At 47.1% G+C, this 144,179-nt stretch overlaps 1 protein-coding gene across 1 annotated transcript; it reads right to left on the bottom strand.

Annotated features, from left to right (window-relative positions):
* Positions 1–60,282: 60,282 nt before the first annotated feature.
* On the bottom strand, positions 60,283–129,438 carry LOC147108590 (protein-glutamine gamma-glutamyltransferase 2-like). The gene is made up of 10 exons (XM_086005277.1): positions 129,229–129,438; positions 117,550–117,678; positions 116,032–116,209; positions 90,333–90,468; positions 81,081–81,184; positions 80,288–80,530; positions 79,738–80,010; positions 78,378–78,538; positions 77,125–77,258; positions 60,283–62,541 (listed from the first exon to the last, which is right to left on the bottom strand). The coding sequence occupies exons 1-10, from the start codon at positions 129,421–129,423 to the stop codon at positions 62,391–62,393; spliced, it is 1,704 nt and encodes a 567-aa protein (XP_085861403.1). The 5' UTR covers positions 129,424–129,438; the 3' UTR covers positions 60,283–62,390.
* Positions 129,439–144,179: the final 14,741 nt, after the last annotated feature.

Here is a 144,179-nt window from a genome sequence, read left to right as displayed (position 1 = left end):
TGGTCACTGCCGGTACTGCAGTATACATGAGCTGTAAAAGATAGTTCCCCACTTAAAGGTATATACATTACAATTCCTCCCCTTTTAGATTAACAGTACCATAACACTCATTTAACAATTAAATATCAAACTAATTACAATGAACACTTTTAACATGCAACATTAGCTGAAAATAGTCTATTTATATATTCAGTCTTTGGGGAGGCTTCCTGATCCTTTCTGGATAGCGCCTTTCCTGAGTGTCTTGCTCTTGGTGCGGAGGCGATTCTGGCCCCCTGTCGTCGGTTGGTTCATCAGCTTCCGATGCTACTGTTTCTGGGGTAGATGCGACCTGTACGTCGGGTTCATCACCAGGTACGTATGGGCGAGGCATGGGGTTGACTTGTTCCTGTGACTCTAGGATCTGGTCAGCATGGCGTCTCACGATGCTCTCCCCAACGTCCACTGTGTACATTAGTGGGCCCTGCCGTGTGCATATCGTTCCTGGCTGCCATTTTTCTATTCGGTAGTTGCGGGCCAAGACTGGTTGCCCTACATTGAAGCTCCTTGTTGGCTTCTCATGGATGTGCTGGAATTGCTTACTCTCAACATCTCTTCGTACGTTTGGTCTGAGCAAATCCAGGCGAGATCTTAACCTTCGGTTAAAGAACATCATGGCTGGGGCCTGGTTGGTGACTGCATGTGTCGCATTCCGGTAGGCGAACAGGAAATTGTCCACCTTGTGCTGCAGCGGAATGTTGTCATTGTACATAGCCTTTATTGCCTTCTTAAAGGTTTGTACGAACCTCTCAGCCAATCCATTTGTGGCTGGATGATACGGGGCGGATGTGTAATGCCTTACCCCATTCTTTTTCAAGAACCTCCGGAACTCTTCGGACACAAACTGTGGTCAGTTGTCGGAGCAAATCTGTTCTGGCAAGCCATTCCTGGCAAAAATGGTCCGTAGGACTGCAATAGTTTTCTCCGTGGTGGAGGACATTTTGATGACCTCAGGCCATTTCGAGTGCGCATCCACGGCTATTAAAAACATTGAGTGCATGAATGGACCAGCAAAATCAATATGCACCCGTTGCCATGCAGATGAGGGCCACTCCCATGGGTGTAGAGGGGCCTGTGGTGGTGCATTTTGGACTTTCTGGCATCCTGAGCAGCTCTTGGTCGGGTCCTCGATTTGTTTATCGATTCCCGGCCACCACACATAAGCCCTGGCTAGGCTTTTCATTTTTACCCCTCCCAGATGACCCTCATGAAGCTCATTGAGCACTCTATCCCTTAACTTGGGTGGAATTACCACTCGGAATCCACACATCAAGGTCCCCCGGCACACTGACAGCTGTTCTCTCCTTGTCGAGAATGCTGGCAACAGTGAGTTGCCATGTGCTGGCCATCCCTTCACCGTCAAATCATATACCCGAGACAGTGTTGGGTCATTTCGGGTTTCCTTTTCGATACAAGCGTTAGTTACCGGTAGGTATTCAACTATAGTCGAATGGAATATTTCGACAGGATCCACTGCTGGTGCTTCCTCCGCAGTAGGCAGTGGCAGGCGTGATAGCCCATCAGCATTTCCATGCTGTTTCGTGCCCTTATATTCAATCTCATAGTGGTGCGGCCCTAGAAAAAGTGACCATCTTTGTAGTCGTTGCGCAGTCATCACCAGAACGCCCTTCTTCAGATTAAAAATGGAGACAAGAGGCTGGTGATCAGTCAGCAAGGTGAATTTCTGCCCGTGCAGATAGTGATTGAACTTTTTCACTCCCCACACTAGGCTGAGGGCCTCCCTGTAAATCTGGGCGTAGTTACGCTCGGCTGAGGTTAGTGATCGTGACGCAAAGACTATTGGCCTCTCTGAGCCGTCCGAGAATTTGTGCGACAGCACCGCTCCAATGCTGTAGGGTGACGCATCACATGCCAACCGAATTGGTAATGCTGGGTTGTAATGGGCCAATACCTCTTTTGATGTGATTAGTGTTTTGCTCTTCTGGAAAGCTCGTCTACATTCGTCACTCCACTTCCATGGCACCCCAGTTTGCAGTAGGGTGTTCAGTGGGTGTAGTATTGTAGACAAATTTGGCAAGGACTTATGGTAGTAGTTTACCAGCCCGAGGAACAACCTCATTTGTGACACATTTTCCGTTGCTGGAGCCTTGACTACTGCCTCAATCTTCTCTGGGGACTTATGTAACCCCTCTTTATCGATAACGTGGCCACAATACTGTAGTGTATGTACCTTGAAGAAGGAACTATATTCTGCAGCCCCTGTATACTGCAGTACCAGTAGTGACCACCCCCGTATATAAGCCTGTGTAGTAACTTTGTATAGTAGTTCCAGTTTTGTCTCCATTCAGTAAACACCTGTTATAACCAACTTCTGCAGTCTGTGTCTCAATTACCCACGGACATTACATTGGCGACGAACAGATCCAAACTTACCTACAGTTCTGCACCACCTCACGGGTATCCATCCCTGAAGCGAAGTTATTGGAGGTCGAAGCCAGAAGGAAGAAATCCAAAAAGAAAGGGAAAAGAAAAAAAAACAGACAGAGGAAACGGGCGTCGACCGTGGGCAACCGCCCTCTGATTCATCGAATTCGAAGATTTGCAGGAAAGGCTGTCGAGAGCTGGGCTTGGTTATCCAGTCTATGGTGTTCCAGCTAATCGGGCTGGTGGCAGGTAGTAAACTGATCCTTCCTGGGCTGCGGCGGGCTAGAGCTCGATCGGGTGGCTTTTCAACGGGGCCGAGCAGCGTTGTCGGGAAAGAGGAGAGAGAGAGAGAGAGGGTGGAGCACACAGGGCGCGGCCGGTGCTACGAAGCCGGGCAGCGTACAGACCCAAGAAGAGGGAGGAAAGTGTCCCATAGGGTCTGCTCTGACGACGGGAACAGTAATTAAAATAAAGGAAAAAGAAGTTAGAAGCGCAGAAATCCGCGAGGAGCTGCAGTTTACCACGGGGACCGCGGAGAGTGGTGTTGGCAGCAGCATGGGGGAAAGCGCGCGAAGACCAGAGGGCGTTGCCATCAAGGCATAAAAACGCCAGCAACAGCGCTGGCAGCAGCAGAAAAGACAGAAAGCGCGGGAGGCGCCATCTTAATCCAGCGCGGAAGAAGGCAAAGCGCGGGAGGCGCCATTTTGTTCAATCGGGGAAGAAGGCAAAGCGCGGGAGGTGCCATCTTAGATCTCCAAGATGCCGAAGACTGGCAATATCACTGCCTTCGATAATGAAGTAGAAGACTGGACCACATATGTGGAAAGAGTCGAAGTATATTGCAAGGCAAATGAAGTAGCCGATGAGAAAAAGGCATCGGTACTACTAAACTTAATGGGCGCAAGAACGTACGGCCTATTGCGGAACCTGAGCACTCCAGTCAAACCGATGGGGAAGAGTTTTAACGAAATTGTTGATATCCTACAGGGACACCTAAATCCTACACCGCTGCTGATAGCAGAAAGATTTAAATTCCACAAGAGAAATCAGCATAAAGATGAGAGCAATGCTGATTACCTTACGGAACTACGCAAGCTATCAAAGCACTGCCAGTTCGGAGCAGGACTGGCAGATACCCTACGGGACAAATTTGTCTGTGGACTCCTGAGTGAAGGAACCCAGAAGAGGTTACTCTCGGAGAAAGAGCTGACGCTCGATAAGGCTTTCAGCGTGGCAGTATCGTACGAAGCAGCAGCAAGGGGAGCTGCGGAAATACAGCAAAAGCCACAGGAATATGGCACCCATGAAATGGCACGGGGATTTGAAAAATGTTATCGCTGCGGCAGAACAACCCATGACCAGAAGGACTGTTGGTTCAAGGACAAAACATGCAGGCAATGCGGAAAGATGGGACACACTGCACGAGTTTGCAGGTCCGGGAAGAAGACTAACGACAACAAAAAGACTACTAAGGAAAAGTACAGGGAAGTACAAAAGATGACGGACAGTAGTTCCGAAGACCAGAAGAGCGATAGTGAATCCGGGAACAAGAGACTAAGCTGTCTCAAACTACACAACGTAATCGCAAAAGAGGATCACCGAACCATTTGGGTCACCCTCACGATAGCAGGGTCCCAAGTGAAAATGGAATTGGATACAGGATCAGCCCTGACCGTCATGAATCGACGAGACTACGAGCGGCTATTCTCACACATACCCTTGAAAGACACATCCATTGTCTTGAAGACATATACGGGGCAGAAAGCATACCCCAGAGGGAAAATAAGGGTGCCTGTCGAATACAACGGCAAGGAAATACAGAAATTGTATCTGTACGTACTGCAAGATGGTGGACCACCGTTATTGGGACGTGAATGGATCAGAAAGATAAGTTTAGACTGGCACTCCATTCAGGCACTGGTAAAAAGGATGACGACGTCATAGCTGGACGATTGTCAAAAATCTTAGCTAACGCTAAAGAGGTATTTCAACAAGGACTGGAAACTCTTAAAGGCATAACCGCCTCGATAAAAATAGAAGAGAATGCAATTCCCAAGTTTTTCAAAGCAAGACCGGTACTGTGTGCAATTCGCCCAGCCGTCGAGGCAGAGCTGGAGAATCTGGACAATGCAGGCGTGTTATCTAAGGTAGACTGGAGCGAGTGGGTGACACCCATCGTTCCTGTCATGAAGAAAACGTTAAACAATAAGTCTGAGGAGCCAAGGAAGGTTCGCATCTGTGGGGACTTCAAGGTGACCGAGAACCCAGTCCTTCACACAGTACAGTATCCTCTTCCGAGGATAGAAGATATTTTCGCCTCACTATCTGGAGGGAAACGTTTTACAAAAATTGACCTAGCGCAAGCATATTTGCAGATGGAGGTTGAAGAATCCTCTAGGAAATATCTCACGATAAACACTCACAAAGGTCTTTACCAGTATAATCGACTGGTATTCGGAGTAGCATCAGCTCCGGCTATATGGCAAAGAGCGATGGAACAAGTCCTGCAAGGGATTCCGGGGACTCAGTGTTACTTGGACGACATCCTAGTGACAGGTGAAAATGACAGTGAACACCTCGCCAACCTAGAGCAGGTGCTCACTAGACTAAGAGAACATGGGCTACGAGCCAATCGCCCCAAGTGCGAGTTTTTTCAGAAACAAATATCGTATTGTGGCCATGTGATTGATGAAGAGGGGTTACATAAGTCCCCTGACAAAATTGAAGCGGTAGTTAAGGCTCCAGCGCCTGAAAATGTGTCGCAACTGAGGTCATTCCTCGGATTGGTGAATTACTACCATAAGTTTTTGCCGAATTTGTCCACAATTCTGCACCCACTGAATGCCCTGCTACAAACTGGAGTAGCATGGAAATGGAGCGATGAATGTAAGCGGGCCTTTCAGAATTGTAAAGGCCTGATCACTTCAAGAGAAGTATTGGCTCACTACAACCCATCACTACCGATAAGACTGGCGTGTGATGTGTCTCCCTACGGCGTTGGAGCGGTACTGTCACATAAATCCCTTGATGGTTCAGAGAGGCTGATAGCTTTTGCGTCACGCTCGTTAACTGCAGCCAAGCGTACCTATGCCCAGATTGACAGAGAGGCCCTCAGCCTGGTGTGGGGGGTGAAGAAGTTCAATCACTACCTGCACGGACAGAAATTTACTCTACTAACTGATCATCAACCTCTTGTCTCCATTTTCAACCCTAAGAAGGGCGTCCCGATAATGACAGCAGAACGGCTACAGAGGTGGTCCCTTTTCCTAGGGGCACACCAATATGACATCGAGTAAAAAGGAACTAAACAGCATGGGAATGCTGATGGATTGTCGCGCCTACCGTTGCCGATGGTGGAAGAAGCACCTGCAGTGGATCCTGTGGAGATATTCCACTCGACCATAGTCGAATGTCTACCTGTGACGAATGCAAACATAGAAAAGGAAACACGAAATGACCCGACACCCTCCAGGGTCTATGATTTAACGGTGAAGGGATGGCCAGCACATGGCGAACCACTGTTGCCAGCATTCTCGCCGAGAAGAGAACAGCTGTCAGTGTGCCGAGGAACCTTGATGTGTGGATCCAGAGTAGTAATTCCACCCAGAATTGAAGGATAGAGTGCTCAATGAGCTTCATGAGGGTCATCTGGGAGGGGTAAAAATGAAGAACTTAGCCAGAGCGTTTGTGTGGTGGCTGGGAATCGATAGAGAAATCGAAGAGATGACCAAGAGCTGTATAGGATGCCAGAAGGTCCAAAACGCCCCACCACAAGCCCCTCTACATCCATGGGAGTGGCCCTCATCTCCATGGCAAAGGGTACACATTGATTTTGCTGGTCCATTTATTGCCTCAATGTTTTTAATTGCGGTGGATGCACATTCAAAGTGGCCAGAGGTAATAAAAATGTCCTCAACCACCACAGAAAAAACTATCACAGTCTTACGAACCATATTCGCCAGAAATGGGCTGCCTGAACAGATTTGCTCTGACAATGGACCACAGTTTGTGTCTGAAGAGTTCCGGAGGTTCTTAAAGAACAATGGTGTTAAGCATTACACATCCGCCCCATATCATCCAGCCACCAATGGATTGGCTGAGAGGTTCGTTCAAACATTCAAGAAGGCTATCAAGGCAATGTGTAATGAAGACATACCCCTACAACACAAGGTGGATAACTTCTTGTTTGCCTACCGGAATGCGACACATGCGGTTACCAACCAAACTCCAGCCATGATGTTCTTCAATCGAAGACTAAGATGCCGCTTGGATTTGGTTAAGCCAAACATCAGAAGAGATGTGGAGAACAGACAGTTTCAGAATATGAATGAAAGGCCAACCAGGAGTTTCAAGATAGGTCAACCAGTTTTGGCCCGGGACTACCGCACAGAGAAATGGCAGCCAGGAACGACCTGCACACGGCAAGGACCTCTAATGTATACCATGGACATTGGAGAGAGCATTGTAAGACGCCATGCTGATCAGATTCTAGAGTCACTGGAAAACATCAAATCTACACCACGATCCTGTATACCCGGTGATGAAACCGAAGTACCAATTGCATCTACCTCAGAATCGGTGATATTGGAAGCAGACGAACCAAACAACGACGTTGATCCTGAATCAACTTTGCCAGAAGAACCTGATACCCCAAAGAGGCGTTATCCGGACAGAATCAGGAAGCCTCCTCAAAGACTGAATTTATAATTGATTAACTTCAGCTAATGTATATAGCAAGTGTAATTGTAAATATGTTATTTAATTATTAATTGAATGTTATGTACTGTTTAGCTAAAAGGGGAGGAATTGTAGTGTATGTACCTTGAAGAAGGAACTATATTCTGCAGCCCCTGTATACTGCAGTACCAGTAGTGACCACCCCTGTATATAAGCCTGTGCAGTAACTTTGTATAGTAGTTCCAGTTTTGTCTCCATTCAGTAAACACCTGTTATAACCCACTTCTGCAGTCCATGTCTCAATTACACACGGACATTACAAATACGAGATCTGTTTTCTAAAAAACTCGCATTTGGGGCGGTTAGCTCGGAGCCCATATTCCTGCAATCTAGTGAGCACCTGCTCCAGGTTGGCAAGGTGATCACTGTCATTTTCGCCCGTGACCAGGATGTCGTCCAAATAACACTGGGTCCCTGGAATCCCTTGCAGGACTTGTTCCATTGCCCTCTGCCAAATAGCCGGAGCTGATGCTACCCCGAATACCAGCCGGTTGTATTGGTAGAGACCTTTATGGGTGTTGATTGTGAGGTATTTTTTTGATGCTTCTTCTACCTCCATTTGCAGATACGCCTGGGCCAGATCAATCTTAGTGAAGCGTTTCCCTCCAGATAGCGAGGCGAAAATATCTTCAATCCGCGGAAGCGGATATTGTACGGTGTGAAGGACCGGGTTCACTGTTACCTTAAAGTCCCCACAGATGCAAACCTTCCTTGGTTCCCCAGGCGTGCTGCTCAACGACTTTTTCATCACAGGGACGATGGGTGTAGCCCACTCGCTTCAGTCTACCTTGGACAGTACACCTGAACGTTCCAGACTCTCCAGCTCTGCTTCGACGGCTGGGCGGGTCGCATAAGGTACCGGTCTGGCCGTAAAAAATTTTGGGCTTGCGTTTTCTTCAATTATAATTGTCTCTGTCATGCCTTTTAGTGTTCCGAGTCCTTGCTGGAACACTTCTTTCGCGTCAGTTAGGATCTTTGACAGTCGCCCAGGTGTGACGTCGTCATCCTTTTTGTCAGCCACAGTCAGTGCCTGTATGGAATGCCAATCCAGTTGTATTTTCCGGATCCATTCACGTCCCAGTAATGGTGGTCCTCCATCTTGTAATACATACAGGTCTAGTTTTGGTGTTTCCTTACCGCTATATATAACGGTCACCCTTATTTTTCCTTTGGGGAAGACTTTTTGCCCCGTGTACGTCTTCAAAATAATTTTTGTGTCTCTCAAGGGTATGTGTGAGAATAGCCGCTCGTAGTCCCATCGGTTTATGACTGTTAGGGCTGATCCTGTGTCCAATTCCATCTTTAACTGGACTCCTGCTATCTTGAGAGTGACCCAAATGGTTCGGTGATCCTCCGTTGTGCTCACATTATGTAGTTTCAGACAACTCAGTTCCCTGCTTTCGGAGTCGTTATCACTCTTTTGTTCGTCTGAACTATTCTCCGTCATCTTATGTACCTTCTTGTACTTTCCTTTGGTACGTTTCTTATTGCTGGTTTTCTTTCCCGACCTGCAGACTCGTGCTATGTGTCCTACTTTTCCACACTGTCTGCACACTTTGTCTTTGAACCAGCCATCATTCTGGTCGTGTGTTGTTCTGCCGCAGCGATAGCACTTCTCTGTTCCATATGACATTTCGTTTGTGCCATATTCTTGCGGTCTCTGTTGTATCTCTGCAGTGCCCCGTGCTGCTGCTGCATATGATACCGCAATGCTGAAAGCCTTTTCCAGCGTAAGGTCCTTTTCAGATAAAAGCCGTTTCTGGGTTCCTTCACTTTGAAGCCCACACACAAACTTGTCCCTTAAGGTATCTGCCAGTCCTGCTCCAAACTGGCAGTGTTTCGATAGTTTGCGCAGTTCTGTTAAATAATCAGCATTGCTTTCATCCTTATGCTGGTTCCGTTTGTGAAACTTGAATCTTTCTGCTATCAGCAGCAGTGTGGGGTTTAAATGTTCCTTTAGTATCGTTACTATGTCTTCAAAACTCTTTTCCATTGGCTTCGTTGGGGTTACTAGATTTCGTAATAAACCATACGTCTTTGCACCCATTAAATTCAACAATACCGACGCTTTCTTGTCATCTGACACCTCATTTGCCTTGCAGTACACCTCTATTCGTTCGACATATGTAGTCCAATCTTCGACTTCATTGTCAAATGCGGTGATACTGCCACTCTTCGGCATTTTGGGTGTGGTTTAAAATGGCGTCTCCCAATGGCTTAATATGGCGTCTCCCGCACTTTCCTTCCTCCCCCGCTGCCGCCAACGCCGCTCCCGGCGGTTCTCGTTGCAATGGCGGCACTCTGTAGGTTTCGCGTGCTTCTCCTGTGCTGCTGCCCACGCCGCTCTCGGCGGTCCTCGTGGCAATGGCGGCGCCTCGCGGGTTTCTGCGCGTCTCTCTCTCCCTCTCTCCGACGCTGCTCGGCCCCTGAACACCGGCTGCGCCCTGTGCACTCTGCCCTCTCTCTCTCTCCCCCGTCGATGCTGCTCAGCCCTTTGCTGTGCCGCTCAGTCGGGCTCTAGCCTGCCGCTGTCCGAGAAGGGTCTGCGCACTACCTGTTGCCAGCCCGTTTTGCTGGACCACCTCGACTGGAAAGCCAAGCCTGGCTCTCGACAGCCTCCGCCGCAATGCTCGAGTCTCTGCTGGATGACAGGGCGGTTGCCCGTGGTCGACGCCCGAGTCTCTGGCTTTGACCTCCAATCCACTGATCTCCAGGAACGAACCCCGGGAGATGATGCAGATTTGCAGGTAGGTTCGAACTTGCCTCGTCGCCAATGTTGCGTCCGTGTATAATAAGACACAGACTGTGGAGAACGGTACAGCAGGTGTTTACTCAACATGGCTCACAGTGGAACTGATCTGTACAGATTACTACTCAGGGCTATATACAGGTGTGGTCACTGCCGGTACTGCAGTATACATGAGCTGTAAAAGATAATTCCCCACTTAAAGGTATATACTTTACACCAGGATCAGAGACCAGAGTGAACTTTTGGGATATAGAGAAGGCAGCTTTGCCATTTTCTCTCTCTCTCTCTCGCTTGCTCTAAACCACCACGAGCGACAATAGCCTTGTCTTGCTCTTCGACTGTAGGACCGAACCTTGAAACTGGGACTTGGATACTGCATCGGCGATACGGAACCAGGAGACACGTTCTACATAGGGGAGCAGCTAGCAATATACGGACAATCGGGTGTAACGATCAATAACATGTCATTCTATAGTGGACACTAGGTGGCGCTGTAGAGCTGTATATAGCTGTATGTATAAGACTACACTACCCAGCTGTATGTAGATTAAGACTACCACCCACAAGGCAACGGTCAAGATGGAAGCCTCTACAGATACTGTACCTAGTCCACATGTGCTCAATAAAAGTGTCTAGCAAAAGCTAGCTGTGTTCATAATAAGAATGTCTATTTATTAATGAACATAAGATGGCACCAGGATGGTGAAGATCTGCTGAAAATAGTGAAAAGCGAAATGGAGAATTTGAACCCACCAGAGCGTTTGAAACTCACAGGAAACATCGACTACAATTGGCAGACTCTAAAACAACAATTCGAACTCTACATTGCAGCCATCGGATTCAGTACGAAGCCAGACGCAAGGAAGATAGCGTTGCTGCTTACGGTTGCAGGCCCACAGGCGATAGACGTATTTAATACATTTGTATTTAATCCAGAGGAGAACAGAGAAAAAGTAGAAGATGTGCTAAAAAAATTTGATGCACATTGCTCTCCCAAAAAGAATGAGACGTATGAAAGATACATCTTCCACTCTCGGACACAGCAACAAAATGAGACTTTTGATAGCTTTATAACTGATCTGAAACTGAAAGCACGGACATGTAATTTCTCTGAGCTGAAATCATCCATGATTCGTGACCAGATTGTGTTTGGTATTCATGATAAAAAAGTCAGGGAACGTCTGTTGAGAGAAACCAAACTAAATTTGGAAAATGCGGTGAAAATATGCCAAGCCAGCGAGCTAGCTTGAAAGCACACGAAGACTTTCAGTGAAATCAATAATGATGCGATTATAATGAGTGATAATGCTGCTGTCGGTGCTGTGTCCTACAAGGGGAAGAAACGTGGGCAGAACAGAAATGAAAAGCAATCGGAGGATGAAATTTTTAATTGTAAACGCTATGGTTACAAACACCAGTTAAGACAATGCCCAGCGTTTGGAAAAATGTGCACAAAGTGTAATGGAAAGAATCACTTTGCCAAACAATGCTTTTCAAAAGTAAAAACTAAGAAAGGGCAACGAGTTCATGTAATTGAGGACACTGATTTAAGTGAGACATTTTTTGTAGGAATGGTGTCATGTGACGATATCAGAAAAGATACAGAAAATGTGCAGCCCTCAGAAATGGACAATGCTGAACATAAAGTCTATGCAGTAAATGTGGACAAATGGGTGATCCCACTGCAGATAAATGGAGCATTAGTTACATTGAAACTGGACACTGGGGCAAAAGCAAACTTAATCAGTATGAGTGACATAAAAAATATGCAAGAAAAGCCCAAAATACAGAAAAAGTCAGTACTACTGAAGAGCTATAATGGACAGAAAATAGATAGCTTAGGTGTATGCAGACTTAAAATGACAGTCAAAGACAAATTGCATCATCTCATGTTTTCTGTTGTGGCTGAAAGACTTGATTCGATACTAGGTGACAAAGCTTGTGAAGACTTAGAACTGGTCAAGAGAGCCTACCGTATAACCTGTGCCATAAGCAGACCAGATGACTCAGATGATGAAGCAGAGAGCCCATCAAGGATGAAAAGGCCAAAGGGTATCCATGTCTTCAAAAAGCCTAGTTTCTCCAAGAAGAAAGAAAAAGACTTTAAGATCAAAGAGAAGCCAAAGGAAGAAAAGCACAAAGAGGAAAAAAACAAGGAGAAAAAGTCCAAAGATATAACCGCAGCAGATGTTGTTAAGCAGTGGAAAGAGAAAAAGAAAAAGAAGAAGCCTGCACCAAAGCAGGAAGCAGTTCCAGTGAACACTCCTTCTTCCCTCAGGCCAATCTTTGGTGTTCCATTAGCCAAGACTGCTGAGAGGACTATGCTGTATGATGGGATCCAGCTGCCAGCAGTTTTTCGAGAGTGCATTGACTACATTGAGAGTTATGGCATGAAGAGTGAAGGAAACACTGAAACCCTCTCCAAGCAAAGATCGCAAGGAGACCTCGATCTATACAAGAGCAGATTGATGACAATGCCGCAACTGCATCTTGTCATTCACCGCCAGAACAATCTCATGAAGACACATCAGACTTACCCGTGTTGAGAAGATCCACACGTGAAGTAAAAAAGCCTGATAGACTTAATCTTTGAGTACAATGTAAAGCTTTGAAAATGTGTTGACTGTTTTGAAAATGTTTATGTTTATAGAGCACTAACAAAAGTGTTACTGATATTATCTTTATTGTTTTCTTGAAAGTTGATTGATATTGATTTTGTTAAACCTCAAAGAAAGGGGGATGTAATGATCAATAACATGTCATTCTATAGTGGACACTAAGTGGAGCTGTAGAGCTGTATATAGCTGTATGTATAAGACTACACTGCCCAGCTGTATGTAGATTAAGACTACCACCCACAAGGCAACAATCAAGATGGAAGCCTCTACAGATACTGTACCTAGTCCACATGTGCTCAATAAAAGTGTCTAGCAAAAGCTAGCTGTGTTCATAATAAGAATGTCTATTTATTAATGAACATCCACCACGAGCGACAATAGCCTCGTCTTGCTCTTCGACTGTAGGACCGAACCTCGAAACTGGGACTTGGATACTGCATCGGCGATACGGAACCAGGAGACATGTTCTACATAGGGGAGCAGCGAGCAATAAAACAGACAATCGGGGTGAGCATTGTCCAAGCTCACACATCCTTAAGACCACCGGTAGTATGTGAGGGGGTGTTGTGTATCGCAACCAATCCAGAGGGGTTTAGTGTGGAGGTTTTGTGTGTATTTTTTACTCTGTATGCAACACAGTGTGATTTTAGGCATCTTAACATGAGACAGGGGCCTGTTCGACGGGCCAAGTTGTATTGCTGTATGGTTTGTTTTATGCCACCAGGCATTTTACATACTGGAGGCGGGTGTGTGTGTTAACCTTATTAAACACCGTACGGTTGAGTCTGAAAAGCTTGTCTGTGTCCCAATCCTGTTCACCATAATTCCTGTTGTATAGAACTAAGTAAGAGGGGTGATTCGAACCATCAAAGCAAACCACCACAGTAGTTAAAAGCAGAAATATAGTCTATGTGGTGTATGTAACCTGTACCACCTTAAGAGAACTACCTTAAGAAGATGGACTACTTTCTCTTGCTACTGTATATTGTAGTACCGGTGGTGACCACACCGGCATATAAGCTCTGTGTAGTAATTTGTAAAGCAGTTCAGCCCTGACCTTCAAGTAGTAAAGACCTGTTTAAGTTTTTCCTGTTGTCTGTGTCCACTTATTTAAATTAAGTATATCTGGAACACAAAGACTCAACAGTGGCGACGAGTCGATCTTACCCAGCGGCAATTGCATCCAAGGCAGCTTCGTCCCCAGAACGAGCGTCGAGAAGAGGCATCCGCCCTCATCATCCTGCTGAGCACCGCATTCGCACAGGAGGCATCGAGAGCCCGAGTTGGAATTGCTGACCACGAAGTCCACCATCAGCGACAGGCAGTGATCATCCTTCTTCCACGGCGGTGGGTAAGCCGATCTAGCGACACGGGCAGAAAGTCGGCCGCGTTGTCAGTGGAGAAGGGGGGCGAGACCGGAGGAAAAAGGACGGAGAACTCGACCGCAGCCGGTGTAAAGGGCCGGGCTGCAATCAGAATAGACGCGCAGCAAGAAAGGAAGCGCTAATACCCACGAGCACAGCGGGGAGTAAAAGCAGCAGCGTCGGGGGGAAATTAAGGACCGCTGGGAGGCGAGAACGGCAACAGCGTGGTAATCACCATTGTAGCCAGCGGGGGAAGCAGACAAGCGCGGGAAAAGCCGCCAAGCGCGGGAAACTGCCATTTTGGAAAAAAAATAAATAAATAAAATACTTAAAGAAATTTACAAGGATGCCTAAAAACAGTAACATCACTGCTTTTGATAGAGATGCCGAAGATTGAGCCACTTATGTGGAGCGTATTGAAGTTTATTGTACAGCAAATGAGATACCGGCTGAAAAGAAAGCACTAACCCTATTAAACTCGATGGGTGCGAAGACGTACGGGTTATTAAGGCACCTTGCAACACCAGATAAACCGGCGGATAAGACTTTCGCGAATATTGTTACTATCCTGCAAGAGCATTTAAACCCCACGCCGCTGCTGATAGCGGAACGATTTAAATTTTACAGAAGAACGCAGCTGAAAGAGGAAAGCAACGCTGAATTCTTAATTGAACTGCGCAAGCTATCAAAGTACTGTCAGTTTGGTACAGGACTAGCAGATGCTCTGAGAGATAAGTTCGTGTGTGGACTATTAAAAGAAGGAACTCAGAAGCGACTGCTAGAGGAAAAGGACCTTACGCTAGATAAAGCTGTCACCATTGCAGCATCGCACGAGGCGGCAGCACGAGGCACCGCGGAAATGCAGCTAAGGCCATCGGAACTCAGCAGCAATCAAATGGCATTGGGTGCAGTAAAGTGCTATCGTTGCGGAAGGACAACGCACGATCAGAACCAGTGCTGGTTCAAAGATCAAGAATGCAGAAAATGTGGCAGACTCGGTCACATAGCGAAAGTATGCCGGTCAGGAAAGAAGACCAGCAACAAAAAGTCACCACAGAAGAAGTACAAAAAAGTACACAAGGTGACAGAGAACAGTTCGGATGAACAGAAGACGGATTCAGACTCCAGCAGTAAGGAACTGGGTTGTCTAAGAATACATAATGTGGGTAACACAGCAGACCACCAAACTATTTGGGTTACACTCCAGATAGCAGGAGTCCAAGTGAAGATGGAATTGGACACGGGATCGGCATTGACGGTCATGAATAAGCAAGATTACAAAAGGTTATTCTCACACATTCCCCTAAGGGATACGGAGATTGTATTAAAAACATACTCGGGGCAAAGAGTGTACCCCATCGGAAAGATAAAAGTAAAGGTGGTCCACAAGGGTCAAGAAAGCAAAGGAATGGACTTGTATGTGTTACCTGAGGGAGGTCCACCACTACTGGGACGGGAATGGATCAGGAGAATAAATATGGACTGGCATTCCTTAAAAGCACTAACTGTAGATTCTGGTAAAAAGGACAATGTCAAACCTAAACGAATGTCCAGAATATTGGACGATGCTAAGGAGGTGTTCCAACAGGGACTGGGAACACTGAAAGGAATTACGGCAAACATCAAGGTTGAAGAACATGCAAACCCGAAATTTTTCAAAGCCAGACCGGTACCTTATGCGATACAACCTGCTGTGGAAGCTGAGCTGGAAGGGCTAGAACGTTCAGGAGTACTGTCAAAGGTGGACTGGAGCGAATGGGCCACGCCCATTGTTCCCGTCATGAAGTGTTCATTGAGCAACAAGCCGGGGGAACCGGGGAAGGTTCGCATCTGTGGCGATTTCAAGATCACTGTTAATCCGGTTCTTCACACGGTGCAATATCCGCTTCCGCGGATTGAGGATATCTTCACTTCGTTGTCTGGCGGGAAACACTTCACCAAGATAGACCTGGCGCAGGCGTACTTACAGGTGGAAGTTGATGAAGCGTCACGCCAGTATCTCACAATCAACACGCATAAGGGCTTATATCGGTATAATAGACTGGTTTTTGGAGTGGCATCGGCTCCAGCGATTTGGCAAAGGGCCATGGAGCAGGTATTACAGGGAATTCCTGGCACACAATGCTATCTGGACGACATTCTTATTACAGGAGATGATGATGAGGAACACCTTGCTAATTTGGAACAGGTGCTCGCCAGATTGAAAGAGTATGGACTTCGAGTTAATCGCCAGAAATGTGAGTTCTTTCAGAAGCGAATCTCGTACTGTGGTCACGTCATTGACCAGGAGGGGCTTCACAAGTCACCTGACAAGATCGAAGCTGTTGTGAAGGCTCCCGCTACGGAAAATGTATCCCAGTTGAGGTCGTTCCTAGGGTTGATTAACTATTACCATAAGTTTCTGCCAAATTTATCCACGGTGCTACACCCGCTGAACGCTCTTTTACAAAAGGGAGTGCCATGGAAGTGGAGCGAGGACTGTAAGCGGGCTTTTCACAAAAGCAAGGCATTGATCACCTCTAAGGAAGTGTTGGCTCACTTTAACCCAACGCTGCCTATTCGTTTAGCTTGTGATGCTTCTCCATATGGTATTGGGGCAGTGCTCTCACATAAGTTGCCAAATGGCTTGGAAAGACCAGTCGCGTTTGCATCCAGATCATTGACCTCCACTGAGCGCAACTATGCTCAGATAGATAGGGAGGCTCTCAGCCTCATGTGGGGAGTAAAAAAATTTAATCATTACCTGCAAGGCCAAAAGTTTACGCTGCTGACAGACCACCAGCCGTTGGTTTCCATTTTTAACCCTAAGAAGGGTGTTTCGGTGATGACAGCGCAGAGGCTCCAGAGATGGTCCCTTTTCCTAGGGGCACATCAATATGAGATCGAATTCAAAGGTACAAAGCAACATGGTAATGCTGATGGGCTGTCGCGCCTGCCACTACCTACAGCGGAAGAGGCACCGACAGTTGACCCTGTTGAGTTATTTCACTCGACCATCATCGAATGTTTGCCAGTCACCAATGCGAGTATTGAGAGAGAGACCAGGAACGACCCGACACTGTCTCGGGTCTACGAATTGACAGTGAAGGGATGGCCAGCACATGGCGAACCACTGTTACCGGCATTCTCAGCCAGACGAGAACAGCAGTCCGTTTGTCAAGGAACATTGATGTATGGAACAAGGGTGATTATTCCTCCTAAATTAAGGGAGAGAGTTCTAAAGGAACTGCATGAAGGTCATCTGGGGGGAGTCAAGATGAAAAGCCTTGCTAGGGCTTATGTGTGGTGGCCAGGTATCGACAAACAAATAGAGGATCTGACTAAAAGCTGCTCAGGGTGCCAAAAAGTTCAAAATGCACCTCCAATTGCACCGCTGCATCCATGGGAATGGCCTTCAACCCCATGGCAGCGTGTACATATCGACTTTGCAGGTCCATTCATGGATTCCATGTTCTTGATAGCGGTAGACGCACATTCTAAATGGCCAGAAGTGATTAAGATGGCGACCACTACCTCGGAAAAGACGATCGCAGTTCTAAGAACCATATTTGCAAGAAATGGATTGCCAGAACAGATATGTTCAGACAACGGACCGCAGTTCGTGTCAGAAGAATTCCAGAAATTCATGAAGAAGAATGGGGTGAAACACTATACATCTGCCCCATATCATCCGGCTACAAATGGGTTGGCCGAGAGATTTGTACAAACGTTCAAAAAGGTGATAAAGGCCATGAGCGAAGACCATATTCCACTACAACACAAGGTGGACAATTTCCTAATGGCATATCGAAACGCCACACATGCAGTGACAAATCAAAGTCCTGCCATGATGTTTTATAACAGGAGGTTGCGGTCCAGGTTGGATTTGTTAAAACCAAATGTGCGTAGGGAAGTCGAAAACAAACAGTTCCAGCATGTAAATAACAAGACCACTCAGAGTTTCGAAATAGGACAACCAGTGTTAGCCCGGGACTATAAGAATGAGAAATGGCAATCTGGAACAATTCGTGCCAGACAAGGACCCCTGATGTACACGGTAGAGATTGGTGAAAACGTAATACGACGTCATGCTGACCAACTTGTAGAATCGAGAACAAGGGTCGAACCCATGGCTACGGCAGAGACACCAGTAGAAGAAATTATTGAACCTGTAGCATCTACCTCAAACGCGAACGTACATGAGGATGTTCAATCCATAAGAGATCAATTAGAGGAGTCACCCCAGCAACCAGAATCAGAGACCCCTGAAAGGCGTTATCCAACTCAGATCAGGAGGCCTCCTCAGAGACTGAATCTTTGAACAGTTGCATGAAAGTTGTATATATGTTATCCATGTTATGTTTAAATTGGGGTGTACACTGTTAAGCTAAAAAGGGAGGAATTGTGGTGTATGTAACCTGTACCACCTTAAGAGAACTACCTTAAGAAGATGGACTACTTTCTCTTGCTACTGTATATTGTAGTACCGGTGGTGACCACACCGGTATATAAGCTCTGTGTAGCAATTTGTAAAGCAGTTCAGCCCTGACCTTCAAGTAGTAAAGACCTGTTTAAGTTTTTCATGATGTCTGTGTCCAGTTATTTAAAATAAGTATATCTGGAACACACAGACTCAACAGTCTAGATGTCTGGAGAAGTCCAGGAGATTGGAAACTACTTTGACAAAAGAATTCTGCAGCTTAAGACTTAAAGCGACTGAAAAGCAGAACAGCGCCACAGCCGCTGAGTCGAACCGTGTAGTCAACGAGGTCCTGTCCGCGAGGAATCCAGTGATGGAGGTCAAGTTTCAACAGAGTTCCAGCAGTTGAAGGAGCTCAGTGAGAACAAAGACACGCCGGGGAATGGGCAGTGGACTCTGCAGGGGGGGCTTAAAACTTGTGGTTTGAACTTGTAGTTTGGGCTGAAATGCCTTCACTATCAGAGGCGGGGTATCTTAAGCAATGGAAGAAAAGAGATTGGGGGAAGAAAGGGCAAAGGATGGCAATGGATGACTGCAGATACATTTGAAGAGAAGAGCAGCTCAGAAAGGGGCTGCAACCCAGCAGCCACCTTGTACATCAAAAGGGGGGAATATAAAAGGAGACAGGGAAAGGAAAGGGCAATGATTAAAGTAGATAGCTCCACTCGAAGAGCTAGCACCGGTACAGATGCCGTGGGCCATTTAGCCTCCTCCTGTGCTGTAATTTCTGTGATTCTAGTGTAGGCTGCTGCTGGTGGCATAAATGGGACACGTGGGTTAGGTTTCATCCTATAAGGATGCAGCTGTTTCAGCCAATAGTGACTGGCGGGAGGGTGGATCTTTTAACATGAGCGGGAAAGAAATTGGAGGTGAAGCCAAGGGTGAGAGCTGGTGGGTGAGTGGATTTACTTTACCTCAGAGATCCGCTTGGTGCAAAGGTGGGATCAATTCGTGTTTATTTTAATGAATAAGCTCTAAATTCTCCCACTGGGAAGAGGTTTCTGAAACCTTCTGCGAGAGAGGATGTTTCATACCTTATATGGAAAATCTCAGTCTGTTTGGAACAGATTTAAAATTGAGAAATTAAAAGTTAGTGTATTCAGGGATGAGGATAGATGGTACAGCACTATTGCAGTTGCCATAGCTACGACGCTGACTGAACGGTGTATGACATGGAACACATGCAAGATTTGACCGTTCATTCCTGAACTGTGTTATTGTACTATTTATGAAGGGTGTCTGAGTGCATTTCAATAGTGTGACATCACATCCGTGGTACTTATAAGCACATTTGTTTTGCATTTGTATATGAGCAACTGTTAAAATATAGGCTGCTAAAAACTTTTGCCTCACTACACTGCGCAACCTATATTTTCTGTCCTGGTTACTTTGCAGTGCTCCCACCCTGTGTGTCCCCGAATTCGATTTAGAAAATATGGTCACCCTGTTCTGGTGGCTGTGTTAAACCATTTACATAGAAACATAGAAACATAGAAGATAGGAGCAGGAGTAGGCCACTCGGCCCTTCGAGCCTGCTCCGCCGTTCAATGAGATCATGGCTGATCATCCAATTTCAGTACCCTGTCCCTGCCTTCTCCCCATATCCCTTGATCCCTTTATCCTCAAGAAATATATCCAACTCTTTCTTGAATATATTTAATGAACTGGCCTCCACCGCCCTCTGTGGCAGAGAATTCCACAGGTTCACCACTCTCTGGGTGAAGAAATTCCTCCTCATTTCAGTTCTAAATGGCTTACCCCTTATCCTTAGACTATGACCCCTGGTTCTGGACTCCCCGGCCATCAGAAACATCCTTCCTGCATCTAGTCTGTCCAGACCTGACAGAATTTTATAGGTCTCGATGAGATCCCCTCTCAATCTTCTAAACTCCAGTGAGTATAAGCCCAATCGACACAATCTCTCCTCATACGTCATTCCTGCCATCCCAGGTATCAGCCTGGTGAATCTTCGCTACACTCCCTCCATGGCAAGAATGTCCTTCCTCAGGTAAGGTGACTAAAACTGCACACAATACTCAAGGTGCGGTCTCACCAAGGCCCTGTACAACTGTAGCAAGACATCCTTGTTCCTGTACTCGAACCCTCTTGCTACGAAGGCCAACATAACATTTGCCTTCTTAACCGCCTGCTGCACCTGCATGCTTACCTTCAGCGACTGGTGCACAATAACACCCAGGTCTCTTTGCACTTCCCCTTCTCTCAATCTATTGCCATTCAAATAATAATCTGCCTTCCTGTTTTTGCCACCAAAGTGGATAACCTCACATTTATCCACATTATAGTGCATTTGCCATGTTTCTGCCCAATCACCCAACCTGTCCAAATCGTACTGGAGTTTCACGACATCCTCCTCACAGCTTACCCTCCCACCCAACTTTGTGTCGCCTGCAAATTTGGAGATATTACATCCAATTCCCTCGTCCAGATCATTAATATATATTGTGAACAGCTGGGGTCCTAGGACCGATCCTTGCGGTACCCCACTAGTCACTGCCTGCCACTCGGAAAACGACCCGTTTATTCCAACTCTTTGCTTTCTGTCCGCCAACCAGTTCTCTATCCAAGTCAATGCCTTGCCCCCAATCCCATGTGCCTTAATTTTGCACGCTAATCTCTTATACGATACCTTATCGAAAGCCTTCTGAAAGTCCAAATACACCACATCCACTGGTTCTCCCTTATCTATTTTACCAGTTACATCCTCAAAAAATTCCAGTAGATTAGTCAAGCATGATTTACCTTTTGTAAATCCATGTTGACTTTGTCCGATCCTGTCACTGTTTTCCAAGTGCTCTGCTATTACATCTTTTATAATAGACTCTAGCATTTTCCCAACTACCGATGTCAGGCTATAATTCCCCGCTTTTTCTCTACCACCTTTTTTGAATAGTGGGGTAACATTAGCTACCCTCCAATCCATGGGTACTGTTCCAGAATCTATCGAGTTCTCTTCAGAGGGCATGAGGTGAAGTCCTAGCCTCATGTATCAAGCCAAACTCAGCAACAAATTGCTCTTGGCCAAGATTTCATATGCTGTAGTGGGCCTCACAGTGACATACACAGTGCTTATAATGTATAGTTTTGGGGAGGATTCAAAAGGGAGTTCAAATTCACTCCATTAAGTATGTTTCCTACTGAGTAATATGAGGCAGTAATGTTGGCCGTGATAAAAAGAACCCCTGCGGAAAGTGGAAGGCAGCAAATAAGTATAAATTGGAAGCTGGAATGATATCTTTGTCCAGGAAACAAAATTAAGCTCCCTAATGGGGGCTTAAAGGAAAAGTGAGTTAATAATCTATCCTATCACTTCCTGTGTTCCAGGTCTATTTTAGACTGATGTGATTAAATCAGTTAGCTGTAAGGCGTGAAATGAGTCGGGCAATCTCAAGACAGCTTCTGGTGGATGGTTAGTGGGTCCACAGCATAAAATATTTCATAGGTTGTCACTAAATGGCACCGATTGGGCAATCACACTCCAAAACGGTCATAACTTAAGGATAGCTGGAGTCAGGGGAAAAATTACGTTGGAACAAAGGAAGACTTGCATTTATATAGCGCCTTTTATGACATCAGGACATCCCAAAGTGCTTTATAGCCAATGAAGCACTATTCTAGTGTAGTCATTGCTATAATGTAGAGAGTGATATTTAGAAGTTGGGGGTAATGTACTTTGTTGCAAAGAGTGAAAGAAGGTTTCTTTGCCTTCCCTTGCCTTATATTGTATCTTATCTGTGAGTGTTTCATAGTTATGCTGATGTGGCAAAAATAAGAGTACCAGCCCAAGCACTAAACTCTGTGGGGGAGAAATTCGGTATTGCCCCGTTTGGGGTGTAATTATCGACCAGGCGCAAAGTTTAGCGCCTGGCTCTAATTATCACCTCCGACTGCAAACTTGGCTTCTATCGCCCCTGGAGGTGATTGGAGCACTAAATCAGGCACTACACACCTCTCTTAAGGCACTAACGCCGAGGAACGAGGCGCTACCTCAGAGCACTGGCGAAGCTCATGTGATGTCAGTCAGCAATGGAACACAGACACACTGGCGCTGGCCAGTTCTTAAAGGGGAGGGTCGATCTTGCTCTCCATCCACACCCTACTCATTGCAGCCTTGAGTCTTGGCCTGGACAGACCTGTATATCAATTCTGTTGGAAAGAACAATGGAGAGGCCCAGGGAAAGAGCTCAGAGTGCAGTCCCCATAGTCTCTTCTAAATCGATGCAAGGAAGGTCAAATCAAAATGAACCTGCAAAGTGCTGCTCAGTACCTAAAACTCCTTCACACAGTGTTGACTCTCTCCAGAGGTCTCTCTCTCTCTCTCACAGAATGCGTGGTGCAAAAATGTCGCAGACAAAAAAAGGCAAGAAGCGGCCGCCTTTAAATAACACTCCCACAACCCCTTCCCGACTGCAAAACATTCCCCTCAACCTGTCGTTGCTAGCGGCAGGCGGAAAGGCAGGGGGCGCCGCTCAATATCCGTTCTGGGGCGCTACCGGGGTATTGCACGCTCGACTGATGTCACAATCTGCGGGCGCAGGAGATCGTGGCGGTAGTGTTTAGCGCCGCCGCAAATTGTCTGGTCAATTTTGCGAGCAGCGCATACATCGCCGTGCCCGGGCGCTAGTTGCTTTGCGCCCACGGGAGGCGCAAAACAACCAAATTTTCCCTCCTTCTCTATAAGCACATGAATTCACCTCTCTACCCCATGAAAATAAAATAAAATAAAATTGACTCTGGACAGCTAGGCAGGGGTACAGCACTTTTCAGTCATCATAAACTAAAAATTAAAGCAGCTCCTGCCTTATTAAACACTAAAATGGCTGCATGGAAGGGAAGCTGATCTTGAGCCACACCCAGAAAGAAGTATCAAATGAAAAGGAGTGGCTTGTTGAGCTCAGATGGGGGCGGATATGCTCTCTGTTGAATGAGTGTGCTGGCAGGTGTGCTCAAAGAACTGTACCAATTCAATGATGCAATAGTTTAGTCATTGTTATTTAAGTACAGAGATAAGCGCAATTAAAATCAAAACAGGATATCTTAAATAAACAAATCAAACTCCAGATGGATTGCATCTATGCATTTTAAAGAATCTAGGGAAGAGATAGCAGAGGCATTACTACACATATTTAATAATTCGTTAGAAAAAGGTGGAGTGCCAGAGGACTGGCAGATAGCTAACATAATATCTATATTTAAGAAGGGAGATAGAACATGTCCAGGGAATTATAGACCAGTCAGCTTAACATCGGTGGTAGGAAAAATAATGGAATCCCTACTAAAGGAAAAAATAGAAGAACATCTAGAAACCAAAAATATAGTAATAATGAATAGTCAGCATGGATTTCAAAAAGGAAAGTTTTGCTTGACCAACCTTATTGAATTTTTTGAAGAGGTAGCAGAAAGAGTAAACAGTGGTAATGCAGTAGATGTAATTTATCTAGATTTTCAAAAGGCCTTCAATATGGTTCCCCATAATAGACTGATGAACAAGGTCAGAGAACGCAGAGTCAGGGGACAAGTAGCAGAATGGATTGTTGGCTGGCTTCAAGACAGAAAGCAGAGCATAGGGGTTAAAGGCAGCTACTCACAGTGGCAGAGGGTGGGTAGTGGTGTTCCACAAGGATCAGTGCTGGGACCACTGTTGTTCACAATTTATATTAACGATTTAGACTTTGGAATCAAAAACACAATTTCTAAATTTGCGGATGACACCAAATTGGGCGGTAGTCAATACTGAGGAGGACTGCAACAAATTACAGGAGAACATTAATAAACTTGCAGAATGGGCATATAATTGGCAAATAAAGTGAAGTATTACATTTTGGTAGGAAGAATAGGGAGGTCACTTATCACTTGAAGGGTACGAGTCTAGGTGGGCTAGAGTACAAATACACCAATGACTAAAAGTTGCGACACAGATTAAGAAGGCCATAAAAAAAGCAAACCAAGCACTAGGGTTTATTTCTAGAGGAATAGAATTGAAAACTGTTGAGTCTGTGGTTTCAATTGCAGTTATACTGAATAACAGGACACAGACTACAGAAGTAAGTAAACAGGTCTTTAGTGATTGAGGGTCAGGGCTGAACTGGGATACACTTTGCTCTGCAGGGTTTATATACCGGTGTGGTCACCACCAGTACTACAATGTACAGGAGCCATCAAAAAGTAGTCCATCACCTTAAGGTATGCTCTTAAGGTGGCACAGGTTACATACACTACAATTCCTCCCCTTTTAGCTTAACAGTGTACACCCCATATTAAACATTACATGGATAACATATATACAATTTACACACAACTGTTCAAAGATTCAGTCTCTGAGGAGGCCTCCTGATTCGGCCCGGATAACGCCTTTCAGGGGTCTCTGGTTCTCGTTGCTGGGGTGACTCTTCCACTTGATCTCCTATGGATTGAACATCATCAGGTACGTTCGAGTCTGAGGTAGATGCTACAGGCTCAATAAGTTCTTCAACTGGTGTCTCTGCCGTAGACATGGGGTCGACCCTTGTTCTCGATTCCACAAGTTGGTCAGCATGACGTCGTATTACGTTCTCTCCAACGTCTACCGTGTACATCAAGGGTCCTTGTCGTGCACGAATTGTTCCAGGTTGCCATTTATCATCCCTATAGTCCCTGGCCAACACTGATTGTCCTATTTCGAAACTACGAGTGGCTTTGTTATTTACATGCTGGAATTGCTTGTTTTCGACTTCCCTTCGCACATTGGGTTTTAACAAATCCAACCGGGACCGCAACCTTCTGTTATAGAACATTATGGCAGGGCTTTGATTTGTCACTGAATGCGTGGCGTTTCGATACGTCATCAGGAAATTGTCCACCTTGTGTTGTAGTGGAATATGGTCTTCACTCATGGCCTTTATCGTCTTTTTGAACGTTTGAACAAATCTCTCGGCCAACCCATTTGTAGCCGGATGATATGGGGCAGATGTATAGTGTTTCACCCCATTCTTTTTCATGAATTTCTGGAATTCTTCTGACACGAACTGTGGTCCGTTGTCTGAACATATTTGCTCCGGCAACCCATTCCTTGCAAATATGGTTCTTAGAACTGCGATCGTCTTCTCAGAGGCAGTGGTCGACACCTTAATCACTTCTGGCCATTTAGAATGTGCGTCTACTGCTATCAAAAACATGGAATCCATGAATGGACCAGCAAAGTCAATATGTACACGTTGCCATGGGGCTGAAGGCCATTCCCACGGATGCAGTGGTGCAATTGGAGGTGCATTTTGAACTTTTTGGCACCCTGAGCAGCTTTTAGTCAGATCCTCTATTTGTTTGTCGATACCTGGCCACCACACATAAGCCCTAGCAAGGCTTTTCATCTTGACTCCCCCCAGATGACCTTCGTGCAATTCTTTCAGAACTCTCTCTCTTAATTTTGGAGGAATAATCACCCTTGTTCCATACATCAATGTTCCTTGACATACGGACAGCTGTTCTCGTCTGGCTGAGAATGCTGGTAACAGTGGTTCGCCATGTGCTGGCCATCCCTTCACTGTCAAATCGTAGACCCGAGACAGTGTCGGGTCATTTCGGGTCTCTCTCTCAATACCCGCATTGGTGACTGGTAAGCATTCGATGATGGTCGAGTGAAATATCTCTAAAGGGTCAACTGCCGGTGCCTCTTCCGCTGTAGGTAGTGGCAGGCGCAACAGCCCATCAACATTACCATGTTGTTTGTACCTTTGAATTCAATATCATATTGATGTGCCCCTAGGAAAAGGGACCATCTCTGAAGCCTCTGCGCCGTCATTACCGGAACACCCTTCTTAGGGTTGATAATGGAAACCAACAGCTGGTGATCTGTCAGCAGCGTAAGCTTTTGGCCTTGCAGGTAATGGTTAAATTTCTTAACTCCCCACACGAGGCTGAGAGCCTCCCTATCTATCTGAGCATAGTTGCGCTCAGCGGAGGTCAATGATCTGGATGCGAAAGCGACTGGCCTTTCCGAGCTATCTGGAAACTTATGTGAGAGCACTGCCCCGATACCATATGGAGAAGCATCACAAGCTAAGCGAATAGGCAGCGTTGGGTTAAATTGAGCCAACACTTCCTTAGAGGTGATCAGTGCTTTGCTCTTTTGAAAAGCCCGCTTACAATCATCGCTCCACTTCCATGGTATTCCCATTTGCAAAAGAGTGTTTAGCGGGTGTAACGCCGTGGATAAATTTGGAAGAAACTTATGGTAATAGTTAACCAACCCGAGGAACGACCTCAACTGGGATACATTCTCCGGTGCAGGAGCTTTTACAACAGCTTCGATCTTGTCAGGTGACTTATGGAGCCCCTCCCGGTCAATGACGTGGCCGCAGTACGAGATTCGCTTTTGAAAGAACTCGCATTTCTGGCGATTAACTCTGAGCCCATATTCTTTCAATCTGATGAGCACCTGCTCCAAATTCACGAGGTGATCGTTATCGTTATCTCCTGTAATCAGGATGTCATCCAGGTAGCATTGTGTGCCTGGAATTCCCTGCAATACCTGCTCCATGGCCCTTTGCCAAATCGCTGGAGCCGATGCCACTCCAAAAACCAGTCTATTATACCGATATAAGCCCTTATGCATGTTGATCGTGAGATACTGACGTGACGCTTCATCAACTTCCATCTGTAGGTACGCCTGCACCAGGTCTATCTTAGTGAAGTGTTTCCCGCCAGACAGCGAAGCGAAGATATCTTCAATCCGTGGAAGTGGATATTGCACCGTGTGAAGAACCGGATTAACAGTGATCTTGAAATCGCCACAGATGCGAACCTTCCCAGGTTCCCCCGGCTTGTTGCTCAACGAACGCTTCATGACAGGAACAATGGGTGTAGCCCATTCGCTCCAGTCCACCTTGGACCGTACCCCTGAACGTTCTAGCCCTTCCAGCTCTGCTTCCACAGCAGGTCGTATCGCATAAGGCCCCAGTCTGGCTTTGAAAAATTTTGGGTTTGCATGTTCTTCAACCTTGATGGTTGCCGTAATTCCTTTCAGTGTTCCAAGTCCCTGTTGGAACACCTCCTTAGCATCATCTAAGATTTTGGACAGTCGTTTAGGTTTGACGTCGTCCTCCTTACAGGCATCTACAGTCAGTGCTCGTATGGAATGCCAGTCCACATTTATTCTCCGGATCCATTCCCGTCCCAGTAGTGGCGGACCTCCATCAGGTAACACATACAAGTCCATTTTCTGAAATTCTTTACCATTGTAGACCACGTTTACTTTTATCTTTCCTTTGGGGTATACTATTTGCCCGTGTATGTTTTCAATACAACCTCCATATCCCTCAGGGGAAGGTGCGAGAATAACCTTTTGTAATCTTGCTTATTCATGACCATTAATGCCGACCCAGTGTCCAATTCCATCTTCACTTTGACTCCTGCTATCCGAAGCGTGACCCAGATAGTTTGGTGGTCTGCTGTGTTACCCACATTATGTATTTTCAGACAACCCAGTTGCTTACTGCTGGAGTCTGAATCCGTCTTCTGTTCATCCGAACTGTTCTCTGTCACCTTGTGTACTTTTTTGTACTTCTCCTGCGGTGACTTTTTGCTGCTGGTCTTCTTTCCTGACCGGCATACTCTCGCTATGTGACCAGATTTGCCACATTGCCTGCATTCTTTATTTTTGAACCAGCACTGGTTCTGGTCATGCGTTGTCCTTCCACAACGATAGCACTTTACTGTGCCCAATGCCATTTCATTGGTGCTGAATTCCAATGGCCTTTGCTGTATCTCTGCAGTGCCTCATGCTGCTGCCTCGTGGGATGCTGCAATGCTGAAAGCTTTGTCCAGCATAAGATCCTTTTCCTCCAGCAGTCGCTTCTGGGTTCCTTCCCTTAGGAGCCCACACACAAACTTATCTCTCAGTGCATCTGCTAGTCCTGTTCTGAACTGGCAGTACTTTGATAACTTGCGCAGTTCTGTTAGGAATTCAGCGTTGCTTTCTTCTTTAAGTTGAATTCTTTTGTAGAATTTAAATCGTTCCGCTATCAGCAGCGGCGTGGGGTTTAAATGCTCCTGCAGGATAGTAACAATATCCGCAAAACTCTTCCCTACCGGTTTGTCTGGTGTTACAAGGTTCCTTAATAACCCGTACGTCTTCACACCCATTGAGTTTAATAGGGTTAGTGCTTTCTTATCCTCCGGTACCTCATTCGTTGTACAGTAAACTTCGATGCGTTCCACATAAGTGGCCCAATCTTCCACATCATTATCAAAAGCAGTGATGTTACCCGTTTTTGGCATCCTTGCTGAGTTTCTCCTTCCCCTTTGGATATTATTATTTTTTTTTTTTTCAAAATGGCGGCTTTTCCCGCGCTTGGCGGCTTTTCCTGCGCTTGTCTTCTTCCCCCGCCGACTCAAAATGGCGATTCCCGCGCTGTTGCCATCCACGCCTCCCAGCGGTCCTTTATTTTCCCCTGCGTTGCTGCTCTTGTTCCCCCGCCGCTCCCGCGGTCCCTGTGGCCATAAACGCTTTTCTGGCTGCTGCGCGTCTCTGCCCGATTGCAGTCCAGCCCCTGACACCGGCTGCGGTCGTGTTCTCCGCCCTTTTCGTTGTTTTCCCTCCCCTTCTCCCCTGACAACTCGGCCGACTTCCCCCCCGTGCCACTCGATCAGGCTTACCCGCCGCTGTCGTAGAAGGGATGCTCACTGATGCTTGACTTCATGGTCAGCAAACCAACCCAGGTTTCCGATGGCCTCCCGTGCGATGCAGGATGTTGAGGGCGGATGCCCTTTTTCGACGCCCGTTCCTGAGGACGAAGCTTCCTTTGATGCAAAACTGCCGCAAGGTAAGATCAGACTCGTCGCCACTGTTGAGTCTGTGGTTTCAATTGCAGTTATACTGAATAACAGGACACAGACTACAGAAGTAAGTAAACAGGTCTTTAGTGATTGAGGGTCAGGGCTGAACTGGGATACACTTTGCTCTGCAGGGTTTATATACCGGTGTGGTCACCACCGGTACTACAATGTACAGGAGCCATCAAAAAGTAGTCCATCACCTTAAGGTATCCTCTTAAGGTGGTACAGGTTACATACACTACAAAAAGTAGTGAAGTTATGCTGAAACTGTATCGAACCTTGGTTAGACCGTACAGTTTGGGTCGCCATATTATAAAAAGAATATAGAGGCACTGGAGAGGGTGCGGAGAAGATTTACAAGGATGATGCCAGGAAAGGATGAACAGACTGGGTCTCTCTTCTCTTGAAAAAAGAAGGCTGAGGAGTGACCTAATAGAGGTCTTTAAAATTATGAAAGGTTTTGATAGAGTGGATACAAAGGGGTAAAAATTTGGTTGATTTGCATCTCCTGTTAGCGCCCTAAGCAAAGCAGCTAGCGCCTGGGCGTGACGCCGCTAACGCCTCACGCGAAATTTAGCGGGAGGTTAGCGGCGACGGTTACCATTAGCACCCTGCGGCACTGCGCCTCCAGCGATGACATCGCAGTGCCCTGCTCGCGCCCCGGCTGCGAGCTTTGGTAGTGCCCCCTGACTTACCACCGGATGCAATGTCTGACAGGGTCAGGGGGGCCTACCTGCGGCCGGGGTGGCACAAATTAAAGGGAAGGTGCCGGGCGGCCATTTTTGTTGCTGTCCACCTGCCATCATCTGCCCCCGTTGCCAACCCCAGCCTTCTCAACAGCTCCCCGCGGAGTGCCTGCTGCGTTCCCTGAGCCCAATACTTCTCTTGAGTGCCGGGCTCTTTTGCTGGCGCTCCAATCCCTGGTGGCCCAGCTGGGCCCCAGGTCGCGCTGCGCTAGGCCCCTCCCCTTTAATCAGGGGAGGAAGGCCTGCAGTACTGCAGCACGTAGTGCTGCAATATTCACTGACAGCGCCGCAAGAGTGAGGTTGGGCTCTTCCAGTAGCGCCCCGCCTCCCTCTTGGGGTGCTACAAGTGAATTTCGAGCGCAGGGGTGCTAATTTTTTTGGGGCGCTAAAAGTAGCGCCCGGCGAAGTTAGCGCCCGAAAGGGGGGTGCGACCCAATTTTTCCCTCAAAGAGAATGTTTCCACTTGTGGGGAAGAGCATAACTAGAGGCCATCAATATAAGATAGTCACCAAGAAATCCCAATAAGGAATTCAGAAGAAACTTCTTTACCCAAAGAGTGGTGAGAATGTGGAACTCGCTCCCACAGGGAGTGTTTGAAGCAGAAAGTATAGATGCATTTATGGGGAGGCTAGACAAGCATATGAGGGAGAAGGGAATAGAGTTAGATGAGGAAAGATGGGAGGAGGCTCGAGTGAAGAGTAAATGCCAGCGTGGACTGGTTGGGCCGAATGGCCTGCTTCTGTGCTGTATATCCTATGTAATCCTGTGTAAGTAACAAACTTAGGTATAACCTTTAGACGTAGATGGCATCTAATATTCAGCCGATGTCAAGTTGTTATGAATTTCAGGGCCATTTTGGTTATGACGAAAGACTCAAAAAATTGACTCTTTTTGACTGAAACGGGGCAGGATCAAGGAAAGATTTTAAGATGGAAAGTAAAGATTTAGAAATTCGATAAAAAGGAGGCATAGACCCATGATTATCACTAGAAGAGCAAAGAAAAAAGATTCACACAGCGGTTACTAGGATGTTTTATCGCACGTGGCTGTTGAGGTAGAAATGATAACATTATTTAAAAGGGAATTGAACAAGTATTTGAATATACTTGAAGAGTATAAAAAGATATAGGGGAGGGGCAGGGAAATGGGATTAAAGTATCCGGGCCAATTTTAACCCAACCCACCCGATGGGAATAGAGTGGATGAGCCATTAAAACAGTGAAAATCAACTTACTGCCCCATTCCCGTTGGAAACCCATCAATTGTCATTTATAACTTAGGAGCGCTGATTTTGGTGGCAAACATGCCCGTTGGAAACAGGCGGATGCTCATTAATAAATGCAAATCGAGGTCCTATAATGTAATTAGGAACCTAGCGGGATTTAAATTGGACGAGGCAGAAGTCCTGCCCAGTGTCCAACCCGTTGAGTAAAACCTCACAGGATTGGCTTCACAAACTGACTGACATGACTGGAGGGATTTGCTTTGGATGGCCGAACAGTTAGAGGAAGAGGAGCAGCAACAGCAGCAGGAGCAACTGTAAGAACAACCAGGTCGAGCAACAGATGGGCCCATTAAAACATAGCAAGTGCAGGCCTCACTCAGCCCACAGGATCCATAGGCCAAGAGTTAGTTTCCTGTATATCTCTGAGGAGCACTGCACCAGGTGGTTGAACTTCATCAGGTAGTCTGTTGCTGATCTATGCATCCTGTTGCAGCAGGGCCCGCTACCTGATGGACCAGAGGGTCCTCTGTGCCATAGCCATCCAATAACTTACCTTCCCCATGGACACCAACAGCTGGAATTTAAAAAAAATGAGTTCCAGGATGTGGGCGTGTAGGGGGTTTTGGCGTGTGCCCAGTCAGCTCTGCCCCTGACTGTCTCTGAGCGGTTCATATCGCTCCCACACCCCCTGGGTTCTAGACACTGGGCTTAGGTACAGGCGGCGATACAGAAAATTGAGTAGACAACTGGTTCGGTGCAAGAAAACCGTAATTTTTATTAAAGGCAAAACAAAATCACAACACTGAGAATTACTAGGATAATTACAGGCATATAAAAACAATACACTTATTTGGGAATGGGGAACAGACGGCACATTGAGGGAACAAACACATTAAAATCCCCCTACCCTTGTCCCACCCCTAATAACTAACTAGATTAAGCTATGAGGGGCAAGGGACTCATGCTCACCAATTCGAAAACCTGTTGATTCAACTGGTTGTGGGTTTTAGGGTTCGCTCTTGTTGTCCTTTGGGGTTCATCGTTGTCACGTGGTCACAGGGCGCGGCGATGGAGTTATTTGTGCGAAGCATCCTCCTTTTCCTCCGTTAACGTCTTCATTGGGTACTTTGTCGCGATGGGTCTTCTTCTTCTTCTGGCAGTTTGGTTGCCGACGGTTTTGTTGCGGTTGGGGCTCGGTTGGCGGTTTATATTGTCAATTGGTCTTCCTACCCATGCTTCGAACGCCAGCTTATAACTAGGCCGGGGTGTGTACCCGCTCGTCCCCAATGCGTCTTTTCCGCTGCCCTCCTCTGCCTTTATTGGTTTTACCATTTTTCTCGTCTCGTCTCGTCTCGTCTCGTCTCGTCTGCCCCTTCGTGGCCACGTATGTCCTGTGCGTATTTGAATCGGGTCTCGTTCTCCTCCCGCGTTCGGCCCTCAGTGTAGTAATGGGTGTCCTTGGTGTTGAGCGGCGCGGAGAGGGAGAAGAGAGCCCGCGACGAGGCACAAAGCAAGAGGCAAGTGGCAAGAGCCAAGAGGCAAGAGACCTTGGTTACTGGTGGGCCTACAATTATACCCGGCTCTTCATCCCTTATCTGCGCGCCAAATCAGGTCAGTCCTTTGTCTAACTTTTGGCGGTCTCGTCCAAAGTGATTACGGTCATCCACTTTAACGGCTTTTGGGGTGGTTGTCTCCTGGTTTAATGGCTCCAATATCCTGGCTGTTTGTTATTTATGAAATTTAATTGTTCTTTTCCTGGCTTGGTGGCTACTGTGACCTGTTACCGATTATGTATGCAGAAAATTAATGGCCTCAAGATTAGGCCCATTCTGACTTGATCTGTTCCAAGATGAAGAATGCATATTCTGTGTTTACCTAGCCATCTGGTTTCACAAAGTCTTTCACATATTCATGCATGTTAGGTTTCATTTCAGGTTTTGAAAGTGCCTGCCTTTTGCAGGGCCTTGCTTTTAAAATCCTGTACGTTTTGGTCATGAGGTTATAGAAGCCATTTTGGGTACCCTTTTTAATAACTTGTCCATACAGGGTCCCTTTTTCCATAACTTTTGGGGAATGTGGGAATTTTGAGAACCCTACACTCCCCCCTGTCGATACTAAACTCGCTTTAAGTATCATCCTGACAAGGTGAGCAAAATTCCCGACCCTCCATAGTCAGCCTTCCCCTGTAATTACCTATCTATGATCCCACGGCAGATGCATTTCCCATTCTGTAAAAATGTAGTGTACATAAGCATACATAGACAGATTACTGGCATTTACACACATCCAAGCATGGAGGGGTTCCAACACCCCTGCACCACTTGGTACACATCATCTTTATTAAAAATAACAAATTGAAAAGTCTTTATTAAAAATAACAAAAACAAAAGAAAAAAAACAATCTTTATTCAGAAACAAACAAAAAAAATTCAAACAGGTGTATCTCCCTCCACCTTAACATAATGTTGCTTCCAGGTCCTTTGGTATCGGAATTCTAGTATTTGGCCTTTTCCCTTGCACTGAGTGCACACTAGGTACAATATTATTCCCAGCTGGCAAACCATGAGGATGTGGGCAGCCAGTCTAATTCTAGGGCGGTTCGGGAGGATTTAAACTAATTTGGCAGGGGGATGGGAACCTAGGTAGTGGAAAAGAGGGAAGTCATATGAAGTCAGAAATAGATGGTAGAAAGGTGAGAAGCAATAAGCAAAGGAGAGAAACACAAAGGGCCAAACTAATTCATAATGAGAGTGTGAAAAAAGCAAGCCTGAAGGCTTTGTATCTTAATGCTAGAAGCATTAGGAACAAGGTGGATGAATTAGTTGTGGAAATAGAGGTAAACAAGTATGATTTGATTGGGATTACAGAAACGTGGCTGCAGGGTGGGCAAGGCTGGGAACTTAACATCCAGGGATATACAATATTTAGGAAGGATCGGCAAAAAGGTAGGGGAGGTGGGGTAGCATTGCTGGTAAAGGAGGGGATTAATGCAATGGAAAGGAAGGATATTAACACGGATGAAACGGAATCTGTATGGGTAGAAATGAGAAATAGCAAGGGGAGGAAAACGTTAGTGGGTGTGATATATAGGCCTCCAAATAGTAATATGGAGGTGAGGGAAGGCATAAAAAGGGAAATTAGAGAAGCGTGCGATAAGAGCACAGCTGTCATCATGGGTGACTTTAATTTACATATTGATTGGACTACCCAAATTAGTAAAAATTCTGAGGAGGAGGAATTCCTGGAATGTTTTCGGGACGGTTATCTGGACCAATATGTCGAGGAGCCGACTCGAGATCAGGCCATTTTAGACTGGGTATTGTGCAATGAGAAGGGACTTATCAGCAATCTTCTTGTACGAGGCCCCTTGGGTCAGAGCGATCATAATATGATCGAGCTCTCAGTCGAGATGGAGAGTGAGGAAATTGAATCAGAGACTAAGGTCCAGAACTTAAATAAAGGGAATTACGAGGGTATGAGACGGGAATTGGGTAAGATTGATTGGGTGGTGTTTCTGGGGGGATTGACAGTGGATAGACAATGGCAAGCATTCAAAGATAGAATGGAAGAATTCCAGAACATGTTTATACCGGTTTGGCATAAAACTAAACCTAAAAAGGTGACTCAACCGTGGATAACGAGGGAAATTAGGGACAGCATAAAATCAAAAAAAAGGGCATATCAACTGGCAAAAAAAAGCACCAGACCGGAAGATTGGGGGCAGTACAGGATACAGCAAAAGAGGACAAAGGGATTAATCAGGAAGGGGAAAATAGAATACGAAAGTAAACTTGCAGCAAACATAAAGACAGACTGCAAAAGCTTTTATCGGTATATCAGGAGGAAAAGACTGGTAAAATCCCAAGTCGGTCCCTTGCAGTCCGATTCGGGAGAATATATAATGGAGAATAAGGAAATGGCAGACCAATTAAACTCATACTTTGGTTCTGTATTCACAAAGGAGGACACAAATAACCTCCCAGGAATATCGGCAAACATAGGGACTAATGAGAGGGAGGAGCTGACAGAAATTAGTATCTCTAGGGATATGGTGTTGGGTAAGTTGAGGGGACTGAAGGCCGACAAATCCCCGGGGCCTGATAAACTACATCCTAGGGTACTTAAGGAGGTGGCCCTGGAGATAGCAGATGCTCTAAGGATCATCTTCCGGAACTCCATTGACTCGGGAACAGTACCCGTGGATTGGAGGGTAGCTAATGTTACCCCAATATTTAAAAAGGGGGGTAGAGAGAAAGCAGGGAATTATAGACCAGTAAGCCTTACATCGGTTGTGGGCAAAATGCTAGAGTCCATTATTAAGGATAAAATAGCGGAGCACTTGACAAATGGGGAAAGGATCGGACAGAGTCAACATGGATTTACAAAGGGTAAATCGTGTTTGACTAATCTGCTGGAATTTTTTGAGGAGGTAACTGGTAGAATAGATGGGGGAGAGCCAGTGGATGTGGTGTACCTTGACTTCCAGAAAGCCTTCGATAAGGTTCCACACAAAAGATTATCATGCAAAATTAAGGCTCATGGGATTGGGGGCAAAGTATTAACGTGGATAGAGAACTGGCTGGCAGATAGAAAACAGAGAGTTGGAATAAACGGCTCGTTTTCGGAGTGGCAGGCAGTGACCAGCGGGGTGCCGCAAGGATCTGTCCTGGGACCCCAGCTGTTCACAATATATATAAATGATCTGGATCAGGGAATTGGATGCAATATTTCCAAATTCGCTGACGACACTAAACTAGGAGGAGGGGTGGGCTCTGATGAGGATGTCAGGAGGCTACAGTGCGATTTGGACAGGTTGGGGGAATGGGCGGATACGTGGCAGATGCACTATAATGTGGATAAATGCGAGGTTATCCACTTTGGGGGTAAAAACAGGAGGGTAGATTATTATCTAAATGGCAATAGATTGGGAGATGGGGAAGTGCAGAGGGACCTGGGTGTTCTTGTGCACCAGTCACTGAAGGAGAGCATGCAGGTGCAACAGGCGATTAAGAAGGCAAATGGTATGTTGGCCTTCATATCAAGGGGGTTCGAGTATAGGAATAGGGATACCTTACTACAGCTGTACAAGGTGCTGGTGAGACCGCATCTGGAGTATTGTGTACAGTTTTGGTCGCCCCATCTGCGGAAGGATGTTCTTGCCATGGAAAGAGTGCAACGGCGATTCACCAGGCTGATACCTGGAATGGCGGGAATGACCTACGAAGAGAGATTAAATAGTTTGGGCTTGTACTCACTGGAGTTTAGAAGATTGAGAGGGGATCTCATCGAAACATATAAAATTATGGCAGGCCTGGACAGGCTGAATTCAGAGAGAATGTTTCCAATGGCCGGGGAGCACAGAACCAGGGGCCACAGTCTAAAAATAGCGGGCAAATCATTTAAAACAGAGATGAGGAAGAATTTCTTCACTCAAAGAGTGGTGAGCCTGTGGAATTCCCTGCCACAGAGGGCTGTGAAGGTTAATTCAATAAATATTTTCAAGAGAGAATTGGATATATTTCTGAAGGCTAAGGGGATTAAGGGTTACGGAGAAAAGGCGGGGACGGGGTACTGAACTGGTAAGATCAGCTATGATCTCAGACGAAGATCAGCCATGATCTCATTGAATGGCGGAGCAGGCTCGAAGGGCCGAATGGCCTACTCCTGTTCCTATCTCTATGTATCTATGTATCTATGAAGGGACCTCTATGTTTTCAAAAATGTCCCACCAGGGTGGAACTACAATGTCCAATATCTTGGCCCCTATCTCCACTGTCTTCTGCTCCAGAGTGTAGAAATGTTTCTGTGAGACTATTACTGCCTTGAGTATTTTGGTAAGATGTTCTGGGAGAGGGGGAATTTCGTAGCCGATATGCGCTACATACTTTTGCAGGTTGGTGAAATCCTCTTTTACAGTGAGGTGAACAGTGGAGGGTTCAGGAATGGGGACAATTTGTTCCTGGGCCACTTGAACTTCCGCCTCGGGTTTAAAGCAGAAACTGCTGTCATGCTGTCCATGCTGGTAGTGGGGCGCACCTGTGGTGACACAATATGTCCCACCTCCTATATATGCTACCTGTGGGGGAACATGGTCTTGTGCCATTACCTCCATGGTACAGTTTATAGGTTTTGCGCCAGCAGTCCTAAACCCGCACTGTGGTTTTGAATAGGCGTTCAAGTGCTGGGGACACAGTATTATGTGTGCTCCCTGGCTCCGGCACCCCGAGAGGTCAGTACCTGTCATAGCGTGCTCCCACTTTTATGACATAAGGTGGGACCGCTGTGAAACGGATGTGTGCACCCCCTTGAATGACTCCAATGTTCTCTACCCTGTATACCGGTGCAGGTCGGGCCATCCCACCCATGACCGGCATCCTTACTACTATACCCATGATCGTATGGTTTGACCGTCCACAATCTACTGGGACTGGGTAGGCCTCAGAAGCTAACCGGAGTTGGCACGGGCTTAATGCATTCTCAAACAGATGGAGGGCTGTGAGGTGCTTGTTGCTGATCCAGGAGGGGACTAAACCCTGTTTTAAATCTTCCAGATTACTGCGGCCCTCGTCGAGCAACCATGCCCCACACAGCACGCACACCTCGTTCTGTGCAGCCTGATCCGAAGCATTTCTGTCCTCTCTTATGAGGGCATTTACGGTCTTTGCGTGCTTCTCCAGCTCAGCTATAATTTCTTTTAAATGGACCGTCATGGCCTGGTCCTCATGTAACTTTGAGCCTACTACCTTATTCTCATCCATTAAGATTTTCTTCAACTGTGTTTTTAAACCATTTATCTGTGTCTGCAATTCTATGTCATCCAAACTGTTGATGACAGAGGACCCTGTGTTAAACGCAGTAAAAACATCATTCCATGCTCCCCTTCTTTTCCTCCCCGTATTACCCAAAAACTCATGGTGTGTGGTGTACAGTTCTGTTTTGTCGACATTGGCAAAATCGAACTCGTAAAATTTCCTAAACATGTCTTTTAACAGGGCCTGGTATAGCTGTACTGTCTCTTTGGGGCACCACTCCGGTAAGTGTACCTCGGTGAGGTTTAAAATCACGGAGGCTACCGCGTAGTGTACCCCCGGTACAGCACCTGATCTGTAGGCACTAGTACCAGCCCATTCCCTGCTCCCTTGGTGGTAGCGGGGCACCCCTCCCTGTGTGCCCTTGCTGCCTGGGTGATGGGCAGGGGCTTTCGGGGGCGGGTTACAAGTTCAGTGGCATTGACTGGGATCGGGGAGTATGGGACCGCGCACGCCTTCAGGCTGGAATCCCACTTCACCCCCTCCCCGGCATCTTGCCACTGCCGGTGGAAAATGAAGGATATGCCTGTGGGGCAGACCTTCTCTGACCCCCACATACAGACATAAATCCCCTGATCCGGTTCTCACCACTTGTCCCAGCACACACTCAATCCCCCGTGAGTCCCTGTAATCGTCCGGTGGGTATTGTTCCCCAACCGTTCCCACCTGACTGTGGGGTTTCCCATATCCTTGCTCAGTTTTCTGAGCCACCACCACCTATCCAAAGGAATCTGTCCCTTGCATGTTAAACATACATGTTTCCCTACGATGACGCTGACCCTCGTGGCAACGACCTGTACCCTGGGGCACAGGAGGGAGGCCTCCCCGTACGTGAACCCGGTCTGGCTGGAGTACTGCATCAAATTGGGCCCCAACCACCCTGGCCACCTTCCCTTCTGGAAGTAGACGGCGAGCTCCTCCACATCCCATTCGCCACTTCCGTTGGTAACTATAGGTGCTCTATCTCCTGAGCACCCATAGATGTGGGATTCCTCCACGTCACCTCGCCTTCCAATGCTCAGTCCTATCAGGGCGAGTAGGAGTACGCCCCCCTTCATCTTGAAATCCTCTCTGCAAAGAGATACAAGAACATGTAGCCAAGTCCTGAGGAGATTCTCTGGCTTGGGTGAAGCATAGTCGAGTCTCGTGACGTCGACTCAATATAAACACTCTTAACAATACTACTACTTATTTAAATCTACCCATCACCTTGTTTAACTTAAACTGAACACCCAAACTTAATAATACCAAACTTAAATGACCTAAACTATATCCATCTGCCGCCCGCCTTCGGACGGCCAGCCTAATTCCTGTTCGGGCTGCGGAACACCACTCCCTTCGGTGTTGCCGCACTGTCCTGTACTTTCGGTCCCTCACAGCCTGTGGCTGCTGGCTGGGGACTTCTGCCCTCAGACCGATCCCTCACTCGAGAGGCTGCCCTTTTTAAATGGGGAGCCGGTGACCACGGTTTCCTTGGCTGGAGCGTCCATGGGGGCCTTCTAGGGACCTTGGCGGGTGGGGGTTTTCTGGCTGGTGGGCCTTTAACCCGAGCCACTGCCCCCTCTGGTGCGGTCTGTGGACTTACCACTACCGCCAGCTGGGGAACGTCTTCCTCAGGCTTTACCTCTCCTGAACCTGGGCTAGGGGCAGATAACTCTTCGCAGCCTGGTGCTACAGGCTGAGGGGCTCCGCCCCCAGGTCCCAAATCTGGGTCCGGAGCGGGGTCTTCGCCCTCGGGTCCCTCCTCCTCTAAACCTGGGTCAGGGGCGGGGTCTTCACCCTCGTGTCCCTCCTCCTCTAAACCTGGGTCAGGGGCGGGGTCTTCGCCCTCGTGTCCCTCCTCCTCTAAAGCTGGGTCAGGGGCGGGGTCTTTGCCCTCGGGTCCCTCCTCCTCTAAACCTGGGTCAGGGCGGGGTCTTCCCCCTCGGGTCCCTCCTCCTCTAAACCTGGGTCAGGGGCGGGGTCTTCGCCTTCGGGTCCCTCCTCCCCTAAACCTGGGTCAGGGGCGGGGTCTCCGCCCTCGGGTCCCACCTCATCTGAATCCCAGAAGAGTGGGGGAGTGTCCCAATCGGTGGGCGGGATGGCCCCTCCCCTTAAGCAAGCCACAGCGCCTGTCTGTGAACTGGCTCCTGCTGCAGGCTGAGGATTTCTATCCTCAGACCTTATCCCAACTGGCTGCTCCCTCCTCTCGGGCTTAAACAGATTACACTGATTAATATAACTAGCAGCCTGTTTTAAAGTCTCGTCCGCTGCCCTGAACGGGCCTTCTATGGACTCCCCTTTCTTTTTCCTTACCAGGACGGCCTTACAGATGGGATCTTAAGGGGCTTGGACCTGCTTTAGGTTCGGGGCCAAAGCTACCCACTGTGTGCCTCCCTTGTCCCGGACTGCGGCTACCGAACCTGCTCTACTGGGATCCCAGAACTCTCCTTCCCTGGCCCCCTGCTTGGTCACCCCGTTGGTCCTTTGGTTACCCTCCCACGTGGTAGGGAGGGATCCTAAATCTATGGCCAAAGGTTTGGCCATTTCCCCAGCCTGCTCATTCCCTGTGAATCCCATTAGACCAAATGGGACCTCATTAGACCTGGGTGAATTGGTCGGGTCTTCCGAATGGACCACCGTGCTGGAAGCTCCAGTGTCCACCGAATATCTCCCCTGCACCGTCTCCACCCGCATCTTAACACAGGGCCTGCTCCCCTCATCGTTTTCAAGGGGACACAGGTCGGCAGGCTGCGCTGGTTCTAGTCAGGGCTGTGGGTTGGATGGGGTCAGAGCACCGGTAGCGGCTGCTACCCTCCCGTGGTCAGTCAATATGGACCTCATGGTATCCAAAAATGACTTGACCGCGGCGGGAGGGATTCCTGTCTCTGCCTTTTGGACTGGGGCTGTGGAGTTCTTTCCCTTGTTATCTTTCCAAGGGTTTTTGCACTCCTTCCTCCAGTGACCATCTTTCCCACACCTGTAACAATTAAACTTTGTGCTAGAAGGGTTAGTCCCTTCCTGATTCCACTCCTTCCTACCCTGTCTGGGTTTTACCTCATGCACCTTCCCTTTAGGTGGGTGTGCATCGGTTCCCCTACCGTTCTTATAGGCTAGGGTCAACTGTCTGATCACCGTAAGTTCGGTGGTCAGGGGATTCTTGGGGTCGAACCAGACTTCCGCCTTGGCCCGGACCTGCGGCAAGCTGTTTGCCACCAGGTAACGGAGCCAATGGGTCAGCTGATCCCCGTTCAGGAATGCCCGGTTAGGTGTCCCAGGACAGGCACTCCGGTACACCGGCCATAACCTGTCCGCGAAAGCTTGCGGGGTTTCCCCTGCGAGCTGCACCGTCTTCTCCACACGGGAGAAAGGACTTCTCTCATTCATTCCCATGGCCTCCAGAACTTCATCACTGAGCGCCTCATACCCGCCCTGCCCCTTTTTACACTTGTCAGAGAGGGATTGGAGGAGTTTACTCTCCAAAGAGAACAGCAGCATTTTAGCCTGCTCAGCTCCATCGCATTCGTTGATGCTGGCTGCCTGTTCCACTTCCCTGAAGTGGACCGAGGGGTCTCCTTTCCCGGTGAGCCTTGGGATATGGCTCACCATAGCCCTAAGCTGTTGGGTGCTATAGGGTAATACGAACTGGTTTTGGAGGGGTCCCTCTTCCTCGCCATCTATGGGTAGGCCAAACCTCCAATGCCGGGCTGGGCACATCGGTCCTGGTTCTAGCCTCTCCTGCGGGGGTTGTTCCACCTCCGCTTCTATCCCTGACTTCAACCCCCCTTGCTGCCAGACCTCGCTAAAACCTGGCACTATGGGTGGTGGTTGCGGGACCTCTTGTTCCTCAACCAGGTCACCCCTTGGCACTACCTGTGGTGTCTGAACTGTTCTCCCCTCGTTCTCTGTGAAATCCGCCTGGCTTGCCTTCCAGGCTTATGAGGCACACCATGCCCTTTGCCTTCCTTAGGGCCAGGCTCAGGTTTTCTATCTGTTCCTTGCAGGGGCCATGATCTGTATCTTCAAACCCCTCTTCACTTGTCAACTTATAGGCTGCCTTTACTTCTTTTACCTTTTCCTCCTGTTCCATTACTTGTCTCGCTAGGCGGGCGTTCTTTCAGCAGTCCACAGCTTAGACTGCCCCTCCCCCGCTCTGGGCTTAACTATGTTGCAGATCGAGTTTCTTAAAGGTGTGATCCTTCTTAAAGGCATGAAGCCTGATTTATAGTCTACGGACCGAAAAGCGGATTGCGTCCTTTCTGTGATCGGTACGCTACACCGCTCCCCCCAGAATCCGCTAGTAGGGAGTGTACGAACCGGCGTGGCGGCTTGATGGCACGGCCGGAACGGCTCTTGGCGGTTGGTGTCGGGAGAGGGGCGGTTGGACGCGTCGGGCTCTTAGGCGGTCTGCCCCACGGTGGGGGTTGGCCCACTTGAACGGGTTCGTCGGGCTCTAGGTGCGCCAGCTTGAGCCGGTCGACCGACACCTTGTCAGTTCTGCCGCCCACTTGGAGGAGGAAGAACTTGTTCCCCGTCTGGAGTATCTTGTAGGGTCCGTCGTATGGGGGCTGTAGAGGTCCTCAGTGGGCGTCATGACGCACGAAAACAAATTTGGCCATGTGCAGGCTAGGTGGTACGCGGGTTGCTGGTTCGCCGTGCCGGCTGGTGGGTACCGGAGCGAACTGTTGTGCTCGGTTGGCGAAAGCGCGGCATTGCTGGTCAGCCGACCAGGGGGTCGTGGCGGTGGGCAGGAACTCTCCGGGTACGCGCAGCGGCTGGCTGTACACGAGTTCCGCCGCCGAGGCTTGCAGGTCTTCCTTGACCGCGGAGCGTAAGCCAAGTAGCATCCACGGGAGGCGGTCGATCCAAGCCTCATCCTCGAGGCTGGTGCGGAGGGACGCCTTCATGGACTTGTGGAATCGCTCGCACAGTCCGTTGGCTTGGGGATGGTAAGCCGTGGTGCGGTGAACGGCCACCCCGAGGTTTCGGGCGATGGCGGCCCACAGATCAGAGGTGAACTGCGGGCCTCTATCCGACGTCATGTCGGAGGGGGCGCCGAACCGAGCGACCCAGGTCCCGATGAACGCCCTCGCGATGTCGGCGGTGGTGGTGGACGTCAGTAGAATGGCCTCGGGCCAGCGGGTGGTACGGTCCACGATTGTCAGCAGGTGCGTGTGACCTTGTGATGGCGGCAGGGGGCCGACGAGGTCGATGTGGACGTGGTCAAACCTTCTTTCTGGCACGGTGAACTCCTCGAGTGGGGCTTTGACATGCTGGTGGATTTTGGCACGCTGGCAAGCTATGCAGGATCTGGACCAGACGCGCACATCTTTGCGCAGGCTGCGCCAGACAAATCGGTTGGCCACCAGTCTAATGGACGCGCGGGCGCCGTACGTCCGGATGTCGGTGCCGTTGGCGGCAGCCAGCGCAGGGCCGCGGCCGCCTCGCTGGATCTCAAGGGCGGACGCGGGGATGATGCTGCGCTGCGCGCCCGTGTCGCATAGGAAACGGCGTCCGGAGGCGCTGTCCGTAACGTACAGCAGCGCGCCTGCTTGCCCCACGGCCATCGTGTAGGCCAGTGTGGGGGCGGTTGGAGACGTGCAGGGATGGCTGCAGCGGCGTGCCCGTGCGTCGAACCGGGTATGGAAGTAGCAGTAGCCCTGGGTCGGAGTGCTTGGGGGACGTGGGGGCCTGGGGGGCCTCGTGGCCGAGCGATAGAGGGTGGAGCGCGCGCCGATGCTGCGGAGGCGACGGCGTGGTTGTAGCCGGCGGACAGGAGCTTATTGGCTTCGTCGGCCAGGTCCTCGAGGTCCATGAGGCTGGACGCCATGATCGCCGGGCAGATGCTGGGGGGTAGTTGGTGGATAAAGAGCGTGCAGAAGAGGGAGCCGGGCGGTTTCTCGTCAGTCAGAGCAAGCATGTGTGAGAGCAAGTCTGACGGCGTGGAGCCACCGAGGCCCGGGAGGTCGAGGAGCTGGCAGTTGCGCATGAATTGGGAGGCTGTGAATTTTTTAAGGAGCGCGGCCTTGAGATGTGCGTACTTGCCTTCCTCCGAAGGGTTTTGTAGTGTTGTCCAGACTTTAGTGATTGTGGAGCTGCCCAGGGAAGCGAGGAGGTAGTCGTACATCGTTGCGTCGGCGGTGATGCCGCGGAGTCGGAATTGCGATTCGGCTTGAAGGAACCAGGCGGTGGCTAGGTTCTCCCAGAACTCCGGCAGCTTCACAGAAACTGCGTTTGTGTCAGCCATGGTTATGCTTAGGAGTCGTCCTGAGCGTCGGGGTCACCAATGTCTACGTACTCCTAACAAAATATACTGAACTCGGAGAGGTTCAACAGAAAAGGTTTAATTGTTGAGACCACATGTTGAACACAAAAATGGCGTCGGAGACTACACCAAGTCCGACTGTCTTTCAGCAGTCCACAGCTTAAACTGCCCCTCCCCCACTCTGGGCTTAACTATGTGGCAGATCGAGTTTCTTAAAGGTGTGATCCTTCTTAAAGGCATGACGCCTGATTTATAGTCTACGGATCGAAAAGCGGATTGTGTCCTTTCTGTGATCGGTACGCCACAGCATTTTTATTCTTCCTACCAAGGTGGATAACCTCACATTCTCCCACATTATACTCCATCTGCCAAATTTTTGCCCACTCACTTAACCTATCTATATCCCTTTGCAGATTCTTTGGGCTCAATCTTAATAATGGAAGTGGGTTGAGGGCGGGCCTGCTGCTCAGCAGCTTTCAGACCCTCTGCTGCCTCCCAGCACTTCCGATTTTGGCTTCATTGGCCTCGTTACGGCCAACATGCGGGTCCCTCCAGGCAATTGCTTGGAGGATGTCAGTTTCTCGCCCTGATGTGTTGTTTGTTTGAAAATTTAAAGGGGCCATGTCCCATTTGCATACAAATATCATTGGGATGGCTTGGTGCTTTATTATCTAGAAAGGGGAGTTGTCAACATCTGTTCTGAGCAAAATTTAATGAATGATATTGCTGGTCATCTTATTCCAGAAAGAGATTCATGATTCTTTGATATATGACGTTATTATCTGACTACGAAATGAAAAAGATGCCAGATGTGTTCCAATCATTTGCTTCGTAATATTAATGCTTTTTTCTCCTAAAGGTGCTGGGGGCTGCAGGAATGGCAGCCCCAAAAACTAAGCCGGCAGCCAGCTTCAATGAGGGCTCTCTCCATGCTCTTGCTGAGTGGGTTAGAGGATGTCAGGAGCTCCTCTTCCCTGGAAATGGAAGGAGGAGGCCTCCTCAGCAAACCAAGGCAGCTTGGCTGCAAATTGCTGAGGAGGTGAGCTCGAGATCTGTGTGCAGACGCACATGGGTTTTGTTGCATCCGTGTATAATAAGACACAGACTGCAGGAGAAACGGTACAACAGATGTTTACTCAACGTGGCTCACAGTGGAACTGATCTGTCCAGATTGCTACTCAGTGCTATATACAGGTGTGGTCACTGCCGGTACTGCAGTATACATGAGCTGTAAAACATAGTTCCCCTTAAAGGTATATACATTACAATTCCTCCCCTTTTAGATTAACAGTACCATAACACTCATTTAACAATCAAATATCAAACTAATTACAATTAACACTTTTAACATGCAACATTAGCTGAAAATAGTCTATTTATATATTCAGTCTTTGGGGAGGCTTCCTGATCCTTTTCCTGATCCTTTCCCGCGCCTTTCCCGAGTGTCTTGCTCTTGGTGCGGAGGCGATTCTGGCCCCCTGTCGTCGGTTGGTTCATCAGCTTCCGATGCTACTGTTTCTGGGGTAGATGCGACCTGTACGTCGGGTTCATCACCAGGTACGTATGGGCGAGGCATGGGGTTGACTTGTTCCTGTGACTCTAGGATCTGGTCAGCATGGCGTCTCACGATGCTCTCCCCAACGTCCACTGTGTACATTAGTGGGCCCTGCCGTGTGCATATCGTTCCTGGCTGCCATTTTTCTGTTCGGTAGTCGCGGGCCAAGACTGGTTGCCCTACATTGAAGCTCCTTGTTGGCTTCTCATGGATGTGCTGGAATTGCTTACTCTCAACATCTCTTCGTACGTTGGGTCTGAGCAAATCCAGGCGAGATCTTAACCTTCGGTTAAAGAACATCATTGCTGGGGCCTGGTTGGTGACTGCATTTGTCGCATTCTGGTAGGCGAACAGGAAATTGTCCACCTTGTGCTGCAGCGGAATGTTGTCATTGTACATAGCCTTTATTGCCTTCTTAAAGGTTTGTACGAACCTCTCAGCCAATCCATTTGTGGCTGGATGATACAGGGCGGATGTGTAATGCCTTACCCCATTCTTTTTCAAGAGCCTCCGGAACTCTTCGGACACAAACTATGGTCCGTTGTCGGAGCAAATCTGTTCTGGCAAGCCATTCCTGGCAAAAATGGTCCGTAGGACTGCAATAGTTTTCTCCGTGGTGGTGGAGGACATTTTGATGACCTCAGGCCATTTCGAGTGCGCATCCATGGCTATTAAAAACATTGAGTCCATGAATGGACCAGCAAAATCAATATGCACCTGTTGCCATGGAGATGAGGGCCACTCCCATGGGTGTAGAGGGGCCTGTGGTGGTGCATTTTGGAATTTCTGGCATCCTGAGCAGCTCTTGGTCAGGTCCTCGATTTGTTTATCGATTCCCGGCCACCACACATAAGCCCTGGCTAGGCTTTTCATTTTTACCCCTCCCAGATGACCCTCATGAAGCTCATTGAGCACTCTATCCCTTAACTTGGGTGGAATTACCACTCGGGATCCACACATCAAGGTCCCCCGGCACACTGACAGCTGTTCTCTCCTTGTCGAGAATGCTGGCAACAGTGAGTTGCCATGTGCTGGCCATCCCTTCACCGTCAAATCATATACCCGAGACAGTGTCGGGTCATTTCGGGTTTCCTTTTCGATACAAGCGTTAGTTACCGGTAGGTATTCAACTATAGTCGAATGGAATATTTCGACAGGATCCACTGCTGGTGCTTCCTCCGCAGTAGGCAGTGGCAGGCGTGATAGCCCATCAGCATTTCCATGCTGTTTCGTGCCCTTATATTCAATCTCACAGTGGTGCGCCCCTAGAAAAAGTGACCATCTTTGTAGTCGTTGCGCAGTCATCACCGGAACGCCCTTCTTCGGATTAAAAATGGAGACAAGAGGCTGGTGATCAGTCAGCAAGGTGAATTTCTGCCCGTGCAGATAGTGATTGAACTTTTTCACTCCCCACACTAGGCTGAGGGCCTCCCTGTCAATCTGGGCGTAGTTACGCTCGGCTGAGGTTAGTGATCGTGACGCAAAGGCTATTGGCCTCACTGAGCCGTCCGAGAATTTGTGCGACAGCGCCGCTCCAATGCCGTAGGGTGACGCATCACATGCCAACCGAATTGGTAATGCTGGGTTGTAATGGGCCAATACCTCTTTCGATGTGATTAGTGTTTTGCTCTTCTGGAAAGCTCGTCTACATTCGTCACTCCACTTCCATGGCACCCCAGTTTGCAGTAGGGTGTTCAGTGGGTGTAGTATTGTAGACAAATTTGGCGAGAACTTATGGTAGTAGTTTACCAGCCCGAGGAACGACCTCAGTTGTGACACATTTTCCGGTGCTGGAGCCTTGACTAGTGCCTCAATCTTCTCTGGGGACTTATGTAACCCCTCTTTATCGATAACGTGGCCACAATACGAGATCTTTTTTCTAAAAAACTCGCATTTGGGGTGGTTAGCTCGGAGCCCATATCCCTGCAATCTAGTGAGCACCTGCTCCAGGTTGGCAAGGTGCTCACTGTCATTTTCGCCCGTGACCAGGATGTCGTCCAAATAACACTGGGTCCCTGGGATCCCTTGCAGGACTTGTTCCATTGCCCTCTGCCAAATAGCCGGAGCTGATGCTACCCCAAATACCAGCCGGTTGTATTGGTAGAGATCTTTATGGGTGTTGATTGTGAGGTATTTTTTTGATGCTTCTTCTACCTCCATTTGCAGATACACCTGGGCCAGATCAATCTTAGTGAAGCGTTTCCCTCCAGATAGCGAGGCGAAAATATCTTCAATCCGCGGAAGTGGATATAGTACGGTGTGAAGGACCGGGTTCACTGTTACCTTAAAGTCCCCACAGATGCAAACCTTCCTTGGTTCCCCAGGCGTGCTGCTCAACGACTTTTTCATCACAGGGACGATGGGTGTAGCCCACTCGCTCCAGTCTACCTTGGACAGTACACCTGAACGTTCCAGACTCTCCAGCTCTGCTTCGACAGCTGGGCGGATCGCATAAGGTACCGGTCTGGCCTTAAAAGATTTTGGGCTTGCGTTTTCTTCAATTTTAATCGTCATTGTCATGCCTTTTAGTGTTCCGAGTCCTTGCTGGAACACTTCTTTCGCGTCAGTTAGGATCTTTGACAGTCGCCCAGGTGTGACGTCGTCATCCTTTTTGTCAGCCACAGTCAGTGCCTGTATGGAATGCCAATCCAGTTGTATTTTCTGGATCCATTCACGTCCCAGTAATGGTGGTCCTCCATCTTGCAATACATACAGGTCTAGTTTTGGTGTTTCCTTACCGTTATATATAACGGTCACCCTTATTTTTCCTTTGGGGTAGACTTTTTGCCCCGTGTACGTCTTCAAAATAATTTTTGTGTCTCTCAAGGGTATGTGTGAGAATAGCCGCTCGTTGACCCGTCGGTTTATGACTGTTAGGGCTTATCCTGTGTCCAATTCCATCTTTACCTGGACTCCTGCTATCTTGAGAGTGACCCAAATGGTTCGGTGATCCTCCGTTGTGATCACATTATGTAGTTTCAGACAACTCAGTTCCCTGCTTTCGGAATCGTATCACTCTTTTGTTCGTCTGAACTATTCTCCGTCATCTTATGTACCTTCTTGTACTTTCCTTTGGTAGGTTTCTTATTGCTGGTTTTCTTTCCCGACCTGCAGACTCGTGCTGTGTCCTACTTTTCCACACCGTCTGCACACTTTGTCTTTGAACCAGCAATCATTCTGGTCGTGTGTTGTTCTGCCGCAGCGATAGTACTTCTCTGTTCCATATGACATTTAGTTTGTGCCATATTCTTGCAGTCTCTGTTGTGTCTCTGCAGTGCCCCGTGCTGCTGCTTCATATGATACCGCAATGCTGAAAGCCTTTTCCAGCGTAAGGTCCTTTTCAGATAAAAGCCGTTTCTGGGTTCCTTCACTTTGAAGCCCACACACAAACTTGTCCCTTAAGGTATCTGCCAGTCCCGCTCCAAACTGGCAGTGTTTCGATAGTTTGCGCAGTTCTGTTAAATAATCAGCATTGCTTTGATCCTTATGCTGGTTCCGTTTGTGAAACTTGAATCTTTCTGCTATCAGCAGCGGTGTGGGGTTTAAATGTTCCTGTAGTGTCATTACTATGTCTTCAAAACTCTTTTCCATTGGCTTCGTTGGGGTTACTAGATTTCGTAATAAACCATACGTCTTTGCACCCATTAAATTTAACAATACTGACGCTTTCTTGTCATCTGACACCTCACTTGCCTTGCAGTACTCCTCTATTCGTTCGACATATGTAGTCCAATCTTCGACTTCATTGTCAAATGCGGTGATACTGCCACTCTTCGGCATTTTGGGTGTGGTTTAAAATGGCGTCTCCCAATGACTTAAAATGGCGTCTCCCGTGCTTTCCTTCCTCCCCTGCTGCTGCCAACGCCGCTCCCGGCGGTTCTCGTGGCAATGGCGGCATCTTGTAGGTTTCACGCACTTCTCCTGCGCTGCTGCCAACGTCGCTCTCGGCGGTCCTCGTGGCAATGGCGGCGCCCTGTAGGTTTCGCGCGCTTCTCCTGCGCTGCTGCCAACGCCGCTCTCGGCGGTCCTCGTGGCAATGGCGGCGCCTCGCGGGTTTCTGCGCATCTCTCTCTCCCTCTCTCCGACGCTGCTCGGCCCCTGAACACCGGCTGTGCCCTGTGCGCTCTGCCCTCTCTCTCTCTCTCTCTCTCTCTCCCTCTCTTCGACGCTGCTCGGCCCCTGAACACCGGCTGCGCCCTGTGCGCTCTGCCCTCTCTCTCTCTCCCCCGTCGACGCTGCTCTAGCCCGCCGCTGTCCGGGAAGGGTCTGCGCACTACCTGTTGCCAGCCCGTTTTGCTGGACCGCCTCGACTGGAAAGCCAAGCCTGGCTCTCGACAGCCTCCCCCGCAATTCTCGAGTCTCTGCTGGATGACTGGGCGGTTACACGTGGTTGATGCCCGAGTCTCTGGCCTTTACCTCCAATCCACTGATCTCCAGGAATTAATCCCCGGGAGGTGATGCAGAGTTGCAGGTAGGTTCGAATTTGCCTTGTCGCCAATGTTGCGTCCGTGTATAATAAGACACAGACTGCAGGAGAAACGGTACAACAGGTGTTTACTCAACGTGGCTCACAGTGGAACTGATCTGTACAGATTACTACTCAGTGCTATAGACAGGTGTGGTCACTGCCGGTACTGCAGTATACATGAGCTGTAAAAGATAGTTCCCCTTAAAGGTATATACATTACAGGTTTAGTGTCGAGAAAGGTTTAATGATCTGCTGACATCACCTAAAGTTTGGCCTTTGTGACCTGGGAAGTGAAAGTTCAAGAGTGAGGGCTCAGGGCGATTTCCATGTGGAATGATGGTGGTGACACTGAGCGCAAACCACCATTTATTGGACAGATGATGGCTGGGGTTTGAGACTATCGGACTTATAGTCATCTCCATTTGCCAGCCACCTGTGGTTGAAGCATTAGCTTACGCGAATCTGGCATATCTGCGTGCATCCCTTGCCTGACGGCCATCAATGTGGTCGCCTGCTGCTAGATTGGCCACATCCGGCCCCGCAACACATCACTCCCCACCCTCCTACTCATCCTCCTCCTCCTCCTCCTCGTCCTCGTCCTCGTCCTCTTCATCTTCCTCCAAGGAGGCTGTGTGCTGAGCCAGTTGTTCACCTGGCAGCACTAAGCCGCACTGCTCTTCCTCCGAATCTGACGACCAGGATGAGAGGATGTAAATGGTTCCCATCCCGTTGTTATAGATTTCAGTTGAGGCAAGAAGCTTGCAAGCGCTCACTCAAAGTGACTTGAAATTATTCCAATCAGTTCACACAGCAGATGTGTGTCAGCTTGACCAGTCACAATGTCAGTAGATTTGCAAAATCTTATCCCAAACCTCCAACAACAAAGTTGTTGCATTTGAATGCCAGCCACGTTACAGGAGCGCTTTTAAAGTTCTGCACCAATAATGACTACTTATCATGTCTTCCACCAACTCATCTCCTTGCAGTTGGACTGTTTCTGACTAGACGGGAAGCAGGAGCCAGAGGCACGAAAATGGGAAACCTCTGTCAAAATAGAATTAACAAGTCAGGTAACTTAACTGCATTAACTACCTGTCCCACCAGTTGGAGTCGGGTCAGTTTGGGAGCGGCTGAACCGACACTAACGAAAATCGCGTGGGGGCGAGATGGAGGCGGGTTGGGTGTCTGAAGTCATTTTTTCCGATTTTCGCAACCGACCGCCTCCAAACCCGCCTCCTCAGGGCTATTAAAATCAAGCCCTGGGTGTCCTCTTCACAACTTGCTTTCCCACCTATCTTTATATCATCAGTAAGTTTGGCTACAGTACACTCGGTCCCTTCATCCAAGTCATTAATATAGTTGTAAATAGTTGAGGCCCCAGCATGTTAACCATGTTATCTTGTGCAATAGCCTTTTATGTGGACCTCAGGAAGTGCTGTATGGAGACCACAGACATGTAGGAAAAAACATAATTTTTTTTAGTGTTCTATTTACGTGGTCCCTTGATATGTTGAAATTCGTGGCCTAGATTGGTTAAATATGAGCTTACAACTCTAGTTCACCTGCTGGTTAGTTCTTCACCTGAACCTGTTTTTAAGTGGCAAACGTCTCCAGAAACTGGAGGTCAATCAATTTGCTTAATATGGAAATAGTCCTGGGTGTTGGCTTTCTGGGTTTGACAATGAGGAATGATTAAACAGCATAAATGTAGCATGAGACTAACCTGTCCACTCTTGACAAATGCCCGCAAGCCGATTCCAGCATATTTCAGGCCAGGCGTGAAGGACTGGCTTAGAAATTCCACCTGATGTGTTGCCCTGCTTTTATGCCAATGGGAAATGATTTGTGCCCATTGGTGGGCTGGAGAGATATTTACACCAGAATTTCTTGGGTCAACTCATTTACATATTCATTGGATTAGTGATTTGCATAAAACCTATGTGAATCCCCCACATTTAGGGAAGATTGGAAAATTATGGCAAGCCCTTCCACTATCTCCTCCCCTAATTTCCTTAGAAACCTGGGATGCAAGCCATCTGGACCAGGTGACTTGTCCACTCTTACCCAGTCTTTCTAGTACATCCTGTCTATCAATTTTCACCCTTTCCATTGCTTCTACCTTTTCCACTTCTACCGATATTTTTTCAGCATCCACCCCCTTAGTAAACACCGATACAAAGTACTCATTCAGTATTCTAGCTTTGCCCTGCGCCTCTAAGCATATATCACCTTCTTTATCTCTAATAGGCCCTACCCCGCCTCTTACTATCTGCTTACTGTTTATATGCTGGTAGAAGATTTTTGGGTTCCCTTTTATGTTAACTGCCTTTCTATTCTGATATTCTCTCTTTGCCAATCTTATTTTCATCTTCACTTCCTCTCTCAACTTATTGTATTTGGTCTGGTTCTCCCTTGAAGAATTCACCTGACATGCATCATACACCCTCTTTTTTTGTTTCATCATCTTCTCTATCTCCCTCATCATCCAAGGAGCCCTTGCTTTGGTTCCCTTACCCTTCCCTCTTGTTGGAATGTATTAGCCCGTACTTGGAACAACTCCTCCTTAAAGATCACCCATTGTTCCGTTACAGTTTTTCCTGTCAGTCTTTGGTTCCGTTTTACCCTGGCTAGATCCTTTTGCATCCCATTGAAGTTAGCCCTGTTCCAGTTTAGAAGTTCCACTCTAGCTTGTTCCTTGCTCCTCTCCATTGCTAATCTAAATCTTATAATACGATAATCACTCGTACCCAAGTGTTCTCCTGCAGACACTTGGTCGACCTGGCCCACCTCATTCCCCAGCACCAGATCCAGCAATGCCTCCTTCCTAGTTGGGCCAAGAACATATTGGTCAAGGAAATTCTCCTGAACGCATTTCAGAAATTCTTCCCCCTCCTTTTCCTTTACCCTAGCATTATCCCAATCGATATTTGGATAATTAAAGTCCCCCAATATCACCACTCTATAGCTCTTGCATATCTCTGTGATTTCCCTGCAGATTTGCACAATGTCTTCCTTAATCAGCACTGCCACCCCACCTCCCTTTTTTCCTTCCCTATCTTTTCTGAACACCTTGTACCCTTGAATATTACGTGCCCAGTGATGTGCCTCAATGAATCCGAGACTCGACGTTAACGGAGCAAAGCAAGGCTTTTATTAACTAAGAAAGTAGTACACAGTGGAGAAGTGTCTCCCATCCAAAGATCTGCTGCACTGTCTGTGAGACAGTGCAGCCTGCTTAAGTAGTGGCCAGGTATGGGCGGAGCCCTACACACAATACAGTACCGTTGGGGAAATGAAACTGAAACTAAACTAAACACAGAGAATACAGTGCCTGAGAACACAGAGAATACAGTGCCTGATGAACGGCATATTTCATCACACCCAGTCCTCACCGTTTTTAAGCCATGTTTCCGTTATTGCCACAACATCATATTGCCACACGACTAATTGTGCTTGTTGCTCACCAACCTTATTCACTGCACTTTGTGAGTTTATGTACATTTATTCTAAACCCATTTTTGAATTTTTTGTAGTCTTTCTTCGTCTGCTCCTATCTAATATGGTACTTCTTCTGCCTCTAGTACTACTACTTTCTCTAGTACTATCCAACACACTCACTCCTCTATGCACCTTATTCCTCTTTTCTACTCCTATATGTTGGTGCCCATCCCCCTGCCAAGCTAGTTTAAATCCTCCCCAACAGCACTAGCAAACCTCCCAGTGAGACTATTGGTCCCGGCTCTGTTGAGGTGTAACCCATCCAGCTTGTACAGGTCCCACCTTCCCCAGAAACGGTCCCAATGACTCAGGAATCTAAAGCCCTCCCTCCAGCACCATCTCTCCAGCCACGCAATCATCTGTTCTATCCTTCTATTTCTGTACTCACTGGCATGTGGCACCGGGAGTAATCCGGAGATTACTACCTTTGAGGTCCTGCTTCTTAATCTCTCTCCTAGCTCCCTAAACTCTGCCTGCAGGACCTCGTCCCTCTTTCTGCCTATTTTGTTGATACTTGTAAAAGATTAGATGCGCGATTGCGTGTCTTTATGCGTACCAGCCCTAATGTTTACCCTGCGGCAAGGTGGGTGTGGAAATGCAAGGGTCAAAGGTTGAGTCAGTATTTCTCATGCTCTTTCACTGATACTGCAGCAAGTTAGGAGTACAATGCTTAATTGGAACTGACATGCATGCAATGGCAAGATTCAGCAAGCCTTATCTTGCTGCTCTTCACAGGCCAGAAAGCTTTTTTTTTTCCATTTGTTCCCACAAACTATGGGCATGTGAGACTCCATCTGCCACCTCCTGCCATACTTATTGCATGTTGGGGTGCAAAGAACGATTGTGCTCAGCCCTATGTATGGCTGTCCTCCTCAATTAGACCTCTTTCTGGAGAACAGGCAAGTTGTCTTCATTGGATGGGGCAGTTCTGCCCACATTCCCTTGGCCACCTTCCATTTCTGTCATTGAAAATATGCTGCATTCAAAAAAATAAAGGCCCGTATTTTTTGATCGGAGGCTTCCTGCGTGCGGAGGCCTCTGATCTGGAAAAAAATCTACGAACTTACCTGAGGGCTCCCGAGGTGCGTATACTTCTGCTCCTGGGCCTCTCCAAATTCAAAATGTGCAGGGCCCACGTATCCCAGAGGCGCAGGCAGTTCGCAAGTGTCCCTGGGATCACGTGGGCCATGGGAAGCCAGCAGGAGAAGGGAATCTCCCTTCATACACTTGACAGATAGACCTGTCAAATATATGAATGGAGATCACTCCAAAAACACAGTAAAACATTAAATACATTTTTAAAAAACCATCACGTGTTTAAAATGAGTTGAAATTACAATACGTTAAATATTTTAAACAACAATTTAATTTTGTGAAAAAATAATTAAAGTTGTAAATGGGACTAAAAATAAACGTACCTTTTGTAAAAGTATTTTAAAATTATAAATGAGTGAAAAAAACATTTAAAAAACTTTTTTTTCAATTCTTATTTTGGTAGAAGCAGGCCTTACACCTGCTTTTACCAGGCGTAAGATTTCTAAGGGTTTTCTGCGGGCAGAGGTTCTCCAGAAAGCGGAACTCTCCCCCCGCAGAGGCCCTTCTCCAGGGCAGGCGTCCGATCTGTCAAGAGCATTCTTGACAGATGAGAAATACCGGTTTTCAGCGCATGTGCTTCACATGCCTGAAACTGGCATTTCCAATGTCCCTACGGGTGTGTACACAGCTCGTACACACCCATAGGCATCGGAATATACGGCCCAATGAATTGGTTCACCTGAAGTGAGACCAGTAGCCTTTTATGAACTGGCTCTCTCCAGATATTCCAGCTCTCTCTGTCATAGCACTATCCACTTCATGAAAAATGCACAGGGAGTTTATTCTAAATACATTTATGAGCTAACCTTGCTGAATCAGGTGAGGCAGCTGGACACACTTGTTGCACAAAGCCCCATGAATGTGCAGCAAACCTGGTGCCATTTCAGCCAGGTCACTGAATTGGCCCATATGATACTAAAAATGGCCACAGGTGGAAACTAGGAAATGAAAGAGTAATGACTGGAAGCTAGTAGCCAAAGAAGAATGTATCAAATAGAAAGGCTGCCCTCAAGCAATAAATTGAAATAGAGGAAAATAAACAATCTTAACGATTGAGGAGTGACTGGAATTTGATGTGTGTGTTTCGATGAGGAAATGGCAAAACTGATGTGTAGTGACAGTGTGACTTAAAAACCCACAGCACAAAATGGGATGAAAAACACAGAACAGGATAGATGATTGTACAATTTGTAAGTGGATAAGATAAAGCGAAAGGATTCCTACGTGTTTTAATTTCTTTTGCTTCCACCATATTCTTCATTCTTTTCCATCTCTAAGGTTTATATGCTGTTTTATACTGGAGAGGCAGGTTGGATGACTTACAAATCTCAGTGTGAATTTTTTTTTTGGCAGAATCGCCGGCTTAGCTGACAATATGTCATTATGTCTTAAATGAAAGAAAAGTGCTTGTCATCCTGGATGTGTTATCTTAGCAACTTTAACTTGCGTTGTCATGACTACTACAGCGTAATTCTTGGTCACGTGAGTAACTGGTGTTGAGATCTCTGTGTTGCACTCCACTGCCTTTTCCAATTCGAGTTAATACAAAGAAAGACTCACAAATGGAGAGATCGGAGTGTTGGTAGAAATGAAAGTGTATAATGCCACATGGTGGACTGTGTCACTCGACTGTGTTACTATTGTGCAACTCTAGAAGAAAATACTCCCAATAAAGTGTAGTTCTGAAAAATATTAGATCTTGCTCAGCGTATCTGTGATAGAAACAGCATGTCTGCTGGGTATCAGTGTGATGACTGAAACTTCTCAACTTTGAAACATATTGGCTTTACATGGCTTTCAAAAGGGAATTTGATAAGTACCTGAAGGAAAAAAAATCTGCAGGGCTACGGGGAAAGGGCGGGGGAGTGGACCCCAATGCTATCACTACGACGCCCTGAAATGCCAAGAGCTGACCATAAAGAAGAATACCCTCAGTCAACTAGCCCTGGGACTCAGTGAAGTAACTACTAACAATACTAACAATAACCAGCCCCAGGACAGTGACAGGGTAACACAAAGAATTTGACCCAACACAATCGTCGCTAAGCAAAAGGAAAAATATCTGACATATTGGGCAGAAACAACAAAAACCCAAAGCAAACTCAATTGCTACTTGGCCCTAAACAGACAATACAACATAGCTGATTACCTGACCATGGTAAAGGATAACAAACTGAGAAGAACCTTGACAAGGTACAGACTTAGCGAACATAGCCTAGCGATCGAAAAAGGCAGACACAGGCAGACCAGGCTGCCAAGAGAAGACAGGATATGCTCTCACTGCAGTCAGGGAGTAATGGAGACAGAGATGCACTTCCTCACAGCCTGTGGAAAATATCAGGGCATCAGGGAGAATTTCTACCAAAAATTCTCACAAATATGCCCTGAATTCAGAAATCTGAATGACAACCAAAAACTCCCATTCCTACTGGGGGAGGAGAGAAGCTGTGTAACACTGGCGGCACACTATGTTACAGCTTGCCATGAACAGAGGGACAACCAGTAAACTAAGAAAAGAGTATATATAAACAATGCGAATGTATATTTATACACTCAGGGATATACCTGTTTATACACTATGAATAGAACTGCGTTTATGTGTTCAACCATAAATGTATTTTGATGCTTTGGCAACATAAGATGTACCTTATCATGCCAATAAAGCGATTTGAATTTGAAAAAAAATTTGAATTTGACTAGCTGAAGTGCTCTTGCAGAGAGCTGGCACGGGCTCGACGGGCCGAATGTCCTCCTTCTGTGCTGTAACCATTCTATGATTCTATTCTATGATATCTCATACAAAAGCTACAGTTACTGTGTTATAATTTAGTGATAGTGATTCAGTTAGAAACTGAAATGCAGAAATTGGTCAACGGTGAAACCTCTAATGCAGAATACACCTAACGTTTCACTGCAATACTTCTGCAGCTGTTGATTTGCTCAACAACCTTTGATGCCCTTGTCCCCAGTAAAACCATTACTCTCTTCCATCCTGATCATTTCCTCTGGTATGGCCCACATCTTCACTCACTCAAACCAAGGGGTTCAGAATTGAGCATATCTGGTGCCCAAAAGGTTTAGCCATCCATCACCAGATCTGGCTGGGCCACATTAAGTGTTATTGGGCCTTGTGCTCTTCTGTGAAAACCATCCTCTATTCAGGATCATCCTGGAGAACAAAGATAACCCCATGCTTCTTTTATCCACTGTCAACCATCTCCTTAAACCCATCTCTCCTGCCCCTTCCACCCTCATCTTCAACGCCAAATGCAAGGAACTCATGGACTTCTTTGTTATTAAGGGTGAGATGATCTGTTCAACTGTCTCTGCTGCTTCTCTTCCTTCCCCACCAAGCCAAACCTCCCTTCCCTAGCCCTGAACTCCTGTCTCCCTCTAGCTTCTCTCCTATCTCCCCTTCTGCTATCTCTAAGCTCATCTCATCCATGAGACTCATCTGTTCCTCCATTGACCCAATTCCTACTAATCTGCTGACCATTCCTGGCCCCCGTGATAGCTGAAATTGTAAATGGTTCCCTCACCTCTGGTACTATCCCTCTGTCTTCAAAACCACCACCAACCTCTCCTCAAAAAATGTACCCTTGATTTCTCTGTTCCTACAAACTACTGTCCCATCTCCAATCTTCCATCTTTGTCCATCTTCAAAGTCCTTCAGCATGTTGTTGCCTTCCAAATTTGTTCTCATCTTTCCTGCAACTCCCTTTTTCAATCTCTCCAATCGGGTGTGTGCCTGTGCCACAGCATCAAAATGGTCCTAACCAAAGTTACACATGACATCCACTGTGAGTGTGGCTGTGGTGCATTACTCTACTTTGACCTCTGCAACCTTTAATATCGTCAACAACACCATCTTCCTCCAATGCCTCTCCTCTTTTGTCGAGCTCACTAGAACTGCCCTTGCTTGGTTCCACCCTTACCTATCCAATTGTAGCCAGAGCATCTCCAGCAATAAATTCTCTTCCTACCTCTGGACTGTAAACCTCCAGAGTTCCCTAAGGATCTATCCTTTTGCCCTGTCCTCGTCCTCATCCTCATGTACATGCTGCTTCTTGGCAACATCATCTGCAGACAAGGAGTCTGCTTCCACATTTATACTGTTGACATTCAGTTCTAACTTTTCCACTGCCTCTCTCGACCCCTCACACTGCCTTTATGTTGTCAGACTCCTTGTCTGACATCCAGTAATGGATGACCCACAATTTACTCACGTTAAGCATTTGGAAGATTGAAGCCATTGAACCGAATTCCGTACTCTTGCTACCAATTCCATCTACCTCCTTGGCCACTTCTCAGGCTGAACATAAATGTTCACAATCTCAGCGTCCTATTTGACCCTGAGCTTATTTTCCCATCCCAAATCACTCTGTCACAAAGACTGCCTTGTCCACTGCATTGTGGCATAGTGGTTAGCACTGTTGCCTCACAGCGCCAGGGACCCGGGTTCGAATCCGGCCTCGGGTGACTGACTGTGTGGAGTTTGCACATTCTCCCCGTGTTTGCGTGGGTTTTCTCCGGGTGCTCCGGTTTCCTCCCACAGTCCAAAGATGTGCAGGTTAGGTTGATTGGCTCTGATAAATTGACCCTTAGTGTTAGGGGGATTAAATACATGGGGTTACGGGGATAGGGTGGGATATGTGTTGGTGTAGGGGTTACGGGGATCGGGTGGGATATGTGTCGGTGCAGGCTCGATGGGCCAAAATGGCCTCTATCTGCACTGTGGGGTTTCTGTGATTCTGTGATTGTCCACCTCTGTAACATTGCCCACATCCACTTCATTGCCAATCTCCAATCCTGTCTCAGGCCATCTGTCAAAACCCTCATTCATGACTTTGTCACTTCCACACTTAACTATTCCAATGCTATGCTGGCCGACCTCACATCCTCCACTCTCCATAATCTCAGCTCATCTAAAACTCTGCTGTTTGTATCCTATCCTGCATCAAGTTCCACTAACGCATTGCCCCTGTTCTCGCTGACCTACATTTACTCCTGGTCCCCCAGTGCCTCCAATTTAAGAATCTCACCCTTGTGTATAAATCGCTTCATGGGCTTGCCCCTCCCAATTCTCCGTAACCTCCTCCAGCCCTACAACCTCTCTTAAACTCTCTGTTGCTCTGACTGTGGCTTTTTGTACATCTCCAGACCCTTCTGCACATCACTGTTGGCCATGTCTTCAACCCATAGGCCCCATGCTCTGGAATCACCTTCCTAAACCCCTCTCCTTCTTTAAACCCTCTTCTTTGACCAGGCTTTTGGTCACCGCTCCTAACATCTCCTTTGTCTCAGCATTCATTTTGTTTCCTTGTGTCTCTGTGAATCGCCTTAGGACATTTGTTCTACATTACAGGTGCTATATAAATGCAAGTGGTTGTTCGTTCACAGATTGTTTCCCAGTTAAATTATATTAATGATGCAAGAACTAGAGCTTGATTAATGCAGTTAATCAGAATTCATTCATTGGCTTTATTGTCTTCATTTCTAAAACAATCAATATAATGCCCAATACCCAGGAAATCAATAGTCAAAAGCAGTAGTATATTGTCATTTTTCTACAATATCCTGTTGCTGTATAATTCTTATTATTTTTCATGCGACACGAGTATAATATGCTGAAATAAAAGCAATGCTATAATTAACAAAATATCAGGAATGTAAAGATCACAAACATTTGAATTCATAAAGTTAAAATGATGACGATGTAAAGATGCATAATTACATGAAAATGAATCACTCTGTTGGTCAAACTGGGGCAGATGATGTCCAATTTCATAGATAATGTGCTTTGATCAGGATAGGAGGCCTGTGATACAGTAGGCCTCTCCTGGCTGACGATAATACAACTCCAAGTATCACCACCTTCCTCCACACCTGGCTTCCTCTTTGGTCTGTGCTCTCCCAATTTTACGAAGTGCAGCAGCCAAAAGGGGATCAGTCTCTGCAAAGTCATTCTGATCTTTGAATGGATTGAGCATCACTATCACTGCACTAACATCCCTTACTGCCTGGAAATCCTAGTTACATCTAGATGCAGATGATTTGGAACACCATCACTGTCCTGTAGCTTCAACGTGAAGTGTTCAACAGAATTAAGACATCACCAAAAGTAATTTCCAGTTCTACAGAAGGATTTGTTAACCCAAACTACTTGTCTGCTCTCTCCACGACTGCTCCCTGACCTGCTGAGTATTTCCCAGCGTTTTATGTTTTTGTTTCAGATTCGAAGCACCTGCAGTAGTTTGCTTATTGTCCCTAATTTCAAAGGTGTGCAGGTCGGCAAGTTTTAAAAAAAAATCCAGATTTCCATTTACGGTAATAATGTATGAAGACGTCAGCCACATTGGATCAGTCAGAAAAATTCTAACTTCAGATTCAAAGTGTTCCAAATTTAAGTTTAAAAAGGGGAGTGCCTCCAAAAAAGAAATTGTGACATTAACCACTAGTCAAGCAAAGGATTCAGTGCTGCTCCTTCCATTATGCCACCAAGAATCTGGCTTCTAATCGCCATGTTAAATTTCCTAAAAATTAATCAAACCAACCCTTCTTGCTGCCATTTCATGTTCCATTGATATAATCATAGTCACCCCTTCACCCATAACACTGACAGAGAAACACAAGAATTTAAATTGAGTCAAAAGCTTTCCTATAAAACATTCCATGTAAGTAGGTTTGAAGATTGTAGCCAAGAACTTGCTCTCACGCAAAAAAACCGGCACAATATGGGCAGCGTGCCTGAAACACGCGTGACCAAATATGAAGGCCCAAGGCTTGCTGGCCTCGGGCCTCATCTGGCAAGATACTGGTGAGCTGCGGATGCCAATTGGGTGCCCTGATGTAGCACACCGGTCGGGGCCTTCAAAAATCGATTGGCTCAGGCACCTACAGGTGAGGCCTGGGAAGGAGAGGGATGGTGAATGGGTTGGGGGAAAATGTGGGCCGGCAGTGGCCTGCAGAGTTGCCGTGGAGCCAGGAGGAGCACTCACCAGTCAAGCAAAGGATTCAGTGCTGCTCATTATGGTAAGTTTTTTTTAAAATGAACACTTAACCTTCTCTTTGCCGGCCTCCAGCAGTCTCTTTAAGGACCGCTGATTAAGCCGCTGTAAACATGGAGAAGCTGAGAATAGCATGCTACGTTGAGTTTTTCCCCAATTTGGCATCCGGTCCTAAATGAGGTATTGGGTCACTGATTAGCATATTCAAGGGTCCGTATGCCTGTTTTAGGCGGGTGCCCTGAGCTCTTTGAAGTCGCCGGCTGCCAACGGGGGATCAGGTGCAGGAGATCGACCCCGGACATGGGTTGCCCACACTCCTCGATCTTTTGCCCAGCATTCAGCCATGATGGGGACTAATTCCTGCCCCAGCATTTCATAGAATAGTCATCTTAAAAATACGCAATCGCTGATGATTATAGCAGATGTAGGCACATAGAGTTTCCAACACCCTGATTGATTTTGATTAAAAAGTGTTTCCAAGCATGCAGAATGTGAATATGACATTATATCATGTAATAGCACTAAATATGCAATGCAGTCTGTAAGAGTTAATCAGATTAGTTTAAAAACTTTGGACAGTGATATTCTTGAATCCTTTCACATCCTTAATTTTGTTGCAGTCAAAATCCACCATTAATTTCCGTGGGCCTGCTTTCTTGGGAGTGAATTGCATTTTCAGTGTTGTCGTTTGGTCCACCTTTATCTCACCGGGACTGAAACAACATAAGAGCAATGTCATTGGATAAAGAAAAAACAATCCCTCAATAGATTTTTAGAGATCTCAAAAATAGTTAAATTAACTTTAATGCAAAAATAAAAAGAACCAAACTGAAATGATCTTCAACTTCCCTAATGGCTGATTTGATAATTGCAGCATGTATTTTATTCTGCAAAGCAATAGGTCACAGATCCTCTGTCTGTGTTCAGTTAGTTCTGGGGACCCCAACCCGTGGGCCAATTCTGACCCACTTCTCAGAACTTATCGATCCCAAGGACCTTTGACCTTTTAACCTTCATGTCTATCCAGCTCGGTTATCTTACCCAACATCTTTCTGTTGCTTCTCTTTTGTCCTCCAACGAGCAGGTACATTCCCAATGGGAAACCCATTGTGCCTTGTCTGAAATGATGCAGCCCCACAGGAATTTGCACAAGGGCAGACGGGAAAGTCAGTGGCAAATGTTGAAAATAAGGAAATCAAGTCAAAAGTAAGAGGGAAGATTTTCCTCTCTGTTGTGCCTGGGGAACATTCTGTTCACAGACGTAGTGATAAGGAAACTAGGTCCAGTTATGTGAAGTCCATGCTTCCTTCGCATTTCTAGGACTCCTAAAATTGGTGTAACTTGGCCTACACCTGCATTAGGTGCAGGTCCAGTGTTAGCATGCTAAAGGTGGGGGGGGGGGGGCATTCCTGGATTTCCTGCTTCACTTTCCTCTTAGTGTGCCCATTGGTCACCCAAATGGAGAAGTGCAACGAAAAGCTGATAGTGAAGCTTCTGCTGAAACCTTGTGCAGACCATAGGATCTGCAAGGCCCCACGAGCACACTGCAGAAACAAGACAGAATGTAAGCAAAGCACCACCCCCACCCCCACCCTCCCCCTGCCCCTCTCTCAGCATAATCATATGACTCTATGACATACCTTATGGTTGTTGCTTTCTGGTTCTGATGCTGGCAGCCAGGAATGTAGCTACAGGCCTCCTGGACCAGGAGGTTTAAGAACATTGACCCTGCAGCAGGAGCAGTACTCCTCCTATACACTCTGCTTAGACCCTGAGAGGAGAACTGGCCCAAAAGTTTCTGGGAATCCTCCAAATAAAGCAACTCAACTGGACCCAGCAACATAAATGCTGTGGCTGCCAGAGCAGGTTAGAGGCTGAGTATTCTGCAGCGAGTAGCTCAGCTCCTGACTCCCCAAAGCCACTCTGCCATCTACAAGTCAGGAGTGATGGAATACTCTCCACTTGCCTGGATGAGTGCAGCTCCAACAACACTCAAGAAGCTTGATACCATCCAGGACAAAGCAGTCCACTTGATTGGCACCCCATCCACCACCTCAAACATTCACTCCCTCCACCGCTGGCGCACCATGGCTGCTATGTGTACAATCTACAGGATGCACTGCAGCAACTCGCCAAGGCTTCTTCAACATCACCTCCCAAACCTGCGACCTCTACCACCTAGAAGGACAAGGGCAGCAGGCGCATGGGAACACCACCACCTCCAAGTCACGCACCATCCTGACTTGAACATATATCATCGTTTCTTCATCTTCGGGACAAAATCCTGGAAATCCTACCTAACAGCATTGTTGGGAGCACCTTCACCACGCGAACTTCAGCGGTTCAAGAAAAAGGTTCGCCACCACTGCTCAAGGGCAACTAGCGATGGGCAATAAATGCTGGCCTTGCTAGCAACACCCATATCCTGAGAATGAATTAAAAAAAAACCCTGCCTCCTGTTCAACCCTGAGTTGCGCTTCCAATCCCACCTCCTCTCCATTATAATGATCATCTACTCTACCTTGGTACCATTGCCTGTCTCTTCCCAATGTCCAGACTCTACTATTCCAATGCTTTTCTGGCTGGCGCTCATCCTCCATCCTCCAAAATCTTCAGTTCACCCAAAATCCGCTGCCTGGATCCTAGCCTGCACCAAGTCCTATTTGCCCATTATCTGTGTCTTCGCTAACCTTCATTGGCTCCTGGTCCCCCACTCTCAGATTTAACATTCTCATCCTTGTGTTTAAATCCATCCAGGACATCATTCCTTTCTATCTCTGTATCTTTCTTCAGTCATACAACCCTTTTTCCCCCAAACTCTCCGTTCCATCTGACTCTGACCTTTTGTGCACCCGCCTCCCTTCATCCCATCCTCGGCAGTCATGCCTTCAGCCCTTGAGGCTCCATGTTCTGGAATTTCCTGCCTCAACCTCTCCGCCTCTCCTCCTGTAAGCCCCTTCTTAAAACCCACCTCTTTCACCAAGCCTTTGGTCGCCCCATCTAACATCTCTTTCTTATGCACAGCGTCCATTTTCTCCTTGCAACTCTGTGAAGTGCTTTGGGACAATTTTCTAGATTAAGCCACAATATAAATGCATGTTGTTGTGAATGGTATTGTCCCAGGATTCGAAGAAGTGCAAACTAGATTGGAAGTTGGATATGGCAAATTAAATTTTCTGTGTACATGCCGGCAGTGGGAATTTAATCATGAGTCAACCTAACCTGAAAGTAATTTAACCAATCAGATGCAGTCCAGTTACTTGTATCACAAGGATCTGGCCTACTGCTCCAAACAGTTGAAGAACCCTAAATTAACTCCTCTCAGCCAGGTGGAGGCAATAGAAGCCTCTGTGCCTCTGGGCCACAGGAGGAGAAACTAACCAGGGCTCTCATGGTTGATCAGCACTGAAGTGATCTTTACTGGAACACATGCATGTGTCAATGTTTGATGAGGGCAGGAATAGGCTGAGTGTGATGCTCCTGAATAGTCTGTCAATGCTCACTGTTTAGTATTGTACATGAAGAATGGGCACTTGAAAGAGGTAATGGAGTGAAGTATTACTATACACGTAATAGTCTTTTATTATTATATGTGGCATTGTTCACATGGTCTCAAGCCTGGGATACAACAGATGTGGCTGACATTGAGCCAACCGTATAGTGTGGGATTGGAGTCACATGTAGGCCCAGTGGAATCATAGAATGGTTACAGCACAGAAGGAGGCCATTCAGCCAGTCAAGCCCGTGCCGACTCTCTGCAAGAGCACTTCAGCTAGTCCCCTTTCCCCGTAGCCCTGCAATTTTTTTTCCTTCAGGTACTCATCCAATTCCTTTTTGAAAGCCACAATTGAGTCTGCCTCCACCACCCTTTCAGGCAGTGAATTTCAGATCCTAACCACTCGCTGCATAAAAAAGTTTTTCCTCATGTCGCCTTTGGTTCTTCTGCCAATCACCTTGAATCTGTGTCCTCTGGTTCTCGACCCTTCCACCAATGGGAACAGTTTCTCTCCATCTACCCTGTCTAGACCCCTCTAGACCCCTCATGATTTTGAACACCTCTACCAAACCTCCTCTCAATCTTCTCTGCTCTAAGGAGAACAACCCCAGCTTCTCCAGTCTATCCACGTAACTGAAGTCCCTCATCCCTGGAACCATTCTTGTAAATCTTTACTGCACGCTCTCTAAGGCCTTCACATCCTTCCTATAGTGTGGTGCCCAGAATTGGACACAATACTCTGGTTGAGGCCGAACCAGTGTTTTATAAAGGTTCGTCATAACTTCAGAAAATGCTGGAACCACTCAGCAGGTCAGGCAGCATCGAGGAGCAAGAAACAGAGCTAACGTTTCAGGTCAATGACCCTTCGTCAGAACTGGAAAAAGTTGGAGAAATAACAGATTTTTAAGCAAGTGTGGGACAGGGACAGGGAGGAGGGGAGGAAAGAACAAAAGGGAAGGTCTGTGATAGGATGAAAGGCAGGGGAGATTAAAAGACAAATGGGATGATGGTGCAAGGCAAAAGGAGAGGTAATGGGACAAGGTAAGAAACAAAGGATGAGTCTAGATGAGGTGTAAATGGCGATGGCAGAATCATCAACAGCTGCCATGTGAGAGAAAAAAGGGGGAAAAAAATATTGGGGATGAGGATATAGTCTGAAATTGTTGAACTCGCTGTTCAGCCCAAAGTTCCTAATCGAAAGATGAGGTTCTGTTCCTCTACCTTACGTTGAGCTTTGTTGGAACAGTATAAGAGGCCGAGGACCGAGATATCAGAGTGGGAGTTGTAGTGATCAATAACATGTCATTCTGTGGTGGACACTAGGTGGAGCAGTAGAGCTGTATATAGCTGTATGTATTAAGACTACACTACCCAGCAGTATTTATATTAAGACTACATTACCCATGAGGCACTAGGCTACCCACAAGGCAACAGTCAAGATGGCAGCCTGCACACAGGAGCACACATGGAAGCCTCTACAGATACTGTACCTAGAGAACGTGTACTGAATAAATAACTAGCTAGAAGCTAGCTGTGTTCATAATAAGAATGTCTAATTATTAATGAACATAACAGGAGTGGAGCGGAGAATTAAAGTGCAGGCGACCGGAAACTCGGGGTCACGCTTACAAACTGAATGGAGGTGTTCTGCAAAGCCGTCACCCAATCTGTGTTTGGTCTCCTCAATGTAGAGGAGACCACATCGTGAGCAGCGAATACAGTATACTAAATTGTAAGAAGTACAAGTAAATCGCTGTTTCACCTGGAAGGAGTGTTTGGGGCCCTGGACAATGGGAAGGGAGGAGGTAAAAGGGCAGGTGTTGCATCTCCTGTGCTTGCACGGGAAGGTGCTGGGCGAAGGGGAAGGGGTGTTAGGGGTGATAGAGGAGTGGGCCAGGGTGTAACGGAGGGAGCGGTCCCTTCGGAATGCTGAAAGGGGGGGGAGGGGAAGATGTGTTTGGTGGCGGGATCATGCTGGAGGTGGCGGAAATGGCGGAGGATGATCCGTTGAATGTGGAGGTTGGTGGGGTGAAAGGTGAGGATAAGGGGAACCCTGTCATGGTTCTGGGAGGAAGGGGAAGGGGTGAGAGCAGAAGTGCGGGAAATAGAACGGACACGGTCAAGGGCCGTGTCAACCACAGTAGAGGGGAATCCTCGGTTGAGGAAAAAGGACGACATATCGGAAGCACTGGTATGGAAGGTGGTATCGTCGGAACAGACGCGGCGGAGACAGAGAAACTGGGAGAATGGAATAGAGTCCTTACAGGAAGCGGGGTGGGAGGAAGTGTAGTCCAGGTAGCTGTGGGAGCCAGTGGGCTTATAATGGATGTTGGTCGATAACCTACCCCCAGAAATATAGACGGAGAAGTTGAGGAAGGGAAACGAAGAGTCGGAGATAGACCATGTGAGCGTGAGGGAAGGGTGGAAATTGGAAGCAAACGTTAACTTTGTTTCTCTCTCCTCGATGCTGCCTGATCTGCTGAGGGTTTCCAGCATTTTCTGTTGTTACTTCAGATTTCCAGCATCCACAGTATTTTGCTATTGTCATCATAACTTCCTTGTTTTTGTACTCGATGCCTCTATTTATGAAGCCCAGGAACCCATATGCTTTTTAAATCATTTTCTCAACCTGCCCTGCCACCTTCAATGATTTCTGCACATATACCCCCAGGTCTCTCTGTTCATGCACCCCTTTAGAATTATACCCTTTAGTTTATATTGCCTCTCCTTGTTCTTCCTACCAAAATGTATCACTTTGCACTTTTCTGCATTAAATTTCATCAGCCACGTGTCCACCCATTCCACCAGCCTGTCTATGTCTTCTTGAAGTCTATCACTATCCTCCTCACTGTTCACTATACTTCCAAGTTTTTTTATCATCTGCAAGTTTTGAAATTGTGCCCTGTACACCCAAGTCCAAGTCATTAATATATATTTAAAGAAAAGCAGTGGTCCTAGTACCGACCCCTGGGGAACACCACCGTATACCTTCCTCCGGTCCGAAAAACAACCATTCACCACTACTGTCTGTTTCCTGTCACTTAGCCAATTTTGTATCCATGCTGCCACTGCTTCAACTTTGCTGGCAAGCAAAATATGTGGCACTTTATCAAATGCCTTTTGAAAGTCCATGTACACCACATCAACTGCATTGCCCTCATCAACACTCTCTGTTACCTCATCAAAAAACTCAATCAAGTTAGTTAAACACGATTTGCCTTTAACAAATCCATGCTGGCTTTCCTTAATTAATCCATACTTGTCCAAGTGACTGTTAATTTTGTCCCGGATTATCGTTTCTAAAAGCGCCCCCACTACCAAGGTTAAACTGACTGGCCTATAGTTGCTGGGTTTATCCTTACACCCTTTTTTGAACAAAGGTGTAACATTTGCAATTCTCCAGTTCTCTTGCACCACCCCCGTATCCAAGGAGGATTGGAAGATTATGGTCAGTACCTCTGCAATTTCCACCTTTACTTCCCTCAGCATCCTAGGATACATCCTGATGTGCCTCAATAATTCCGAGACTCGATGTTAGCGAAACAAAACAAGGCTTTTATTAACTTAAAAGGTAACACGCAGTGGAGAGAGGTATCTTCCATCTGGAGGTCTGCAGTACTGGATATGAGGCCAGACTGAGCTTGCTTACATAGGGGCCAGGTATGGGCGGAGCCCTACACACAATACATTACAATATACAATACAATGGTGAGGAGACGGAATTGAGGTAAGGGAACTGAAACCTGAAACCAACCACAGTCACAGGCAGTGATGAATGGAATATTTCATCACATTCACCCCTTCTATAGATTTAGTCTGCTCGGGGGTTTGATAGTCCTCTGCGACCGACGTGGCTGTTGTGGTGTCGCGGGTGTCGGCTGGGTGTCCCCGGTGGCCTCCTGGGTCTCTGCCGGGGGTGCCGCCAGGGTTGTTGAAGGGGTAGTTGGTGGGGGTGCCGTTGGTCGATGTTCTTCCGGGGGTGATGAAAGAGTAGTGGGTGGGTAAGAGTTGCTGTGATCGTTGTTGTTGCTATTGCCGTGGTTGTTGTCGTTACCGGCTGGGGCGACGTCTTTTATGGACACGGTGTCCTCCCTTCCGTCGGTGTGCCGGACATACGCGTATTGGGGGTTGGCGTGGAGTAGGTGCACTGGCTCCACGAGAGGGTCCGTCTTGTGGCCCCTCACATGCCTTCGCACGAATACCGGGCCTGGGGTGGAGAGCCATGACGGCATGGATACGCCCGAGGTGGATTTCCGGGGAAAGACAAACATTCGTTCATGAGGCGTGGCATTAGTGGCAGTACACAATAGCGACCGTATTGAATGGAGCACATCTGAGAGGACTTCCTGCCAGCGGGAGATAGGGAGGTCCTTGGTCCTTAGAGCTAGAGTGACTGCTTTCCATACTGTCCCGTTCTCTCGCTCCACTTGACCGTTACCCCGGGGGTTGTAGCTGGTGGTACGGCTCGTGGCGATCCCCCTGGACAGCATGTACTGGCGTAGCTCTTCACTCATGAAGGACGCCCCCCTATCCGTATGGATGTAGCTCGGCATACCGAACAGGCAGAACAGGCTGTTGAGGCATTTAATGACCGTGGCGCTGGTCATGTCTGGGCAGGGGAAGGCGAATGGGAAACGGGAGTATTCGTCCACAATGTTCAGGAAGTAAACATTGCGGTCGACTGACGGGAGGGGGCCCTTGAAATCTAAGCTGAGCCGCTCAAAGGGCCGTGTAGCTTTCATTAAGTGGGGTCTATCTGGGCGGTAGAACCGAGGCTTGCACTCAGCGCAAGTGCGGCAGTTCCTGGTCAGAGACCGAACTTCCTCAATCGAGTAGGGTAAGTTACGGGACTTTATGAAGTGGAACAGCCGCGTGACCCCTGGGTGGCAGAGGTCGTTGTGGAGGGTCTGTAGCCGATCCCCGGTGGCGCTGGCACACATCCCTCGTGAGAGGGCGTCAGGGGATTCGTTAAGGGCCCCTGGCCGGTAAATGATGTCATACTCGAAGGTGGAGAGCTCGATCCGCCACCTAAGAATCTTATCATTTTTAATCTTCCCCCTCTGTTTATTATTGAACATAAACGCTACCGACCACTGGTCGGTAAGTAGGGTGAAGCGTTTGCCGGCTAGGTAGTGGCGCCAGTGGCACACTGCCTCCACGATGGCTTGGGCCTCCTTTTCCACGGAGGAGTGTCTGATCTCGGGCCCTTGGAGGGTCCTCGAGAAGAAAGCTACGGGCCGCCCCGCCTGGTTGAGGGTGGCCGCCAAGGCAAAGTCAGACGCATCACTTTCCACTTGAAAGGGAGTGTTCTCGTCCACTGCCTGTAGCGTGGCCCGCTCAATATCCTGCTTAATGCTTTTGAAGGCGGCGTGGGCCTCAGCAGAGAGCGGAAAAGAGGATGCTTTCAAGAGGGGGCGGGCTTTGTCGGAGTAGTTGGGGACCCATTGGGAATAATAAGAAAATAACCCCAGGCACCTTTTCAGGGCTTTGGGAGTGTTGGGCAGGGGCAGCTCCCGTAGGGGGCGCAATCGGTCGGGGTCTGGTCCGATTTCCCCATTCTCCACCACGCTGCCTAGTATGCAGAGACGCGTGGTGTTGAAAACGCACTTGTCCTCGTTGTAGGTGAGGTTGAGTTTTTGTGCGGTTTTCAGGAACCTCTCGAGGTTCGAGTCGTGATCCTGCTGGTTGTGACCGCAGATGGTGACGTTGTCGAGGTAGGGGAAGGTTGCCTGCAAGTGGTGGTCATCGACCATGCGGTCCATCTCCCTCTGGAAGACCGAGACCCCATTCGTCACCCCAAAGGGGACTCTGAGGAATTGGTAGAGGCGTCCGTTCGCCTCGAAGGCGGTGTACGGGCGGTCCTCTGGTCTGATAGGGAGCTGGTGGTACGCTGACTTGAGGTCGATGATGGAGAACACCCGGTATTGGGCGATTTGGTTCACCATTTCTGATATGCGGGGTAGCGGGTAGGCGTCTAGTTGGGTGTACCTGTTGATCGTTTGGCTATAGTCGATCACCATCCGTTTCTTCTCGCTACCCCTTACCACTACCACTTGGGCGCGCCACGGGCTGTTGCTGCGTTCAATAATGCGCTCTTTCAGGAGCCTGTCTACCTCGGTCGCGATAAACCGCCTGTCCTCCCAGCTGTACCTCCTGCTTTTGGTCGCTATTGGCCGGCAGTTAGGGGTAAGGTTCGCGAATAGCGAAGGCGGCTTTACCTTCAGGGTAGCCAGACCGCACACTGTGAGGGGCGGCTGGGACCCACCGTACTTGAGCGTGATGCTTTGGTGGTTGCACTGGAAATCCAGGCCCAAGATCACGCTCGCACATAGATTCTTCATGATTAATACTTTAAAATTATCGTATACAGTTCCGTTAACGGACAATTGTACCGTGCAGTAACCCAGAATGGTCGATGTCTGGGCTTTATCAGCCATAGAGATGGTACCCTGAGTAGGGACCACCTTTAGGGAGAGTTGTTGTGCCAGTTCAGGGTGGATAAAACTCTTCGTGCTTCCACTGTCAATTAAACATTTAACCCTGCACCCGTTTACCTCGATGTCCACCATTGATTTGGATAGCGGGTGCGGCCTGGTCTGGCCCACTGTGACCGATGCCACTGTAGGGCCCCGATCGAGACAAGATGGCGTCCACGCTGTCTGCTCATGAGATGGCGGACCCCACGAGGTCGGGCAAGATGGCGTCCAAGATGGCCGCTCCCACGGCGCACACGCGGCGGTGGCGGGTTTTCCGGCGGGGTTCCCTCTGCGCACCTTCCCGAAGTGCCCCTTCTTACCGCACTTAAAGCAGGTGGTGCCTTTCGCCGGGCACAGGTTTCTGGTGTGCTTCGGCTGCCCGCAGAAGTAGCAGTTGGGTCCCCGACGCGTCGCGGCTGTCGTAGGGCTTCTGGGGGGAGAGCGGGGCCCCGACGGTGTCGGGCTGCCGGGCGGGGAAGATGCCTTCCAAGATGGCGGCGCCCTTGGTGCACACGTGGCGGCGTGGACGGCGCGGGCTGAAGAGTAGGCGTCCGAGTTTCTCTGGGCCACATCCAGGGATCGTGCTGTGTCCGCAGCCTGTTTCAGGTCCAATCCCGTTTTTTCCAGCAGTCTCTGCCGGATGTAAGTGGAGCTGAGGCCTGTGATAAAGGCATCGCGAACAAGCTCGTCAGTGTACACTGCGGCTTTTACATCTTGGCACTTGCAGTCTTTGCCAAGCGTTTTCAGGGTGCCTCGGAACTCCTGCACCGATTCCCCAGGTCGCTGTGCGCGAGTAGCGAGCAGATGCCTAGCATACACCTCATTCATAGGCTGCTGGCAATGCGCCTTTAAGTTGTCGCAGGCGGCCGGGTACGTGTCGGCGTCTTGGATGAGGGGGTAAACCCGGTGGCTTACTCAATTCCGCAGAATTCCGAGTTTCATACTCGCAGCGTCCGTAGCGTCTTTGACGGCTGCGGAATTGTCCAGGAAGAATTCCATACACATAAACCAGTGTCCGAAGCGTGCCGATGCGTCCGAAGCATGCTGGTCCAAATCCAAACGTTCGGGTTTTAGGAGTTGATCCATTGTGTTGAAAAATAAGTTAATAAAATTGATGTGCCTCAATAATTCCGAGACTCGATGTTAGCGAAACAAAACAAGGCTTTTATTAACTTAGAAGGTAACACGCAGTGGAGAGAGGTATCTTCCATCTGGAGGTCTGCAGTACTGGATATGAGGCCAGACTGAGCTTGCTTACATAGGGGCCAGGTATGGGCGGAGCCCTACACACAATACATTACAATATACAATACAATGGTGAGGAGACGGAACTGAGGTAAGGGAACTGAAACCTGAAACCAACCACAGTCACAGGCAGTGATGAATGGAATATTTCATCACACATCCCATATGGTCCTGGTGACTTATCTACTTTAAGTACAGCCAGCCTTTCTTGTACCTCCTCCTTTTCAATTTTTATCCCATCCAGTATCTCAACTAGCTCCTCTTTCACTATGACTTTTGCAGCATCTTCTTCCTTGATGAAGATAGATGCAAAGTACTTGTTTAGTACCTCAGCCATGCCCTTTGCCCCTAATCGGCCCCACCCCTCCTCTTACTACCCGTTTACTATTTATATGCCTATAGCAGACTTCTGGATTCCCTTTTATGTTAGCTGCCAATCAGGTTGGAGTGATTGATCCCTTCTCTGAAGGACAGTAGTGAACCAATTGGTCAATTTTCCTGCTGCTAGCCCATAAGTCACCAGATTTATTTCATTCAATTTCACAACTTGCCATGGATAGATTTGAACTTACAGCTTCTGGGTTGCTAAGTCAGTACCATAAGCACTAGCGCACTGTGCCCTGTTGTGAGGTTTAGCTGCTAATCAGGTTATTCCCTTTTAAGCAATTGCTGTAAACGTAAAACTCTCATCGCTGTATTTCAGCTACTTGTTACGCCATGTGGCCTCACATGATCTTCCCTGTTTATTCCAGGTTATATAACTTTCAGTCATGGTTAAAGTTTGAGTTCTCTTATTTTTGAAGGAATATTTTTAAAAAAAGTTAAAATAGTTGTGCTTAAAAGGGCAAAATGAGTGGTCAACTTGGGGGACTGGACATTTAACATGTCATATTTAGGTGCAGCAAGAACTCCTAACCCAGGAACAGTATATTGTCTACCAGCAATGCTGCACTCCCTTCACACTACCAACAATTTGCCTCAGTTCCCACTTCAGAGGAAGTTGGTGTACCATACTAAAGTAGATGCAAAAATACATTAGAGCCCTGACAATGTATTTTAAATTTATGTGGGATCAATGAAATGAAACATAAATTTGCTTTTCATTCAAATTATTGTCATCTCAATATAAATACCATAAATACTTCACTGGACTGGAGCTCTGGCTATAAATCGCCAAACTTTTACAATTTGATCTGGACAAAGGAAATGTTTATAGGTATCTCTTAAACTCAAATAGAACTGCCAATCAAACATTTATTCAAACAAAACACAAAATATGCTTGGATTTGAATTGATGGCTTAACCACAGACATAACGGTTGTAAAATTTAACTTTGGCTGGGGTGCAAAAACAGGTGCTAGTCGATCAGCTACCTATTAGACACTCAGCCTGATTTTCCTCTCCATTGTCATAGAGTCATAGGCCTAGAAATTGAGTGCCCTTAGCGCCGATTTTGCGGCGCTAGAGGGCCTAGCGCTGCAATTGGCGCCGGCGCTGAAATTGCCTGGGGCCCTTCCGCCGCGGTAGACCGGTAGCGCTGCGCCGGCACCGATGACGTCATCGGTGTGCGCAGCGTCCCGGTTGCCATGCCGACGGGCCCCAGCGCCGAAATTCAGTTGCGGCCGCCTCGCCCGTGGCAGCCGCAACTAAGACTCTGGCAACAGAGTCTTACAAGTCTTTGCGCCGGCGCATTAAAGGCCCCGCGGCGGCCGGCCGCTTTCCCGCCGGCCGCCTGGCCGCAGCTCCCTCCCCGGACATCCCCCCCCCCCCCCCCCGGAACAGAAGCAAGCCCGGCACTTGTCCGAGGTGCCGGGCTCATTTTTAAAAAGATTTTCGCGGGCCGCGGCCGGGTGCAGGCAGCTCCTCCTTAAGGGAAGGAGGAGGCCTGCACTTCCCGAGCCTGCCGCACCGCATCGGGTGCCGCAGCGCCGGAATTGCGGCGCGAAACGGCAGTTAGCGCCGATTTACCGCCGCAAAGACCCTTCAGTAGCGCCGGCAGCCGTTTGGGCGCGGCCCTGCTGAATTTTTGGCGCGCGCAGGGGGACTTAGCGCCGGCACTAACTTCCGGCGCTAAAGCCCTGGCTAAGCCAAAACTCAATTTCTAGGCCATAGAGTCATAGAGTTATACAGCACGGATAGAGGCCCTTCGGCCCATCGTGTCCGCGCCGGCCATCAAGCCCTGTCCAATCTAATCCCATATTCCAGCATTTGGTCCGTAGCCTTGTATGCTATGGCATTTCAAGTGCTCATCCAAATGCTTCTTAAATGTTGTGAGGGTTCCAGCCTCCACAACCCTTTCAGGCAGTGAGTTCCAGACTCCAACCACCCTCTGGGTGAAAAAGTTCTTTCTCAAATCCCCTCTAAACCTCCCGCCCTTTACCTTGAATCTATGCCCCCTAGTTATTGACCCTTTTACTAAGGGAAAAAGCTCCTTAGTATCCATCCTATCTATGCCCCTCATAATTTTGTACACCTCAATCATGTCCCCCTCAGCTCCAAGGAAAACAAACCCAATCTGCCCAGTCTCTCTTCATAGCTGAAGCGCTCCAGCCCTGGTAACATCCTGGTGAATCTCCTCTGCACCCTCTCCAAAGCTATCACATCCTTCCTGTAGTGTGGCGACCAGAACTGCACACAGTATTCCAGCTGTGGCCTAACCAGTGTTTTATACAGCTCCATCATAACCTCCTTGCTCTTATATTCTATGCCTCGGCTAATGAAGGCAAGTATCCCATATGCCTTTTTTACCACCTTATCCACCTGTTCCGCCGCCTTCAGGGATCTATGTACTTGCACACCCAGATCCCTCTGACCCTCCGTCTTGCCTCGGGTCTTACCATTCATTGTGTATTCCCTTGCCTTGTTAGTCCCCCCAAAGTGCATCACCTCGCACTTTTCCGGGTTAAATTCCATTTGCCACTGTTCCGCCCATCTGACCAACCCATCTATATCGTCCTGCAGACTGAGACTACCCTCCTCGCTATTTACCACCCTACCAATTTTTGTATCATCCGCGAACTTACTGATCATACCTTTTACATTCATATCCAAGTCATTAATGTAGACCACAAACAGCAAGGGACCCAGCACCGATCCCTGTGGTACCCCACTGGCCACAGGCTTCCAGTCACAAAAACAACCTTCGACCATCACCCTCTGCCTTCTGCCACTAAGCCAGTTTTGTATCCAATGTGCCAAGGCACCCTGGATTCCATGGGCTCTTACCTTCTTGACCAGTCTCCCGTGCGGGACTTTATCGAAGGCCTTACTGAAATCCATGTATACCACATCCACTGCGTTACCCTCATCCACACACCTAGTCACCCCCTCAAAAAATTCAATCAAATTAGTCAGACATGATCTTCCCTTGACAAAGCCATGTTGACTATCCCTGATTAATCCTTGCCTCTCCAAGTGGAGACTAATTTTGTCCCTCAGAATTTTTTCCAATAATTTTCCTACCACTGATGTTAGGCTCACTGGCCTGTAGTTCCCCGGTTTTTCCCTACTCCCCTTCTTGAATAATGGTACTACATTAGTGGTTCTCCAGTCCTCTGGCACATCCTCTGTGGCCAGAGAGGTTCTGAATATATGTGTTAGAGCCCCCGCAATCTCTTCCTTTGCCTCACACAGCAGCCTGGGATACATTTCGTCCGGGCCTGGGGATTTATCCATTTTTAGGCCTGCTAAAACCGCCAATACCTCCTCCCTCTCGATGTTAATATGTTCGAGCATATCACAGTCCCCCCGTCCTATTTCTATGTCTACATCGTCCCTCTCCATAGTGAAAACAGATGCAAAAAATTCTGCTACCGCCCATTTTACGCCCCCACCGAAGTTGAATTTTATCCTCCGACATCTGTTCTGGGTCCTATTGTGCATCAAAAGAAGCTGGTCTATTTCCTGTAAGTGAACCTGGTTTTAACCCTATATGCACTGTTACAGCAAAAAACAAGCTAATAACATGCTGCATAATGCAAGGAATGCAAATGACAGAGACTTCTGTATGACAATGAATAATTTGTTTGCTCTGTTGTGTGCATTTTATATTTTTAGCAGCCATTTCATTTTCCACTTACAAAAACCGTTCCATCCCATCAATCAGACCTACTCCTTCTACGGTGAAGATGCAATCAGTCAGTGGCACACGCAGAGGGTTCGTATAACTGATTTCTGCTGTCATCTGTTGGTTCAGGACAGGCTGACCCAGGATCTGAGGAAACAAATCGATGTTATTCCTTCTTGTCCCAGACTGTTGAAATTAGTCAAACTCATGTTTATTAATGTTGCGTGGTTGGAGCTGAACATTTGCTGATTTCAATTGAAACAAAATCCTATCTAAACCGCCCCTAAAATTAATGCTTTCCTGTTCCACTTCTCCCTTTCTAGGAGTATTGAGGATTGATCTGTCATTAATTTGGGAACTCGAAGCTGTTACCTGCATACCAACCATCAGCCTTTCAAGTTGGCATCAGTGTTTTGGGGGTTCAGTACTTGCTGACAAAAGTCAGTGCAATCCTTCTTCCCTCAAGACTGTTCCTACCCGAGACCTGTTGTTAACTTGGATTCCATCCACTGTATACCGTAGGTGGGAATTCTTGTGAGAACTGAAGTTTCTGCGTGCAGTACGTAGCAACCAGAATCAATTTGGGCGTAAAATTTAACTTTGGCTGGGGCCATTTTAAACCCAAGTAGGAGCAACACCGAGGGGAGAGGGGAAAGTAAGAGAAATGAAAGGCAGTGGAATGGAAAGATCACAATTTTAGCCAGTACTTTGAGGAGGGGAATCAGGGGAGAAGCTGGACATGGTGCTTTGGGGTGAAAGAGAAAGGAAAGCTTCAGTATTAACTAAGAGGGAGTGGGGAGGGAGAGTGGCAGCTTAAAGAAGGGCAGCTTGAACTGTGTTTGAAGGGGAGAAGAATGCCAGATTGAATTTATGGGGAAGATGGAAAAGAATGTCAGTATGAACTGGTAGAATTGGAGGAAGCAAATGACTGGGAAATTCCTCGGAGCTGCTCCTGCTCCACCGAAAATCATGTTTATGCTCAGTTCCTTTCCAATTACCGAATATTCTCCAATACCGTCTTAATCTTCTTTCCATTAAGTCATTCATGAAAATAATCCAATTTAACTTTATAATAATTCAGATGTTGTATTGTGTTCTATACAACAATAATGTAATGTTTGAAAATCATTCTGTCTATTAATAAAGGGTAAGTGCAGGGAGACTAATGAATGTGATGGGAAAAAGTGAAATATCTCCAGGGATGGGCAGATAAATTGTAGTTTCAATAGTAAAGATGCAGTTGATAGCATTGTTGCAGGTTATTACCTGAAGTGTGATATCAGGATTGATCACAGAAACGTCCTTCACTGCCAATGCATTTTCATTTGTCATTACATCAGCTGCCAAAGCTGTCAGCTTGATCAAATGATGATTTCCAAGGTAATTGCCATACTCTGAATAATTCACGTCTAGAGCTACTGTCTTATCTAAAAGAACAATTAAAGAACAAGGAACAAGTTAAAAAATTGCCATAAGTTTAGATGGAATAGTCTATTCTTATATTTAAATAATGTCTTTAAGTTCCAAACGCTCCACAAAGGTGAGGAGGGACTGGAATTGGACAGGGGAGATAACCAAAGGCAAGGTTGAAGAGCTTGGTTTTAAGAAGGCTTTTAAAGGTGTGGAGAGATATAGTAATGCAATGGATTTAGGATGAAAATTCCAGAATTTAAGGCCATGATGGCTGAAAGCTTTGTCACCAGAGGTGGAGTGAGGGGAAGGGGGTGGTGGGGGTGTGGGGGGGCGGGGGCATGGGGTAGTGCAGAAAATCCACACTCCGAAGAGCAGAGGGTGTGAGCCAAGATGTAAGTTTGGAAGAGATTACAAAGATAGGATAGAGTAAGGCTGTGAAGGATGTGTAAACAAGGATTTTGAATTCAATGCACTGAGGCATTGGTAGCCAGTAGAGGTTACCGAGGTCTGGGTGATGTATGAACTGGACTTGCCATGGGATAGGGTATGAGTGGTAGAGCTCTGGGTGAGTTGGAATTTCTGTAAGGTGGAGATTTGGAGTTGTAGGATGCTGTTGGAACAATCTCATTTGGAGGTGACGGGCATGAATGAAAGAAAAGGAAGCTACCTCATTGATTTCTAGGCTTTCCATCACAGAACTAAAGACTTGTAAGTAACAACTCCTATCTGTCATCTCTGTGAGTGTTCAATTGCATTCCGGATTCAAAATGAAGTGGGGGTGGAGGGAGGGTTATGATGAATGCAATGGACACCAGCCAATCAGAAGGAAACAAGGCAGTTAGAATATGAGATTTGAACCAATCAGGTAAAAGTGTGACAGAGATTTTCATACAAACAGTGTGATGCTTGGAGTGTGATGGATGTATATATATGTGTATATATATATATATATATATACATAAACATATATAACAGAGAAACACAGAGATGTATGGATGTGGGATATTTAATTCCAAGTTGCTCTTAAATTTTGCCATAACTGGTTACTAAATTATATCATTTAGTAAGCCTGACAGTTTAAACAGATCACGTTACTATACTCAACATAGTATGTTTCTGGTATCATAGCATATACGACAAAATCATAATAAATTATCTGCTACAACAGCAAATGAAGACAAGCAAGATGCAAGATCAATAGCTGTCCCATTACCTTCATCGGCTTTAACAGCAATTTCTTCCACATTTGTTTTTATAATATATTTCAGCGGTGATCCGTTATACTGCATTATCTGAGCATTAAAGTTAAGGTTGCAGACCATATTCACTGAACTGCTGTTGGAGATGGTTACAAGAACTTGAATATCAGATCCATGGTTTATTGATTCATCAGTCTTCACATGCATATGCAGTTTCTTTCCTGGCAGACAATCCAGTCTATTTCTGAAGTCCGCTTCAGTAAAGGTTGCTCTTTCTTGATCAGAGCCTAAATATATTGAGAAATAAATTGGTTACATAAGAAAATAGTGGTTCACTTATTTTTCTCACTATCTTTATTTGGATAATTTGTGTGAATGGTTTCTTACTCCACATTTGTATCTCTAAATATACACTGTACTGGCAGTTCACCTTAATTATAAAATATCATCTGGTATTGGAACCCATTGCCATAAAACTGGATTGTTACCAGGCATCATGATGTAACCAAGAACAATAATAAAGCCTAAAAATCATATTTTAAAATGTCTGCTTCTTTTCCTTACCCTCCAAATATTTGTAATTGTGTGTGATGTCATCACGATCAATGCAGCCACAACTCTTGGTGCTGATATTCTGGCCCACATGTTGAGTTTCAACAGATACCTTTTCTTTTCTGCCATCTCTATGGCAGATCCAAGTTACTTGATCTGCGTTGACCTCCGCAAACACAAAGGGAATGTCAAACTTCATATCCACAGCCCCTTCTTTGATTGCATTGACCGGAGCAGGCCCACAGCAGAAAATTCCTAAAAATCAAAGAAATTATTCAATTTAAATGAACCATACCATGGTTCAAAATTAACACAACCCTTTCAGAAGCCCTTACAGTCATGTCACATCAGTGTGCTCAAAAACCATACACTTTTATTGCTTCTTTTTTATTTTTAAAGATGTGCCTTTTCTGTTATGCAATTGAGTCGAAATAGTGTTATTTTGGATAGATACCCTCATCCTAGTAAGCACTGAAAGTGGTGTGAATAAACTATGCTTAAGAATTTGTTCCACTATCTCTATTTCTCAGAGGACATTTTCCCCTGAGAAGCTAATACTGCCCAACTGGCAGACCTATGTTAGGCCAATAGAATATTAGTGCATGACACAAGCACCATTTACACTCATTGCAACAGTAATTAAGTCAAGATAGGAGAAGAGATACGGACTGCTTGAGGTCCACTATTATAGTTTACTATATCAGAACCCCTCAATTAAACTACTTTCTGTTATTTCACTTCTAACCTAACTTCTATCATATTTATAACCTATGCAATGATACCATAATCTTATTTCAGCCTTTACCTTCACTTTTCTCCTGTGGTGTTGGGTCAAGTACCTGCCATCCATCATAGCCTGACTTCAGATCATTTCGCACCATCCAACTCTCCAGCCAGACATGGAAGTTCCTAAAGTGCAGCAACAGCGGGAAATCTCCAGATTACTAAAATTCTCACAGAAATAATTGTGTCATGTTTGTATACTTGATTAGGGCAATAAAAAACAGATCAATACTTGGTTGACCTATTAGTGACCAACAGTCACAACCTCAGTTTTAATGATTATTTGAACTTTCAATTCCAAAAGAATCAGTTATGATTTATCTGCGCATGATGTCAATGGATATCAGTGACCACTATTACTGAGCATTTTCTTGTTACAATTTGAACTTCAATTAAATTATTCAGTATATATTCTAGCTAATTTTTCCCCTTTCACAGCCTCTTCTTTGAGGCAGATTTTAGACCCAGTCTAAATCTTTGTCTTAGCTGTGAATATATTCAGCAGTACAGAGAAGTATTAAATGAAATGAAGTGGGGTAAGTAGGTAACAAAAGTATTGGGGAACATCTAGGATATAGTGTTCATAACACAATTAAGTTTGATATAAAAATTGAAAAGGGGAGGATCAATCAAAGATGATTTTAAAACTCTCTCCTCCTTTAAGTCACTCTCTAAAATCTACCTCTTTGACCAAGCTTTATGTGGCTCGGTGTCACACTTTGTCTGATATTGGGATGTTTTATTATGTTAAAGGCACTATATAAATACAAGTTGTAGTTGTAAACTACCTGACTGGCAAAGAAAGGAAGTTTTGACAAGATAAAATGAGAACTATTCCAGATCTGGCTCAACTTCATCAAGCTCTCCTTTGTATAAACTGCCCACAACTCTAGAATCATCTTGGAGGGAAAAAATAACCACAGGCTCTTTTCTCTACTACCAATTGCTACCTTAAACTCCTCTCACCTGCTTCCTCCACGCTCACCTAAGAATTGCAAGAATTTCATGGAATTCTTCTTCACCAAGATGGTGACAATCCATTCAGTTGCATCTGCTGCTTCTCCCTTGACTTTTCCAACTAAGCTAAACCTCCCCCAATCTCGTTCTTACCCAATGCCCTCTCCAAGCTCAACTCTTTCATGAAACCTATCTGCTGCTTGCTTGACTCCATTGTCACTAAACTCCTGATCACCTAACTTCGCTTCTTGGCTTCCATGTTAGCAGACATTCTAAATGGATCCTTCTCATCAGGCACTGTCCTATTCCCTATTAAAACTGTCTTAAACTCCCTTGAAAAAACACTCTCAACCCCTCTAACCTCACTAACTACCATCCCATCACCATCCTCCCTTTCCTCTCCCAAGGTTCTTGAATGTGTTGTCGGACCTGGGTGTGAGCAGTGAGGTGAGGCGAGGCGGAGCTTAAAACCGGCAGCGACCCGAGGCCCAACTACAGCATCCGACCTGGGTGTGAGCAGTGAGGCGAGGCGAGGCGGAGCTTAAAACCGGCAGCGACCCGAGGCCCGACTACAGCATCGGACCTGGGTGTGAGCAGTGAGGTGAGGCGAGGCGGAGCTTAAAACCGGCAGCGACCCGAGGCCCGACTACAGCATCGGACCTGGGTGTGAGCAGTGAGGTGAGGCGAGGCGGAGCTTAAAACCGGCAGCGACCCGAGGCCCGACTACAGCATCGGACCTGGGTGTGAGCAGTGAGGTGAGGCGAGGCGGAGCTTAAAACCGGCAGCGACCCGAGGCCCGACTACAGCATCGGACCTGGGTGTGAGCAGTGAGGTGAGGCGAGGCGGAGCTTAAAACCGGCAGCGACCCGAGGCCCGACTACAGCATCGGACCTGGGTGTGAGCAGTGAGGTGAGGCGAGGCGGAGCTTAAAACCGGCAGCGACCCGAGGCCCGACTACAGCATCGGACCTGGGTGTGAGCAGTGAGGTGAGGCGAGGCGCAGCTTAAAACCGGCAGCGACCTGAGGCCCGACTACAGCATCGGACCTGGGTGTGAGCAGTGAGGTGAGGCGAGACCAACTCAACAGCAGAGGAGAGAGGTAAAAAATAATCCAAGAGTGACGTCACCAGGAAGCAGGTAAGTGATTGGTTGAATTGGTTGGTGAGTATTTCTTTCTTCTTTTCATTACAAGCTTAAATTCTGCGGTTTTTTTCTAGGGTCTTTGTGCTGTAGTGGAGACAGTTGGTAAACCATTTAACTGGTGTAATTAGAGGGATTGATTTAATTTAAATCCAATTAATTAAAGGGGATACTAGCATCTATAATCAGGCAGAGGGTGTCCATAACTAACAATAAAAAATTTAATTAATTACATAGAATGGAGCAAGTGATGTGTTACTGTTGCGAGATGTGGGAGCCGGTAGACCCCATTGAGGCTAACGGTGATTACATCTGTGACAAATGTCTGCTGCTACAGGATCTCCAGCTCCGTGTTGATGAGCTGGAGTCTGAGCTTCAGACACTGCGACACATCAGGGAGGGGGAGAAGTACCTGGACTCTGTGTATCAGAAGGTGGTCACACCTATGAAGTTAATTAATTCAGATGTAGCCCATGGTCAGGGACAGGACAGTGTGACTACGAGCGAGGCAGGTACAGGGATCCAGGAGGTAGTGTTGGAGGAGCCGCAGCCCTTGCTCTTGTCCAACAGGTTCGAGGTTCTTACTCCCTGTGGGGACGGGAGCAGGGGCTGCAGGGAGGATGAGCAACCTGGCCACAGCACCGTGGAGCGGGGGGCCATTCAAGAGGGGGGAGTAAATAGAAATGTTGTAGTGGTAGGGGATAGTATTATTAGGGGGATAGATAGAGTTCTCTGCAGCCAAGAGCGAGAGTCCCGTAGGCTGTGTTGCCTACCCGGTGCCAGGGTTAAGGACATCTCCTCTGGGCTGGAAAGAAACTTGCAGTGGGAGGGGCTGGATCCAGTCGTCGTGGTCCATGTTGGTACAAACGACATAGATAGGACTAGGAAGCCGGTTCTGTTAAAGGAGTATGAGCAGCTAGGGGTCAAATTAAAAAACAGAACCTCAAGGGTAATAATCTCTGGATTATTACCTGAGCCACGAGCGAATTTGGCTAGGACAAATAAAATAAGAGAGTTAAATGCGTGGCTCAAAGACTGGTGTGGGAGAAATGGGTTTTGCTTCCTGGGACACTGGCACCAGTACTGGGGCAGGAGGGAGCTGTTCCATTGGGATGGGCTTCACTTGGCCAGTGCTGGGACTAGAGTCCTGACGGATCATATAACTAGGGCTGTAGAGAGGGCTTTAAACTAACTAGTGGGGGGGAGGTTCCTAGAGAACAAATAATAAAAATGACAACAGAGAAGGTCATAGACTTAGGTAGCAGTGGGGAAATTAAAAACCAGAGCGTGTCAGGAAGGGGCAGAAGGTATGGAGTAAAAGGTAAAGTAATAAAAAGGGCAAAAGCAGGAACTAAGTGTCACAAAACACATTTGAAAGTTCTCTATCTGAATGCACGTAGCATTCGTAACAAAATAGACGAGTTAATGGCACAAATAGCTACATATGGGTATGATCTTGTGGCCATTACAGAAACATGGCTGCAGGGTGACAATGCCTGGGAATTAAACATACCAGGTTATTTAACAATCAGGAAGGACAGGCAGGAAGGAAGGGGAGGTGGGGTGGCTATGTTAATAAAGGAAGGAATCACTGTAATACAGAGAAATGATATTGGGTCAAAAGATCAGGATAATGAAACAGTTTGGGTGGAGATAAGGAATAATAAGGGGAAAAAAACACTAGTGGGCGTAGTCTATAGGCCTCCGAACAGTCGCTACTCGGTTGGACGGAGTATCAATCAGGAAATAGTTGAGGCTTGTAATAAGGGAACATCTATAATTATGGGGGATTTTAACTATCATATTAATTGGACAAATCAAATTGGGCAGGGCTGCCTTGAGGATGAGTTCATTGAGTGTATTAGGGATGGGTTTCTTGAGCAGTATGTAACTGAACCGACCAGGGGGCAAACAACCTTAGATCTGGTCCTGTGTAACGAGACAGGATTAATTAAAAATGTCCTAGTAAAGGATCCCCTTGGAATGAGTGACCATAACATGGTTGAATTCTATATTCAATTAGAGGGTGAGGAGGTTGTATCTCAAACAAGCGTGCTAAGCTTGAATAAAGGAGACTATGAAGGTATGAGAGCGGAATTGAGTAGAGTGGATTGGGAAAATAGATTAAAGGGTAAGACGATACATGATCAGTGGTGTACATTTAAGGAGTTATTTTACAACTTCCAAAAAAAGTATATTCCACTGAGAAAAAAAGGGTGTAAAAGAAAAGACAGCCATCCGTGGCTAAGTAAAGAAATTAAGGATAGTATTCGACTAAAAACAAGGGCATATAAGGTAGCCAAATCTAGTGGGAGGATAGAGGATTGGGAAAACTTTAAAAGACAGCAAAAAATAACAAAAAGATTGATTAAGAAAGGGAAGATAGATTATGAAAGTAAATTAGCAAAAAATATAAAAACAGATAGTAAGAATTTTTATAGTTATATAAAAAGAAAAAGGGTGGCTAAAATAAATGTTGGTCCCTTAGAGGATGAGACCGGGAAATTAATGGTGGGAAATATGGAGATGGCAAAAACACTGAATGAATATTTTGTATCAGTCTTTACAGTAGAGGACACCAAGAATATCCCAACACTGGACAAGCAGGGGGCTATAGGGGGAGAGGAGATAAACACGATCAAAATCACTAAGGAAGTGGTACTCGGTAAAATAATGGGACTCAAGGCGGATAAATCGCCTGGACCTGATGGCTTACATCCTAGGGTTTTGAGGGAAGTGGCGATAGGGATTGTGGATGCATTGGTAATAATCTTCCAAAACTCCCTGGACTCAGCAAAGGTCCCAGCAGACTGGAAAACTGCTAATGTAACACCCTTATTTAAAAAGGGCAGTAGACAGAAGGCTGGAAACTATAGACCGGTTAGCCTAACATCTGTGGTAGGTAAAATTTTGGAGTCCATTATTAAGGAGACAGTAACAGGACATTTGGATAATCATCATTTAATAGGACAAAGTCAGCATGGTTTTATGAAGGGGAAGTCATGTTTGACAAATTTGCTGGAGTTCTTTGTGGAAGTAACATATAGGGTGGATAAAGGTGAACCAGTGGACGTAGTGTATTTAGACTTCCAAAAGGCATTTGACAAGGTGCCACACAAAAGATTATTGCTTAAGATAAAAAATCACGGGATTGGGGGTAATATTCTGGCATGGATAGAGGATTGGCTATCTAACAGAAGGCAGAGAGTTGGGATAAATGGTTCATTCTCAGACTGGCAATCAGTAACCAGTGGTGTTCCGCAGGGGTCAGTGCTGGGTCCCCAACTCTTTACAATCTATATTAACGATTTGGAGGAGGGAACCGAGTGTAACATATCAAAGTTTGCAGATGATACTAAGATGGGAGGGAAAGTAGTGAGTGAGAAGGACATAAAAAACCTGCAAGGGGACATAGACAGGCTAAGTAAGTGGGCAGAGATTTGGCAGATGGAATACAATACTGGAAAGTGTGAGGTTATGCACTTTGGCAGGAAAAATCATAGAGCAAGTTATTATCTTAATGGCAAGAAACTGGAAAGTACTGAAGTACAAAGGGATCTGGGGGTCCTGGTGCACGAAACTCAAAAGGTTAGTATGCAAGTGCAGCAAGTGATTAAGAAGGCCAATGGAATGTTGGCTTTCATTGCTAGGGGGATAGAATATAAAAATAGGGAGGTATTGCTTCAGTTGTACAAGGTATTAGTGAGACCGCACCTGGAATACTGCATACAGTTTTGGTGTCCATACTTAAGAAAAGACATACTTGCTCTCGAGTCAGTACAAAGAAGGTTCACTCGGTTAATCCCGGGGATGAGGGGATGGACATATGAGGAGAGGTTGATTAGATTGGGACTCTACTCATTGGAGTTCAGAAGAATGAGAGGCGATCTTATTGAAACATATAAGATTGTGAAGGGGTTTGATCGGGTGGATGCAGGGAGGATGTTCCAGATAATGGGTGAAACTAGAACTAGGGGGCATAGTCTTAGAATAAGGGGCTGCTCTTTCAAAACTGAGATGAGGAGGAACTACTTCACTCAGAGGGTGGTAGGTCCATGGAATATGCTGCCCCAAAAAGCTGTCGAAGCTACATCATTACATAAATTTAAAACAGAAATAGACAGTTTCCTAGAAGAAAAGGGAATTAAAGGTTATGGGGAGCGGGCAGGAATTTGGACATGAGTCTAGGTTCGGATCGGTCATGGCCCTGTGGGTAGCGGAGCAGGCCCAGGGGCCGTGTAGCCTGATCCTGCTCCTGTTTCGTGTGTCTAATTCTGTTAGATTCAGGAGATAGTCCTGTCATAGTGGATTGGCGGTTAGGATCAGATCAGCCATGATCTTATTGAATGGCGGAGCAGGCTCGAGGGGCCAATTGGCCTACTCCTGCTCCTATTTCTTATGTTCTTATGTTATGTTCTTATCTCCCCCATCCTTGCCAATCTCTCCCAAAACTCCTTCTTTGAATCTCTCCAATGAAGATCCTGCCCCTCCTACAGCACCAAAACAGCCATAACCAAAGTCACAAATTACATTCTCTGTAACTGTGATCATGTCCTCCTCAACCCCTCTGCAGCCTTTGACACAGTCAAACACACCATCATCCTCCAATGTCACTTCTCCATTGTCCTGCTCAGTGGCACTGCCCTTACATGATTCTCTTACCTCTCCGATCATTGCCAGGGTATCTCTAGCAAAGCCTTCTCTTCCCAGTTCTGCATCATCACCTTGGCAGTTTTGCAAGGATTCATTCCTGGCCCTCTCCATCTATATACTGCCCCTCAGTGATATAAGCTACAGACCCAGTATTAAATGCCTTATTTTTCTCAGGCCAATAAGTCGTATCATTAGGCGAAACCAGGAGCAACTAAAGGACCCCACCCACCCTCCCCCTTCAAAAGGCGAGTCTTTAAGAGACAATTGTCAATCTTTCGAAACATCTAGGCTGGAATTTTCCAGTGGCGGGGGGGGGGCGGGGTGTCAGTCGGCTGGATCGGTGGCGGATTGGGAGGGAAATTTGATTTTTTTGACAGCGGGCCAGGAACCCACTGTCAACCCGCCGCAACACGCCATTCCCAATGATCTCGGATCGGACCCGACCCGCAGAGGTGGGCGACCCAATTAAAGCAATTATTGGCTTGATGACAGACCCTTAATAATGGTTTTAACTTTACCTTTTCACTTTAACTGCTCGCCCACGGGGTCCATGCTGCTTGTAGACCACGTCTGTTAACCTGAGGCGGGAGTTGACTGGCCATTGAATCAGCTGATTAGTTGACAGCTTGAAATGTACTATAAAAGCTCTGACCTCACAGCTGTTCACTTTCCAAGTGCAGAAGCTGTTGCTTATTCCACTTGGAACAGATTGAGCTTTATGTAAGCTGCAAGTGTTTGCAGCAAACTCTCCATCCAGTGTCACCTCATTGGAATAACCTCTCTCACCAATGATAGGTTATTTCTGTCATCTCAACTTCACCTGCCACCTATTCCATCAGCATGGGTACCATTTATACTGTTTCACCTTGGTCCTCAGAATCTGACCACAATCAGCCCCAACTCCAGAGGCACCAGGCACACCAGCAGCACCAACAACAACACCAACCTTCTCCGCATCACCTGATGCTGCACAGGACAGAGGGCATCAGTACCCGAGCACATTGCTGCCCGGGAGGCCAGGGATGGCCTCACCATGGCCAGATTTACTTAATTGGACGCTGTTGTACACCCTGGCTGCCACATGACGTGCCAGGTTGACACCACCCCACACCAACACCATAAATCATCCCTACAATGTCCAAGCCATTCCTTTCACACTCATCACCATTGCAGTGGGTACCGTTATGTCTCACCATTCACTGCAACTCACTTAGTCACTTCCAAAGGTGCACACAAATCTGTCCAAGAACGCAAAGTGTTGAAAATAAAGGTTTCAATGTTTGACAGCACATTAACAGAAACTTTACATGAACATTGGATAAAACATCCAAGTGGCCACCCTTGTGAGTTGTTAGTTGGTATGATTGGACTAGGATGAGGGTGAATGTGAGGGGTGGCTAGTGAGATGGGGATGTGATAATGTAGATAGAGAGAGAGGGATGGGTGAATGTGCAAGGTAAGTTGGTGTGAGTAAGGATGTGCAGGAGTAGGGTAGGGAAGGCAGAGTGATGGGGATGTAATGAGAGGCAAAGCAGGATGAAGGTGAGTGTGGCTTTGCACTCATGTTTCCTGAACTAATGAGATCATTGAAAGGTTTGCTCCACTACACCCAGGTCCTCCTGACGGCATCTCTGCTTGTGTCCTCCTGTGCAATGTGCAACCAGGCTGTCTTGGTCTCCTGGGGAGGTCTCTTCCGTCCTTCGGAAGGGAAGAGGACCTCTCTGTGTGCTCTGACTTCCTCCATAATCACATGGAGGGAGTCAGCGGAGAACCTGGGTGCAGCCTTGCACCTCTGAGCAGTGATTGTCAGTATTTTTAGCACTTCAATGCTGTAGAATACTTACAGCACAAACATCAAAATAAAGTGGTCATGCTCCCTTTAAGGAAATTGGCTCAAGACGTGTCATGAATGACGTCACCAGACCCGCTCCATTTAATTAGGCTGGGAAAGGTGCTGGGTGGGCTTAACAAGCCCTATTGAGGTAAGTTCATTTTAGGCAACGGGATGGAGCCAGCAGTGGGGCCGCGACCCACCACCGACACCGGCCGCTCCGGACCCACCGAGGTGAGCAAAATCTCAGCCCTAGTTACTGGGGCTGATTTTCATTTTGCCCCTCCTCCACATGGGTGATATTTGGGTAGAGTGTACTTGACCTGAACTTGTCTCTATTTCCAGGTTGAGATCAGTTACATAGGCCAGATACTGCTCACCCCTGGTATGTCCACCCCTGGCAGGGCCTAGCGCCTGAATGCGAGGGGGAATAAAATCAGCCACTGCTTGAGAGATCTGCGGCAGTAGTGATGGTCACTGGTTGTAGGGCCTTCTGGCTGCTGTCCAAAAACAGGATCTTCATTTCTGATGAAGGGTAGACTGGACACCCAAAAAGTTAACCTGTCTTTTCTCTTTATGGTGCTGACTGACCTTCTGTGTATTTCCAGCATTTAAAAAAAAATTAAGACTGCTAACATTTGCAATTTTTACGATTTAAAAATTTTATTGGTATATTTATACGAATTTGACTCACCATATACTATCTTTTTGTGCTCCATATTGTCTTCCGTATTCATCATATACTTTATCAATTGTTAAGTTCCCATTGGTGTCATGAGCAGAGTTAAAGTTTGTGACAACACGACTAGGAATTCCTAAGCATCTCAAAACTAAAGGAATAAAAAAAGAAAATGGTTACTTCATAATAACTTAATTGCATATACTTATAACTGTGGCAGAATCAGAGATCGGAGAAAACTGCCAGCATCTTAATACAAGATTTGGTAATTTAGTATTTTGCTTTCAGGAAAAGCTTACACAGCTGTGTTAAATATTAGTTCCTTAAGTATTTTTTAATTTAGTAATCTAGCAATCTCCAATCAATATAACAAGAACGTGCATTTATATAGTGCCTTTCACAACCTAATTGGAGGCAGTATCAGCGGTGGCCAAACCTTCAACGATTTCCAAAAAACATGGAGTGATGTCACAGGACACCAGGTAGGTGATTGGTTGGTGAGTAATAAGGTTTTTTTTCTCTCTTTTCTCTCTAACCTCGGACAGTGGTTTAAACTAGGTGCGGGAAACTACAAGTACTGTATTAAATTTATTGCTTAACTAGTTAAACTAATTAATATAACTATAAACAATCATTGAATAAAGACTTCAACTAATTAAATAAATAAAATAAGGCTAGACTAAGTTATGGCAGGGCAGGTTGTGTGTCTGGACTGCAGTATGTGGGAGTTTGTGGACAGCAAGACTGTCCCGAGCGAACATGTCTGCAGGAGATGTCTCCATCTCAAATCTCTCCAGCTCAGAGTCATTGAGCTGGAGTGTGAGTTGGAGACAATCCAACACATAAGGGAGGGGGAGGAACTTCTGGACAGTTTTATCCAGAATGCAGTCACACCTCAGAGGAAAGCACAGGTTCAGGAAAGGGAGGGTGTGACTGTTAGGGAGACGGGTAGCGGGGATTTAGGAGAGGCTGAGAAGGAGGTCCCGCAGGCACTGGCCCTGTCCAACAGTTCCGAAGTAGACGCTACCTGTGAGGACAAGGAGAAAGACTGTAGGGAGGACAGCCACAATGCAGACCAAGGCACTGTGGCTCAGAAGGCTGTCCAAGGGGGGTGGGGAAGAGCAGAATAGAAATGTGGTAGTGATAGGGAGATAGGTAGCATCCTCTGCAGCCAAGAATGAGAATCTCGAAGGGTGTGTTGAGAAGGGTAAGGGATAACTCACGGCGGCAGGAGAGGAACTTGGAAAGGGAGGGGGTAAAACCAGTTATAATGGTCCATGTTAGAACAAATGACATGGTTAGGAACAGAGAGGAGGTCCTGCTGAAAGAGTATCAGGAGTTAGGCTCTAAATTAAAAAGCAGGACCTCGAGGGTGGATTATTACCTGAGCCATGTGCAAATTGGCATAGAAGCAGACAGATCAGGAGAATTAACAAGTGGCTAAAGGGCTGGTGTAGGAAAGAGGAGTTCCTTTTCATGGGACACTGGCACCAGTTCTGGGACAGGAATGAGCTGTACCGATGGGATGAGCTCCACCTGAACCGGGATGGGACCCGTGTCCTAGCAGAAAGGGTAAATATGGAGGTGGCAAAGGCTTTAAACTAGTAAGATGGGGGGAGAGATTTACAAGAAACGCAACCAGCGTAATTGTAAACAAAACAGGAAAAGAGAGCATAGGAATGAATAAAGTAAGGGAGGACATTGATGGCAAGGGAAAAAATAGAGTTATAGAACAGGAGTCTAAAAAGGTTAAACATAAAGTGAGAGGAAATTCTATTAAAAATGAGTTAAACTGTCTGTACAGCAATGTACACAGTGTCCGTAATAAAATAGGGGAGCTGGAGGCAATCATGCGTTGCGAGGAAGCAGACATAGTAGGGATTATTGAGACATGGCTGCAGAAAACTCAGGACTGGGAATTAAACATTGAAGGGTATAACATATTTAGAAAAGATAGAGAGGGAAAAAGGGAAGGTAGAGTAGCTGTACTTATTGGGATAACATAATGGCAATAGAAAAAAGTGACACAGCTATCAGCAAGACAAAAATAGAATCCATATGGATAGAGATAAAAGATAATAAAGGATCAATCACACTAGTAGGTGTAGTCTACAGACCACCTAATAGTGGAAGGGAGGTGGTGGAAGAAATATGCAGACAATTTAGGGAAATGAGTAAAAAACATAGGGGGTGATTTTGCCAATGGGGGCGCATTGAAGGCAGGACTGCTACTTGTCGGGTTTTAGTCCCACCTCCATCGTGGCCAACCCATACTATTTTCCTTTGATTGACCTTGTTAAGCTCGCCCAGCGGGCTTAGCAGGCCAATTAAGGGGAATCCGGTTACAGAGAACATCAGCGTATGACGTTTCACCTGTCAAAAATTTTTGACAGATGAATTGTCATCATTTGACAGCTCTGTGAAGCTGTCAAACAGTGACATTCTCTGTAGTTTGATGAGTCCTTGTATTCAAGACTCATCAAACCTATCTGCTGAGCAGAAATCAGATGGCTGTTGCATCGGAGAATGCAGCAGCCATTTGTCCTCTCTGCCGCGGAGATGAGGAGTCTCCGGTTCCCCAACGGTTGAAGCCTGCAGGAAGAAACAAAGGTAAGTAAACATTTTCTATCACTTTTCACTCACCTCACATACTTACCTCTCCACACTTGCACCCATCACTCATGTCGGGAAGCCCGTGTCTCTGCTGGAAAAATGTGAATAATCCTTTTAGCTGCCTGTTAACTACCTGTTAACCAGTTAACAGGCAGTTAAGTGGCTGTAATCCCCTTCCCACCCCAGGAGACGGGACCCAGCGCAGGTCAGGTACCCACCTCCTGGAAAGATGGCACGGAGGTGGGTTGGGGGCAGGATGGGTACCCGCCCCCAGATTCTGCCATTCTCCCGGCAGACCCGCCTCCAAACCCACCTCCCTAGGTCTGACAAAATCGCTCCCATAGAATTATAATCATGGGGGATTTCAACTACCCCGATATTAATTGGACAGAAGAGGTAGGTAAAGGGGATAAGGGAATGGATTTCCTACAATGTGTGCAGGACTCCTTTCTAACCCAATATGTAAAAAGCCCAACAACGGGGGATTCGCTATTGGATCTAGTAATTGGGAATGAACCAGAGCAGATAAGAGAAGTAAAAGTAGGGGAACATCTGGGCAACAGTGACCATAATATAATACGCTTTATGATGATAATTGAGATGGACATAAGTCTGATGAAAACCAGGTTAATAGATTGGAGAAAAGCTGATTTTGAGGGGCTGAGAATGGAACTTGGGAAAATAAAATGGGCAACAATATTGGCAAACAATGATGTAGAACAGCAATGGGCAACATTTAAAATGGTGTTCAACAGAGTGCAGGAAAAATATATTCCGCTAAAAGGAAAGAACAAACTGAATACTAATGAGAATCCTTGGATGAATAAAGCCATAAGGGAACAAGGGTAAGGAAAGAGGCATACAATGTTTATATAGACAGCAGGGGATTGCATGGTAAGGGAGAATATGAAGAGATTAGGAGAGAAGTAAAAAAAAAAACAACTAGGGAGGCAAAGAGGAACTATGAAATTAAATCATAAAACAAAATAGTAAAATATTTTACAGGCACATCAATAAAAAAAGGAAATAACAACAGAAAATGCTGGAAAAACTCAGCAGGCCAGGCAACATCCGTGGAGAGAAAATAGAGTCAATGTTTCGACCCGAAACGTCGACTCTATTTTCTCTCCACAGATGTTGCCTGGCCTGCTGAGTTTTTCCAGCATTTTCTGTTATTTTGGATTTCCAGCATCTGCAGTATTTTGCTATCTTAAAAAAAGGAAGGTTGGGATGGGAATAGGGCCATGAAGGGATAGACAGGGTAATACCATAGGTAACGATAGAGAGATGGCAGAAATATTCAATAACTATTTTGCTTCAGTATTTACCAGGGAGATAGAAGAGGTGGACATGACATTGGATGATGAGATTAGTAATGAGATCAGTGCATTTAAAATAAAAAGAGGGAATATCTTAAATAAACTAATCAAACTCAAAGAGAATAAAACCCCTGGTCTGGATGGATTGCATCCACGCATTTTAAAAGGATCTAGGGAAGAGATAGCAGAGGCATATATACTACACATATTTAATAATTCATTAGAAAAAGGTGTAGTGCCAGAGGACTGGTGGATAGCTAACGTAATACCTATATTTAAGAAGGGGGATAGAACATGTCCAGGGAATTATAGACTAGTCAGCTTAACATCGGTTGTAGGAAAAATAATGGAATTTCTACTAAAGGAGAAAATAGAAGAACATCTAGAAGCCAAAAACATAGTAATGAATAGCCAGCATGGATTTCAAAAGAGAAAGTCTTGCTTGACCAACCTCATTGATATTTTTGAAGAGGTAAAAGAGAGAGTAGACAATGGTAATGCAGTAGATGTAATTTATCTAGATTTTCAAAAGGCCTTCAATAATGTACCCCATAATAGACTGATGAACAAGGTCAGTGAATGCGGAGTCAGGGGACAAGTAGCAGAATGGATTGTTGGCTGGCTTCAAGACAGAAAGCAGAGAGTAGGAGTAAAGGGTAGTTATTCACAGTGGCAGAAGGTGGATAGTGGTGTTCCACAAGAATCAGTGCTGGGACCACTGTTGTTCACAATTTATATTCACAATTTAGACTTTGGAATCAAAAACACAATTTCTAAATTTGCGGATGACAACAAATTGGGGGGATAGTCAATACTGAGGAGGACTGCAACAAATTACAGGAGGACATTAATAAACTTGCAGAATGGGCATATAATTGGCAAGTTCAACACAGATAAATGTGAGGTATTACATTTTGATAGGAAGAATAGGGAGGTCTCTTATCACTTGGAGGGTTGGAGTCGAGGTGGGGTAGAGGAACAAAGGGATCTAGGAGTACAAATACACAAATCACTAAAAGTTTCAACACAGGTTAGCAAGGCCATAAAAAAAGCAAACCAAGCACTAGGCTTTATTTCTAGAGGTATAGAACCGAAAAGTAGGGAAGTTATGCTAAACCTGTATCGAGCCTTGGTTCGGCCACACTGCATACAGTTCTGGTCGCCATATTATAAAAAGGGTATAGAGGCACTGGAGAGGATGCAGAGAAGATTTGCAAGGATGATACCAGAAATGCGAGGGTATACATATCAGGAAAGTATGAACAGGCTGAGTCTCTTTTCTCCTTAAAAAAGTAGGCTGAGGGGTGGCCTAATACAGGTCTTTAAAATTATGAAAGCTTTTGATAGAGTGGATACAGAGAGAATGTTTCCACTTGTGGGGATGAGCATAACTAGAGGCCATCAATATAAGATAGTCACCAAGAAATCCAGTAGGGAATTCAGAATAAACTTCTTTACCCAAAGAGTGGTGAGAATGTGGAACTCGCTTCCACCGGGAGTGGTTGAAGCGAATAGTATGGATGCATTTCAGGGGAGGCTAGACAAGCATATGAGGGAGAAGGGAATAGAGGGTTATGCTGATAGATTTAGATGAGGAAAGACAGGAGAAGGCTTGTGTGAAGCTTAAATGCCGGCATGGACTGGTTGGGCCGAATGGCCTGTTTCTGTGCCATATATCCTATGTAATCCTATGTAACCTCAGCATGTCCCACAGCCAATTAAGTCCTTTTGAATTGCAGTCACTGTTTTAATGCAGGGAAACACGGCAGCCAATCTGCACATAACAAGCTCCCACAACTAGCAATGTACAAGATGACCTGATAATCTGTTTTAGTGATGTTGATTGAGGGGTAAATGTTAGTCAGGACATCAGAAGAACTCCCTGTTCTTCTTCCAAAAGTACCACTGAATCTTTTACGTCAACCTTGAGCATGCAGACATAGATTAACATCTCATCTGAAAGACAGCAGCTCCAGCAGTGTAGCATTCCCTCAGTATTGCATTGAAGTGTCAGCCTAGATTATATGCTCAAGTCTCTGGAATGGGGCTTGAACCCACAGCCTTGTGACTTAGAGGTGAGATTGCCACCACTGAGCTAAGGCTGACACCTAACAAGCAGCCATTTTTCTCACCCACACCTGGCGTGAGGATCGTTAGAGTCTTATAGGGATCAAGTGGGTAATGAATGGGTAAATTTTGTTTGGCTCTCCTCTTGGTGTGGAAGCTAACAGAAGTGTGGGACAGACATAGCACTGTAACATTATAAGGCCAATTTTAAGACTCGCACTCCCATCTAGCAAAGCTATATGCCAAGAGTGGAGCTGTGTAAAAGTTATTCTATCAAACTTAATGCATGTTACATTGTTATAGTAGCACATCGTTAAATGGAACTACTTTGGTATGGAACTACTTTGGTATGGTGTAGTTATATTGCTATGTGGCACACAGCGTCAGACATCTTGTATCACTCCGCACCATGCGGCAGCACTGTAACAAAAGCAAGAATACAGCTTAGTAAAAGCACTAACTAAAATGAACTAAAAGTGTCTGTAATATATATAGTATAATAAGAACACAAGGAGACACAACATGGTGGCAGCGGTATAAGTGAGTACAAATTCTGCTATACGAACTACGAATAAGATGAAAAGTGATTTTATGAGCTGATTGTGAGTGCCGGTGTCTGCGGTGATTGAAAGTGAATCGTACGGGAAACGAAAATGACGGCTGCCACTGCACTGACTGTGCAAATGCAACCCCTCATGAACTGGGAAGCCGACGATATAGTAGAAGCATTCCACAAGTTCAAACAGAAATGTGAGCCTACATTCAAAAGCTTCCTGAAGGGTACTACCAACGAGGAAAAGGTTAGTTACATTCTGTTGTGGACAGGAGAAAAAGGCCTAGATTTGTATAATAGCTGGCGTTTGACTGAAGAGGAAAAGGAAAACCCAGTGACAATTTTTGATAATTCAGCAACCATCTAGAGCCTAAATCCAATCACCGTATACACAGATACAAATTCCAGAGTCTAAGACAGGAACCCGGTGAAACAGCTGACAATTTCCTGACAAGGCTGAGAAATGAGGCCAGCAAGTGTAAATTTAAGGAAATGGAGGAAAGGCTTGTGGACCAGCTAATATGGGGGTCAGCGCATGTAGAGGTACAAAAAGCCTTGATAGGAAAAGAAAAGCTCGGAATAACAGAGGCTATAGATATTGCGAGAGCTCATGAAGCCATGAAGCAGCAAATGAAAACACTGATTTCTCAAACGGCTGACATGCAGATGGCTTCTGAGATGGACAACAGAGTGGATGCAGTGAGAGAAAAGTACAACACACAAAGACATGCACATGACAACTGGGGAAACACGTGCAGAAATTGTGGAAGACTGCACGATTACACAGACAAGAGGAAATGTCCAGCATATGGAACAAGCTGCAATGCATGTGGCAAACTAAACCACTGGGTAAAGAGGTGTAGAACAAAGAAAGGAGGAACATACATCAAAAACAAAGGCGGACAGCAGAACCAGAGAAAGAAACACAATATCCATGCCATGGATGAGCAGGATGATGATGATGATCACGACAATGTACTAAACATCGAAACCATAAAGATACAGCTTCACGAGATGTCCAGAGCGGAAAATACTCCGAAGAGAGAATTGCACACCATCATCCAAATCAAAAAAAAGGTCAAAGGTCGGCCCACAACCATCAACTTAAAGTTGAAGCTGGACACAGGGGCTCAGAGCAACATTCTCCCATTGAGACTGTACCAGCAGATCTTTCCCGAAAAGCGGTTGTTTAAAGGCAAGTAATGTCACGCTGACAGCATATGGGGGGAGTGAGATTAAACAACTCGGAATAACCTTTATCAAAGGGACACATAAAAGAAAGAACATCAACTACATGTTCTATGTCACCGACACTGAGGGGCCAGCGATCCGGGATTAAACAGCTGCGAGAAGTTGAGATTGATCTCAGTACATCACGAGCTGATGGAAACGTCACTGAAGATAGACAGCAACACCCCACTGGAGAACCGCCCATAAATCAAGAGTAAAAAAGACTTGATAGACATGTATCCGGAATGTTTTGATGATACAGTGAGATGTTTTGGAGATTTCCAATACCACATCACCATCGACCCAGAGGTAAAGCCCGTTATCCATGCTCCACGAAAAGTACCCATCGAGCTGAAGACAAAGCTTGAAAGAGAGCTAAAGGAGATGGAAGAAAAGGGAGTGATCGTAAAGGTCACTGAACCCACAGACTGGGTAAACTCAATTGTGGTACGAGAAAAGCCAAACGGGCATCTCAGAATATGTTTGGACCCCAAAGATCTAAACCAGGCGATAAAGAGGGCCCACTATCCCACCCCAACGCTAGAGGAGATTACGCCATCACTGGCAGGAGCCAAGGTTTTCTCAAAACTAGATGCCAGAAATGGATATTGGTGTTAAGTATGTGTATTGTATTGAACAATTAACACAAAGACTTAAACGTATAACTCAAACAGGTCTTTACTGGTTGGAGGTAGGGACTATACATAGGTCTTTACTTCATGCCCACAGGCGGGAACTGAGGGGAATCAGTACCCACAGTACTATTTATACCCCTATGGCCAGGAGTGGTACTGCGTATCACTACGCCCAACAAGTAGTGCAGTCCTGTCCATAGGTTCAAAGTAGCACACATATTACATACACAACATTCCTCCCTTCCTAGCTTTACAGTCATCTCCCCATTTAACATAACGTAATAACATATATACATATATAACTTCAGGTTTACATAACAGAATAACATAGATACATAGATAACTTCATGTCAAAACAGATCACAGATTCAGTCTCTGCGGAAAACAGTTCACAGATTCAATCTCTGTGGTGTAGTCGGTTCACGTTGCTGGAGTGACTCATTCAATAGTCCTTCCATGGATTTAACAGTTTGAACTTCCGAACTGAATTGGCTCCGTTCGGAGGGACCACGTGTGTGATCTGGTAGAGGTGATAATGGTTCAGATGGGTCATCTTCTGTTTTTACTTTTACTTTTCTGCTTCTTGGAGACTCTCTGGGCTCCATTGTCAGCTGCCACAGCTGCCAGCTGCATGCGCAGTTCCTCCTTCTCTTCCTCCTGTTTCCGTCGTAGAGCCAGCTTCTCCCGATGTTCCGTAGACTTTTGGTGCTCCTCCATGATTTCTGCACTTTGGGAGTCGAAGTTACAAGCTGGGCAGGACAGGACATCGTAATATTCGGTGTCGTCCTGAGCTAGACCAGTGAGAGGGTCGTCTATTTCCTCCATACCCAGCTGGACGTTAGCCAGCTCTTGTTCCAAATCCAGACATCTTTCCTGAAGAGACTTCTTCATGTGTACCTCTGCATCCAGCTTTTTCTGGGCTTTCAGCAAGTCGTTTACTAGTGACCTCATTTGTGATTTTAATACTTCAACTTCCTTTGGAGATTGATTGATCGGACTATGCAATCCCTCTACCGGAGCAGCTGTTTCAGCGGTCTGTTGTTCTACGTTGACGTGAGTCAGCGTACTTTTGGCATCCAATGGCTGCTCTGTTGCAGTCATCTCAGTCTGTGTTGCCACCTCAGCTCTTCCAATAACCTTTGAGAGCTCCGAACCCCTTTCGTTTGAATATTGAAGTTCATGTTCAAGTTTTTCCCATTTCAGAGTCCTGTCCTTCAGCATATGCAGGAGTTGGCTGACCGTTAACTCCTCTGACATCAGACGTTTTGTGTGCTCCTGCTCCATTTTCTCCATCAGCTGCTTCTGTTGTCTTTCCAGATTCTCCAACTCTATATCAAAGAACTCTTTCGTTGCATTCAACTCTTGCTCAAAACGGCGAAGCATTTGTTCTAATTGCTGTTGTAGTTTGAAATGGAGTTGAGTTCGAGCCCGGTGTCCCTCAGAAATGGGCACATCAGTAGACTTGCCAGACTCAGAATCCACAGTTAAACTATGTTGTTGTTGCTCAGTGGAATTCTGTGCTGAAACTTTGTCTTTTGCACCTGAGTTGGGCTTACCATCATCCGTTCCAGAGTCTGGGCCGACTATCTTCACCGAGTTCTCACTCGTTATTGTTTGTAGGAAATGCCAGTCCATATTCATTTTCCTAATCCACTCCCGTCCTAGTAGTGGAGGACCTCCTTCAGATATCACATATAAGTCCATTATTTGACTGTCTTCGCCCTTGTGGACCACTGCAACCTCTATTTTCCCGATGGGGTACACTCTTTGCCCCGTGTATGTTTTCAATCTAATCCCCGTATCCTGTAGGGGAATATGTTGGAATAACTTCCCGTAATCTTTCTTATTTATGACCGTCAATGCCGATCCAGTGTCCAATTCCAGTTTTACTTGGACTCCTTCTATCTGAAGAGTGACCCAAATTGTCTGGAGGTCTGCACCCTTACCAGCGTTGAGTACTCTTAAGCTAGCCAGTTCATTACAGCTAGCGTCTGAATCGGACTCCTGTTCGGCCACCTTGTGTACCTTTGCGTATTTTCCTTGCGGTGACTTCTTGTTGCTGGTCTTCTTCGCTGACCTGCATACTCTAGCTATATGTCCAAGCCTACCACAAGCTCTACATTCTTGGTTTTTAAACCAACACTGGTTCTGATCATGCGTTGTCTTTCCACAACGATAACATTTGCCAGAACTCACACCCAATTTGTGTGCACTGAGCTCCGGTGACCGTAGCTGCATTACTGCCGTGCCTCTCGCTGCGGCTTCGTGTGCTGCTGCCATAGTGACCGCCTTCTCAAGCGTCAGCTCATTCTCCTCGAGCAGTCGCTTTTGTGTATCCTGTTTAAATAAACCACACACAAATTTGTCTCGTAGTGCATCTGTCAATCCCGTTCCAAACTGGCAATATTTCGCTAATTTACGCAATTCCAGCAAATATTCAGCATTGCTTTCATGCTGTAGCTGCCTTCTGTCGTAAAATTTAAATCGTTCCGCTAGCATCAGCGGCGTGGGGTTTAGATGATCTTTCAGGACAGTAACAATCTCATCGAACGTCTTATCCGCCGGTTCATCTGGTGATAACAGGTGTTTCAATTGCCCGTATGTCTTCGCACCCATTAAATTTAATAATGTTAGTGCTTTATCAGCCTCACGAATTTTATTGGCCTTACAATAATTTTTAACTCGTTCAACATATATGGCCCAATCTTCGATGTCACTATCAAAGTTACTAATATTCCCGTGTTTAGGCATTGTAGTACTTTATCAGATTTGCAATTTCTCAGATTTTTTTTTTTACTGTTATCCAAGATGGCGGCTTCCCGCTCTTGCCGTCGTCCTCCGCCCACAAAATGGCGGTTTTCCCGCTTCTGCCTTCTTCCCCAGCGGTTTTCCCGCGAAAAATGGCGGCTTTCCCGCGCTTCTCGCTCTCCCCGCCCACTTCAATGGCGGTTTTCCCGCGCTTCTCGTCGCTGACTTTCAGCCCGACTGCGGCTCTTATCTCCTGTGCGATCGCTGGTGCGCCGCCCGCCCGAAACGGTTCTCAGCCCTTATCACCGGTGCGATCGCTGGCCCGCTAAGCGCCTCCCGCTTGAAGCGGCTCCCGGCCTCTGGCTCACCCGCTCGGCGGCTCTTGCTCGCTCCCTCCCGGGCTCTGGCTTACCCGCTCGCGCCCTCAGTGTCTGCCGACGCTGCGCCTTCCAGCCCGAGTGCGGCCCTTATCAGGGATTTCGATCGATTGCCCTTCTACCTCCGACTTCCCCCAGCCCTGTCTTTGCAGCCAACGCTGCTTGGCTTACCCACCACCGAGGTTGAAAAAGCTGCAGGATGTCTTCTGTCCTCCCGTTTTCAGTCGTTGATGGAGGCTTCAGGGTCCTAATGCCTGTCGCTTCCAGTCGCTGGAAGCTGTCAGGATTTCTGCTGCCCTTCAGTTTTCAGTGGGGTGTTGAGGATTGGAACCTCTCTTCAACGTCCTGTCTTTGGACGAAGCCGCTGTGGAATAACTGCCGCAGGGTTCGAACCGACTCGTCGCCAGTGTTAAGTATGTGTATTGTATTGAACAATTAACACAAAGACTTAAACGTATAACTCAAACAGGTCTTTACTGGTTGGAGGTAGGGACTATACATAGGTCTTTACTTCATGCCCACAGGCGGGAACTGAGGGGAATCAGTACCCACAGTACTATTTATACCCCTATGGCCAGGAGTGGTACTGCGTATCACTACGCCCAACAAGTAGTGCAGTCCTGTCCATAGGTTCAAAGTAGCACACATATTACATACACAACAATTGGAACGTGAAGTTGGATGAGGAATCAACAACACTGACAACATTCAACACACCATTTGGGCGTTACAAATTCCTGAGGCTACCATTCGGGTTAAAGGTCAGTCAAGATATCTTTCAACAGAAAGTAGGCGAGACATAGAGGCTGTGAAGGAGCTATAGGAATAGCTGATGATATTCAGATCTATGGAGCAGATGAAAGAGACCATGACATGCACCTACATGAGGCCATGGAGCGTACCAGGAAGGCTGGCATCAAGTTAAATGCAGATAAGTGCATAGTTAAAGTCAAGGAATGCCAATTCTTCGATATGATTTATACACCAGAGGGAGTCAAGCCAAGTCCAGAGAAGATTGCGGCGATTGCTGAAATGAAACCACCCAAAGATAAGAAAGAGCTGAGGAGTTACCTCGGCTTGGTCCAATACATGAGTTCTTTCATCCCACACATGTCGGAACATACAACAAATCTCAGAGAGCTATTGAAAGAAGACGCCGAATACCAATGGTCTGAATCACACGAAAGGAATTTCAAACAACTTCAAGAAATATTGTGCAAGGAAACAAGTCTGTCATATTATGACAGAAGAAAACCAGTCACACTGCAAGTGGACGCTTCTACCAGAGGACGAGGGGCAGCTCTGGTGCAGGAAGGAAAGCCGATAGCTTTCGCATCAAAGGCCTTGACATCAGCCAAGACGAGATACGCCAACATAGAAAGAGAACTATTAGCAGTAGTGTACGGATGCGAGAAATTCCATACATACCTATATGGCAGGCGATTTACAATAGAGAGTGACCATCATCCACTAGAACAGATCTATAAGAAGAATCTGTGCAGAGTGCCTGCAAGACTGCAAAGACTACTTCTAAGGATCCAAAGCTATGACTTCACGCTTAAATATAAGCCAGGAAAGGAAATGGTGCTAGCAGATGCGCTGTCTCGATTGTCACCATATGAGAAACACGAGGTGGAGGGCCTAACAGTAAAAATCCACCACCTAGTGAGTGTTACCCCTACAAAGCTCAGTCAAATCAGAGATGAGACTAGCAAAGATGAGGAATTGCAACTACTCACACAACAAGTGATACAGGGGTGGCCGGAGAGAATCCAGCAGGTACAGGCGACAATTCGTCAATACTGGACGATTAAAGACGATATTGCATTAGAAGACGGTATTCTCCTTGCTGGATCGAGGATCATCGTGCCAAAGACGATGCAGACACAACTTCTCCATCTCATACATGAAGGCCACATGGGAATGGAGAAATGCAAGCTGAGAGCCAGATCAGCTGTATACTGGATAGGCATGTACAAAAATATCGAACAGATGGTCTCTGCATGTGGTATATGCCAGAAATACAGAAATGCACAACAGAAAGAGGAGATAATACCTAGTGAAATATCGTCAAGACCATGGCACACTGTTGGGGCAGATCTCTTCATGTGCAATCAAGAATAGTATCTCGTAGTGGCAGATTACTATTCCAAGTTTCCTTTTGTGAGAAGGATGAAAGACCTGAGAGCCACAACTACCACCAGAATTGCAAAGAGCTTGTTTGCTGAACAAGGAATCCCAGAAAAGGTAATCTGTAACAATGGAACCCAGTTCACATCGAGTGAATTCAGAGCTCTGGCAGAAAAGTATGGGTTCAAAATAGTAACCTCATCCCCACATTTCCCAAGGGGACACGGGTTCATCGAAAGACTGATCCAGACTGTCAAGAGAACTCTCATCAAAAGTAGTGAAATGGGGGAAGACCAAGACCTTGCCCTCCTATCACTCAGATCAACACCACTGAAAGCAGACATGAAATCACCTGCAGAATTGCTGAATGGGAGGAAGTTTAAGACTACACTACCAGCAAAAATACATCCTCCCCAGGACCAGGAGGACTTCAGACAAAAGCTGGCAGAAGCACAAATCGTAGGAAGCAAACATTACGATAAACATGCAAAGACGCTACCAGAATTGCTGAATGGACAATCAGTGCATGTGCAAGACCCGGTGTTGAAAACCTGGAATCCAGCCAAGGTCATTGGAAAAGCTGATACTCCAACATCCTACTTCGTAGAGACTGAACCTGGTAACCAATACAGACGGAACAGACTCCACATCAGACCTTCACCTGAACTGGATAAGCAGCAGACAACATCAGCAACATTGACAACACCAGCTACCACAAGCAGTACAACACCAGAAACAAGCGCTACAAATCAAACAACAACAAGCATGCACACTCCAACTCCAAAGGCGACAGCAACAACAACAACAAGAGCGGAACACGCCAGAACACCGCAGAGAGGAATGGTCACCACCAAATCCACAAGATGGAGGGACAACATCCAACCACCAGAGCGATATCGCGAATAAAAAAAACCTCACGATTCTTTTGTAGTTGATAATAATAGTTTAGATATAATATTTGTTAATTTAAATTGTTAAATTTCATGTCGTAGTTTTTTTGAGAATGAGGGATGTTACATTGTTATAGTATCACATCGTTAAATGGAACTACTTTGGTATGGAACTACTTTGGTATGGTGTAGTTATATTGCTATGTGGCACACTGTGCACGGGCAGTGCACAGTGCAGCGTCGGACATCTTGTATCACTCCGCACCATGCGGCAGCACTGTAACAAAAGCAAGAATACAGCTTAGTAAAAGCACTAACTAAAATGAACTAAAAGTGTCTAATATATATACAGGAAACTTTCTGATATCCGGCACTGACGGGACCGAGCTGGTGCCGTAACATCAAAAGTGCCGGACATACCAGAGTTAATGTTTAAACATACGGAACTGAGAAGCTCCGTGTGAATCAACAAACCCTGTTGCTTAGCAACAGCTTCAAAACAGTCAGCTGCAGCTGCAAGCACCTGTAGCTGAAACTGTTGCTATAGCTACAGACCTTGCAGTGCTTGACTGGGGAAAAAAAAGCAATGAGAACTAAAAAAACATATAGAAAACGGCTCCTGATTTTTGCCGTTAGATTGAGCATTCCGGACATATAACCTCCGGATAAACCAAAGTTTCCTGTAGTATAAGAACACAAGGAGACACAACAATGTATTGAAAATGTTCTTCTATATTCTTCCTATTCCTGAGCAGAACTAAAATTTGTGACTACCTAGGAGGGAATTGGGTAGCACAATGCAGATAAAATACGTAGAACCGTCAAGGAGTTTGTAGAGAATGGCCGAGGAAGACAATAGCTTTGTTTCAAAGGATCAGAGATAAATTTTGGAGTTTGGTAATTCTGAGTAGTTTGGGTTGGTTTGAATAATATTAAGCAGAGCCGAACTAAGGAAGACATGGCTATCCTTCCATGGATATCCTTCATTGTGAAAGCTATGGAGATGTGAGCCATAAGCATTTCTCAGTACTACACTATGGCCTAGAATTTCAGTATAGCCAGTTTTGGGGCGCTAACGTTAGCGCCCGCCCGAAGTTAGCGCCCGCCCCAAAGTTGCGCCCCCTTGCCGGAAATTCAGTGGCTTCGCCCTAAGAGGTTGGTGGAGCGCTAAAAGAGGCGTTCCACTACTATCTTTAGGCGCTAAGCCGGTGGTGCAGAGGGATAGCGCCGAGGCGGGGCGCAGCGCGGGTGCGGTCATTTTTTGATTGACAGCAGACCCCGTGGCGCCGACCAGCTCTTAAAGGGGGAAGGGACGATTTGGTCTGCTGCCACGCCCTGCACACTGCAGCTTTGCAAATAGGCCTCAACACTGCTGCTCAGCCCCAGGGAGTCATGGCAACGCCAGAGAAGGCCCGTGAGCATGCCCTGCGCTTCTCAGAGGGTGATCTGGAAATAATGGTGACAGCTCTGGAGAAGAGGCGCAGGATCTTGTTCCCAGAGACTGGGAGGAATCCGAACCACCAAGAATACACCAGAGCCTAGAAGCAGATCGCCAACAGGGTGACGTTCACCGGCAATGCCCCCAGGACCCACAAACAATGTCGTAAAAAATACAACGACCTGACCAGGATTGTCAGGGTGAGTACCCTTTCCAGTCTCCTCCTCATTCTTGCATGTACACCTGACATGATGGGCAAAGGGAGCTGAAAGTCCTAATGGCCAGCCCTCAGCCAGCAGCTTTGGGACAGTCATGAGCATCAATTGCCCATTCTGCACTCTACACTCTGGCCAAGCTATTCCACCATGGGAGGCAGTGCACAGTACATCAGGGCTACACTCTGGCCAAGCTATTCCACCATGGGAGGCAGTGCACACTACATCAGGGCTACACTCCGTACTTACAGCCCGTCCTTTCTCTTGCAGGCTAAAGTTGCCTATAATCGCCAGGCCCGTGCCAGGACCAGGGGAGGCCGCGCCAAGCTGCAGAAGCTCACTCGCCTGGAGGAGCGCGTGTGTGGGCTCATGGGAGCCCGGCTGATCGTGCCCACAGCGTGCGGAGTAGCCGACCCTCCACTGCCCAGCAATGGTAAGGACCTCGCCTTTTGGCCCTCTCATGTCGCACTTGCGCATCCGAGCTACCTCCTTTGCCACTGTCCCACCAATGCGCTGAATGCCACCAGTCCTAACTCCCTCGCTGACGCCGTCTCCTCACTCTGAAGCTACTCTTGTGCATTCCTGCTTTCAGCTGGTGACGACCAGGACCCTGAAGCTGCCAGTGACAGCCCCTCCGAGCAGGAGCAGGAGGAGGAGGAGCAAGAGCAAGCCGGACCATCAGGGGAACACTCAGGTCCCGCAGGAGAGGACGAAATGATTGACACGTCCTCACTGGACGAGTGCCTGGACCAACTGTCGCAGGGGATTGCAGCTGCTGGGACCAGTGGCGTCCAGCCACCCAGGAGCCCTGCGCGTGGGCCGCGGCCTTCCCCCCAAAGGGGGGAAGGATCAGAGGGGAGTGCAGTTGATCGGGACACTCGCCGCCACCAACGTGGCAAGGTTCCCCTAGTTCGGTCCCCTGCTCCCCAGCGGGAGAGTCCCGACTCCAGTCCGGACACCTTCACCTCGGAGGAGGCGCGGAAGCTGGACGAGATGGCCGAGGATTTGGACCGGCGCCACACGGAGCTCATGAGCGTGGTGGGGCGCATGCCTGAGGCCATCGAGTCGCTGGCGACCAGTGTGCGCGAGTTCGGGGCATCAACTGCCGCGAGTGGCCGCATGCTCACTGATGCCGTCAAGACCCTGGCGGGTGTGATGCGGGCGCACACCAGGACAACAGGTGCACTCACTGCTGCCACACGCGCTGTCTCAGGCAGGCATCGCCAGGGCACCCGCCGCGCTGGAGCATCCCAGCGAGCCGCCCCTCGGCTGATTGTTACGGATCCTGCAGTGTGGGCCCGGCCGAGTGCCAGCGCGCCACAGCACCAGCCAGCGCATCCCAGGCGTCAGCTTGCCCACATTGCGCCATCCGTCGCCGCCACTCCCCCACTGGGGCGTCAAGGGCAAGCGGCTGGAGCTGATGTTGGCCAGGCTCAGGTGCGCCACTCAGCAGCCGGCCCCTCGAGGCCCAAAGGCCGTGTAGGCCACCCCCCAGCGGCATCTGGCGGAAGGACATCTGCGCCTCAGGCGCCTTCCCCCAGCCTCGCAGCAGCCACTGGGCAGAGCTTGCGAAGGAGCAGCAGGCCGGGCAGGGGAGGCAAAAGGCTGGACAAGGTCTCGCCCTCGCGGGCCACTCAGTAGAGGGTGTGGCCAGCTTTCGTTTTATATGGCGGTGGCTATCTTTCTTTTGCCCATGGTTGTTTGGTTCGTGGGCTTATTTTTTGTGTTAAGGCCGAGGTTGAGGCCAGGTTTGTACAAATGTGGAGTTACTCCTCCCCAGTTTGTGGGAGTGAGTCATTTGTTGGGCTTTTTTTGGGGCCCGTTGATTGTTTTTGGGGATTCATGTGGGAAGGGGTTTTCATTTTTGTATAATAAATAATTATCTTTATTCATACAGTCTCCATGGTTGTTCTTGTTAGTGTTTGGTGGCTTCGCCGGCTGAGGGCTTGCGGAGCGGCTGCATTCATCTTCCCTCATGGCCACAAGGCATTCCCTGACAGGGGGCTTAGAAGTAACGTGTAATAAGGTGGCGTCGCGCGGCCCTTGGCCCTGGTCGCTCCCTCCTGGGAACGTACTCCTGCTCCTCCTCCTCCTCCTCCTGCTCCTCCTCCTGAGGTGCTGCTCCAACGTCAGGTGGCAGTGCCTGAGTCCTGCGGATAGCCAGGTTGTGTAGCATGCAGCAAACTACCATAAATTGGGAGACCCGGTCCGGCGAATACTGCAGAGCTCCTCCGGAGCGATCAAGGCAGCGGAACCGCTGCTTGAGGACCCCAATAGTTTGCTCGATGATGTTGCGGGTGGTTTGATGGCTCTCGTTGTAGGCCTCTTCAGCAGCGGTCCTGGGCGCGCGGAGCGGGGTCATGAGCCAGGTACACAAAGGATAGCCTTTGTCCCCGAGTAGCCATCCTCTTGGGGGAGGCTGTGCCTCGAACATGTCATGCACAGTACTCTGCCGCAGGATAAACGCATCGTGGCTGCTGCCTGGGAAACTGGCATTGATAGCCATGATGCGCTGCTTGTGGTCACACACCAGCTGCACATTCAGAGAATGGTAGCCCTTCCTGTTGCGATACTGCTCGCCATGCTCCAGAGGGGCCCGCAAAGCCACATGCGTACAGTCAATGGCGCCCTGCACCAAGGGGAAGTCCCCGAGTCTTGCAAATCCCAAGGCGCGCTGATGCTGGCTCTGCAGGGCCATGGCAAAGGAGATGAATTGGCTTCTCCTTCTGAACAGTGCTTCGGTCACCTGGCGGATGCAGCGATGCGCGCCGTACTGGGAGATGTTTGCTATGTCCCCAGCAGCGGATTGGAAGGAGCCGGTGGCATAGAAGTTCAATGCCACCATCACCTTCACTTCCACCGACAGAGACGTCCTGCACCTGAGCTTTGGATGCAGATCTCTGCGCAGCAGGTGGCAGATCTCTGCAACCACCTCCTTTCGGAATCGGAGCCTTCTAACACATCGCGTGTCAGTCATGTTGAGGTAGGAGCGCTGCTGGCGGTATAGCCTGACTGGGTAAGGCCTACGTGGCCGACGCCTGTAGCCCCCTCTGCCTCTAGCCAGGGCTGCCCCTCTCACAATGCGTCTGCGAGCCCTACGGACATGGCGCTGCAGCTCCGCGTTGGCACCCCATGCAACCCCCATCAAATCCTGGCAAACAGTCAAATTTCCAAAAGGCCACTTGCAGCGCTCTGGCCTGAGTCCAAAAATACCTGAGCTGTAGCTGCTTGAAACCAGTTAGCTATCCTCCTTGTTGTGTGTCCAGAAATGCGTTGCACAAGAGTGTTTGCTGCAAAATGGCTGGGCTTTATACTGGAGGGTACGTCCCCTTTAATTTGCGCCCCCCGGGGCCCGCGCTGGTTGTTTTGCGTTCCTTTTTTCAAACGCTCCGGCCGCCGGCCGCACAATGGGGCGGTCCGACTGAAGTTTGGAATCGGGGCGGCCAAAGGGCGTTGCACGAGGATGTGACATCATTTTCTGCGCGCGCATCCGGGCGGGCGCTAAACTTTGCGCCGGCGCTAACGGCCAACTTAATTTGGGGCGAGGCGCAAACTGCGCTGCGCCTGGGCGCTACACGCATAGCGCCCGAAATTCACTTCTCTTAAGGCGCTAACTGCTGGCGCAAGCAACTGAAAATCCAGCCCTACATATTTTATCATATCATCTGTAACAAAACTAAAAATTAGTCTTGTTAGGTTTATTAGTTTTAAAAGGCAAACGTAACTCATTTTAAAAAAAGGAGCAAGTGCTGGATTGTTTAAAATTGACATGAACCAACTAACTCTGGAATTCCATTGAGAAATTCCATTTCCTGGTTATGTTAGTTTGTATAATCTAGTCATTATTACTGGTTACAATGTCAATTGATTTAGTCACTACTGCAATGATTAATAACTATTTGAGTACTTTGTCAATTGAACCATTTATCAGTTTATTCAATCTGGATGTCTGACATAAATGGGTTTTCAGTCTTGCTGCCCACAGCATAGCCCATTGTTTAGTTTCCTGGATAACAACAGAAAATGCTGGAAAAACTCAGCAGGCCAGGCAACATCTGTGGAGAGAGAAATGGAGTCAACGTATCGGGTCGAAACCCTTCTACAGAACTGAGAGAAAAGGCAGGAAATGAAACAAAAGGCCATTTGGGGGCTGGGAAATGGGGGAGGGGATGAAAGAAGAGACATTGGCCCAGTAATTCCGGGCACAACGCGTGAGTACGGATGGGGTACTCACGCGTGTGCCCGGAGGAATTGCCGGTTTTCAGCATGCACAGCGCATGCGCTGAAAACCGGCATTTCCTGTCCTCTGACCCAAGGGGTTAAGAGGCAGTACGCGCGTGACTGCACAGGCAGTGACTGCACAGTGAAATTCCTTTTTTTTTCCCAGAGTTGCCCGAATGTAAAGGCCTCCGGTCTTTACGCGTGGAAAAACCAGACGTAAGTATTTCGTTTTACAGGTAAGTGGGCTTTTAGTACAATGTAGACATTTTTTTCCCACAGGTTTGTTATTTTTAAAGAATTTACAGTAAGGTAAGTTTAGTTTTAGACCCTATTTTAAAAAAAATTATTTTTTACAAAAAATTGATTAATTGTTTAAAACATTTTTAAAAACTTATTTATAGTTAATATAATCAGTGGGATGTTTTTTAAAATTTTATTTAAAGTTAAAGTAGTGTTTTGGCAGCCAATACTTCTCATGAGTTGATAGCTCTTGCTGTCAAACTCATGAATGAGTTTCCCCTCCCCTGATTGGCTGCACAGTGCTCACCTGATCCCAGCCGGCACATCGCACTAACTACGCCGCTGGATCAGGTAAGCACATCGCGCCGACATCTGAACCGGGCCAGTGACAGGAAATGCGAGCAGGCCCGGGCTTCAGATGTCGGCGCGCAGGGTGAGTGCACATCAGGGGCTTGCACGCGCGGCAAGCTCCCGATCCTAATTTCAGGGCCAATAAGAGATATTCAAGGTGAGACGAGATAGTAATAGGACAGGTAAAGAAACAGACAATGGCTCTAGATGAAGTGTGAAATGCGCTGGCAGAGTGAGAGACAGCTGCCATGTGGGAGAGAGAGAATAAAAAGGAAATGCTCACGATGTGGTCTCCTCTACACTGGGGAGACCAAACGCAGATTGGGTGACCGCTTTGTGGAACACCTCCGTTCAGTCCGTAAGGGTGACCCCAAGCTTCCGGTCACCTGTCATTTCAATTCACCGTTCTATTCCCACTCAGACCTCACCGTCTGCGGCCTCTTTCATTGTTCCACGGAAGCTCACCGTAAACTCGAGGAACAGCACCTCATCTTCCGATTCGACACTTTACAGCCTTCCGGACTCAATATCGAGTTCAATAACTTCAGATCATAACCTCGGCCCCGATTTATATTTTTATATTTTTTATCCACACTTTTGGTTTGTGACTTTTCCTTTTCTCTCTCTCCCACATGGCAGCTGTCTCTCACTCTGCCAGCGCATTTCACACTTCATCTAGAGCCATTGTCTGTTTCTTTACCTGTCCTATGACTATCTCGTCTCACCTTGAATATCTCTTAAGGTCTCTTCTTTCATTCTCTCCCCCATTTCCCAGTCCCCAAATGGCCTTTTGTTTCATTTCCTGCCTTTTCTCTCAGTTCTGTAGAAGGGTTTCGACCCGAAACGTTGACTCTATTTCTCTCTCCACGGATGTTGCCTGGCCTGCTGAGTTTTTCCAGCATTTTCTGTTGTTATTTCGGATTTCCAGCATCCGCAGTATTTTGCTATCGTTTAGTTTCCTGGGATTGTCGTGACAACTTTTCAACTGACTACCTTGCCAATTATGTATGACTCTGTAAGCTTGTTAAAATTGCAGTTAAGGATGATCTTTGAAGACTCCTTGTACATGAAAGCAATTTATGTATAAGCATGTCAGTATTCTGCACTTCTGTCACACTTCCAATATACAGTCAGCTGCATCAAACTCTAAGTACTGCAGGCGATTAAATTACATATAATAGCAAGAGATTGAATCATTTCAAGAGTTTGTTTGGAGGGACTGGAAGAACAATGCACTCTTTGAAAAAACAACATTTTAGTTTGTAATTTAGATTACTATTTGTACTTTACAGTACCTGTCTATAATTTTGCTTCTGTAAATCAATTAACTGTACAAAACACTATCTGTGGCTTTAGTCTGTATGAAGTGACTATAGTTTGATGTTTTCTGGCTTCCAGATTAACTGGAGACATAGTAGAAATGCTGCTTAACTTCCAGTTTAAATACTATTAAATAGAGTAACTTAATTGATGAAACTGTTTAAAAAATAGCATATGGGATATGCTTATATACGCTTATAAGTAGGGGCAGAGAGTAGAAGAGCAGAAGTAAGGCGAAACTATGCAAATCTTTGGTTAGGCTGCAGTTAGAATGGGGGTAGATTTTCCTGTTGTAGCACTTGGACATACTGGCCTGAATTTTGTGGTCAGTGACGAACGAGGGGCGCTCGGCGATCATTGCCGTGAATTTCTGTGAGCTTTTACACTGCGATTTACAGTAATTGGAGAGCCAAAATAGTGCAGCGCCCTCTACAGGGGATCTGGGACCTGTGTGAACAGGACAAGCAACGGCGTGTCTCCTCATCCAATCAGATTGAAGAATCCTTACTGAGCCATGCAGATTCTAACCCAAGAAGTGTAAGTTAGAATATTTAATTGAAAATAAAACCATGTACAGAAAGCAAAATAAAGAGAGGGCTAAGAAAGATGGGATTAGGAGAGAGACATAAAAGACAGAAAGAAAAAGTAAAAATAAAAATGTTTTAAATCTCCAACAATAATTAAAATTTGATGGAATGGGAATTCACATTTGGAAAAGCAAATCTTCAGTGCCAGAGAGGTTGTTTGACAGTAATTAAGACTCATCACCAATGTTTCCTGTAAGCTGCACGGCCTGTTTCTTTTAATGCGGCGTCCTTTAAATTTCTGCTCATGCGTGGTATTTACAATGTAAAAGCCAATAAGCGGCCTGCATGGGACCTTTCCCGGCTTAGAGGGAACATTGCTCATCATGCTGTTAAAAATTCATTTACACTTGAATGGACAAACCCTAACTTTTTCTGGCGTGTTTAGTAGGTATCTCGTGGGAACGTATCACAACTTTACACCCTTCATGTGTTTGAATGCTGAGTCTCTCTGCAAGATACCAGTATAGTAAAGCTTATGGAGGAGTAGGGCATCTCGCATAGCAACTTCCTGATTTCCACGTTCAACTGCGGACTCCGGAAGTTGCTGTCTGATTTAGTCCATAATAACGATGAGCGCTGTTAGCCTTACCACTATTCTTATCACAAAATCCGAGCCATTAGGTCACTTGAGTGCAGTGTATAGAGGAACATAGGGTGGGTAGGAGCACACACCAGTTCGGGTGCCCACCCAGTTTTCTCTATGTCCTGCACCCAGGAGATCCAATACATCCAAGTTCAATAAGAGGAAAACCTGCTGCATTATGTCCAATTTTGGAGGGATGTCGAGGCCATAGAAAGAGTGCCGAAGAGATTTGCCAAGATGATCCCAGGAATGAGAGGGTTTAGTTATGAGGTAAGACTAGAAAAACTGGGACTCTTTTCACTAGAAGGAGATCTGATAGAGCTCTTTAAAATTATGAGGAGTTTTGATAAGGTAAATAAGAATTAAACCATTACCACTGGTCAGTGAGTCAGTAACTCGAAGGCACAAATTTAATAAAGAACAAAGGGAGTGGCTGGAAGTTTTTTTTATACAGAGCGTTGGTGTGACACAGAATTGCCCTACCAGAAACAATGATGGAAGCAGAATCCATGATAGCTTTTAAAAGGAAAGTGATTTAATATTTGAAAAAGAAAAATATTAAAAGGGTATGAGGAAAGGGCAGGGGAATGGCACTAAATAGCTAGCTTTTTCAGAGAGCTGGCATAGGCATGATGGGCCGAATGTCTCCATTTTGTACTGTAAAATTCTATGGCGTTGAATTTCCGCAGGGTTCTCCTGATCGTCCACCATAACTTCAATGGAAGATACACAGAAACCCCAGAGAAATGACGTAAATGGTGTTTACGAAGTTTCTACGGATCTCCTGCCTAAGTTAAGGCAGAGGATTGGGAAAACAGCCGTGGAATGATTCTGATTGCCAGAAAGTGATAGACACGGGTTTCAGATTGAGTGGGCTCGATATTGTCAATGGGGAGCTTTTGGAGACAGGACTCCCACTTTTTGGGTTTTAGTCCCGCCTCCATCGACTTGTGGCCAACCCATGCTACTTTCCCTTGATTGACCTTGTTATGCCTGCCCAGCGGGCTCAGCAGGCCAATTAAGGGACACCTGGTTACTGGTGACGTCAGCGATCGACATTTCATCTGTCAAGAGCTTTTGACAGATGAAAGATCAGCATTTGACGGCTCTGTGAAGCTGTCAAACACGGACAATCTGTCTTCTAACTTAGTCCTTCTACTCAGACTCAGTTAGAGAGCTCTCCAGACCAGAAAGCAGAGGCTGCAGCTTTTGACAGTTAGCGGCCATTCTGCTTTCTGTGCCGGTGAGCTGAGGGACTCCCGAGAACTGAAGGAAGGAAGCCTGCAGGAAGAAGTAAAGGTAAGTAAAAGTTATTAAAACACTTTACACTTACCTCACACACTTACCTCTGCACACTTGCACTCATCAGTCACCTGCACAACGAACATCTCGACCCATCCGACCCCTGTAGACCGACGGTCTGCCTCGCTAACTTGGCATGGTTCAGAGCCGTCGGACAGCCCACACTTCAGGGCTAAAAATAGGGATTAGGCAAAAAACTGGCTGTTAACTACCTGTTAACAGGCAGTTAATTGGCACTAATCCCCTTCCCGCCTCGGGGAGGCGGCTCCCAGCACGGGTCAGGTACCCGCCTCCTGGGACATTGGCACGGAGGCGGGTTGGGGGCGGGATGGGTTCCTGCCCCCCGATTCTGCAATTTTCCCACCACTCCCGCCTCCAAACCCGCCTCCTTGGGGCTTGGAAAATCGAGCCCTATGCCTCTATTTATAGTTAATGTTACAAGGCCATTGGCATGAAAAAAAGTGTGGAAAGAAACCCAAACCATGAACAGAAATGAAATGGTTGCTTGAGTTTCTGGATCGGAAGCTCCACAGTATATCTTATTATATCATAAAAACTTCTCTTTGTTATTATTTCCACAAAGGTGGATAGATTCGTTTAACAGCCATTGTGTTTCCAGAACCAGTTCATGACATTGGCTACAAGTTGGCCATCTAACTTGACACTCAACAAGTCAATGAATTACCACTATTGACTAACTTCTCAATAAAAGAATTACAAAATAAATATTAATATAAACATATATTCCAAAACATATAAATGTGTCTAAATACCTGATTGGTCATATAAATATATTTCAAATACTTTAGGAGATATTTTAATGCATCAGCTTTTAGCGGTTTAGAATTAGATTCCAATTCAGAATGAAATCCCTTTTTCCTCCTCCCCTCTGTACCTGTGCAGGCCACCGCTGCAAACACCCAGCACTGCCCATAGCGAACCGGCCGACAGCCATAACGATTCCACTGTTGAAGGATGGCAACGCTTCCATTCCAACTCCAAGGGCACACCCCGCAATAATATGGAGCATTCCATTTGCCCTCAAGTATCCCTTTGTCATCAGCAGAATTCACCTGAAAAAGGTAGAACAGTGAATCTGTATTAACACTGTTGTGCAGTTTGTATTCCTGAGACTAGCAATGAAGACCATTACATATGGATGTTATCATAAGGTTATTGCAATAGAAAATTTATAGCCTTTTATTAAACTTTTATTAAGATGACTTTAGTCTTTCCCTCGTCCCTCCCTGGCATGAACGGCGCACCACACACTTCAACACTTGCTTGGTTCTTGGCATTTTGCCCCAATTTGCAAGGCCATTGACTAGTCTACTATATCTCAAACTGAAGATCAAGGCCTCTGTTTACAAAGAGAGCTGCAGTAAATATAATAAGATGCAACAATGTTGAAGTAAATTATATTGAATTAAATTATGTTGAATGAATCTCTACCTCTTTTTATAAAAAGCAGGTTATGCACGGTCACAATAAATGAGGTCACTGTAGCCTTCCAGACCTGTGGTAAAGAAGAAGTGAGCTTGATGGGCCAAGTGGCCATTTCTTACATCAGACTTTATTTTCTTAAATATGTGGCTATTGAAAGTGTTAAGCAAGCAGAACAGAAATAAAATCATAAAACATGAATAGGAATAAAGAAATAAGAAAAGATAAATGAGAGGGAGATTGAGTGATGGCCAGAAAGAGTAGCAGTGCTTTTGATTAATGAATAACTAGAACAGAACCTTTGGATAATTCAATCAGGATCAAATGCCAGTACTACTGAATATCTCCTAGATTTTCTTTCCATTATGAAAGAAAGAAATCAATCAATCAAGAAATCAATCAGTTTTTTAATGATGTTGGTTGAGGGATAAATATTGACCAGGACACCGGGAAGAACTCCACTGCTTTTCTTCAAAATAGTGCCATTGGATCTTTTACATCCACCTGAGAGGGCAGATGAGGCCTTGGTTCAATGCTTCATCTGTAAGGTGGCAACTCCAACAGTGCAGCACTCCAACAGTATCAGCCTAGATTATGTGCTCAAGTTTCTGGAGTAGGACTTGAACCCACAACCCTCTGACTCAGAGGCAAGAGTGCTACAGACTTAGCCAAGGCTGACACTTCAATGCAGTATTGAGGGAGTGCTGCAGAAAGAGGATGGAAGGTGTTCAGCAAGGTCTCAAAGCTCCATTGTGTGGTGTAGCATTTTAAAGGACAACCAGACCACAACTAACATCACAATCTCAAAGTGTTGGTTGTGATCTGGAAGAAGGGATTGGGGAGACAGAAATATTAAGTCAGAGAACGCATGAAACCTGTTTAGACAAATAAACCCTAGTTGAAAGCCATCACATTATTATCCATTACTTTTTACTCTCACCACTATCAATTGTACCGTTACAGTGCTTACCATGGCTGTCACTACTCTACTGATGTAAACAGGATCATTTCTGCGTATATAGTCTTTCTCTGGGGTTTTCAGGCATTTGAGATTGCGGTCCAATAACTTAAGACAGATATCTAAGATATCCTCTTCAAACTGCAAAATAAAGAACATTTCCATTATTCTGTGAATACTGTCCGAGAATTGTTCAGCGATGATAGTGTCTTTTATATCTACTTCTGTTATGTTCAATTACCACAATAGCAGCAATATAAATATATGCTTAGCTTCAATGTTATATTGATATTCAGTTGCTGCAACACTCAGCGATATTGTTATGAAGTTCACTTTCCAGTGCTGGGACAGCATGGCTGGGTTGTTCCTCGGAGGTGCCTATGCTGCTGAAAGGGTGGTGCGGCAGGCTTTGCACCCTCTGTTTGGTTGTGAGCCGACCCCAGCAGATTTTCCATGGTCAGCTCATTTGAATAGATTTTGGCCAGCTTCTGTCCAGGGAGCCCAGGGAGCTCACTTTGCTGGAGGCATTAGGTATCTGTAGCGTAGCGCAGCCCGGCCAATGCCCTCCACACCACAGCATGGCCAGCGCCTGTGACATAGGGCAATAATTTTCCTCTTTAGCACTTGGGTGTAGAGCATCGCATGGTTGGAGCACGTAGGAAAATTAGGAGAGAAGGATCACATACTAATAACACAGCCAACTCCAGTGTAGAAAATGGGTAGGTGTCTGTTTTAGATAGATATAGTCCAGTTGGGTAAAACATATTAAACCAGCTTTTCTTAGGACCACTTTCAACACCTGCCTCAGCATTTGTCCAAGAACTCAAAGGACAAATCCTTAAAATAAATAGTGCCTTTATGTGTGAATAGAGGGTGCATGCTTTCTGAAGGATCTGCTCCAAAATCGTACAACAAGGGAAGAGGGCAATTAGAAATCAATAGGGTGTGAGGCTAAGATCCTATAGGGCCAGTTGATTAATAACTTGCAGGGCTGTTCTATTGAGGAGCATTTGGCTGAAGTGAATGATAGTTTCCCTCATTGACAACACAAAACCATTTCACCTTGAGTACTTATCCAATTCTTTACTTTGCCTGTATAAATTTTCTCTGTGAAGGATATAATAAATTTGTTCCTGAAGGAATATAATGAAGCCCTTGTTTTAGTACAGGCAGTCTTGCTGACATCCACATCAATGCACACCTCTGGATTGGAGGCCAGGTTTCAAGTCAGCTATCCAAAACAGGCAAGGGAGACCTGAGCCTCTCACTTGGAAAGCTTTCACTTCAGCTAGAAATACTTGTGATAAAGCCATATCTTAAAATTCTCATCCTTGTTTTCAAATCCCTCTATGGCCTTGCCCCCTCCCTATCTCTGTAACCTTCTCCAGCCCTACAACTCTCCGGGACATCTGCGCTCCTCCAATTCTGGCCTCTTGCTCATCCTTGATTTTAATTGCTCCACCATTGGCGGCTGCTGAGGCCCGAAGAGCTGGAATTTTCTCCTTAAACCTCTCCACCTCTCTAACACTCTTTCCTCCTTTAAGATGCTCCTTAAACCTTACCTCTTGGGCCAAGATTGCCCTAATATCTCCATATGTGGTTCAGTGTCAAATTTTGTTTGATAGTGCTCCTGTGAAGTGCCTTGGGACGTTTTACTATGTTAAAGGCGCTATAAAAATGTGAGTTGTTGTTGTCTTATTCAGTTGCCTAGCAATGGGAGATGTTGTCACCAGGAGTTTGAGAGGTTGAGGTCAGGCATGGCAACAATGGTGGCTAAGTTGCCAATAGTGGTGATGATTTGTGTGCAGTAGGGCCACAAAGCACTGAAATGTCATTCTAACTGTTCTTGTTTCATGCAATACCTAGCATTAGATATATTATAGTTTGTGGAAGTATACGCGACATTAGGGGCAAAATTACCAATATTGTAAGTGCAAAAGTAAAAAGGATGACAGAAGATCTGACACTATGACCCTGAAATTCCTGGAGAAGCCAGGGATGGGGTGAACATCTGGGGCAAAGTGAAACTTTCACCTTAGAGTCATAGGGCTGGATTTTGTCAATGGGGAGCTTTTGGAGGCGGGACTCCCACTTGTTGGGTTTTAGTCCCGCCTCCATTGACTTGTGGCCAACCCATGCTATTTTCCCTTGATTGATCTTGTTAAGCCCGCCCAGCGGGCTTAGCAGGCCAATTAAGGGAAAGCCAGTTACAGGTGACATCAGTGAGTGCCGTTTCATCTGTTAAGAGCTTTTGCCATGTGCTAGTCAGAGTAGAAATAGAAGGATATTTCAGGTGAATACGTGGCTAGAGGAATGGTGCAAGGGGGAGGGATTCAAATTCCTGGGACATTGGAACCGGTTCTGGGGGAAGTGGGACCAGTACAAACTGGACAGTTTGCACCTGGGCAGGACCGGGACCGATGTCCTAGGGGGAGTGTTTGCTAGTGCTCTGGGGGAAGGTTTAAACTAAAATGGCAGGGGGTTGGGAACCTGAGCAGGGAGACAGAGGAAAGGGAAACAAGGATAGAAGCAAAAGACAGGAAGGAGAAAAGCAAAGGTGGCAGTCAGAAAAATCAAGGATTTAAATCAAACATGGCCATAGTAAATAATAATTCTAAAAGGTCTAAGAGTGTTAAAAAAACAAGCCTAAAGGCTTTCGGCTGAAAATTCAGTAGCCTTAGCGCCTCATTTGAGGCGCGAGAGGGCCTTGCGCTGGAGTTATGGCCAGTAGTGAAATTCCCTGGGGCCCTAAATCGGCGTTGCTCCGGTAGCGCTGCGCCGGCACCGATTACGTCATCGGTGTGCGCAGCGTCCCGGTTGCCGTGGTAACCCGCCCAAACTCCGAAATTGAGTTGCGGCCGCCTCGCCCGTGGCAGCCGCAACCAGCGTTTTGTCAGAGGTGCCTTACTGCAGTTAGCGCCGGCGCATTAAAGGCCCCGCGGCGGCCGGCCGCTTTCCCGCCGGCCGCCTGCCCGCAGCTCCCTCCCCGGACTTCTCTCCCCCCCCCCACCCCAGAACAGATGCAAGCCCGGCACTTGTCCGAGGTGCCGGGCTCATTTTTAAGCAGATTTGCGCGGGCCGCGGCCGGGTGCAGGCAGCTCCTCCTTAACGGAAGGAGGAGGCCTGCACTTCCCCAGCCTGCCGCACCGCATCGGGTGCCGCAGCGCCGGAATTGCGGCGCGAAACGGCAGTTAGCGCCCTTTTCCAGGCGCTAAGACCCTTCAGTAGCGCCGGCAGCCGTTTGGGCGCGGCGCCACTGAATTTTTGGCGCGCGCAGGGGACTTAGCGCCGGCACTAATTTCCGGCGCTAAAGCCCTGGCTAAGCCAAAACCCAATTTCTAGGCCTTTGTGTCTTAATGCGAAGAGCATTCGTAATAAGGTGGATGAATTAGCTGCGCAAATAGAGGTAAACGGATATGATATGATTGGGATTACGGAAACATGGCCCCATGGTGAGTAAGGCTGGGAACTCAACATCCAGGGGTATTCAATATTCAGGAAAGACAGGCAAAAAGGAAAAGGAGGTGGGGTAGCATTGCTGGTTAAAGAGGGGATTAACACAATTGTAAGGAAGGATATTAGCTCTGTATGGGTAGAACTGAGAAATACCAAGGGGCAGAAAACGTTAGTGGGAGTGGTAGACAGACCCCCAAACAGTAATGCGGTGGTTGGGGATGGCATTAAATGGGTAATTAGAGACACGTGCAATAAGGGCACAACAGTTATCATGGGTGACTTTAATCTACATATAGATTGGGCTAACCAAATTAGTAACAATACTGTGGAGGAGGAATTCCTGGAGTGTATACGGGATGGTTTCCTGGACCAATTCGTTGAGGAACCAACTAGAGACCAGGCCATCTTAGACTGGGTATTATGTAATGAGAAAGGATTAATTAACAATCTTGTTGTGCGAGGCCCCTGAGGGCGGAGCGATCATAATATGATAGAATTCTTCAGTAAGATGGAGATTGAAGTAGTCGACTCAGAGACTAGGGTCCTGAATTTAAATAAAGGAAACTACGATGGTATGAGGCGCGAGTTGGGTAGGATTGATTGGGGAATGTTACTCAAAGGGTTGACGGTGGATAGGCAATGGCAAACATTCAAAGATCGCATGGATGAACTACAGAATTTGTTCATCCCTGTTTGGCATAAAAATAAAACAAAAAAGGTGGCTCAACTGTGGCTAACAAGGGAAATTAGGGATAGCATAAGATCCAAGGAGAGGACATATAAATTGGCCAGAAAAAGCAGTAAACCTGAGGATTGGGAGCAGTTTAGGATTCAGCAAAGGAGGACAAAGGGATTAATTAAGAGGGGGAAAATAGAGTACGAGAGTAAGCTTGCAGGGAACATAAAAACTGACTGTAAAAGCTCTTATAGATATGTGAAGAGAAAAAGATGGTGAAGTCAAGCGTAGGTCCCTTGCAGTCAGAATATGGGGAATTTATAATGGGGAACAAAGAAATGGCAGACCAATTAAATTCATACTTTGGTTCTGTCTTCACAAAGGAGGACACAAACAACCTTCCACAAATGTCGGGGAACATAGGGTCGAATGAGAGGGAGGAACTGAAAGAAATCAGTATTTGTAAGGAAATGGTGTTAGGGAAATTGACGAGATTGAAGGCCGATAAATCCCCTGATAATCTACATCCTAGGATACTTAAGGAAGTAGCCCTAGAAATAGTAGATGCATTGCTGGTCATCTTCCAAAATTCTATAGACTCTGGAACAGTTCCCATGGATTTCAGGGTCGCTAATCTTACCCCACTATTCAAAAAAGGTGGCAGAGAGAAAATGGGGAATTATAGACCGGTAAGCCTGAAATTGGTAGTGGGGAAAATGCTAGAGTCCATTATAAAAGATGTAATAGCAGAGCACTTGGAAAACAATGACAGGATCAGACAAAGTCAACATGGATTTACAAAAGGTAAATTGTGCTTGACTAATCTACTGGACTTTTTTGAGGATGTAACTTTTAGAATAGATAAGGGAGAAGCAGTGGATGTGGTGTATTTGGACTTTCAGAAGGCTTTCGATAAGGTCCCGCATAAGAGATTAGCGTGTAAAGTTAAGACACATGGGATTGGGGGCAAGGTACTGACTTGGATAGAGAACTGGTTGGCAGACAGGAAGCAAAGGGTTGGAATAAATGGCGCTTTTTCCGAGTGGCAGGCAGTGACTAGTGGGGTACCGCAGGGATCGGTCCTTGGACCCCAGCTATTCACAATATATATTAATGATCTAGATGAGGGAACTAGATGTAATATCTCCAAGTTTGCAGACGACACAAAGCTGGGTGGGCGTGTGTGTTGTGAGGAGGATGCCGAGAAACTCCAGTATGATTTGGACAGGTTGGGTGATTGGGCAGATGCATGGCAGATGCAGTATAATGTGGATAAATGCGAGGTTATCCACTTTGGTGGCAAAAACAGGAAGGCATATTATTATCTGAACAGCAATAGATTGGGAGAAGGGGAAGTGCAACGAGACCTGGGTGTCCTTGTGCACCAGTCGCTGAATGTAAGCATGCAGGTGCAGCAGGCGGTTAAGAAGGCAAATAATATGTTGGTCTTCGTAGTGAGAGTTTTTGAGTACATGAACAAGGATGTCTTGCTGCAGTTGTACAGGGTCTTGGTGAGACCACACCTTGAGTATTGTGTGCAGTTTTGATCGCCTTATCTGAGGAAGGATGTTCTTGCCATGGAGGGAGTGCAGCGAAGATTCACCAGACTGATACCTGGGATGGCAGGAATGACGTATGAGGAGAGATTGGGTCGATTGGGCTTATACTCGCTGGAGTTTAGAAGAATGAGAGGGGATCTCATTGAAACTTATAAAATTCTAACAGGACTAGACAGACTAGATGCAGGAAGGATGTTCCCGATGGCGGGGGAGTCCAGAACCAGGGCTCACAGTCTAACGATAAGGGGTAAGTCATTTAGGACAGAGATGAGGACGAATTTCTTCACCCAGAGAGTGGTGAACCTATGGAATGCTCTACCACAGAAGGCAGTTGAGGCCAAGTCATTAAATATATTCAAGAAGGAGTTAGATTTATTTCTTAAGGCTAAAGGGATCAAGGGATATGGGGAGAAGGCAGGGACAGGGTACTGAGTTTGGATGATCAGCCATGATCTCATTGAATGGTGGAGCAGGCTCGAGGGGCCGAATGGCCTGCTCCTGCTCCTGCTCCTATCTCCTATATTTCTATGTTTCTATGTTGACAGATGAAATGTCATTGTTTGACAGCTCTGTGAAGCTGTCAAACACTGACAATCTTCTAAGTTGTGTCTTTACTCAAGACTCAATTAGAAAGCCTTCCTGACCAGAAAGCAGAAGGCTGCAGCTTTTGACAGTTCAGCGGCCATTCTGCTTTCTGTGCTGGTGAGCTGAGGGACTCCCGAGACCTGAAGGGAGGAAGCCTGCAGGAAGAAGTAAAGGTAAGTAAAATTATTAAAACACTTTACACACACTACACACGCTTACCTCTGCACACATGCACCCATTACTCACCTGCACACTGGACATCCCGGCCCCTCCGACCCTCGCAGACCGACGGCCCGCCTCGCTGACCCTGGCGAGGTTCGTAGTTGTCGGGAAGCCCACACTTCAGGGCTCAAAATAGTGATTAGCCAAAAAACTGCCTGTTAACTACCTGTTAACAGGCAGTTAATTGGCATTAATCCCCTTCCCGCCTCAAGGAGGCGGGACCCGGCGCGGGTCGGCTACCCGCCTCCTGGCAAGATGGTATGGAGGCGTGTTGGGGGTGGGTTGTCACCCGCCCCCAAATTCAGCCATTTTCCCGGCAGTCCCGCCTCCAAACCTGCCTCCCCAGGGCTGGCAAAATCCAGCCTATAGACTATTACAACACAGAAAGAGGAACTTCGGCCCATCATGTCCACGCTGGCCATCAAGCCCTGTCTATTCTAATCCCATTTTCCAGCACTTGGTCCGTAGCCTTCTATGCTATGGCGTTTCAAGTGCTCATCTAAATGCTCCCTGAATGTTGTGAGGGTTCCTGCCTCTACCACCCTTTCAGGCAGTGAGTTCCAGATTCCAATGACCCTCTGGGTGAAAAAGTTTTTCCTCAAATCCCCTCTAAACCTCCTGCCCCTTACCTTGAAACTATGCCCACTGGTTATTGACCCCTCTACTAAGGGGAAAAGTTCCTTTCTATCTACCCTATCTATGCCCCTCATAATTTTGTACACCTCAATCAGGTCCCCCCTCAGCCTTCTCTGCTCTATGGAAAACAACCCCAGCCTGTCCAGTTTCTCTTCATAGCTGAAGCGCTCCAGCCCAGGTAACATCCTGGTGAATCTCCTCTGCACCCTCTCCAATGCAATCACATCCTTCCTATAGTGTGGCGACCAGAACTGCACACAGTATTCCAGCTGTGGCCTAACTAGCATTTTGTACAGCTCCATCATAACCTCCCTGCTCTTATATTCTATGCCTCGATTAATGAAGGCAAGTATCCCATATGCCTTTTTAACATCCTTATCTACCTGTCCTGCTGCCTTCAGGGATCTATGTACATGCACACCAAGGTCCCTCTGATCCTCTGTCCTTCCTAGGATCCTACCATTCACTATGTATTCCCTTGCCTTGTTAGTCCTCCCAAAATGCATCACCTCACACTTTTCAGGGTTAAATTCCATTTGCCACTGTTCTGCCCATCTGACCAACCCGTCTATATCGTCCTGTAGCCTGAGGCTTCCCTCCGCGCTATTTACCATTCCACCAATTTTCGTGTCATCTGCGAACTTGCTGATCATACCTCCTACGTTCATATCTAAATCATTAATGTACACTACAAACAGCAAAGGACCCAGCACCGATCCCTGCGGTACACCACTGGACACAGACTTCCAATCACAAAAACAACCTTCGACCATCACCACTAAGTCAATTTTGGATCCAATGTGCCAAATTGCCCTGGATCCCATGGGCTCTTACCTTCTTGACCAGTCTCCCATGCGGGACTTTGTCAAAAGCCTTACTGAAGTCCATGTAGACTACATCAACTGCACTACCCTAGTCACCCCCTCGAAAAATTCAATCAAATTGGTTGGACATGATCTCCCCCTGACAAGGCCATGCTGACTATCCTTGATTAATCCTTGCCTCTCCAAGTGGAGACTAATTCTGTCCCTCAGAACTTTTTCCAATAATTTCCCTACCACTGATGTTAGGCTCACTGGCCTGTAATTCCCTGGTTTATCCTTACTACCCTTCTTGAATAATGGTACTACGTTGGCTGTCCTCCAGTCCTCTGGCTGTCCTCCAGAACCTCCCCTGTGGCCAGAGAGGTTCTGAAAATCTGTGTCAGAGCCCCTGCCATTTCCTCCCTTGCCTCACACAGCAGCCTGGGATACATCTCATCTGGGCCTAGGGATTTATCCACTTTTAAGCCCACTAAAACCGCTAGTACCTCCTCCCTCTCAATACAAATTTGTTCAATATATCACAATCCCCCTGCCTGATTTCTATGCCTACATCGTCCTTCTCCATACTGAACACAGATGCAAAATATTCATTTAAAACCTCACCTACATCTTCCCAGTCCACTTTGGCCAGATCCTACCTTATCATATTAAAATCGGCCTTTCCCCATTTTGTCCTTTTCCATGACTACCTTAAATCTCACCGAATTATGGTCACTGTCACCAAAATGCTCTCCTACTAACACTTCTATCACTTGCCCAGCTATATTCCCTAGAATTAGGTCCCCTGTCTTGTAGGACTTTCTACATGCTGGCTCAAAAAGCCCTCCTGGATGCACTTTAAGAATTCTGCACCCTCTAAGCCTTTCACACTCTGACTATCCCAGTAATGGCCCAGAAATTCGGGTCTCCATGAGTGAGTACGCACGGGGTACTCACCCGTAAGCCCAATGGAAGTGCTGGTTTTGTGCATGCACTGCGCATGCGCGGGAAACCGGCACTTCCATTCCCCTGAAAGAAGGGGTTGACAGGTGGAACGCGTGCACCGGACAGGCAGCGCGTGCACATCGAACTTACGTTTTTTTTCCAGGTTTTTCCAGGAGGGTAAGTCTCCAGCAGTTACACTTCTAAAAAGCAGGCGTAAGGCCTGCTTTTAACAAGGTAAGTGGTGAATTAATTAAAATTAAAACATTTTTCCCACAGGTTTATTATTTTTAAATACTTTAAAGAAAGGTAAGTTTATTTTTAGCCCCATTAGAAAATGTAATTAATTTTTTCAAAAATTTAAATTATTGTTTAAAATTGTTATTTCATGTAATTTATAGTTATTTTAAAAATGTGATTTAAAAAAAATTATTTGAAGTTTTAGTGATGTTTTGGGGCTTATAGTATTTATAGATTTGACAGCTCTTCCTGTCAAACTTATGAATGAAGCATTCCCTGCTACCATTGGCTCTCCATGACCCACGTGATCCCAGGGGACGCATCGAACTAACTGCACCCCTGGGATACGCAAGCACTGCGCGCCGGCATTTGGGGGAGGCCCAGGATCGGAATCCCACGCGGGCCCACAGCTCAACGGCTGGCACGGTAGGTAAGTGCAGGTCAGGGGCTTGCACCCGCGGGAAGCCCCTGACCCGAATTTCTGGGCCAATATTGGGGAAGTTGAAATCTCCTACTATTATTACCCTATTATTTCTACACTTCTCTGAGATTTTCCTACATATCTGTTCCTCTATCTCCCCCTGACTGTTTGGGGGCTTATGGTACACTCCCAGCAAAGTGCTTGCCCCCTTTTTGTTTTTAAGTCCTACCCATATGGCCTCATTGGAGGAACCTGCTAAGATATCATCCCTCCTTACAGCAGTAATTGACTCTTTGATTAATATTGCGACACCCGCTCCTCTTTTACTCCCCCCTCTGTCTCGCCTGAAGATTCTGTACCCTGGAATATTGAGCTGCCAGTCCTGCCCCTCCCTCAACCATGTCTTTGTGATAGCAACAATATCATACTCCCATGTGATCATCAATACCTTCAATTCATCTGCCTTACTCGCAAGACTCCTTGCATTAAAATAAATGCCATCCAGCCTTGCCATACTCCCTTGTGCCATTACATATTTGCTCTGCCTTCCAGGCTGACTTGTTTTTTCCTCTATATTTGGCTGTGCATCACCCTCTACTATAGCTCCATCTGTATCCCATCCCCATGACTATGACTCTATGACTCCATAAGACAGCCAAAACCTTTTTTGTACATACTCCGTTTGTTTCTTTGGCCGGTTTCAACAATGCAATCGATCTCTCTGCAAAACCGGCCTCTGAATTTTGAAAGCCCCCCTCTCATGGCTCTACCAATGCTGGACACCAGGGAGTCACAGGTGTCCTTGGCACCTAGTGTTGCTAACGGAGCAAATGATGGAAATTCACAAATGTGCGGAGATACAATGCAGCTGCCCCCGAAGTTGCTGGGATTTCTGATGGGACTGAAAAGGAGTGGAACCCTGATGGATCCGGGGTCCTTCCAAATCCAAGCCCACCCCCTTCCACTGCCATTGCAATGCAAATCTGCTCTCCCGAACCCAGGAATTTTGGAATTCGTATTGCTATCTTGACCTCTTACATCGCTGGATTCTGAACCATCTCTGTTATGGTTGTAATTGTCATATAGATCCTAGGATTCATGTATCCTGTGAAGTGTCAGCCTCTCTGCTATTTAACTTTGGTTACAGAATTTGGAAAAAAAACTGCTGCCTGGAAATTACTGCTGGTGATATTAGTGATCAAATACTTAATGCGTTAGTGTTGCATTCCTTTGTCCGCTATTTTAATGCAGGTATTACCCGGTTTATTTTAAATAGGTTATTGCTCCTGTTAAAATAGCAGACAAAAGAATGTCATATGAAGATATTAGGTTAATATCACCAACAGTAATGTCTAGGCTGCAGTTCTTTAGCAGCGAGAATCAAAATTATACTCAATATATATCACTTGCAACTTTTACATTTACCTTCAATACATGTAACTAAACTCTGGAATCCCTGGTAAGAATCTTGCATTTGCTTGCATGAGTTTAGCTGCATACATTCAGAGATAAATATCACTGAGTCTGCAGGGGGTTACTCTATATGCTAGGATGAATATAGCTCACAGGGTGCAAGAGGCTGCAGTTTGGACTCAGTGTTAACTAAACAACAACAAGTTATATAGCACTCTTAACGTAGTAAAACGTCCCAAGGCGTTCACAGGAGCATAAAAAGACAAAATTGACACCGAGCCAAAGATGGAGACATTAGGACTGGTGACCAAACACTTGGTCAAAGAGGTAGGTTTTAAGCAGCGTCTTTAAGGAGGAGAGTTGGAGAGGCAAAGCAGTTTGGGGAGGAACTCCACAGCTTAGGGCCTAAACGGCTAAAGGCACGGTCACCAATGGTAGGCGCGAAGGAAGTCGTGGATGCACAAGAGGCCAGAATGGGAGGAACGCAGAGTTCTCGGAGAGTTGTAGGGCTGGAGGAGGTTACAGAGATAGGGAGGGGTGAGGTTGTGGAGGGATTTGATTACGAGAATAAGAATTTTAAAATTGAGGTGTTGGTGGACCGGGAGCCAAAGTAGGCCAGCGAGCACAGGGGTGATGGGTGAACGGGACTCGGTGCAAGTTCGAATACGGGCAGAAGATGCATTGTAGCTCATTGGGTAAACAGAGCTCAATAGTAAATTTTTCAAGGATTTCAAATACCTGTCCAAAGTACCATGAGCGTTTTTGAATACAACGACTACTACCAACGTAGATGACTCCATCTTCATTCAGCACATATTCCTCACGTTGTTCATCACTGTCCAGAAAAACTTCATCCTCTGACAGGGTAAAGCACAGATTTAATGACACAGCAATCAGTTGTAATATGTATATGTGCAATAGCAAGGCTAACATACAAACTTCTTTAGGACTGGATTAGGAATCAGAGCTTTCAACAGCAGGAAAATAATAGGAATAACATTTATGTTCAGCAAATTTACAGGGTATATATATGCAATAACCCTATAGATCTGTGTTTATTCTTCAAAGTAAACACCTGCATCCTAGAAATTGGATTATGCTGTGGCTGTTTTACAGGCGTAAACCAGGCGCCTAAGTGTCCAATATGGCATGCGCATGCTCATTCCGTGCAGGACATGTGCCGCCCTCCAGATTAGTTAGGGCTCCTCTGTAGGTGTCAAGAGCGCAAGCCTGAAACTGAAGTTAGGCCAATTGAAAATGCCTAGCGCCTGTTTCAGGATCCCGTGCGAAATTGGCCTGCGATTGATCACAGCACGCGCCCTGCATGCTGCAGTCAGTTTCTTCAGGCGCTCAGCAGCCAAACCAATGGTCCTTAAAGGGACCGCTGGAGGCTGCCACCTGAAAAGTAAGCCAAAAGTTTTTTCACTTACCTTATTGCGGAACCTGGAGGAGGAGTGCTCCTCCCTGTTCCACATTAAAAGCGCTGCCTGCCACCGCTCACCCCACTCCCGATTGCCTTCCTTTCCCCGGACTCCCCAGCAGCCGTTAGCCAGCATCCGAGCCAGCCGATCTTGCTGCCCCCGCCCCCACACCCAGAGTGGGCCGGTGCTATCTTAATGAGGCCGGTGGACCAATTTTCTGTGGTCCTGTTGCCAGCCTCATTGGGCACCTGTGGCATGCGCTGCACCAGGATTGTGTCCTAATTCAGGTGCGATTCAATTTCTAGGCCCCCGTGGTGCTGCTCATGGGGAGTCTGAAGATATGTTTAAAGATTTTAAGGAATGTGACAGGTAGAGCTGCCCCTGGGGATGTGCAGACACTAACCAAACTGGTGAGATTGCCTTATTAACCTTATGTAGATAATGACTACTATTAATGGCAGTGTGTTTGGGAAGTAGGGTTTAATAGTAAGTGTTCATGTTGAGATACCAGCCTGGAAATTCCTCAAAGTTTTACTAGGATCGCCGGCACTATTTATGAATTGGGTAACAGTAATTTCAGAGGTGTGGAACTGTGCAAAATTAGCCCTTTGCAAAATTCCCAATGAACGGCACTGAATCCATATGTAGGTGAGGTTGTGAATACTGGAATAATTGGGTTTTAAATTCAACTCCCCTCATTTTGCAACTTTCCCCACTTCTCATGAGCAGTGCATTTCCATACCTCACTTATACCTAACATTTCATCAGCACATGCAGAGTGCTTTGCTTTACTGACAAGTGATCGGCTACAGGGCGGAGTTACAGCTCACAGTATTTGGAATAGAATGGGTATCGCATCCATTTACAGGAACAGGAAGGCAGCCTGTGACGCAAGGGCAGTGAGGTCCTGCCAATGTGCAATATGTCATGTCTACTGTTGTAGGCACAGTTGCCTGTGAATGGCTGAGGAGCAATACATTGGTAGACTAAAGCTAAGCAGGGAGGCTGTGATAGAACTATGCCATCTCCCTAATTAAGACCTCTGAACTTAATCAGGTATGCATTTGGTACTGTCAGTGACTGTGAAAGACACAATGGCCCTGGATTTCTATGCATCAGTGATATTTATACAATGTCAGCCAGTTTGCTAAGGCCCAGGATACTAACATTTAGTAGGGTTGCTGGCTGGCTGATTCTGTGCTCGGCTTGGAGAAGAGGGGCACTTTTCATGGGCATGCAGGAAGGAGGACACTGGGCAAGGGGCTGCAAGAACCAGGATTGATCACAATAATGAGCAATGTTGATACTGTAATAACACGATAATGAACACTGTTGCAGAACTGCTGAACTGGATTAAGGAGACAGAGAAAAGGGTGGAAGCTCGTGACTGGTGCTTCACAGGGATGCCATCAATAACCTGGCACCAACAATATACTGCTGACCTTGCCATCTAACAGTAGAATTCCTCCCCATGAGATTGATGGCCTTCTCCATGTAGGCTGTGAGTTGCTTAAAGTTGGGGATGCCTCCTCCAGTGGCCTGCCTCTCGCAGGCATTGTGTACCAATTTCTCCTGCAAGAGTTTTAAGTACATGAAGGGAGGGCTAGCAGTTGAGGAGTGGGTGCTAAGTGGCATGAGAGCTAAAGTAAGAGATGTTGAAGTGGAGGAAAGGGTTTTACGGTTGTGCATGTCAGTAATTGCTCTTAGGGGAGCTGGGTAACCATAGCTAGACCCTGAGTTTGAGACTCCCAGTGTGCATTGTGAAGGGTTAGTTGTACAAGAGGATGAAGAGTGTGCTGGTGCCCAGGGTGGGCAAGGAAGAAAAGGGAGAATGTCTGTTGTGTTACCTTGCCTGGTTAGGTCATTGAACTCTTTTGTGGTACTGCTCTGCAGACCTTGGTGTGAAAAACTGGCACTCAGTGTCAGTGTCATTTCCCTCCAAGTCATATGTGACATTTCTTTCCATGGATATCTAGCAGTCTGTGTCTGCTGATGTCAATTTCCTCAAGGAGGGTTTTCAAGTCAGACTCAGTGAAATTGTGGCATCTTCACCTCTGCCTGCATGCCATGCTCCTGCTGCCTTATTTGGCTGTGTGCGCCAGCAACAGCTCCTGCAGTAGCCATTGCCTCACCTAGAATTTTTGTGCGCGCGCCCACGGGCCTGGGCTCCAGCTCTGAAGCAGGCGGAGGAGGCCGCGGGTAACGGACAATGCGGCGGCTGTTTATTCAAACAGCATCTCCTTCCAGTGTGGGCCAGCGGTGGCCACAATTTGATTGGCTGCAGCAACAATCGGAGGCAGAGCGGCGCAGTGCAGCATGAGAACTGGCCATCTGCAACCAAAGATCCCGTCCCAACTAACAGCTGGTTGTAGCAGCCCCAAAGGCACAGGCCACGTAAGCAATAAATTAATTCAATCTGTCTGTCCACGGTCAAGGGCTGGCCGTAAGGAATTAATCTGACTCTTAAAACTCTGGGCAGCAGATTGCCTTTACTTGAATAAAGAATGTATTTGTAATTTAAAAAATCACTGTTTTAGAGAAGTTCACACACTCTACCGCAGAGTTTATATATATACTAGCTGGGGGTGCCCGGCGGTGCCGAGGCTTTTTCGAGGGCATGTTGTTGTGGGAAGAGAGAGAGAGAGCGACTTGGGGGGGGGGGGGGGAGAGAGAGAGAGAGAGCGATTGGGGGGGGGAAAGAGAGAGAGAGAGCGAGGGGGGGGAAGAGTAAGCGCGACTGGGGGGGGGGAAGAGAGAGCGCGACTGGGGGGGAAGAGAGAGCGCGACTGGGGGGGAAAGAGAGAGCGCGACTGGGGGGGAAAGAGAGAGCGCGACTGGGGGGGGAAAGAGAGAGCGCGACTGGGGGGGGGAAAGAGAGAGCGCGACTGGGGGGGAAGAGAGAGCGCGACTGGGGGGGAAGAGAGAGAGCGACTGGGGGGAAGAGAGAGAGCGACTGGGGGGGAAGAGAGAGAGCGACTGGGGGGGAAGAGAGCGCGACTGGGGGGGAAGAGAGCGCGACTGGGGGGGAAGAGAGCGCGACTGGGGGGGGGAGAGAGAGAGCGACTGGGGGGTAAGAGAGAGAGCGACTGGGGGGTAAGAGAGAGAGCGACTGGGGGGTAAGAGAGAGAGCGACTGGGGGGTAAGAGAGAGAGCGACTGGGGGGTAAGAGAGAGAGCGACTGGGGGGGGAGAGAGAGAGATTGGGAGTGTGAGAGAGAGAGATTGGGAGTGAGAGAGAGAGAGATTGGGAGTGAGAGAGAGAGAGATTGGGAGTGTGAGAGAGAGAGCGACAGGGGGGAAGAGAGAGAGCGACTGGGGGGGAAGTGAGAGGGCGACTGGGGGGGAAGAGAGAGAGCGACTGGGGAAAGAGAGAGAGTGACTGGGGAAAGAGAGAGAGTGACTGGGGGAGAGAGAGAGAAACTGGGGGAGAGAGAGAGAGAGAGACTGGGGGAAGAGAGAGAGCGACTGGGGGGAAGAGAGAGAGCGACTGGGGGGGGAAGAGAGAGAGAGAGATTGGGAGAGCGAGAGAGACAGACTGGGAGTGTGTGAGAGAGAGACTGGGAGTGTGTGAGAGAGAGAGACTGGGAGTGTGAGAGAGAGAGAGAGATTGGGAGTGTGAGAGAGAGAGATTGGGAGTGTGAGAGAGAGAGATTGGGAGTGTGAGAGAGAGAGATTGGGAGTGTGAGAGAGAGAGAGATAGGGAGTGTGAGAGAGAGAGAGATTGGGAGTGTGAGAGAGAGAGACTGGGAGTGAGAGAGAGAGAGATTAGGAGTGTGAGAGAGAGAGAGGTTGGGAGTGTGAGAGAGAGAGACTGGGAGTGTGAGAGAGAGAGATTGGGAGTGAGAGAGAGAGAGATTGGGAGTGAGAGAGAGAGAGATTGGGAGTGAGAGAGAGAGAGATTGGGAGTAAGAGAGAGAGAGACTGGGGGAAGAGATAGAGAGACGGGGGGAAGAGAGAGAGCGACTGGGGGGGAAGAGAGAGAGCGACTGGGGGGGGAAGAGAGAGAGAGAGATTGGGAGAGCGAGAGAGACAGACTGGGAGTGTGAGAGAGAGAGACTGGGAGTGTGTGAGAGAGAGAGACTGGGAGTGTGAGAGAGAGAGAGATTGGGAGTGAGAGAGAGAGAGATTGGGAGTGAGAGAGAGAGAGATTGGGAGTGTGTGAGAGAGAGAGATTGGGAGTGTGAGAGAGAGAGAGGTTGGGAGTGTGAGAGAGAGAGACTGGGAGTGTGAGAGAGAGAGATTGGGAGTGAGAGAGAGAGAGATTGGGAGTGAGAGAGAGAGAGATTGGGAGTGAGAGAGAGAGAGATTGGGAGTGTGAGAGAGAGAGATTGGGAGTAAGAGAGAGAGAGAGAGAGACTGGGGGAAGAGATAGAGAGACAGGGGGGGAAGAGAGAGAGCGACTGGGGGGGAAGAGAGAGAGCGACTGGGGGGGGAAGAGAGAGAGAGAGATTGGGAGAGCGAGAGAGACAGACTGGGAGTGTGAGAGAGAGAGACTGGGAGTGTGTGAGAGAGAGAGACTGGGAGTGTGAGAGAGAGAGAGATTGGGAGTGAGAGAGAGAGAGATTGGGAGTGAGAGAGAGAGAGATTGGGAGTGTGTGAGAGAGAGAGATTGGGAGTGTGAGAGAGAGAGAGGTTGGGAGTGTGAGAGAGAGAGACTGGGAGTGTGAGAGAGAGAGATTGGGAGTGAGAGAGAGAGAGATTGGGAGTGAGAGAGAGAGAGATTGGGAGTGTGAGAGAGAGAGATTGGGAGTGTGTGAGAGAGAGATTGGGAGTGTGAGAGAGAGAGAGGTTGGGAGTGTGAGAGAGAGATTGGGAGTGTGAGAGAGAGAGACTGGGAGTGTGTGAGAGAGAGAGACTGGGAGTGTGAGAGAGAGAGAGATTGGGAGTGTGAGAGAGAGAGAGATTGGGAGTGTGAGAGAGAGAGATTGGGAGTGTGAGAGAGAGAGATTGGGAGTGTGAGAGAGAGAGATTGGGAGTGTGAGAGAGAGAGAGATAGGGAGTGTGAGAGAGAGAGAGGCTGGGAGTGAGAGAGAGAGAGAGGCTGGGAGTGAGAGAGAGAGAGAGAGATTGGGAGTGAGAGCGAGAGAGAGATTGGGAGTGAGAGCGAGAGAGAGATTGGGAGTGAGAGCGAGAGAGAGATTGGGAGTGAGAGAGAGAGATTGGGAGTGAGAGAGAGAGACTGGGAGTGTGAGAGAGGGAGATTGGTAGTGTGAGAGAGAGAAACTGGGAGAGAGAGAGAGAGATTGGGAGTGTGAGAGAGAGAGATTGGGAGTGTGAGAGAGAGAGAGATTGGGAGTGTGAGAGAGAGAGAGATTGGGAGTGTGAGAGAGAGAAACTGGGAGAGAGAGAGAGAGATTGGGAGTGTGAGAGAGAGAGATTGGGAGTGTGAGAGAGAGATTGGGAGTGTGAGAGAGAGAGAGCGAGCGACTGGGGGGGAAGAGAGAGAGCGACTGGGGGGGGAAGAGAGAGAGCGAGTGGGGGGGAGAGAGGGGAGGGAGAGAGGGGAGGCAGAGGGAAGGAGAGAGAGAGAGAGGGAAGGAGAGAGAGAGAGAGAGAGAGAGGGAAGGAAGGAGAGAGAGATTGGGAGTGTGAGAGAGAGAGATTGGGAGTGTGAGAGAGAGAGCGACAGGGGGGAAGAGAGAGAGTGACTGGGGGGGAAGAGAGAGAGCGACTGGGGGGGAAGTGAGAGGGCGACTGGGGGGGAAGAGAGAGAGCGACTGGGGGGGAAGAGAGAGAGCGACTGGGGGGAAGAGAGAGAGTGACTGGGGGAGAGAGGGAGAAACTGGGGGAGAGAGAGAGAAACTGGGGGGGAGAGAGAGAGAGAGAGACTGGGGGAAGAGATAGAGAGACGGGGGAAGAGAGAGAGTGACTGGGGGGAAGAGAGAGAGCGACTGGGGGGGGATGAGAGAGAGAGAGATTGGGGAGTGTGTGAGAGACCGACTGGGAGTGTGTGAGAGAGAGACTGGGAGTGTGTGAGAGAGAGAGACTGGGAGTGTGAGAGAGAGAGAGATTGGGAGTGTGAGAGAGAGAGATTGGGAGTGTGAGAGAGAGAGATTGGGAGTGTGAGAGAGAGAGATTGGGAAGTGTGAGAGAGAGAGAGATAGGGAGTGTGAGAGAGAGAGAGATTGGGAGTGTGAGAGAGAGAGACTGGGAGTGAGAGAGAGAGATTGGGAGTGTGTGAGAGAGAGAGATTAGGAGTGTGAGAGAGAGAGAGGTTGGGAGTGTGAGAGAGAGAGACTGGGAGTGTGAGAGAGAGAGATTGGGAGTGAGAGAGAGAGAGATTGGGAGTGAGAGAGAGAGAGATTGGGAGTGTGAGAGAGAGAGATTGGGAGTAAGAGAGAGAGAGAGAGACTGGGGGAAGAGATAGAGAGATGGGGGGAAGAGAGAGAGCGACTGGGGGGGAAGAGAGAGAGCGACTGGGGGGGGGAAGAGAGAGAGAGATTGGGAGAGCGAGAGAGACAGACTGGGAGTGTGAGAGAGAGAGACTGGGAGTGTGTGAGAGAGAGAGACTGGGAGTGTGAGAGAGAGAGAGATTGGGAGTGTGAGAGAGAGAGAGATTGGGAGTGTGAGAGAGAGACATTGGGAGTGAGAGAGAGAGAGATTGGGAGTGTGAGAGAGAGAGATTGGGAGTGTGTGAGAGAGAGAGATTGGGAGTGTGAGAGAGAGAGAGGTTGGGAGTGTGAGAGAGAGAGATTGGGAGTGAGAGAGAGAGAGATTGGGAGTGAGAGAGAGAGAGATTGGGAGTGTGAGACAGAGAGATTGGGAGTGTGTGAGAGAGAGAGGTTGGGAGTGTGAGAGAGAGAGATTGGGAGTGTGAGAGAGAGAGAGACTGGAGTGTGAGAGAGAGAGAGATTGGGAGTGTGAGAGAGAGAGATTGGGAGTGTGAGAGAGAGAGATTGGGAGTGTGAGAGAGAGAGATTGGGAGTGTGAGAGAGAGAGATTGGGAGTGTGAGAGAGAGAGATTGGGAGTGTGAGAGAGAGAGATTGGGAGTGTGAGAGAGAGAGAGATAGGGAGTGAGAGCGAGAGAGAGATTGGGAGTGAGAGAGAGAGATTGGGAGTGAGAGAGAGAGACTGGGAGTGTGAGAGAGGGAGATTGGTAGTGTGAGAGAGAGAAACTGGGAGAGAGAGAGAGAGATTGGGAGTGTGAGAGAGAGAGAGATTGGGAGTGTGAGAGAGAGAGAGATTGGGAGTGTGAGAGAGAAACTGGGAGAGAGAGAGAGAGATTGGGAGTGTGAGAGAGAGAGATTGGGAGTGTGAGAGAGAGATTGGGAGTGTGAGAGAGAGCGAGCGACTGGGGGGGAAGAGAGAGAGCGACTGGGGGGGAAGAGAGAGAGCGAGTGGGGGGGAGAGAGGGGAGGGAGAGAGGGGAGGCAGAGGGAAGGAGAGAGAGAGAGAGGGAAGGAGAGAGAGAGAGAGAGGGAAGGAAGGAGAGAGAGATTGGGAGTGTGAGAGAGAGAGAGATTGGGAGTGTGAGAGAGAGAGATTGGGAGTGTGAGAGAGAGAGAGACTGGGAGTGAGAGAGAGAGAGAGAGAGACTGGGAGTGTGAGAGAGAGAGAGATTGGGAGTGAGAGAGAGAGAGATTGGGAGTGAGAGAGAGAGAGATTGGGAGTGTGAGAGAGAGAGCGACAGGGGGGAAGAGAGAGAGTGACTGGGGGGGAAGAGAGAGAGCGACTGGGGGGGAAGTGAGAGGGCGACTGGGGGGGAAGAGAGAGAGCGACTGGGGGGGAAGAGAGAGAGCGACTGGGGGGAAGAGAGAGAGTGACTGGGGGGAGAGAGGGAGAAACTGGGGGAGAGAGAGAGAGAGAGACTGGGGGAAGAGATAGAGAGACGGGGGAAGAGAGAGAGCGACTGGGGGGGAAGAGAGAGAGCGACTGGGGGGGGAAGAGAGAGAGAGAGATTGGGAGAGCGAGAGAGACCGACTGGGAGTGTGTGAGAGAGAGACTGGGAGTGTGTGAGAGAGAGAGACTGGGAGTGTGAGAGAGAGAGAGATTGGGAGTGTGAGAGAGAGAGATTGGGAGTGTGAGAGAGAGAGATTGGGAGTGTGAGAGAGAGAGAGATAGGGAGTGTGAGAGAGAGAGAGATTGGGAGTGTGAGAGAGAGAGACTGGGAGTGAGAGAGAGAGATTGGGAGTGTGTGAGAGAGAGAGATTAGGAGTGTGAGAGAGAGAGAGGTTGGGAGTGTGAGAGAGAGAGACTGGGAGTGTGAGAGAGAGAGATTGGGAGTGAGAGAGAGAGAGATTGGGAGTGTGAGAGAGAGAGATTGGGAGTAAGAGAGAGAGAGAGAGACTGGGGGAAGAGATCGAGAGACGGGGGGAAGAGAGAGAGCGACTGGGGGGGAAGAGAGAGAGCGACTGGGGGGGGAAGAGAGAGAGAGAGATTGGGAGAGCGAGAGAGACAGACTGGGAGTGTGAGAGAGAGAGACTGGGAGTGTGTGAGAGAGAGAGACTGGGAGTGTGATAGAGAGAGAGATTGGGAGTGTGAGAGAGAGAGATTGGGAGTGAGAGAGAGAGAGATTGGGAGTGTGAGAGAGAGAGATTGGGAGTGTGTGAGAGAGAGAGATTGGGAGTGTGAGAGAGAGAGAGGTTGGGAGTGTGAGAGAGAGAGATTGGGAGTGAGAGAGAGAGAGATTGGGAGTGAGAGAGAGAGAGATTGGGAGTGTGAGACAGAGAGATTGGGAGTGTGACGAGAGAGAGAGGTTGGGAGTGTGAGAGAGAGAGATTGGGAGTGAGAGAGAGAGAGATTGGGAGTGAGAGAGAGAGAGATTGGGAGTGTGAGACAGAGAGATTGGGAGTGTGTGAGAGAGAGAGATTGGGAGTGTGAGAGAGAGAGAGGTTGGGAGTGTGAGAGAGAGAGATTGGGAGTGTGAGAGAGAGAGACTGGGAGTGTGTGAGAGAGAGAGACTGGGAGTGTGAGAGAGAGAGAGATTGGGAGTGTGAGAGAGAGAGATTGGGAGTGTGAGAGAGAGAGATTGGGAGTGTGAGAGAGAGAGAGATAGGGAGTGTGAGAGAGAGAGAGGCTGGGAGTGAGAGAGAGAGAGAGAGAGAGATTGGGAGTGAGAGCGAGAGAGAGATTGGGAGTGAGAGAGAGAGACTGGGAGTGTGAGAGAGGGAGATTGGTAGTGTGAGAGAGAGAAACTGGGAGAGAGAGAGAGAGATTGGGAGTGTGAGAGAGAGAGAGATTGGGAGTGTGAGAGAGAGAGAGATTGGGAGTGTGAGAGAGAGAAACTGGGAGAGAGAGAGAGAGATTGGGAGTGTGAGAGAGAGTGATTGGGAGTGTGAGAGAGAGATTGGGAGTGTGAGAGAGAGAGAGCGAGCGACTGGGGGGGAAGAGAGAGAGCGACTGGGGGGGGGAAGAGAGACAGCGAGTGGGGGGGAGAGAGGGGAGGGAGAGAGGGGAGGCAGAGGGAAGGAGAGAGAGAGAGAGGGAAGGAGAGAGAGAGAGAGAGAGAGAGTGAGATTGGGAGTCTGAGAGAGAGAGAGAGAGAACTCCAAAACAGGGAGAGAGAGAGAGCAGAGCCCGAGCAGCAACCGGAGCACGGAGCCTGAAGCCGGAGAAAGGCCCGAGGAACCGGGCCGAGCGAGGCACCGGAGAGAAGGAGAGCGAGCAGCAACAGGAGTCGACCCAGACCGGGAGGAACGGCCCGAGCCAGTCAAAGAGGCGAGTGGAGAGGTAGGGGTGCCGGATCGGGTCGGGCCTGGAGAGCGAGCAAGCCCGGGGCCTGAAATCCGAGAAACTCCGGGGTCGGAGAGACTCGGCCGGGCCGGGACTGCACAGCCGAGCCGAGGGGCTGGGACCAGGGCAGAGGCCCGGAGAGCGAGCAAGCCCGGGGCCTGAAAACCGAGAAACTCCGGGATCGGAGAAACTCGGACAAACACCGGGCCGGGCGGGGACCAGGGCAGAAGCCCGGAGAGAGAGCAAGCCCGGGGCCCGAAACCCGAGAAACTCCGGGGTCGGAGAAACTCGGACAAACACCGGGCCGGGACGGGACTGCACAGCCGAGCCGAGGGGCTGGGACCAGAGCAGAAACAGCCTGAGACCGACGCGAGGAGAGAGAGGAAAACTCCGGGTCCGGAGGAAAAAAGCTATACCTAGATCTACCTAAATTTAGTTAACCTAGAAAAAGAACAACAAACCCGAAGAAAAAAAGAAAAAAAAAAAAAGAAAGAAAGAAAAAAAAAGGAATAGAAACCAGAGAGAAACGATAAACAACCCGAACCAGGAACCTGTGAGAGAGAGAGAGAGAAACTTTTAAGAGCAGCTATATCAAAGATGAACCCCTGAAAAACTCTCAATTTTGGACCTAAAAGTGGGATAAGGTGGAACACGACACAAAAAAGAGAAAAAAAGTTATCTACCTGAGACAAAACAAACGACTACAATGAGCAGGGAAATGAAATATCCTGAGCAATGCACAAAAAATAAAGCAAAGGAAAAACACAAGGACATAACACTAAAAAGTAACCCAGAGGTCCTCTACGTTGACTATACCACACACAAAGGGATTAAGACGAAGAACAACCTCATATTCTACACCGACTCCATTCCCTCATGGAAGGAGACTTTACAAAAATACTACGCATACGTCTCCAGCGAAGGTATTGGCAGTGGAGGCAGACTGAAAATATGTAAAGATGACCCCCTGCTAACCATAAGCTACTACAACAAAAAAGGAAAGATCATGATACAGGGGAATGTAGAAAGTCTGGACTCCTTCGAAAAGGAATTCCCCCAGCTGAAAACTAAGGCAGACACAAATAGGACCAATGGACAGGAGGCAAAAGAGAATCGAACAGAGGATGATGAGAGCCAAGCGGAGGAAGAAGAAGAGAGTCCAGCAGAGACACACACCTCCCTGACCATCTCCACCCCCCCCACACCTCTCAACGCAAACAAACTGCTGAAAGAGAGTCTGTCCAAACTAGAACTCGAATTCAACGAATACAGAGAAACACAGACCAAGAACTGGACGGAGGAACTCAAACAGCTGAAAATGGAAAACGAGTCCACCATCCACAATCTGAGAAAGACCGTAGAGGAACAAATAAATAAGATCCAAGAACTCCATACCCAACTAAACAAAATGACGGAGGCCGTAGAAAGGCTCAGCAGGCAACACAAACCTCTTAAGGTCCAAAAAACAACACACACAAGGACACAGAACCCGTCGGATGCCACCCCACACGAGGACACACCGAAAGCCACAAACCCCGCTCCTGCCACACAGCTCACCACAGAAACCCAGCCAACAACCAGCCCTCAGTCGAGTCCTGCCCAGACTACCGCTACCCAGTCCTCACACACAGGGACGCAGAACCCGTCAGATGCCCCCCCACACGAGGACACACCGAAAGCCTCAAACCCCGCTCCTGCCACACAACATATCCCAGAAACCCAGCCAACAACCAGCCATCAGTCGAGTCCTGCCCAGACTACTGCTACCCAGTCTGAAAAACCAGCCCCTCAGGCGGTCCTGCTGACCGACTCCAACGGAAAGTTTCTGGACCCCCAGAGGCTGTTCCCAGGTCATCAAGTCCTGAAAAAATGGTGCAGCAACACAGAACATGCAATGAAGATCCTGAACAAAGAATCCCTTGGAAGCCCCAAATGGCTTGTGATCCACACAGGCACAAACGACCTACGCACCCTACGGGAAGGCACTGCTAGGGCGGTGAGCAGGATGGCGGAAAAGGCCAGCAAGGAATTCCCCGAGGCGCGGATCGTGATCTCCACACTACTGCCCAGAAAGGACACCCCAGCCTATATAATCCACAACACCAACAGGGAGATCGACACGAGATGTTCTGTCTTCCCCAACGTCTACCTGGCCCATCATCCAAACATCAACACAAGGGACCTCTATGACGAAATACATCTACTCAAACAGCGGATGTGGGTCTTTGCAAAAAACCTCATAAACACTGCCAAAAGACGCAGCCCTCCCACCCCCTCTACCATTGGGAGCCGTAACCCAAACAGGACCACCAATGTCCCCCACCCCCCTTTACAAAACCAACAACAGAACCCAAGACCCCCCTCTAGACCACAGACTGTAGACCAAGAACTGAGAAAGATCATGACGATGCTGAACAGCCTGATAGAAAGCCGGAGAAATTATTAATATTGTTATTTATCATTATCATTATTGTTATCTTATCAGTATTATTACTACTATTAGATAGATATATGTGCATGCCTCATGAAATTTATACTAAATCATCATTTAGCATTATAGAAAATAGTGTTTCCACACTCATCCCACAAAATAGGTCCATTTTATTTCGTTTTATTGAACTATATAAATGCGTTCTTTCCACATAAGCTGCTGGAATATCCAGGGCCTCCGCTCCTCAACTTTTGGGATGAAGAGTACAGACCCTGAATTCCTAAAAGCTATAAAAGACATTGATATAATTGTGTTAACAGAAACATGGTGCCAAAAGGACATGCCGACCCACTGTCCCCCAATGTACCATGAAATTATTGTGCCTTCAGTAAAGAACATTAAGACACGCAAGGGCAGAACCTCCGGGGGAATCCTGGTGTGGTATAAAGGAGAACTGAACAAACACATCTCACCGATAAAACAGGGAAAATCACACGTATGGCTAAAATTAGATAAAAATATAGGAATAGAAAAAAAACGATGTTTACTTATGTGCGATCTACATACCTCCAATAGAATCGCCATATTTTGAAGAGGAGATATTTTCTCCACATGGAAATCAGCCATTTCCAGGCCCAAGGAAAGGTGCTACTATGTGGGGACCTAAATGCAAGGACAGGATGTGAACCTGACTTCATAGACCCACAGGGCAACAACCATGTGTTTGGCCAGACCCCTCTATATGTCACACCAGCCATCGCAAACCGAAACAACCTCGATTGTGAAATAAATAAAAGCGGTAGGGAGGTAGTGCAACTCTGCCGAGCCTTAGGCCTGTACATAGTTAACGGTAGGTTCAGAGGGGACTCCTTAGGGAGACTCACATATTCCTCAACTCTTGGGTCTAGTGTGGTGGATTATACAATCACTGACCTGGACCCCTGCGATATCAACGCATTCACTGTCAGGCAGCAATCCCCCCTCTCAGACCATAACCAAATAAATGTGTACCTTAAACTTTCTGCCCAAACTACAGACACAAAAAAGGAACCCAGTAAGCTACATAAAATAAACCAGACATACAGATGGGCCCCAGACAGTGGAGATAAATTCATCACAGCACTAAATTCACCTGATCTCACAAGTAAAATTTCAAAATTTAAAGAAAATCTATATGAGATCACCAGAGATGGGGTAAACATGGCCATAGAGGATATAAATATGATCTTTCATGAGGCAGCTGTAAAAGCCGACCTCGTGAAACAGAAGAGGAAGAGTCACAAAAGACAAAATAAAAATAAGAAATGGTTTGACCACGAATGCAAAAATGCCAGAAAAGACCTGAGAAAAATATCAAACCAAAAGCATCGCCAACCAAACAATCCGGACCTACGTACTAGATACAATGAAACCCTCAAAAGATATAAACACACCATTAGGAACAAAACACAAAACTATACCCACAAAATACTAGAAGAAATTGAAAACTCCACCAACCCAAAACAATTCTGGGAAATGTGGAATAACCTGAGTACAACACAATTGCAAGCATTACCAATCCAAGATGGCGACATCTGGAGAACACATTTTGAAAACCTCTACAAAGACATCCCAATAAACGAAACAAACCCAAGTCAACATCAGGTCACAGAAAAACTCCACACATTAGAAGCAACAATCAAAGACAACCAAAACCCTCTAGACTCCCCAATCACATGGAAAGAAATGGCCACAAAAACAAAATCTCTCCACCTAAAGAAAGCCTGTGGCCCAGACAACATCAAAAATGAAATGCTCAAGTTCAGCAATATGGAGATGCAGGGTGCGGTACTCAAATTATTCAACATCATATTACGTTCAGGCTGTTTTCCCGATATCTGGTGCCAAGGACTAATCTCCCCCATATATAAAAGCGGAAACAAATCAGACCCAAATAACTACCGCGGCATCTGTGTCAACAGTTGTCTAGGGAAGTTATTCTGCAGTATTCTAAATAGTAGATTACTTGATTTTCTTAACAAACATAATATCCTCAGAAAAAACCAAATAGGCTTTCTTCCAAAACACCGCACCGCCGACCATATCTATACCCTTCACACCCTCATTGAAAAACATATACACCAAACAAAAAATGGGAAAATATTCGCCTGTTTCATCGACTTCAA

This window comes from Somniosus microcephalus, chromosome 13 (genome assembly GCF_052327205.1).
Source record: "Somniosus microcephalus isolate GS21.2 chromosome 13, FLI_Smic_1.0, whole genome shotgun sequence".
NCBI lineage: Eukaryota > Metazoa > Chordata > Chondrichthyes > Squaliformes > Somniosidae > Somniosus > Somniosus microcephalus.
Note: the sequence above shows the minus strand (reverse complement) of the source record. Positions and strands in the feature narration are given on the sequence as shown.

Excerpts from the sequence above, each read along its gene's own strand:
- LOC147108590 (XM_086005277.1), bottom strand. The coding sequence starts at position 129,423 with ATGTTAGCCTTGCTATTGCACATATACATATTACAACTGATTGCTGTG. Across the intron at positions 80,011-80,287 it reads CAATTACAAATATTTGGAGG|GCTCTGATCAAGAAAGAGCA; the intron begins GTAAGGAAAAGA and ends CAATATATTTAG. Across the intron at positions 78,539-79,737 it reads TGCTGTTAAAGCCGATGAAG|ATAAGACAGTAGCTCTAGAC; the intron begins GTAATGGGACAG and ends TTGTTCTTTTAG.